General features: G+C 45.3%; 1 protein-coding gene across 1 annotated transcript; it reads right to left on the bottom strand.

The window, feature by feature from the left end:
- Positions 1-1,350: 1,350 nt before the first annotated feature.
- On the bottom strand, positions 1,351-39,151 carry snapc3 (small nuclear RNA activating complex, polypeptide 3). Its single transcript, XM_067983408.1, has 9 exons — positions 38,809-39,151; positions 37,775-37,849; positions 33,577-33,661; positions 27,723-27,827; positions 26,467-26,616; positions 9,981-10,063; positions 8,305-8,469; positions 5,297-5,404; positions 1,351-3,115 (listed from the first exon to the last, which is right to left on the bottom strand). The coding sequence occupies exons 1-9, from the start codon at positions 39,060-39,062 to the stop codon at positions 2,968-2,970; spliced, it is 1,173 nt and encodes a 390-aa protein (XP_067839509.1). The 5' UTR covers positions 39,063-39,151; the 3' UTR covers positions 1,351-2,967.
- Between the last annotated feature and the right edge of the window lie 80,950 nt (positions 39,152-120,101).

Here is a 120,101-nt window from a genome sequence, read left to right as displayed (position 1 = left end):
GAAGTTTTGCTACATTAAAGCCACTGTATAAATGCAAGTTGTACTTTGGAGTTCTGTTACTATTTTAATGCATCTGTTATACTAAAATATGTCCTTTTTGTGCAGTCATTTTTCATTAATATACTTAACACACTGCAGTTTACACAAAAAGCTTAATCTGTTTTTATTAAATTCTAAGTTAGTGTCTGTAATCGACTGGCATAGTTAGGGTAACACTGAAGCTTGCTGGCTGAAAGTGGTACTCCATTCTGCATTTCACGAGACTACCACTGGATAAATTTAAGAAGCTCTAACACACCCAATGGAACTTGAGTGAAATAGAGTGGCAAACTTAAATAAAAACAATTTTGGTTGTCATTTTTCAATGTAGTTCATCCTTTCCTATTAGGGATTCAGCCAATTGTAGCAAGGGGACCATTACAGGCTGGACTGAATTTCCAATACCACAATGTGCAGATATTACAAAGTATGTTAACCAACAAAGATCGGTGCAATGAGAAATTTAGTTTTATATTGGAACAGCCTAACCTGTGGTCTGCAACTGCACTGATCAGTACCTGTACTCCAGCTTTAAACAGAAAAAGTTTAAGGCAAAACTCAAGATAACCATTCTGGTGAGGGTTGTGGTAAAAAAAATATGGTCATAGTTTAATTACTCAACCTAACACAGTTCCTGATAAGTGTATTGATGGTGCTTAGTTAGTTGGATTGAAACCAGTTTGGCAATATAAAACAAAAGGTGATGAGAAATAAGGTATCAAGTCAATGTGATTTGGCATTCATTTTTTTATTCATGCTTGGGATATAGGCATCACCAGCAAGGCTAGCATTTATTGTCCATCCCTATTTGTCCTGGAGAAGGTGGTGGTGAGCCTTCTTGGACTGCTGCAGTCAGTGGTGAAGGTACACCCACAATGCTGTTAGGTAGGGAGCTCCAGAACTTTGACCCAGCAATGATAAAAGGAACAGTGATATGTTTAAGTCAGGCTGGTGTGTGACTTGGAATAGAACTCTTAGGTGATGGTATTCCCATGCATCTGCAGAGAGATGAGTTGGAGATTATTTCTTGAGCTTTAAAAAAGTTGTGATAATTATTTTTTTTAACTCCTGAATGACCGTGTAAAATACTTATTCAAAAAATGATTTGCATCGAGGCAGAAAATATTGCATGTGGGAAGGGATGTATTGCAGTACTAATGCTCTACCACTAAGTACAGCTCTGATACCTGCATTACAGTGAAGCTAGGAATAAAGTAACAGGAAACCTGCCCAACCTTCTCCAAAGTTTGAAGAACAGCACCGCAAAATGGAAGCATTACTGTAGTTAAAAAAACACATACCACACAGGAATTACAAATCCAAATGTTTTTGTATTTGTGGAGATGACACCACAATTGAAAATAGCAGCCTCACTGGAGTTACAGTGCAATTCAATCCTGTTTAAAGTTAAAGTTACATAATTAATAAAATTATTTACATTCAACATGTAGCATAAAATGAATGAGACAAGAACCCAATCTGCATCCCAGTCATGGTGCAGACCATAACTTTGTCATTAGGACTAGGTCAACCCAGCTGTGCAATATAAATCATATCCCCTAGCTCCATCATTTATCCTCGATGGCTTTATTCAAATTCAATCAGATAAGTCCTCCCCCCCAACAAATAGATCCCATCCATCTTCATGGAGGGATAAAAAAAAGTTACTCAACGGTCTAAGTTAAATGACCATGCTCTAAAGCACCGATGACATACTGTACTTTTCTTCCCCTTCCCATTAACAATTCTTGAAGAAGCTGTGATTGTACTGTGCGCATTTGGAGATATCTTTTCCTAGTTGGACCTGACAAGTAACCTGCCACAATTAATTATTCATTTATAAATGTTATTTTAGGAGATAGATGCCCCAACGGGCAGATCGCACTATGGAAACAGCTGATGATTTGGATGTGTGCAAAGTTATTTTTCCTTTCAGAGATGAATATAGGTCTTTAATTACATTTACTGGATCACTTTGGTACCAATTATATCCCATTTATTAGTCATTATACAAAGAAACATTAAAATTAACATGTTTTAATAGGTTTAAAAATTTCTGTGCTCAGCGAGGTGAGGGATATTAGTACTGAGGGATAGAACACTTTCCATTTCAGGCACCCACTGTCAGCAACGAGCACTCAGGTCAGGTAAAGTAGTTAGATGCACAGTAAAGCTCACTACTCCAACGAGAAAAATGGGTCTGCCCCAACTTAAGAACATGCTCTACTGCAACAGTATAACAATTTTTACCATCGCCCACATCCTCTGGCCTCTGAGTGAGACTGGCTATTGGTGCCAAATTCAGGACAAATTTTGTGCTATGGGCCCATATTCACCAGGAACTGGACTGAGACTGCCCAAACTTGTAACAAATAGGGCCCTTTACAGCAAGCAGGCAGACTTCCATTCACATCAGTCTGGGTTTGGTTTGAAGCCAAGTCCCAGAAGTGAAAGGCCAGTGTCTAACCCACCCAGTTCCTACAATAGATATTTTTGAGAGAACAAATGAAATGCTCCAGAAGAAACACAGACTATGAATCAGAGGCCCAAGGATGGAGGTCTGTGCAGTTGAATGTGACTGATTGCTACGTGAATCCACTACATAGGCATCTCTCAGGCCAACACTATTCCATAAACCACAGAGATGGTTCAGCCAACTTCTTAAATCCATCCAGCCTACTCCATAAAACAGGATACTTTGAAATTTAAAAAATAGTGGACACACAAGCTGTTTTGTCAATGATGAAAGTGGACACTCGTGTACGATCAGTCTTTGTTCAGAGTTTCTTCACTTTATTCAAGTATAAAAGCTTCGGGGAAACTTCGGCACTGTTCAGAGTCACAAAAGTTCAGTCAAAGCTTTTCCACCAATGTCAGTCAGACCTCAAGACAAATGGGACAGAATTTAGTATCCCCTTGACATAGCTTTCAATTAAATATTCCCGGATCAACATAGGGATATGCAAGAAATTCCCCCATTTTATTGCCATCAGCATCGTAGTGAAGCATCCTGAAACAAACGTCGCAGAAGAAGCACGGATCCTCGGGGGCAAAACTATCATTGTTGGTCACCCATCTAGAACACACAAAGAAAATGGTGATGCAATTTTTAAAATTATGCTCTGATGGCAATAGCCATTTTCATACTCCCACAACCAGGATAAACCATGTAATCTCATCACAAGGGCATCTTTATTCTGCCTACTCAACAGTGGTTTTTGTACACATTTTTGTGGCAGCATTTCTTTCTTCCTTTGAATTTCTTTCATCAAACCTTCCTGCTAGACGTAGGCATATTGCCATATTGATCAGTGTGCTTACTTACTGAACCACAAAGGGACTGGTTTAATGTTATTAGTGTGAAAGGAAAACGATATCGGCGAGTTACATTCTCCTTTCACAATTATAAAGTAGATCCAGTGACACAGCATCGCTACTACATTTCCAGCTCTGGATCGTGCTTTACAAAGATTTCTAAGCTATTGATAGTTCAGTTGTTATATGAAGCAGTTTTAGAACCTCTGCCTTCATGTAACAGCTACCTGTAGGTTGACACACTGCAAGCAACAAGTAACATGCCAAACCGAATTACTGACATGTTTCAGAAGCAGAGAAGAACCATTACTGGCTTGTGAAAACCCCAGAAGTCATTATCACTGGCTTGATATCCTGTATGACCTTCAGACACTTTAAGCTGGGCTAAAAGCACAGGCACAGTGAACACATCTGTGATAAGATTACTGATATTTGGTGATCTCAGTCATGACACATTAAATTTCTAAACCATTGAAAAATATTTTATTTTGCAGACGTGAAAAATCTCATTTTAGGAATTCTCCTGCTTGTCGCTCATGGCTGGATTTTAAAAAGAAACAGCAACCACAGCATATCTTCCATGGAAGTGTTCTGCCTACTTTCTCTTTACATCTCCCGGTTTAATGACGAGCAAACAATGCTTGTTTTTGATAGGACCTTTGCTGTGGTGTTAAAAACATTTTTTCAAGAGACTTTTAAAGAGCCATTGACTGGCTGTGCTGCTACATGAATCAGAAATGTGGTGGTCCAACAAACCCAACCAAAAGAAACTCAACAGCTTCCAGTGTAGATGCCTCTGGTGGCTCTTTAACATCAGATGGTTTAACAAACTGACAAATTAAAGTGCACTTCAGAGTACAGATGCCACTAATAACTAACAACCTGGGAGAGAAGATGAACGTATTATGACCACATTCGGACAATGCCTGACACAAGGATCCCTAAGCAGACCTGGATTTGGAAGCCACAAGGGAAAAAAAATCTAGGGGTCGACCAAGAGGAACTCTATGCAACACAACAGATGCAGCTGCAGTGTTCCTGCATTTAGAGGAGCTGGAGGCAAAAGTCCAAGACAGAATAGGATGGCATTGATTGGTTACCGTCTTATGTGCCACAATGGCACAGGAAGGACGATGATGAATGAATGCTGTCCCATGCTATAATAGTGCCCCTACCATTGGCTAAATTCCATACTCAAGCTTCAGATTATCTCCTGGAAGCAAATAGTTACCTGTCCTCATTGTTACAGTCCATAGTGCTTTGTCGAAGAGAACAGAGAAGAAAACTGCAACAATAAAATTGGTTAGCAATTGCGATCAGAGATTATCTTTGCTGGGGTCTTTTTGGGCCAAGTTGATTCTAAAATGACAAACCAGTCATAGGATATTGGAACAGTCTTCTGGCTCAATAATCTGAAGCAGGCAGGTCCACAGTACTTCAGGGGACGTTTGCTGTTTGACCAGATCGCTTGACATATTGATGGGACCAGTCACTGGGAGCAGAGTCATCCCACTCAGATCCAGGTGACTCTGCAAGACAGTGCCCTAGTGAGCAGGGTGGTCGTAGCTGGACAAGCAGTGTGTTGGTAAGATGCATGGTTTTAACTCATACACACACTTTGCTGCCCTGCCACTCCCACCCCAAGTACTGACTCGTGCTAATTTGCCCTAAATTCTCCAGGCTTACATGGAGTGTGTCCTCAATGGCACGGTGGGCAAACAAACTCTATTCATGAGGCTCTCTCAGTAGTTCAGTTTGAAGATTCTGAAGCATAGCGAGCAAATGGTTTCTGTGCACATCAGACTCACGACTAGCCAAAAGAAAAAGTTAATACATAAAGCAGAGCATTACTGCCCCTTCCCACTTACCCAAAGCACTTTTGCAAAAAATAACAAAAACTAAGGAGGGTCTTTAACACATTTTAAAACAGCACACTACCTACCGGACTATATATAACTTGCAAACAGAACACTTCCGAGTCCACATCCAGGGTCTTTTGATCACACATGGATACAATGTTTTATCTAGGCAATCATCACGATGGACAATTCTGTGAAAACAAAAACAACAGTGTTGGTGTTTGTCAGATCCGAACTTCATCACACAAGAATTATAAAGCACACTGTGCATGGAGGTTAATGGTACTACTATGTACTTTGGTTTACAGCTACATATTATGTACTATGCAGTGACCGATTAAGGATATTTACCTTTCCCATAAAAAACCTTACAAATTCCTTTTATTTAGCTTTATGGGTGTCACAGAATCTTAGAGTGGTAGGATGCAAGCTCATTGAGAATTTCTCATTTCAGCTGTACTGTCAGGAGGAGGCTCCAAGCTCAGGTTCGGCACTTTTGCACAAGTTGAGGAAGGTACAAAAAAAAAGGGAAAGTTACGCTGGCCAATTCTCATTCCCTGCCCCTCTTAGCTAATTAATGGATAGTGCTAGCAGAGCCGTGACAGATAGATCATATTCTCACCCTCCTGGCATGAGAACGATATTCAGCGCCAAAATATCTGAAAGAGGAAAATGAGAGCAAAAAAACCCACGTATGCACACAAAAAAGACATTTTAATTGCTGTACTACAGTATATTTTTGAGGAGGCAGCCAATTTTGAGTAAGGGAAAATATCAAACGGAATGGAACAGCTGCTTTGTTCGGTGCAGTTATTCAAACGCATTTCACGGATGGTTAGTTTGAGTAATTCAATGCTAAGCTCCCAATGAGAAGGCTGGAAGATCGAGTCCCTGGGTTGTCTATCTCTCAAGTGCTGAGATCTCAGTTTCAGCATCATTAACCCTGAAACTCCACATCTATTATCAGTGACAAGTCAGTCTTGAAACTAAAACCACCTTCACTTTGGTTTACAGGAAAGTTTCCAGGATTCACTCAACACTTCTGCTTGCTGCAGATCGCTCAGTGCTGTTGCCCACTTACCACACTATCTGTTACCCTCCCCTGCAGAAAATGCTGGTCCCACGCCAGTTCCAAACCCCTAACCATCTAACGTAGGTTATGACTCTACTCCCAGACAAAATGGTATTTCCTGTCTCTCAAGTACAATGCAGGGGACTGCTGCAGCTGCCTAGAGAGGCACATCATCTTGAAAGGTCAAACCACAGTTGAGCAACAGAAAGATCGCACCTGGCTTGCGAGCCATCTGTTGGCCACCACTGGATTGATTGGTCATTGCTTCTTTTGAAATCTTGCTGTCTGCGAAACAGCTGCTGCATGTGCCTATGTAACAGACTGCACTGCAAAATAATTCATAGTCTCTGAAGTGCTTCTGAGGCATTTCTCAGACGCGATAAAGCACAATACAATTCTTCCTTCTTCCTAACAGTTAGTCAACCATGGAGTGATACCAACAGCATTCGTGAAGAAATATACTGTCCAAATTGTCACCCTTTCTGGCTACAGGAGGATACATGGTGCAAGTGGTAGGAAAGAGGCAATTAGACAAAACAATGGTCTCTTTCTGAAGTACTGCGTGCTAAAGTCAATTATTTACAGTTACCAAGCTCTGTGAAAGACAAAAACAGAAATGTTGAAATAGTCACCAAAAAGTCTTCTATGTGCTCTCCTGATGGTTCAGTGAGCATCTATTGAGCAGCTGAACACAATGACCAGGAAGGTCCCAGATTCAATTCCCAGTTTGCACTGAGCTATCTGATCTCAGCTGAAGTGGCAGTAGGAGTGCTACAATTGGCTGCGACGCCCCTAAATAGGGAGGGGAAAATTAGACAGCGTTCCTGCTCTTGATACCTATGCAGTTACCCCCTCTGGAAGTGGGTACTTGTGGATGTTGGTTGAGGACAGGATCAGGGTCAGTTGTAAGCAGCCCCCCTCACCCCCATATAGTGGTTGAATACCTAATGAACAATGACCACTTAGACAAGGTACTGGAGGGTGTTCGTCACCTCTAGAATCATATCCTATCATGTGTTAGGTTGGGAGGGGATGAGTTAGGGGGAAGGGAGAAAATTGAAAGAAAAAAAATTCTCTGTAAACACAAGCATTTTTTAAAAATCTAGTATAGGGTTGAACTATCTCTGAAGTTGAATGCTTGAGGGGAGTGGAAATTCTCAACTATCGTTTGAGTTTGCAATTATTTCATTTTTCTCTACATGTCAAAATAGTTAGAGAAATGTCAGTCATCATCACACGGTAGCTATTTTTCACATTGTATAGAAAATCAATAACATTTAATTAACAAAAAAAAAGCTGCTGGTATAATCACCATTTTCAGTACAACTCATCCAAGCTAGTAGAACACAGAGCTTTTCAGTATATGGCCAAAACACCATTAACAAACCATTTGTCTGGCTCAAACATTTCTCATAGTTGTGGTGCAATTCTGTTAGTTAGTTCTTCTTTGGCTGTTGGTACAAACTCAGGATGTTTTATCACCATGAGAAATTTTAAGGTAGCAGCTTCCTTTTTTTAAAAAAAGTAATCAAACTCAATTTAGAACCAATTCATAATTGATAAAATAGATTCAAACCCCAGCAACCTCTGCATTTGAATTGAGACGACAAAAAATAAATTATAAACACAAATAATCAAGAGGGAAAACATGCGGCCAGGCTTAATGGTACCCTTCATTTTTTTTTTCAATAAACTAATGCAAAAATCTTAAATAATGTGATACCATGCAAAGATTATCAAAATAAAAATAGAGAGGAGGAAAGGCACCCTTGGTGAAGCAGTGTTTTGGAGCTTTAGCTAGTTAATGACTGCTTATCTGCATACACAGTCCTTCTGCACTGTGAGTATCCAAGCATTTATACACAGGTTGATTCTGTAATCCATTTCATGAATTTTCTTGACCCTTCTTTAACATCTTATTGCAAAAACACCAATAACATAAAGATAGCATGAATAACCCGTGATCTGAAGTTACGTACTTTTTCAGAACCTTTCCAAGCCTGAAATTCATTAAAATACCTGATGTCTGTGATGATGATGAGATGCTCACAGTCGCCTTGGTGACAATATAAGTAGGGATAGCCAACTTTAATGCACATATCGTTGAAAGTATAGTCCTCCATTTTAGCTGTATGAAATTTCCCATAACCTCTGTCATGGGACTCTGCCCATTCAATAATGGTCCTAAAAAGAACGTAAATAGGGATCATCTTGTGCAGCAAAACAGATTGTGAAAGCACAAAGATGCAAGTGAAGTTACTTCTGTTTAAATGGAGCAAGCAGTATTTAGCTCAAAGTTATGCTGATGTATAGAGTGTTATTATTCTAACAAGCTAAATGGATAATGGCAACCATTCATTAACACATTCAAGTCCACTGAATCACCAAAGGCAGCTGTGAAGTTTGATAGTGGCATTCTACTGGTGTCCTGGCCAACACTTATCCATTAACCAACTCCAATAAAAAAATTAAATAAATTAACACTACTGTCTGTGGGATCTTCCTGTGCATGAACAGTAAACACTCGTAAGCTTGTACACTTGAACTTTTTTCCTCCTGGGAACAGTACAGTACAAAAATGGACGTGATTGCCTGAAAATGAGTTATAAGGTAATTACATTTAATTAGTTTAAGACACTTGAACTGCAACATCTCAGTTGCTGTCTTAAATTCTGGTCATTGCCATTTTTCATTTTGTATTTCTTCCCCTACACTTGCCTCCCCCATACAATTTTCTGCCCTCCTCTCCTGAACATGATGACTCTTGTTGAATACAGTTCCACATACTCCAGCCCTCCAGCAATTAGGATAACATTCATTATGAACGCCACAATTTTAAAATTCTCATCCTTGTTTTCAAATTCCTCCATAACCTCGCCCCTCCCTATCTCTGTAACCTCCTCCAGCGCTACAACCCTCCGGGGTCTCTGCACTCCTCCAATTCTTGCCTCTTGCGCATCCCCGACTTTAATCGCTCCACCATTGGCGGCCGTGCCTTCAGCTGCCTCGATCCTAAGCTCTGGAATTCCCCCCCTAAACCTCTCCGCCTCGCTACCTCCTTTAAGGGCGCTCCTTAAAACCTACCTCTTTGACCAAGCCTTTGGTAACCTGTCCTAATATCTCCTTATGTGGCTCGGTGTCAAACTTTGTTTGATAACACTCCTGTGAAGCGCCTTGGGACATTTTACTACGTTAAAGGCACTATATAAATGCAAGTTGTTGTTGAGGCGGGGATCGTGATTGAAACAAAACTGGATTTGCCTACGAATCAACAAGTAACTACACTTTAGAAATAATCTGTTGGCTGTAAAGTGCTTTGGGACTTTGAGGATGCGTACTTCTTCCTCTTTCTCAATCTCAGGAAAAGTAGATCAATGCATAGGAATCTACCAGAAGTGTGCGTGCTAAGGCAGTAAATGCCATAGTGTATTTCAACACTTCTCTTAGCTGGAATCTCCAGTTAAATATGATATGGATGCAAAAATTTTCTCCAACAACTTTTTGTCGCATTTAGGATTTAGCCCAAAGCAATCTCAAACTTGTTGGAAATTACTTGATTTGATTGCATAGCCACACTGCTGCACACGTAGTTCCACACCTAGTTACATCTAGTACATTTGATACTCTCAGCAAACAGGTCAGTAAAGGAAGTTACATAAATGTTGCACTGTGTTATTTTAAGAGGGCCACTGTACCTGCTCAAATCTCTGCACTCAGAATATCTCATATCATTGTAGAAGGTTTCTTCAAAGAAAAAAAAGGCAGACTTGTACAAGTCCTATTAAAAAAAAAGATTGTAATTTTTATTCATCATTACTAATTCTAAATAAAAAAAAACAAGCAATCAAGTCAAGAGAGACGCTGTGTGTATTTATAAGTATAATAGATAAGATTAGTTCTTAGAGTTGCATTCTGTTATTTTATCATTTTGAGCAGTGAAGCAAAGTTCTACTGTAAGTGCTATTGCTACATCACTATTAGATTATTCACTTGTTCATCATTTGTGATCAATGTGCTTTATATCTTACACTTTAAACAAGGTCTCATAAGTCGATTTTGACTAAAGATCCCCATCAGGGCATAAGGCCCATGAGCAATTAGCAAACAGGGTTTTCTGTTCCTTAACTTGTGCACATTACCAATACGTTTTCTAGAATTTTATTCAAGCACAGACACTCTCGAAGGTTTGGGGAAATGGGATGTACCTATGAGAGTGATCTGAAATACAAGAACCAAAATAATCTACAGTAAAAAGGTTTAAAACAAACCAAAGATTAACAGCCTTATTCCTTAATTTCCTACATAAAATCTTTTAACCATGCAGCTTTGTGCTCACTTCTCCCTCAATTCTCTTTAATCCCATCAGAGTGTACTCTACCCACAATACTGAAACCGTTCTAGTCAAGATCACTGATGACATTGTTTGTGACTGCGACCGTGGAGCAATCCTTCTTTGCTCTGTGGTGTTGGACACAATCAATCACTCTATCCTAACCTTCGCAGGACTCTTACTTGTCCCAATGTAGTCAGCGTATCTCCAGCAATTGCTTCTCCTCCGGCCCACAAGGGTCACCCCTATAGAATCACAAGGCTCTATCCTTGGTTCCCTTATTTACATGTTGGCCCTCAGCAACATCACCCGGAGGCATATGGTCAATTTCCCAGCTCTACCGCTCCATTACCAGCCGCGAACACCGCTGCATTGTCAGGTCCGACATCAAGTCATGAGCCAGAACTTTCTTCAGCTGAACACAAGATAGACCATGTCATCCATATCTCCAGATTCTAGCTCAGGCAGAGCCAGACGGTGCAAAACCTCAGTTTCCTTTTCAATCCTATTTAAGTCTCAAACTCCAATTTCTATCCATCACCAAGACTGATTACTTCCACTTCTGCAATATTATCTACCTCTACCTTTACCTCATCTTCACTGCCAATGCAAGTATTGTCCATGCTCATTACCTCCACGCTCTACTTCTCCAATTCCCTCCTTCTGAACTCCAACACAACAACAACTTGTATTTATATAGTAGCTATACCGCCTAAGGCAGTTTTAGAGCACTAGTAAGAGGAACACAACGCTGAGCCAGAGGAGAGATTTTATTGAAGGTGTAGATGAAAAGATGGGTTTTGAGAAAGTGTTTTTTTTAAAAAGGAGAAGGAAGTAGAGAAGCAGAGGGGTTTAGGGATAGAAGTTCCAGAGAACAGGTCTTGGAAGGCTGAAAATTCAGTCATGAATGAGGAGTGGGGATGGGGGGATGCACAGGTGACTACAGTTAGAAGCCTGAAGGATGCGGGAGATATACCAGGTCTGAAGTTAGTTGCAGAGATAGGGTGGAACATGATGAGTACAAGGATTTTAAATTTAAATGAATTGAGGGGAACAGGGAAGCAGTGTAGGTATGCAAACTCCTGAGCCTGTATCCTGTCCCCTGGCCCCATCTCCCCGTCCTTGCTGACCTCTATTCCCCAATGTGTCAAATTAAAAATCTATCCTCATTTGCACATCCATCCTTAGCCTTGCCCAAACTGACCTCTGCAATCTCCTCCAGCCTGCATCCAAGCCTGCGCTCTTTGGTTCTCCCACGGACCTCCTGTACACTGGGCAATTTCTCCCGCTCTATACTAACCCATTAACTACAAAAGCGTCACTCAGTGAGTCACAGTGCACATGGGGAATCAGATATAATGATCAGCTTATTATAGTGATCATTCAGGTTACCGGCCAAATCAGTCACTATAACCAGATTCTACAGTAGGTGGATGTTTCAATTAATACCAATCAGGAGCTGATTTAACTCAAAAGAAATGCACTGTTTCCTCCAACCCAACTTCCTATATTGTTAAATTTGAGGTCACTTGAGAGACTACCCATGGTTTACTGACCAGGATAACATGGCAACTTGGTACATGCAGCAATGTAGGTCTAGGTGCAACTCCTACAGGGAGGGAGAGGGGTGCTCGGGGCTTTTGGGCACTCGCTCAAAGCCTTCTGCCATTCAGAGGATTTGGGAAGAGGAAACAGGTAACATCTAGATAGTTGCTTGAAGACCTTTAACAATTGAGCCACATTTAAATGAATACATCAGTATTTAACACAGAGGATAACATTATTTAGGAAAGAAGCAAGACTTGCATTTATATAGCATTTTTCACAACCTCAGGACATCCCAAAGAGCTTTACAACCAATGAAGTTCTTTTCAAGTATAGTCACTTTTGTAATGTAGGAAACGCAGCCACTAATTCTCACTCAGCAATATAACCAGATAATTGTTTTTTTTTTAAAAGTGATGTTGGTTGAGGGATAATTATTGGCCAGGACACCGGGGAGAACTCCTCTGCTCTTTGTCGAAATAGTGCCATGGTATCTTTTATGTCCACCTCAGGGGGCTGATGGCGCCTCAGTTTAACTTCTCATCTGAAAGACGGCACCTCCGACAGTGCAGCACTCCCTCAGTACTGCACTGGAGCGTCAGCCTAGATTACATGCTCAAGTCTCTGGAGTGGGGCTTGAACCCACAACCTTCTAACTCCCAGACGAGTATTACTTATTAATTGGCCTTTTCCAAGCTCTGAATACAAACTATTTATTGCAGTCCACAAACAATTGTCTGCAAGTGCCCTTTGTTGTAGTGCCTTCATTTGTACAGCTACACTTGTATTTCTATTCACATTATTTATAACTGACAGCTGGGAGCTTTCCATTTGCACAGCAGGTAAGAATTTTGTAAAAGGGGGCTCCAATTAGGCTGCGATTAAAATATGGCCTGGAAACATGCATTTTATTTCTTCCAGTCTTCTCTCCGGAAGGTTTCCAATTCATTCTCGGGTATGAGCAGCCCTCTGCTACCTCCTCCAAGTAGCCATTCTTTAAGTGCAAGCATAGATAATAAGTGTCGACAAGCAATTCCAGTCGACGCCCACTCACAACTGTTTGTGGTACGAACCATTAAATAATCAGAGATGGGAATCTTAGCTGATATTTCCTTCCCTAGCCTGGGTCACTGAGGCCAAGTGTAATCTCCCTAATGCCACCGCAGCTGAGATCAACAAAGACAGGAACTGTGTTCCATCTGGCTCAATTACACCTCGGGCCAGATTTTGCTGTGAATGGCAAACAAATGGAGCTCACCATTCGTTAGACTTGCACTTGCCCACAGACTTTCTATGAGGTTTTGCATTGCAAGTTGCTGTCAGTGGGACATCCTTTCTTTACCCCCCCTCCCCCTTGCTCCCTCCAAGATCCCCTTCTCCTTCTGCCTCTGCCCCCCCCCCCCCCCCCCCGGCTTCTGCTCACCCCTTCTCTCCACTGCTCCCCTTCCTCCAGGCTCTGCACTTCTCCCCACTTATGACTACCTGGTGTTTGGCTCTCTACAGGGCATCAGGGACCAGTGTGAACAGGGCAACCAACTATGTATCTCCTTAACCTGTGACTACTGCCAGGGACTAGGGCACACAGGCCTGGAGCATGTTGGGCCACGCATGCGCACTGCAGGTCACCAATCACGCATACACATTTTTAGGCCACCAACTGCCCTCTGGAGGCCAAACACCAGGTAGTCATAAGTGGGGAGAAGTGCAGAGCCTGGAGGAAGGGGAGCAGTGGAGAGAAGGGGTGAGCAGAAGCCGGGGGGGGGGGGGGGGGCAGAGGCAGAAGGAGAAGGGGATCTTGGAGGGAGCAAGGGGGAGGGGGGGTAAAGAAAGGGAGAATATGGTCCAGACGACCGTTAGACCTGGATCACGGTCTCCTCCTCTCCCCCCCACCCCTCCGCATTAGACCTGGATCACACTCTCCTCCCCCCCACCCCCCTGCATTAGACCTGGATCACTGTCTCCTCCCCACCCGCCCCCCGCCATTAGACCTGGATCACTGTCTCCTCCCCCCGCCATTAGACCTGGATCACACTCTCCTCCTCCTCCCCCCCCCATTAGACCTGGATCACACTCTCCTCCTCCTCCCCCCCCATTAGACCTGGATCACTGTCTCTCCTCCCCCCCCCCCCCAATTAGACCTGGATCACGGTCTCCTCCCCCTCCCCCAATTAGACCTGGATCACGGTCTCCTCCCCCCCCCCCAATTAGACCTGGATCACAGTCTCCTCCTCCTCCCCCCCCCCCCCCAATTAGACCTGGATCACAGTCTCCTCCTTTCCCCCCCACCACCATTAGACCTGGATCACAGTCTCCTCCTCCCCCCCACCATTAGACCTGGATCACAGTCTCCCCCCCCCCCCCCCCCCCCCCATTAGACCTGGATCACGGTCTCCTCCCCCTCCCCCAATTAGACCTGGATCACGGTCTCCTCCCCCCCCCCCCAATTAGATCTGGATCACAGTCTCCTCCTTCCCCCCCACCACCATTAGACCTGGATCAGTCTCCTCCTCCCCCCTACCATTAGACCTGGATCACAGTCTCCCCCCCCCCCACCCCCATTAGACCTGGATCACTGTCTCCTCCCCCCGCCATTAGACCTGGATCACACTCTCCTCCTCCCCCCTATTAGACCTGGATCACGGTCTACCCCCCCCCCCCCGTTAGACCTGGATCACGGTCTCCACCTTCCCCCCCCCCCCCCCCCCCCCCAATTAGACCTGGATCACAGTCTCCTCCTCCCCCCCCCCATTAGACCTGGATCACTGTCTCCTCCCCCCGCCATTAGACCTGGATCACAATTTTCCCCTCCCCCCCCATTAGACCTGGATCATGGTCTGCTCCTCCCCCTCCCCCCCCCCCCCCCCCCCATTAGACCTGGATCACAGTCCCCACCTCCCCCCCCCCCCCCCTCCCATTAGACCTGGATCACAGTCTCCTCCTCCCCCCCCCCCCCCCCCCCAATTAGACCTGGATCACAGTCTCCTCCTCCTCCCCCCGCCATTAGACCTGAATCACAGTCTCCTCCTTCCCCCCCCCACTAGACCTGGATCGCGGTCTCCTCCTCCCCCCTCCCCCCGCCCCCCCAATTAGACCTGGATCACAGTCTCCTCCTTCCCCCCCCCCCCCCCCCACCATTAGACCTGGATCACAGTCTCCCCACCCACCCCCCCCCATTAGACCTGGATCACTGTCTCCTCCCCCCGCCATTAGGCCTGGATCACTGTCTCCTCCTCCCCCCCATTAGACCTGGATCACGGTCTCCACCCCCCCCCCCCCATTAGACCTGGATCACGGTCTCCGCCCCCCCCCCCCACCATTAGACCTGGATCACAGTCTCCTCCTCCCCCCCCCCCACCATTAGACCTGGATCACAGTCCCCCCCCCCCCCCCCATTAGACCTGGATCACTGTCTCCTCCCCCCGCCATTAGGCCTGGATCACACTCTCCTCCTCCCCTCCATTAGACCTGGATCACGGTCTCCCCCCCCCCCCCCCCCCCCCACCATTAGACCTGGATCACGGTCTCCCCCCCCCCCCCCCACCATTAGACCTGCATCACACTCTCCCCCTCCCCCCCCCCCCATTAGACCTGGATCACACTCTCCCCCTTCCCCCCCCCCCCCCCCATTAGACCTGGATCACACTCACCTCCTCCTCCCTCCCCCCCCTCCATTAGACCTGGATCACGGTCTCGTCCTCGTCTCCCCCACCCCCACCCCCCCAATTAGACCTGGATCACGGTCTCCTACTCCTCCTCCTCCTCCTCTCCCCCCCCCCCCCCACCCCATTAGACCTGGATCACACTCTCCTCCTCCCCCCAATTAGACCTGGATCACAGTCTCCTCCTCCCCCCAATTCGACCTGGATCACAGTCTCCTCCTCCCCCCAATTAGACCTGGATCACAGTCTCCTCCTCCCCCCAATTCGACCTGGATCACAGTCTCCTCCTCCCCCCAATTAGACCTGGATCACAGTCTCCTCCTCCCCCCAATTCGACCTGGATCACAGTCTCCTCCTCCCCCCAATTCGACCTGGATCACAGTCTCCTCCTCCCCCCAATTAGACCTGGATCACAGTCTCCTCCTCCCCCCAATTAGACCTGGATCACAGTCTCCTCCTCCTCCTCTCTCCCCCCACCCCCCCCCCCAATTAGACCTGGATCACAGTCTCCTCTCCTCCCTCCCCCCCCCCCCCAAAATTAGACCTGGATCACGGTCTCCTCCTCCCCCCCCCACCATTAGACCTGGATCACAGTCTCCTCCCCCTCCTCCCCCCCCCCCCCCCATTAGACCTGGATCACGGTCTCCTCCTCCTCCTCCCCCCCCCCCCCCATTAGACCTGGATCACGGTCTCCGCCGCCTCCTCCTCCTCCTCCCATTAGACCTGGATCATGTTCTCCTCTCCCCCTGCCATTTGATCTGGATCACACTCTCCTCCGCGCCCACCCCGCTCCCCCTGCCCCCATTAGACCTGCATCACGCTCTCCTCTCCTCTCCCTCCCCCCCCCCCCCCCCCCGCCATTAGATCTGGATCACGCTCGAGCATGAACAACAGCAAATTAAGTTCTCGGAATGCGCAGCAAGTGATGTCATTGGACGCAGTGTTACTATTCACTTTGTAATGTAAAAGGTGACCACCCCCAATTTCTATCCTATAAACCTGAAAACAATCCATGACCCACACACAATGCTCCATCAGATACCGCAGCTCTCTCCCAGTGTTTAGTTTGACAGTGGACCGTGCGCATATTTCTGGTTTTCGATCGACACGTGACATCCTCCTGAGCATGTGCCAGGCCACCCAATGATGTCACTCGCAGCGCATGCTAAAAAGTTACGGCTCTGCTAGTGGCATCACGTCCAATAATGTTTCCCTCACCCATTCTCGTTGAATGAAATGCACCCTCACTAAATCAACCTTGCAGCTAAAATTATGTAAAATATTCAATGCTGTGGATTTTCAAATTCAGCCTCAGAGAAATGGCTACAACCCCCCTCATGATCTGGCAGTGCATGTTCATGAGGCCACATATTTGAAGGGGCCCACAAATCGATTGCTTGGTTGGCCTGGCATGCAGCGTTTTCAGAGCCAAAGCGAGATGGGAGGCTGCTCAATGTGGAGGCCGCTCAATGTGGAGGCCTCACTCCTCCAGAGGACAGGGGAGTTTGGTGGGAGTTTTTATCCGATCATGCTGATAGCATTCGACAAGGTTCCACATAAGAGACTGTTAACAAAAATGAGAGCACATGGAATTGGAGACAACCTATTGGCTTGCCCTCCACACCCATTTCCGAACCTAGACATCAGTTAGTAAATGCGTCAAGCAGACTCCATCCTATCTATATCAACCTTATCCCACCACAGGACCTCTGAATTTAACTTTGGACTCCCTCCTATTATCTCCTCTCTATTCCTTGTTTATTACCAGGACCTATCTATCCTAATCTTGCTATGTAACCACACCTATGTAACTTGGGTTTCCCCGTGTCCATTCGCGTGCACGTTTTGGCTGCCGCTCCAGACCTGAGACCGTTACTTCTATTTCATCTTTTTTCTTCTTTTCTCTTTACCCCTCCAAGGCCCCTCTCTCCCGTTGTCATGTTTCCTTTCATTCTTCTCCTCTCGAGTGCTCTGCCCCTCCAAGTCCTTACCCCAATCCTTCAGCATTCCTCAACCTTCCTACTCTCCTGCCGGCGACCCAAGCTTGACTCCCTCTTAGTTAAGCCTACAGCTTCTCTCAGTGCCTCTCTCGGCATTCTCCGAATGGCCCATCGAGGCACTCATTGGTGCTTCTTTACGAGCAGCAACCCCAACTGCCCCATCCTACTCTCTTGCTGACTTTCCCATCCAGCACGCCCGATGGGGACTAATCTTGCCAATCTCCTTCCCACTCACCCCTCCCAGCGCTGATCCTGTGAACTCTGCCAGCGGATCAGCTATCACCGCCCCTCTCTGCATTTCCCTCCAGAATGTCCGTTCACTTCTGAACAAGGCCCTTGCCATCCATGAGCTTAATATGGATGACTGCATCGACATCATGGCCTTGACGGAAACCTGGATGATGGATAATGACACTTTTTCCCTTAATGAAACCTCCCCGCCTGGCTATATCTTCCACCACGTGCCCCACCTAGACCGCCATGGTGACGGTGTGGCCCTTATCAACAAATCACATCTTGGTCTGTCCCCCTACTCCTCTGGCACCTTCTCCTCTTTTGAGCATCTCACCTTGTTCCACCCCTCTCTCCTCTCCTTTAAAATCCTGGTTCTATACCACCCACCCAAGTACCACACCAAGTTTCTCAACAAAACATCTTCACTGCTTTCCTCCATCAGCCTCTGCACCAAGCGACTTCTCCTCGGTGACTTCAACCTCTATCTCAGCTCTCCTCTCTCCTCCGAGTTCACTGCCCTCCATATAAACTGGCCTACCCATATTCACGGCCACCCCCTAGACTTTGCCATCTCACGTGGCCCCTCTACTCCCATTGTGTCAATCACGGATAAGATAATCTCTGATCACTTCCGTGTATACTTCTCCACCCAGATCCCCCTTCACCCTCCCAATCCCACTTCCTTCTGTGTTCACCCCTGGAAAAAAACTCTCCTCTTTCTCCCCCCCCCCCCCCCCCACAAGGCATTTACAATCACACTTTCAAATCCCCAACTGTCTAGCCTTTGGCCCTCCATTCACCATAACATTTCTGCAGCTACCGATCTGCTCAATCACACCCTCATCTCCATCTTTGATGCTCTTGACCCCATTTAAGCCATTACTCTCTCTCACCCTGGTCGTTCCCCATGGTACGGCCCTTATCTCCGCTCTCAAGTCCAAGGGTCGCAGATGTGAATATTCTTGCGGACAACTGGTTTAGCCATTCATCGCCAGATCTGGCTGGACCACATAAAGCAGTATTGGGTCCTGCTCTCCTCTGCCAAAACTGCTCACTGTTCTAGGATCATCCTGGAATGCAAAGATAACCCCGGCTTCACATCTCCACTACAAACCTTCTTCTTAAACCCCTCTCCCCTGCCTCCACCATCCTCATCAACAAATGCGAGGAGCTCATGAACTACTTTGTCACTAAGATTGAGACGATCTGTTCAGCAGCCTCTGCAACTTCCCCTACGGTTCCCCACTGTCCTGGCCCTGAGAACTGGCATCTTTCTCTAGTTTCTCTCCTATCCTCCCTCATGCCCTCTCCGAACTCATCTTGACCACGAGACCCACCTCCTGCTCCCTCGACCCTATTCCTACCAAACTGCTGACTACCCAACTTCCATTCCTGGTCCCCACGTTAGCTGATATTGTTAACTGTTTCTCCACCCCCCTTCAAATCTGCCGTCATCACCTCCCTCCTCAAAAAACCCACCCTTGATCCTTCTATCCTAGCAAACCTCCCTTTCCTCTCCAAAGTTCTTGAACGTGTTGTCACCTCCCAAATCCATGCCCACCTTTCTTGCATGTTTGAATCCCTCCAATCAAGTTTCCACCCCACCAAAGTACTGAAACGGTTCTGCTTATTAATTTAGACCCTAGCTCCTCAAATTGTCTCAGCAGAACCCCATTCTTAGTTCTACCTATGCCATTAGTTCCTACGTGGACCACAGCAACTGGATACTCCAAGTTCTTTTCCAGCCGCGAGGAAAGATACTTAACCCTGGCACCGGGCAAGCAACACAGCCTTCGGGACTCTCAGTCACAGCTGCAGAGAACAGTGTCTAACCCCCTGACTATACTATCCCCTACCACATTCCTTTTTACTCCCCCCTCCCACTCGAATGGTCTCCTGTACCACGGTGCCGTGGTCAGTTTGCCCATCCTCCCTGCAACCCTTGTTCTCATCCACACAGATAGCAAGTACCTCGTTCCTGTTGGACGAGGTCAAGGGCGGAGACTCCTCCATTGTGACTCGCAGTCACATCCTCCTGTCCCTGATCACTGAATGAATCTAACTACCTAACCTAAGGGGTGCGACTGCCTCCTGGATCAAAGTGTCCAGGTAACTGACATCCTATGTGACTGTGACCGTGGTAAACTATCCCCCCCTCATCCTTCTCGACCTGCCTGCAGCCTTTGACACGGTTAACCACACCATCCTTCTCCAACACCTTTCCTCCGTCGTCCAGCTGGGTGGACAGCTCTCACCTGGTTCCATTCTCATCTATCCAGTCATAGCCAGAGAGAGAATCACCTACAATGGCTTCTCTTCCCACTCCCGCACCGTTACCTCTGGAGTCCCCCAAGGATCTATCTTTGGCCCCCTCCTATTTCTCATCTACATGCTGCCCCTCAGTGAGATTATCCGAAACCGCAACGTCAGCTTCCACATGTACGCTGACGACACCCAGCTCTACCTCACCAACATCTCCCTCGACCCCTCCACTATCTCTGATTTGTCACACTATTTGTCTGTCATCCAGTATTGGATGAGCAAAACTTTCTTCCAACTAAACATTGGGAAGACCAAAGCCACTGTCCTCAGTCCCCGCCACAAACTCCGTTCCCTAGCCACCAACTCTATCCCTTCCCCTGGCCACTGTCTGAGATTGAACCAGACCGTTTGCAACCTTGACGTCCTATTTGACCCTGAGATGAGCTTCCGACCACATATTCGCTCCATCACCAAGACCACCTAATTCCACCTCCATAACACTGCACGTCTCTGCCCCGCCTCAGCTCATCTGGTGCTGAAACCCTTATCCATTCCTTTGTTACCTCTAGACTTGACACTTCCAATGGTCTCCTGGCCAGCCACCCGTCTTCCACCCTCAACACACTTGAGCTCATGCAAAACTCTGCTGCCCGTATCCTAACTTGCAAGTCTTGTTCAGCCATCGCCCCTCTGCTCACTCACCAACATTGGCGCCCAGTCCACCAACACCTTGATTTTATAAGTCTCATATTGAAATCCCTTCATGGCCTCATATGTTCCTCTCGGAAGCCGGCAGCGTCGGCGCCGCGCGCGCACGCTCTCTCAGAACTCTATAGCCTGCCTGGCAATGACTGGATCAAATTACACATTCTAGAGAACTTGAATTACTCTGCAGCAGACAAAGGGTTGCTGCCTCACTTGCTGAGCTTTTCCAGTATTTTCTGTTTATATTTCAGATTTCCAGCGTCCGCAGTATTTTGCTTTTGTCCTCCCACATTCCGTCGGTGGCAATATGTTACTGCCACCATGGCCATCTTCTTAACCAATCAGATTGAAAAATTGTTGATGAGCAATGCAGAGTATTAACGACGAAGTGTCAGCTAAAATAGTGAATTCAATGTCAAATCAGACGCAGTAGCAAAATAAAGAGAGATAAGAGAGACAAAGAAACAGCAAAATCAGTATTAGTAAAAAAATAGTGCTAGGGAAATTAATGGGGCTAAAGGCTGACAAATCCCCAGGGCCTGATAATCTACATCCCAGAGTACTAAAGGAAGTGGCCCTGGAAATAGTGGATGCATTGGTGATCACCTACCAAAATTCTATAGACTCTGGAACAGTTCCTACAAATTGGAGGGTGGCAAATGTAACCCCACTATTTAAAAATGGAGGGAGAGAAGAAACAGGGAATTACAGACCAGTTAGCCTAACATCAGTAGTGGGGAAAATGCTAGAGTCTATTATAAAGGATGTGATAACAGAGCACTTGGAAGTCCTTAACGGGATTGGACAAAGTCAGCATGGGTTTATGAAAGGGAAATCATGCTTAATAAATCTATTGGAGTTTTTTGAGGATGTAACTAGTAGAATAGATAGGGGAGAACCAGTGGATGCGGTGTACTTGGATTTTCAGAAGGCTTTTGATAAGGTCCCACACAAGTGGTTAGTGTGCAAAATTAAAGCACATGGGATTGGGGGGAATATACTGGCATGGATTGAGAATTGGTTGACAGACAGGAAACAGAGTAGGAATAAACTGGTCTTTTTCCGGTGGCAGGCAGTGACTAGTGGGGTACCGCAGGGATTGGTGCTTGGACACCAGCTATTCACAATATATATCAATGATTTGGATGAGGGAACTAAATGTAACATTTCCAAGTTTGCAGACGACACGAAGCTGGGGTGGAATGTGAGCTGTGAGGAGGATGCAAAGAGGCTCCAATGTGATTTAAACAAGTTGGGTGAGTGGGCAAGAACATGGAAGATGCGGTATAACGTGGATAAATGTGAGGTTATCCACTTTGGTTGTAAAAACAGAAAGACAGATTATCTGAACGGTGATAAGACTGGAAAAAGGGAGGTGCAATGAGACCTGAGTGTCCGTGTACACCAGTCGCTGAAAGCGAGCATTCAGGTGCAGCAAGCAGTTAGGAAGGCGAATGGTATGTTGGCGTTCATTGCAAGAGGATTTGGGTACAGGAACAGGGATGTCTGACTGCAGTTGTACAGGGCCTTGGTGAGACCACATCTGGAGTATTGTGTGCAGTTTTGGTCTCCTTATCTGAGGAAGGATGTCCTTGCCATGGAGGGAGTGCAACGAAGGTTTACCAGACTGATTCTTGGGATTGCAGGACTGACGTATGAGGAGAGATTGGGTCGACTAGGCCTATATTCACTAGAGTTTAGAAGAATGAGAGGTGATCTCATCGAAACATATAAAATTTTAACAGGACTAGACAGACTCGATGCAGGGAGGATGTTCCCGATGGATGGGGAATCCATAACCAGGGGTCACAGTCTCAAAATACGGGCCATTTAGAACAGAGATAAGGAGAAATTTCTTCACTCAGATGGTGGAATTCTCTACCGCAGTGGAGGCCAAGTCATTAAATATATTCAAGGAGATAGGTATATTTCTTAGTGCTAAAGGGATCAAGGGATATGGGGAAAAAGTGGGAACAGGGTACTGAGTTAGACAATCAGCCATGATCATTTTGAATGGCAGAATGGCCGACTCTTGCTCCTATTTTCTATGATTCTATAAAAAAAAATTTCTTATTTAAATTTTAAAAAATCTCCACCACTAATTAAAGGCTGAAGTAATGAGACTCCACACTTGTAAAAGTTAATTTTCAGTGCCAGCGGGGTTGTTTAGCAGTAATTAAGACTTGCCATGCCGTTAAAAGTGTACTTCGAATGGAATGGGCAAGCCCAACTTTTTTTGGCGAGATTAGTCCGGATCCACAACGTCAGTACAGGAACTTCACGCCATTCAATACATTTGAATGGGGATCCAGACGGCGAGATGCGGTTTTCGCGCAGCTTACAGAGGAGCAGCGCATCTTGGACAGCAACTTCCAGATTTTCGTATTTAACTGCGCATCTCCATTCGGACGGAAGTTGCTGTCCGATTTACTTCTAAATAACGGTGAGTGCTGTTAGACTCGCCGTTATTTTCACAGCAAAATCTGGGCCATTGCTTTTACTAATTCACGATTAATGCAGCTATGTAGCACTTCCATTTTTACTCCTATACTACCACAACATATCCTACCATGCGGTGCTACATCATCATCATCGAGTTACATCAAATCCACAACACAGAAAGAGGCCATTAGGCCGGTGTTTATTCTCCACACGAGCCTCTTCCCTCCGTACTTCATCTAACCCTATTGGCATACCCTTCTATTCCTTTCTCCCTTGTGTGCTTATCCAGCTTTCCCCTTAAATGCATCTATGCTATTTGCCTCAACTACTCCTTGTGGTAGCATGTTACACATTCTGACCACTCTTTAGTAAAAAAGTTTCTCCTGAATTCCCTATTGGATTTATTAATGGCTATCTTATATTTATGACCTCTAGTTTTGGGCTCTCCCACAAGTGGGACATTTTCTCTACATCTACCCTATCAAACCCTATTATCTTAAAGACCTCTATCTGGTTGCCCCTCAGCCTTCTCATTCTAGAGAAAAGCGCCCCATTCTTATCTGCCTTTCCTGATAAGTATATCCTCAGTTCTGTGAATCTTTTCGCCCTTCTCCAATGCCTCTATATCCCTTTTATTATATGGATACCAGAACTGTGCACAGTGTACCCAAGTGTGGTCTAAACAAGCTTAAATACAAGTTTAACATAACTTCTCTGCTTTTCAATTTTATCCCTGTAGAAATGAACTCTGGTGCTGGTTTGCCTTTATTATGGCCTTATTAACCTGCGTCGCTACTTTTAGTGATTTGTATATCTGTACCCCGAGATCTCTCTGCTCCACACCCCATTTAGACTCTTATTGACCAAGCAGTATGTGACCTCCTTATTCTTCCTACAAAAATGCACCACCTCACACTAACCTACATTGAAATTCATTTGCCAATTATGCCCATTCTGCAAGTTTATTAATGTCTTCTTGCATTTTGATGCATTCTTCCTTTGTATTAACTGCACCCACCCAATTTCATGTCTGCAAATTGTGAAATTGTACTTCCGATTCCTGAATCCAAATCGTTAATATAAATTCTGAACAACAGTGGTCCCAGCACCGATCCCTGTGGAACATCACTTCCCACTTTTTACCAATCTGAGTAGCTACCCTTAACCCTTACTGTTTTCTGTTTTGGAGCCAGCTTGCTATCCATTCTGCTACCTGGCCCGACTCCACATGCTCTGACCTTAGTCATGAGTCTACATTGTGGTACCTTATTGAAGGCTTTTTGAAAATCCAAATGTATTACATCTACTACATTACCCTTGTCTACCCTTTGTTACTTCTTCAAAGAATTCAACAAGGTTGGTCAAGCATGACTTTCCCTTCTGACTACTCTATTATATTTTCGTTCTTTAGATGTCTATTACATTTTTGAGTAAAGATTCCATTATCTTTCCTACCACTGATGTTAAGCTAACTGGTCTGTAGTTCCGTGGGCTTGTTCTATCTCCCTTTTTAAATATAAGAATCACATTAGCTGTCCGCCAGTCCTCTGGCACTATTCCCTTTACTAATGGATTTTTATATATATGTAATAGTGCCTCTGCTATCTCTTCCCTAACTTTTAATATGCGTGGATGCAATCCATCCGGACCAGGGCTTTTATCCTCTCTAATTTTGGTTAGTTTATTATCTCCCTCCTTTCTATCTTGAATGTCTTTGTATCTTTTTTGATCTCTTTTTCTAATGTCATGCCTACCATGTTTGTCTCCCTGGTAAATAACGAGGCAAAGTAACTATTCAATATTTCTGCCATTTCACTGTCATTATCTGAGTTGATTTTGTGTATCCTTTAGTGGCCCAATCCCTATCCTGATTTTTCTTCTGTTATTTATATGTTTCTGCAGAACACTTTACTATTTCTTTTTATATTCCTTGATAATTTAATTTCGTAGTTTCTCTGCTTTCCTAATTGTTATTTTGACTTCTTTCCTGATCTCTTCGAATTCCCTTTTGTCATCCTCTCCTTTATTGTCTATGTACTTAGTGTATACCTTTTTCTTTAGTTTCAATTTTGCCCTTATCTCTTTATTCATCCATGGTGTTTCATTATCGGCTAGTTTGTTTTTGTTTTTTTAAAAAAAAGAGGAAAGATTTCTCCTGAACTCTATTGTTCACCGTTTTAAATATTTCCCACTGTTGTGCTAACTGTTAAGCATATGATGTCAGATGAATGCACATTTACTTATTTGTACAAACATATAATGCTTTTAGATGATAAGCAGCACTGTATTAAGCCCTGTCTACATTAACATGTCAGTACAACTATATGGATCGAATGTTTCTCCTAAGAGAGATGGGGAGCTTTTCAGCCTGGTAAACCAGTGCACACTGCAGCAGTGTAATGGGTGGGTAAAGCTCTACAAAAGATAATACAAAAGCACGTGACAATAATACAAGTGTGCTGCATCACTGTTCAAACACAGCTGCTGATATATTAAAGAGCCAACAACGTGGCTGGTAAACTCCTATGGAAATTCATTGCAACAAAGATCCGATCATTCTACAGGATTGAGGCCAGGCAACATGGCAATGGTCCATTTCATTCGCTACGGGGGGAAAAGCTCTACCTCTTGCTACATCTAGGCATAAGCACTGACCAGCCAGACCTGCTGGATAACAGTAATTGTCTTGTGAGAAGGCACAAGAGGTCAATCAACACTGAGCTCTCACAGGTCCAAGAAATACACTTTCCTTTGCCACTAGGGAGATTATCAAAACTGTCATTCCCTCTGCTGAAGCCCTGTAAAGCATCCTGAGAGACATAGGTAATACTTGCTCTGAAAAAGTACCAAGAAATCTTTGAGCAACACCTGCATCAGAATTTGCATAGCTACTTTGTTTGAAAGGCTACCATATTTAACTCTGGGTATCTCCATCTGTCAAAGACTTGCCCATCAGTTTTTGTATACGTGGTCTAATGTATTGCAAATGAACAGAAGCTTATACCTTGTTAATATGTTCTGGAGCTAGGTCCGGAGTGTTGCTGAATTCTCCACCAATCTGAAGGTCACTGACACATGAGATGGCATCCCTTAGCTCAGTCAGTTTCTGATTACCCAGCACAAGCATGGTATGGTGGGGCTTGTTCTCCTTGTGCTGTCAGCAAATAAGTCAAATGTTTCAGTGGAGTTCACAATATCTTTGATCACAAAAACATCATTATTTCACTAAACAAAGACAACAGCAAGTGGACTTGCAAATTGTGTAGCTTTCAGCAAAATGGAACTGTTTCAACATTAATACTTAAACACCTGGTAAAACTCTTATTAAAGAACAGTGCTTCAGGGCCCACTGATGGCGAGTTTATATGGTGAGTATCTGAGATGAGGAATGCTCCAGGTTCGATCCTCAAATAAACTAATCTCAGCCACAGTGACAGTAGGGCATTACAATCAGCCTCAGCATTCAGCAAGAGAAAGTCAGCTAGGGTGCCCATTCCTAACAACAACTTGCATTTATGTAGTGCCTTTAACGTCGTAAATGGTTATACAGCAACCACTGCTGGTAGCATGTTAGTTTGGATGTGAAACGCAAACAGGATCGTGTGTGGCACTAATGGCCCATGTCAAATAGCTTGCAGATATTTTAGAAAGTGCTTCATCTGAAAATTACACTATTGTATCAGCAATTAACATGTTAAGCTTGACTTAAAAAAACACTTAATCATTAAATGCAGGCTTTTGTTTCAATCTCTAGCAATTAAGTATGCCCTTGGAAATAATTTAGTGTTTTGTCAAACTTATTCCACATAAGATAGAAAGGGTTTAACGCAGTATTGTCCAATAGAAATTGCTGACTAGCCACAGGTATGGCTATGGCGACGCCATTTTAGCCACATGCACTAATTTTAGTAGAAAGCACCTTAAATACACTCACACGATACAGGTACTTGACATGTATATTTACTTCAACATTTGCTACCATTCAGTAACCAAGGAGGTAAAGCACTCAATGACCAAAAAGCACTCTCTTTTTTGGCTTAACATTTTACCACCAAACGCACAAAAATGTTAAAAGTACACATGCATATGCCGTACGAATACGAGTATTGAGATCACGTGCCCAACGACAGCGTCTATTGCTCATTTTTTATTGACTAATCAGAAATGCAATTCTTCACATCTGGATTCCCAATTAGCAACCTGTGGCTTGTGTATTGGACAACACTGGTTTAACGTATAGCCTAATACAAGCACACCCACCTTAGTAAATATAACAGGGGAGTAGACATTAATAGTTAGGATCACCTCTCCAGCTGGAATGGAATCTTCTGGGTGACTGGGCTTCCTTCCTACTGTGTGCATTTCCTGAATTGCACAAAATAAAGACAAAAGCAGAAGATATAGTTCCTGTAATTAACAGTGGCAGTGGCAGATTTTTAAATTAAGCGGAATTTTGGAAAAAGGTTGGATCAACTTCGCTTCCCTTTTGGATTACAAATTTAGTAACATTTAAGATACAACACTTAAGTATGGCCTCAGAAATTATTTCATGTTCTGACTTGCTCCACCCAGGATGTAAAGGTTTTAACATCTAGTTCAACACGATGAGTTCACAAGTCCATTATGGGTTTAGTGAGTGATAATGGAATAATGTTCCCACCCATTTCCTACAGAGTAACAAACGATAAAGGCTCAGAAAAGTGATCTTTACAGCAATTAGGAACATAGGAACAGGAGTAAGCCATTCAGCCCCTCGAGCCCACTCCACCATTTGATAAGATCATGGCTGATCTGTGATCTAACTCCATTTACCTGCCTTTGGCCCATATCCCTTAATACCTTTGGTTGCCAAAAAGCTATCTATCTCACATTTAAATTTAGCAATTGAGCTAGTATCAATTGTCATTTGCGGAAGAGAGTTCCAAACTTCTACCACCCTTTGCATGTAGAAGTGTTTTCTAATCTCACTCCTGAAAGGTCTGGCTCTAATTTTTTAAGAGTGTGCCCCCTAGTCATAGAATCCCTAACCAGCAGAAATAGTTTCTCTCTATTCACCCTATCTGTTCCCCTTAAAATCTTATAAACTTCGATCAGATCATCCCTTAACCTTCTAACAACCCCAATTTGTGTAATCTCTCCTTGTAACTTGACTCTTGAAGTCTGGGTATCATTCTAGTAAAACTATGCTGCACTTCCTCCAAGGCCAATATGTCCTTCTGAAGGTGCGGTGCCCAGAACTGCTCACAGTACTCCAGGTCCAGTCTAACCAAGGTTTTGTATAGCTGCAGCATAATTTCTGCCCCCTTGTACTCTAGTCCTCTAGATATAAAGGCCAGCATTCCATTAGCCTTCTTGATTATTTTCTGCACCTGTTCATGACACTTCAATGATCTATGTACCTGAACCCCTAAGTCCCTTTGGACATCCACTGTTTTTAACTTTTTACCATTTAGAAAGTACCCTGTTCTATCCTTTTTTGGTCCAAAGTGGATGACCTCACATTTGTCTACATTGAATTCCATTTGCCACAGTTTTGCCCATTCACCTAATTTATCAATATCCCTTTGTAATTTTATGTTTTCATCTACACTGCTTACAATGCCACCAATCTTTGTGTCATCAGCAAACTTAGATGAGACTTTCTATGCCTTCATCTAAGTCATTAATAAATATTGTGAATAATTGAGGCCCCAAGACAGATCCCTGCGGGACTCCACTAGTCACATCCTGCCAACGTGAATACCTACCCATCATCCCTACTCTCTGTCGCCTTTCGCTCAGCCAACTTCCTAACCAAGTCCGTACTTTTCCCTCGATTCCATGGGCTTCTATCTTAGCTCACAGTCCCTTATGTGGGACCTTATCAAATGCCTTCTGGAAGTCCATATAAATAACATTGACATTCCCCGTCTCCTGCTTTAGTCACCTCTTCAAAAAATTCAATCAGGTTTGTCAGGCACGACCTACCTTTCACAAATCCATGCTGGCTCTCTCTGATTAACTGAAAATTTGCGAGGTGTTCAGTCACCCTATCCTTAATTATAGCCTCCAGCATTTCCCCACAACAGATGTTAGGCTAACTGGTCTATAATTCCCTGGTTTCCCTCTCTCTCCTTTCTTAAAAAGCGGAGTGACGTGCAATTTTCCAATCTAGAGGGACGGTTCCTGAATCTAGAGAACCTTGAAAGATTATAGTTAGGGCATCCGCAATGTGCTCACCTACTTCCTTTAAAACCCTGGGATGGAAACCATGCGGTCTTGGGGATTTGTTACTCTTTAGTGCTATTATTTTCTTCATTACTGTTGTTTTACTTATATTAATTTTATTGAGTCCCTGTCCCCGATTCAATATTAGTTTTCTTGGGATTTCCGGCATGCTATCCTCTTTTTCTACTGTAAATACTGATGCAAAGTAATTATTCAACATGTCCGCCATTTCCCCATTGTCAATGACAATATCCCCACTTTCAGTTTTTAAGGGGCCAACACTGCTCCTGACCACCCTCTTTTTACTAATATAACTATAAAAGTTCTTCGTATTGGTTTTGATATCCCTTGCAAGTTTCTTTTCATACTCTCTTTTTGTAGCTCTTACTATCTGTTTTGTGACCCTTTGTTGATCTTTGTATCTTTCCCATTCGCCAGGATCTGTGCCATTTTTTGCCTTTTTGTATGCCCTTTCCTTATGTCTTATACTGTCCCTTACCTCTTTAGTTGTCCATGGCTGTTTTTTATGGCAAGTAGAGTTCTTGCCCCTCAGGGGTATAAACCGATTCTGTATCACGTTAAATGTTTAAAGAAACATTTCCCACTGATCATCAGTCGTTTTACCCATTAACAGATTTGCCCAGTTTACTGTGAACAGTCTCTGTCTCATCCCATTGAAGTCGGCCTTACCCAAGTCTAGAATCTTAGCAGCTGATTCATTTTTTTCCCTTTCAAACACTACCTTGAAGTCGATCATGTTATGATCGCTATTGGATAGATGTTCATGCATAGTTAAGCTGTTAACTAAATCTGGTTCATTACTCATTACTAAATCTAGTATGGCTTGCCCCCTTGTTGCCTCTAGGACATACTGCTGTAGAAAACTATCTCGGACACACTCAAGAAATTCACTACCTTTCTGACAGTTGCTAGTCTGCTTTCCCCAATCTATGTGAAGGTTAAAGTCCCTCATTAAGATCACTATGCCTTTGTTACACGCTTGTCTAATCTCTGCATTTATACAATCTAGCACTTCAGAGCGGCTGCCAGGGGTCCTATACACAACTCCCACTATAATCTTAGATCCTTTCCTATTTCTCAATTCAACCCATAAGGTCTCTGTTGGCTGCTTATCTCTCGTTAAATCATAGAGTCATAGAGTTATACAGCACGGATAGAGGCCCTTCGGCCCATCGTGTCCGCGCCGGCCATCAGCCCTGTCTACTCTAATCCCATATTCCAGCATTTGGTCCATAGCCTTGTATGCTATGGCATTTCAAGTGCTCATCCAAATGCTTCTTGAATGTTGTGAGGGTTCCTGCCTCCACAACCCTTTCAGGCAGTGAGTTCCAGACTCCAACCACCCTCTGGGTGAAAAAGTTCTTTCTCAAATCCCCTCTAAACCTCCCGCCTTTTACCTTGAATCTATGTCCCCTTGTTATAGAACCCTCAACGAAGGGAAAAAGCTCCTTAGTATCCATCCTATCTATGCCCCTCATAATTTTGTACACCTCAATCATGTCCCCCCTCAGCCTCCTCTGCTCCAAGGAAAACAAACCCAATCTTCCCAGTCTCTCCTCATAGCTGAAGCGCTCCAGCCCTAGTAACATCCTGGTGAATCTCCTCTGCACCCTTTCCAAAGCGATCACATCCTTCCTGTAGTGTGGCGACCAGAACTGCACACAGTACTCCAGCTGTGGCCTAACCAGTGTTTTATACAGCTCCATCATAACCTCCTTGCTCTTATATTCTATGCCTCGGCTAATAAAGGCAAGTATCCCATATGCCTTCTTTACCACCTTATCTACCTGTTCCGCCGCCTTCAGGGATCTGTGAACTTGCACACCAAGATCCCTCTGACCCTCTGTCTTGCCTAGGGTCCTCCCATTCATTGTGTATTCCCTTGCCTTGTTAGTCCCTCCAAAGTGCATCACCTCGCACTTTTCCGGGTTAAATTCCATTTGCCACTGTTCCGCCCATCTGACCAACCCATCTATATCGTCCTGCAGACTGAGGCTATCCTCCTCACTATTTACCACCCTACCAATCTTTGTATCATCAGCGAACTTACTGATCATACCTTTTACATTCATATCCAAGTCATTAATGTAGACCACAAACAGCAAGGGACCCAGCACCGATCCCTGTGGTACCCCACTGGCCACAGGCTTCCAGTCACAAAAACAACCTTCGACCATCACCCTCTGCCTTCTGCCACTAAGCCAGTTTTGTATCCAAAGTGCCAAGGCACCCTGGATTCCATGGGCTCGTACCTTCTTGACCAGTCTCCTGTGGGGGACTTTATCGAAGGCCTTACTGAAATCCATGTATACCACATCCACTGCGTTACCCTCATCCACACGCCTAGTCACCCCCTCAAAAAATTCAATCAAATTAGTCAGACATGATCTTCCCTTGACAAAGCCATGTTGACTATCCCTGATTAATCCTTGCTTCTCCAAGGATTAATCCTCCTTTATCATTGAAGTGATTTCATCTCTAATCACTAAGGCTACTCCTGCCCCCTTCCATTTTCCCTACCTCTCCCGTAGACCTTATAACCTGGTATATTTAGTTCCCAATCCTGACCATCCTGCACCTATGTCTCAGTAATAGCCATCATGTCATACCCTCCAATTTGAATTTGTGCCTGTAGTTCATATAATTTATTCCTTGTACTCTGTGCGTTTGTATATAGAACTTTTAGTTGGGCCACACACCCTAGCCTGTCCTTCAGCTTTGATGCTGGGTTAATCGCTTTACACCTTCTAGTTTTCACTTTATCTGTAGTGCCTAAAGTACACTCTCCTTCTGCTGCTCTACACTTTCCCCTTTCACTTGTTCTTGAACAACTATTTGTATTCAGTATTTCATGCACAAAACACAAAGACAAAGGTAAAGAATGGCATTTTATGTCTTAATTTGCTTGTACAAATGCTGATTTTGAAGGACTGAACACACTGCACACTTAAATACAATAAGGAGCGTCACACAGCAAAAATTACCCCCCAACTTGCATCATATTTTCTCCTTAAAAGGGTGATGACCTTGTGGAAAAGAGCAAGGATTTCTTCAGCTTCCTACCTGTTCTGTTAGCCAAATGGGTACATTAAAAGAGATCGAGTGTCTGCAGGGGAAAATCTGTTTCAATTTTAGTTATCTTTTAATACACTATGTATTCAGTGCCACAGCACCAGTGCAAAACAGAGCTGGCTCTGATTATTTAAAAAGTCTTTTGGTGATGGTGGCTGTGAATAAAGCAAAAGGGCTTTTTTTTTAAGAAAAAGTACTCTTCTCCCTCCTCCCTCCCTATTCCCCTTTAAAACAGACTCTTAATATAAAATGTATCAATGCATTTCTTACAGAAACCAGACCTGCTATCCTCATCAGTAGCCCTACCACCCGCAGGTCTGCTCCCGGTTACTTGTTAAATACTGTGGAGGAAAGATTAAATTTATTTACATAGTAAAGCTACAGTGTAAAGACAAAAGTGCGCTTTGGCAAAAAAATCATTTTGTTTACATACTTTTTTTAAAAAATTGTTTTCCCTACCGCCCACATTTAAAAAAAGATTATTCTCCCTCCCTTTGAACAAAACACTACTTCTCAAGTGAAAGGGGCAGGGGGGGGGAAACAGATGACAGTGTTTTCAAGCCTCTGGTCTTGCTACTTGTGAGTCAACATCGAGCAAAAGGGGAAAAAAGCAAATCTAAGACTGACTTGCTCTCCAATGTCCCCTTTCTCACCCTGTGCAAAAGTATCTAGCCTTGCCTGACACTTAACTTGACTGTGCCACCGAAATTAGAAGCTTAGTACATCACAGTGAAGAGACGCACACATCAGAGTTTCCACAATACGGTTTCTGATCTAAAACTATTATAATTTTGATTAAGGCAAATATACTTACATGTTCATGTGCAAACACTTCATGCCTACCAGCACGATCACAAATCACACGTTCCTCTCTCTTGTCAATTACTTTCTTTCGGATTCTGCATAAGAAAAGAATTTCAAAATAAGAGTTGAAGTTTCAAAATAAATACTGACAGGGAAGGCCAACAGCCAACCTATTACAGCATCTAACTGCTTTCCTCCAATATTCTACCTGGAAGTCCACTCCAAGTGCTGACCACTTTTTGCATGAGGAATTCTTGACAATGGTCCTAAATTTGCTTTTTCAATGGTATTCTACTGCCCTGCAAGTATTATTTAAAGATAGTCTTTGTTCGAAGTTTCTCTTCCACTAAAATATATAGCTTAGATGTATATTTGATTAAATGCAGGAGAAACCGATGTTAAGACTCCAAATTCACAAAACCATGTGATCCAGAGAAAATGCCATTTATTTGAAATTAAAGGGGAATGACATTCTTGAAATGTCAAGTACCCTTTCCTTATACATTTCAATATTTATTAAAATCCCTTCAGTATTAAAAAAAATTATTTATAAGCACAGCACCCCACTATCAAAGGCAGCTGAACAGGTTAGGTCAGGTGGAAGCCCTCCAACACATTCAGCTGTCGTCATTCCTGGTAATTACAAAACTTTCCCAGCTGAGCTGAGATTTCCTTGTGCAAAATTTTCTAAGTACAATTTGATAGTCTCTTCCTTCATCAGCAGTATTATAGGAATTTAAATGACTACAAACAAGATTCTAAATAGTGACGCAGAGTATATTTTTTGCATATTAAGCAGCTCCTCCCACCCAACCCCACTTTCCAGCCAAAATAACCTGAAGAAAATCACGAAAGATGCCCCTTCAGTCACTGCAGCCCCTAGAACAGTAAATGTTTTAATATATTCTGACTGTTCCAAGCGTTGCCACTGCTTCACAGACAGGGAAAAGGAGAAAAGCAGCCAGAAAGAAGGGAACAGGAGGTCGTCAGCCAGGGGGCACAGAGCGATGTTGAAGAGAACAGGCTAGGATTTTATAATTACATTTCCCAGAGTGAGCTGAGTCCCATCCACCACAGTGACTCAAGTAAAAGATGATCCTCTTCTTTCGACCCCGAAATAGTGACCTAAATTTCTAGTCTTATACATGACTACATAAAGTTCTAACAATTAACAGAGCACTAGTACCCTAAGACTGCTTTAATTACTTCTAAAGATATTTAAATAAAATCCTAAAAACAGGTAACTATTAGTTTTAGGGGTGTTTCAGCACTTCAGCTTGTATCTGGTGGGTTTTCACAGCAACAGCACCACCACAATAGAGTAGTGTTTCCATCCAAAATTATTTTTGCATTTTATAGCTGAAGTGCCACTATGAACACAGTCAATTTCAACAACCATACCGAATAAATAGGTGTCAGCCATGGCTCAGTGGTAGCACTCTTGCCTCAGTCAGGTCATGAGTTCAAGTTCCACTCCAGAGACTTGAACACATAATCTAGGTAACACTTCAGCATAGTACCGAAAGAGTGCTGCACCAATGGAGATGCCGTCTTTCAGATGAGACATTAAACCGAGGCCTCATCTGCCCTCTCAGGTGGACATAAAAGACCCCATGGCACTATTCAAAGAAGAGCAAGGGTGTTCTCCTGGTCAATACTTATTGCTCAAACAACAGTAAATCAGGAGATCTGGTCATTAATCTCATTGCAGTTTGTGGGGCCTTGCTGTGTGCAAATTGGCTATTATGTTCCCCTACATTACAACAGTGACTACACTTTAAAAGTACTTTGTTAGCTGTGAAGTGCTTCAGGATGCCTGGAGGTTGTGAAAGGTGCTATATAAATGCAAGTTCTTTCTTAATACTTAGTTTCTGTAATGTAATTATCCTGTGAAGGAATAGGACTTCAAAAAATTGCCATTCAATATATGTTCCATACTCCCAACGTGGTCACTGGTGATGCTGGTGTTGAAAGCAATCTGTGATCTGAAGTGCATCATGAAAAGGCAACTTTTGTAACTTTTAAGCCTCCCCAACATTTAGCACTACTAGTGGTTGGGGGGGGGGGGGGGGGGGGGAAGGGAGGGTGGTGTTGAGCAAGATTACGTTGTTTAATGGATAGGGTGAGCCTAGGATAGGATGATCTTTTCCCACCTCTCTTTTTGTATGCTGCTATAAAAACTCAAAAGTTTAAGACACCTATTGTAGTCAGTGCCATGTATTCTCTTAACCTGAATAATTATTTGGGTCATGGAATATGAATTAATCTTAATATCCAGATTATACTTTACCTAATTAATTTAATATAGACTCAACTTTAAAAAAGGATATGGTCCAAGAGTCCTCTAGGGTCTCCTGAATCTAGGAGTAAAAGTCTTCCATGGCTCCCAGCTCCAGATTAAGTTATTCAAATTTCCTGTGTGTTACCAAAAACTAATAGCAACCTTATGATGTCCAGATTGAAAAAGAAACCACTACAATCGCAAATAACAAATGCTGTCTGTCAACTGTTCTATAGTTAAAAATTCCATACTAAAACATACAGTCAAGGACAAAAGATATCTCACAAATTACAGGTCTGCCTTAGATATTATCACAGGTTCAAATATTGGGTTCCACATCTCTGGTTTCTCTCATAAGTGGTCCAGTGTCCTTTACAATCCTTTACTGCCTAATAGCCTAAAACAGAGTTGTAACAATAAAACTCCTTGGTATTTGAACTGGATACTGTAATCTTGCATGTGTGTTTCTCCTATCTTCTGGAAGGATGACTAATGCACAGTCTAGTGAGATGAGTCCAAAAATAAACTAACAAGGTAATTTATTTTCACATAATGTGTGAATGAACAGATTAACATTTACAGTAAACTTTAAATCTATTCCATAATTCCTTGCAATATAGAATATATCAAAGCACACCACACTGTTAGTGGGCTAGATACACTTTTCTAACTAGCAATTCCCTGAAACTAACTGGCACTAAAACTAAGGGAGGTGCAGTCCAGATTTCTCCTAACTGTCTGTCACCTTGTCCCACTTAGGCAGGAAACCAAAGACTTATAAACTCTAAGCATCCCCCAGCTCTTGACTGGGGATTGGCTAATTGAGCTGCCAATCTAACTGGCTACTGCTTTCCGAGGTGGCAGCTTCCCTGGCAGCAATTCCCCACTGGGCTCACATGAATAGGTATAATGTTAGAATGGATTCAAAGTCCTTTCTGAAATATGTTCACGATTCTCATGGTCTCAAATTGATGTGGTACGAGAAAAACCATCCTGGACGATGCATCGAATGTTTCTAATTCGCATTTACGGAACACGTTTGCTCTGAGGATTTGATCCCCTCTGGGCCAGAATTAACTGAGTAGTAACATCTTAAGATAAATGAAACCAAATTCCTCAAAAATCCCAGAACATGACACAAAGGAAACATTAAAATCATTAGCAATTCCCAGCATGGTCACTCAGAGATGTCCTAAATTAATGTTATTTAACACTCAAGAGGTAGCATTTATTATTTAGTGAAACACACAACTTCTGTGTTTCACCCTGCTCATTAGAATTGCTATTCTGCCCACCTCTGCTGTTGGTGTGGAAGGAGAAATGTTAGCTAGCTTTGTGATGCACAAAAACATACCCCTCCCCCAAAAAGAATTAACGGCAGTGATGAGGTAGAATACACCGATATTTTTTTAAAGGATGTCTGTATTCCCTCCCCATGAGGGGGTCCTTATCTAAAAACCCTAATAAATCTGATGTTATAAAATCTTCTCTCATTGCATCCTGGCCTGCTATAACCTTCCTAGAGGTTTTGGCTCCTTCTGCTGTCCCTACTGATGTTCCCCAATCTCTTTCTAACACCTTCCTCTCTAGAATTCACCCATACACACCTTCTATTAGTGCATAGACTGCATGTACTTTACAAATGATCATTGTGAAGGCGTTTATTGGGGCAGAGAGATTGTTCTGTTGGCTTGATTGGAGAGAATGTCAAACTCTGGGGCATATGGCTGTGCAGGATTTGAGTAGTTCCTTCTCCATGTATCCAGGGCAGGATTGGGGATTTCCTCTGCAAATAGAGGATTCAAATTCCCAATCTGCTATTAAAGTGCAAGTTTTTAAAAAAGTAACCTAAATGAAAAATAAAGTTATGTTTATCTATTTTTGTAAAATCAAAGAATAGGGAGAAACAAATAAACAAAATACATACTTCAATGTGACCAGGTCTGTATCTTCTGGGATGACATCTGTATTGATCTCTTCTGAGCAGTTCAATGTATCAACACTGTACAAAACAAAGAAAAAATATTTGTAATAGGAACCATGTGAAACTGTGATGGAGAGATGGTTGCCTGTGCTTCACAAACAAGAAAACTCAGTACTGCAAACTTCAGCTGAGTCTTAGTCTAGCGAGCTGGTGTGAATTTCAGCCCTAGCGGAGGGAGGGAACGAACGATCTTGAATTTATACGCAACCTGATTTACCACTAGCCGAAAACAGACATTCACAGGATGTCAGAGATGTGTACAGTTGGTATAGTAAATCCTTCCTGTCACCTTTTCATTTCAATAAATTTAAACTCCCAAACCACCAAACTATTACAGTAACACAGCTCTTCTTCTTTCTGTATATAGATGGATAATGCCACATTTCCAAATTAGATCCAACTATTTTCAGAAACACAAAAGGCCTTTATTTTGTCTCCTGTGCCGAGGCATGTCTCCAATCAAGCAGGGCGAACATCCCTCACTCTAGAATACTGGTGCACCCTAATGACTTGGTTAAGATATATATTTTGGGTTAAAGATAGCAGGATGTCTGCAAGAGCTGCTAGAGGGCCTTCCCAAAGAAGCTTGCAACTTAAGTTCAAAATTCATCACTATGAAACCGCTCTAAATCAAAATGTTTCACAGTATGGGAGATGTAATAAAACACGTCTGCCTCCATCCCTCAATTGAACCATTACTGTGGTTGCCAATCTTATGGTTTCCATTGGCAGGATGGTCAGTAACCAGATTTACGGTAATTATCAAAAGAACCAGTGCTTTGTGTGGGTTAAGCTGAATTGTTTTAGTGGGTTAAACTCCAGCAGTGCCCCTGTGTACATTTGAGGATGTCTCAGCCTTGGTTCTCATCAACCTGAATCCAAGGGGACTTGTTTACTGCAGCCACCCATCTGATTCTGATACTGTGCCCCTGACCCGGTCACTGTGCTATGTCTCCCTCCCTCCCTCCCTCTCTCACCCGCACACCAGCTGCAGCTCCGTCACCATGTCCAAGGGAAGGCCCAGCTGGGTTACCAGCTGCTGCCCCACCACCTCCTCCTCTTCCTCCTCCTCCAACCCCAGGTCCGCCTGATCCAGCTTCTCCCGCCACAGGCTGCCGAAGGAACCCACGCGGAGAACTTTCGTGTTTACGTCCGGCACCTCGTACTCGGGAACACCGCCGGAGCTCGAGGCCCTAAAGCCGCCTCCCGCCGCGCTCGGCCCCGCCGCCATCTCCCTCCTCACGGTCAAACACCGCCCGCCAGCGGCGAGCACTCTGGGAACTGTACTTCCGGGCCTCCAACATGGCGTCACTGGACCGGAAATGATCGAACGAGGGAGGGGGGAATTAGAGAGGGGAGAAGGGAAAGGGGATATGAGAGAGGGCGGGAGGATGTGAGGGGGCGATGAAAGAGGGGGAAAAGGGAGACAGAGGGAGGGAGGGGGAGAAGGGAGACAGAGGGAGGGAGGGGGAGAAGGGAGACAGAGGGAGGGAGGGGGAGAAGGGAGACAGAGGGAGGGAGGGGGAGAAGGGAGACAGAGGGAGGGAGGGGGAGAAGGGAGACAGAGGGAGGGAGGGGGAGAAGGGAGACAGAGGGAGGGAGGGGGAGAAGGGAGACAGAGGGAGGGAGGGGGAGAAGGGAGACAGAGGGAGGGAGGGGGAGAAGGGAGACAGAGGGAGGGAGGGAGGGGGAGAAGGGAGACAGAGGGAGGGAGGGAGGGGGAGAAGGGAGACAGAGGGAGGGAGGGAGGGGGAGAAGGGAGACAGAGGGAGGGAGGGAGGGGGAGAAGGGAGACAGAGGGAGGGAGGGAGGGGGAGAAGGGAGACAGAGGGAGGGAGGGAGGGGGAGAAGGGAGACAGAGGGAGGGAGGGAGGGGGAGAAGGGAGACAGAGGGAGGGAGGGAGGGGGAGAAGGGAGACAGAGGGAGGGAGGGAGGGGGAGAAGGGAGACAGAGGGAGGGAGGGAGGGGGAGAAGGGAGACAGAGGGAGGGAGGGAGGGGGAGAAGGGAGACAGAGGGAGGGAGGGAGGGGGAGAAGGGAGACAGAGGGAGGGAGGGAGGGGGAGAAGGGAGACAGAGGGAGGGAGGGAGGGGGAGAAGGGAGACAGAGGGAGGGAGGGAGGGGGAGAAGGGAGACAGAGGGAGGGAGGGGGAGAAGGGAGACAGAGGGAGGGAGGGGGAGAAGGGAGACAGAGGGAGGGAGGGGGAGAAGGGAGACAGAGGGAGGGAGGGGGAGAAGGGAGACAGAGGGAGGGAGGGGGAGAAGGGAGACAGAGGGAGGGAGGGGGAAGAGGGAGGGAGGGGGAGAAGGGAGAGGGAGGGAGGGAGACAGAGGGAGGGAGGGGGAGAAGGGAGACAGAGGGAGGGAGGGGGAGAAGGGAGACAGAGGGAGGGAGGGGGAGACAGAGGGAGGGAGGGAGGGAGGGAGGGGGAGAAGGGAGACAGAGGGAGGGAGGGAGGGGGAGAAGGGAGACAGAGGGAGGGAGGGAGGGGGAGAAGGGAGACAGAGGGAGGGAGGGAGGGGGAGAAGGGAGACAGAGGGAGGGAGGGAGGGGGAGAAGGGAGACAGAGGGAGGGAGGGGGAGAAGGGAGACAGAGGGAGGGAGGGGGAGAAGGGAGACAGAGGGAGGGAGGGGGAGAAGGGAGACAGAGGGAGGGAGGGGGAGAAGGGAGACAGAGGGAGGGAGGGGGAGAAGGGAGACAGAGGGAGGGAGGGGGAGAAGGGAGACAGAGGGAGGGAGGGGGAAGAGGGAGGGAGGGGGAGAAGGGAGAGGGAGGGAGGGAGACAGAGGGAGGGAGGGGGAGAAGGGAGACAGAGGGAGGGAGGGGGAGAAGGGAGACAGAGGGAGGGAGGGGGAGACAGAGGGAGGGAGGGAGGGAGGGAGGGGGAGAAGGGAGACAGAGGGAGGGAGGGAGGGGGAGAAGGGAGACAGAGGGAGGGAGGGAGGGGGAGAAGGGAGACAGAGGGAGGGAGGGAGGGGGAGAAGGGAGACAGAGGGAGGGAGGGAGGGGGAGAAGGGAGACAGAGGGAGGGAGGGAGGGGGAGAAGGGAGACAGAGGGAGGGAGGGGGAGAAGGGAGACAGAGGGAGGGAGGGAGGGGGAGAAGGGAGACAGAGGGAGGGAGGGAGGGGGAGAAGGGAGACAGAGGGAGGGAGGGAGGGGGAGAAGGGAGACAGAGGGAGGGAGGGAGGGGGAGAAGGGAGACAGAGGGAGGGAGGGAGGGGGAGAAGGGAGACAGAGGGAGGGAGGGAGGGGGAGAAGGGAGACAGAGGGAGGGAGGGAGGGGGAGAAGGGAGACAGAGGGAGGGAGGGAGGGGGAGAAGGGAGACAGAGGGAGGGAGGGAGGGGGAGAAGGGAGACAGAGGGAGGGAGGGAGGGGGAGAAGGGAGACAGAGGGAGGGAGGGAGGGGGAGAAGGGAGACAGAGGGAGGGAGGGAGGGGGAGAAGGGAGACAGAGGGAGGGAGGGAGGGGGAGAAGGGAGACAGAGGGAGGGAGGGAGGGGGAGAAGGGAGACAGAGGGAGGGAGGGAGGGGGAGAAGGGAGACAGAGGGAGGGAGGGAGGGGGAGAAGGGAGACAGAGGGAGGGAGGGAGGGGGAGAAGGGAGACAGAGGGAGGGAGGGAGGGGGAGAAGGGAGACAGAGGGAGGGAGGGAGGGGGAGAAGGGAGACAGAGGGAGGGAGGGAGGGGGAGAAGGGAGACAGAGGGAGGGAGGGAGGGGGAGAAGGGAGACAGAGGGAGGGAGGGAGGGGGAGAAGGGAGACAGAGGGAGGGAGGGAGGGGGAGAAGGGAGACAGAGGGAGGGAGGGAGGGGGAGAAGGGAGACAGAGGGAGGGAGGGAGGGGGAGAAGGGAGACAGAGGGAGGGAGGGAGGGGGAGAAGGGAGACAGAGGGAGGGAGGGAGGGGGAGAAGGGAGACAGAGGGAGGGAGGGAGGGGGAGAAGGGAGACAGAGGGAGGGAGGGAGGGGGAGAAGGGAGACAGAGGGAGGGAGGGAGGGGGAGAAGGGAGACAGAGGGAGGGAGGGAGGGGGAGAAGGGAGACAGAGGGAGGGAGGGAGGGGGAGAAGGGAGACAGAGGGAGGGAGGGAGGGGGAGAAGGGAGACAGAGGGAGGGAGGGAGGGGGAGAAGGGAGACAGAGGGAGGGAGGGAGGGGGAGAAGGGAGACAGAGGGAGGGAGGGAGGGGGAGAAGGGAGACAGAGGGAGGGAGGGAGGGGGAGAAGGGAGACAGAGGGAGGGAGGGAGGGGGAGAAGGGAGACAGAGGGAGGGAGGGAGGGGGAGAAGGGAGACAGAGGGAGGGAGGGAGGGGGAGAAGGGAGACAGAGGGAGGGAGGGAGGGGGAGAAGGGAGACAGAGGGAGGGAGGGAGGGGGAGAAGGGAGACAGAGGGAGGGAGGGAGGGGGAGAAGGGAGACAGAGGGAGGGAGGGAGGGGGAGAAGGGAGACAGAGGGAGGGAGGGAGGGGGAGAAGGGAGACAGAGGGAGGGAGGGAGGGGGAGAAGGGAGACAGAGGGAGGGAGGGAGGGGGAGAAGGGAGACAGAGGGAGGGATGGGAGAAGGGAGACAGAGGGAGGGATGGGAGAAGGGAGACAGAGGGAGGGATGGGAGAAGGGAGACAGAGGGAGGGATGGGAGAAGGGAGACAGAGGGAGGGATGGGAGAAGGGAGACAGAGGGAGGGATGGGAGAAGGGAGACAGAGGGAGGGATGGGAGAAGGCACGGAGAAGGGAGAGAGGGGGTTAAGAGGGGAGAAGGGAGCAGCGAGAAAGGGGAGAAGAGAGAGGGGGATCAGAGGAGAGACTGAAGGGGAGGAGGAGGAGGGAGAGAGAGAGGGGATGATTGAGGGGAGAAGAGAAAGGGTGGGATGAGAGGGGAGGAGGAGGATAAGGGAGAGGGAAAGAGAGGAGGATGGGAAGGAGAAGGGAGCGGGAGGATGGGAGGGGGGATGAGAGAAGGGAGTGAGAGGCAGGGATGAGAGAGGGGAGAAGGGCAAGGGGGAAGTGGAGAGAGGGGGGGATGAGAGAGAGGGGAGGAGAGAGGGAGGGATGAGAGAGGGGAGGAGAGAGGGAGGGATGAGAGAGGGGAGGAGAGAGGGAGGGATGAGAGAGGGGAGGAGAGAGGGAGGGATGAGAGAGGGGAGAAGGGAGGGAGGATGAGTGGTGGGAGAAGGGGGAATGGGAGAGGGGGATGAGATGGAGGGGGGGATGAGAGAATAGGGATGAGAGAGGGGGATGGGGGAGGGGAGGAGGGGAGAAGTAGGGGGGAGAAGGGAGAGGGAGGGATGAGTGAGGGGAGGGGGGAGAGAAGGGGGAGGAGCGGGAAGGAAGAGGGGGGAGAAGAGAGGGGAGGGGGGAGGAGGGGAGAAGTAGGGGGGGAGGGGAGAGGGAGGGATGAGTGAGGGGAGGGGGGAGAGAAGGGGGAGGAGCGGGAAGGAAGAGGGGGGAGAAGAGAGTGGAGAAGGGAGAGGGAGGTGGGGGAGAAGGGGGGGTGGGGAAGGGGGGGTGTGGGGAAGGGGGAGAAGGGGGTGTGGGGAAGGGGGAGAAGGGGGGGGTGGGGAAGGGGGAGAAGGGGGGGGTGGGGAAGGGGGAGAAGGGGGGTGGGGAAGGGGGGGGTGGGGAAGGGGGGAGAGGGAGGGATGAGTGAGAGGAGGGGGGAGAGAAGGGGGAGGAGCGGGAAGGAAGAGGGGGGAGAAGAGAGTGGAGAAGGGAGAGGGAGGTGGGATGAGAGGGGGAGAAGGGAGAGTGGGGAGGGGGGGGGAGAAGGGAGGGGGGGGAGAAGGGAGGGGGGGGAGAAGGGAGGGGGGGGAGAAGGGAGGGGGGGGAGAAGGGAGGGGGGGAGGGGGGGGAGAAGGGAGGGGGGGAGGGAGGGGGGGGGAGAAGGGAGGGGGGGAGGGAGGGGGGGAGGGAGGGGGGGGGGGAGGGAGGGGGGGGGAGGGAGGGGGGGGGAGGGAGGGGGGGAGGGGGGGGAGGGAGGGAGGGGGGGGAGGGAGGGATGAGTGAGGGGAGGGGGGAGAGAAGGGGAAGGAAGAGGGGGGAGAAGAGAGTGGAGAAGGGAGAGGGAGGTGGGATGAGAGGGGGAGAAGGGAGAGTGGGGAGGGGGGGGGAGAAGGGAGGGGGGGGAGAAGGGAGGGGGGGGAGAAGGGAGGGGGGGAGGGGGGGGAGAAGGGAGGGGGGGAGAAGGGAGGGGGGGGAGGGAGGGAGGGGGGGGAGGGAGGGATGAGTGAGGGGAGGGGGGAGAGAAGGGGAAGGAAGAGGGGGGAGAAGAGAGTGGAGAAGGGAGAGGGAGGTGGGATGAGAGGGGGAGAAGGGAGAGTGGGGAAGGAGCAGAAGGAGGATAGGGAGAAGGAGAAGGGAGCGGGAGGATGGGAGGGGGGATGAGAGAGGGGAGAGAGGCAGGGATGAGAGAAGGGGAAGGGGAGAGAGGCAGGGATGAGAGAAGGGGAAGGGGAGAGAGGCAGGGATGAGAGAAGGGGAAGGGGAGAGAGGCAGGGATGAGAGAGAGGGGAGAAGGGAGGGAGGATGAGTGGTGGGAGAAGGGAGAGGGGGATGAGAGAGGGGGATGTGTGAGGGGAGAAGTGGGTGAGGGGAGGGGAGAAGTGGGTGAGGGGAGGGGAGAAGTGGGTGAGGGGAGGAGAAGGGAGAGGGAGAAGTGGGTGAGGGGAGGAGAAGGGAGAGGGAGAAGTGGGTGAGGGGAGGAGAAGGGAGAGGGAGGGATGAGTGAGGAGAAGGGGGAGGAGCGGGAAGGAAGAGGGGGGAGAAGAGAGTGGAGAAGGGAGAGGGAGGTGGGATGAGAGGGGGAGAAGGGAGAGTGGGGAAGGAGCAGAAGGAGGATAGGGAGAAGGGGAAGAGGGTGGGGAGAAGGAGAGAAAGAAGGGTAGGGGGAGAAGGGAGCGTGATGGAGGAGGAAGGGAGAAAAAAGTGGGAGGGGAATAAAAAGGGAGGGGGGAAGGGTTCCTCACCCAAACCAGAGATTAAAGAATGGAAAGGGTTCCTCACCCAAACTGTTTTAAAAAAATAACTGCATTCATTTCTACTGAGGACAACAACAACTTGCATTTATATAGCGCCTTTAACATAGTAAAACGTCCCAAGGCACTTCACGAGTGATTTTCAAACAAAATTTGACACCGAGCCACATGAGAAATTAGAAATTAGACTGTCCACAGTAAACTGGGCAAATCTGTTAATGGGTAAAACGACTGATGATCAGTGGGAAATGTTTAAAGAAACATTTAACAAGATACAGAACCGGTTTATACCCCTGAGGGGCAAGAACTCTACTTGCCATAAAAAGCAGCCATGGACAACTAAAGAGGTAAGGGACAGTATAAGACATAAGGAAAGGGCATACAAAAAGGCAAAAAATGGCACAGGTCCGGGCGAATGGGAAAGATACAAAGATCAACAAAGGGTCACAAAACAGATAGTAAGAGCTACAAAAAGAGAGTATGAAAAGAAACTTGCAAGGGATATCAAAACCAATACGAAGAACTTTTATAGTTACATTAAGAGAAAGAGGGTGGTCAGGAGCAGTGTTGGCCCTTTAAAAACTGAAAGTGGGGATATTGTCATTGACAATGGGGAAATGGTGGACATGTTGAATAATTACTTTGCGTCAGTATTTACAATAGAAAAAGAGGATAGCATGCCGGAAATCCCAAGAAAACTAATATTGAATCAGGGACAGGGACTCGATTAAAATTAACATAAGTAAAGCAACAGTAATGAAGAAAATAATAGCACTAAAGAGTGACAAATCCCCAGGACCAGATGGTTTCCATCCCATGGTTTTAAAGGAAGTAGGTGAGCACATTGCGGATGCCCTAACTATAATCTTTCAAAGTTCTCTAGATTCAGGAACTGTCCCTCTAGATTAGAAAATTGCACATGTCACTCCACTTTTTAAGAAAGGAGAAAGAGTGAAACCGGGGAATTATAGACCAGATGGCCTAACATCTGTTGTGGGGAAAATGCTGGAGTCTATAATTTAAGATAGGGTGACTGAACACCTCGAGAATTTTCAGTTAATCAGACAGAGCCAGCATGGATTTGTGAAAGGTAGGTCGTGCCTGACAAACCTGATTGATTGAATTTTTTGAAGCGGTGACTAAAGTAGAGGACAGGGGAATGTCAATGGATGTTATTTATATGGACTTCCAGAAGGCATTTGATAAGGTCCCACATAAGAGACTGTTAGCTAAGATAGAAGCCCATGGAATCGAGGGAAAAGTACGGACTTGGTTAGGAAGTTGGCTGAGCGAAAGGCGACAGAGAGTAGGGATAATGGGTAGGTACATTGGCAGGATGTGACTAGTGGAGTCCCGCAGGGATCTGTCTTGGGGCCTCAATTATTCACAATATTTATTAACGACTTAGATGAAGGCATAGAAAGTGTCATATCTAAGTTTGCTGATGACACAAAGATTGGTGGCATTGTAAGCAGTGTAGATGAAAACATAAAATTACAAAGCGATATTGATAGATTAGATGAATGGGCAAAACTGTGGCAAATGGAATTCAATGTAGACAAATGTGAGGTCATCCACTTTGGATCAAAAAAGGATAGAACAGGGTACTTTCTAAATGGTAAAAAGTTAAAAACAGTGGATGTCCAAAGGGACTTAGGGGTTCAGGTACATAGATCATTGAAGTGTCATGAACAGGTGCAGAAAATAATCAATAAGGCTAATGGAATGCTGGCCTTTATATCTAGAGGACTGGAGTACAAGGGTGTAGAAGTTATGCTGCAGCTATACAAAATCCTGGTTAGACCGCACCTGGAGTACTGTGAGCAGTTCTGGGCACCGCACCTTCAGAAGGACATATTGGCCTTGGAGGGAGTGCAGCGTAGGTTTACTAGAATGATACCCGGACTTCAAGGGTTAAGTTACGAGGAGGGATTACACAAATTAGGGTTGTATTCTCTAGAGTTTAGAAGGTTAAGGGGTGATCTGATCAAAGTTTATAAGATATTAAGGGGAACAGATAGGGTGGATAGAGAGAAACTATTTCCACTGGTTGGGGATTTTGGGAGTAGGGGGCACAGTCTTAAAAAATTTAGAGCCAGACCTTTCAGGAGTGAGATTAGAAAACATTTCTACACACAAAGGGTGATAGAATTTGGAACTCTCTTCCGCAAACGGCAATTGATACTAGCTCAATTGCTAAATTTAAATCTGAGATAGCTTTTTGGCAACCAAAAGTATCAAGGGATATGGGCCAAAGGCAGGTATATGGAGCTAGATCACAGATCAGCCATGATCTTATCGAATGGCGGAGCAGGCACGAGGGGCTGAATGGCCGACTCCTGTTCCTATGAATAAGTGACCAAAAGCTTGGTCAAGGGGTAGGTTTTAAGGAGCGTCTTAAAGGAGGAAAGTGAGTTGGAGAGGTTTATGGGAGGAATTCCAGAGCTTAGGGCCTAGGCAGCTGAAAGCACGACCGCCAATGGAGGAGTGATTAAAATTGGGGATGTGCAAGAGGCAAGAATTGGAGGAAAGCAGAGGTCTCGGAGGGTTGTAGAGCTGGAGGAGGTTACAGAGATAGGGAACGGTGAAGCCATGGAGGGATTTGAAAACCAGGATGAGAATGTTAAAATCACGGCGTTCCCAGACCCGGAGCCAATGTAAGTCAGCGAGCACAAGGATGATGGATGAATGGGACTTGGTGCGAGTTAGGATATGGGCAGCAGAGTTTTGGATGAGCTCAAGTTTATGGAGGGTGGAAGGTGGGAGGACGGCCAGGAGAGCATTGGAATAGTCCAGTCGAGAGGTAACACAGGCCTGGATGAGGGTTTCAACAGCAGATGTACTGAGGCAGGGGCGGAGACGGGCGATGGGTGGTCTTGGTGATGGAGCGAATATGTGGTTGGACGCTCATCTCAGGGTCACATAGGACGCCAAGGTTGCGACCAGTCTGGTTCAGCCTCAGACAGTGGCCCGGGAGAGGGATGGAGTGGGTGGCTAGGAAACAGAGTTTGTGGCGGGGACTGAAGATGGTAGCTTCGATCTTCCCTATATTTAGTTGGAGACAACTTCTAAATAATCAAAGAATAATAATAGTGAATAGTTTCAAATTAAAGGGCCATTTTCATTTGATTAGTGACTAGTTGCAAGCATAATGATATAATTATAAGCCAGAATTCCCTTGAAAATGCGGAAGTTACACCAATCTAGTTGAATTTTTTGAGGAGGTCACTAGCATAGTGGATAAGGGAGTGTCTATGGATGTTGTCTACTCTTCACTTTATCTCCAGGGGACTGGAATACAAGGGGGAGGAATCTACGCTTCTGTTGTTCATAGCCTTGGTCAGACCCCTCTGGAGTTCTGGGCACTGCACCTCAGGAAGGATATATTGGCTTTGGAGGGGGTGCAGCACAGATTCACCAGAATGATAACGGGTCTAAAAGGGTTAAATTATGAGGACAGATTGCATAAACTTGGCTTGTATTCCCTTGAGTATAGAAGATTAAGGGGTGAACAAATTGAGGTGTTTAATGATAAAAGGATTTGATAGGGTAGATAAAGAGAATCTATTTCCTCTGGTGGGGAATCTGGAACAAGGGGGCATAATCTTAAAATTAGAGCTAGGCCAATTAGGAGTGAAATCAGAATGCGCTTCTGCATATAAAGCTAAGTGGAAATCTGGAAAACTCTCTCCCAAAAGATGCTGCGTCAATTAAAGCTTTCAAGACTGATATCGATAGATTTTTGTAAAGTAAGGGTATCAAGGGATATGGGTCAAAGGCAGGTAAATGGGGTTGAGGTACAGATCAACCATGATCTAATTGAATGGTGGAACAGGCCCGAGGGGCTGAATGGCCTACTATTCCTATGTTCACAAATCAATCATCAGCAAAGTGATGGAAGGTGTTGTCAACAGTGCTATCAAGTGGCACTTACTCACCAATAACCTGCTCACCGATGCTCAGTTTGGTTTCGCCAGGACCACTCGGCTCCAGACCTCATTACAGCCTTGGTCCAAACATGGACAAAAGAGCTGAATTCCAGAGGTGAGGTGAGAGTGATTGCCCTTGACATCAAGGCAGCATTTGACCGAGTGTGGCACCAAGGAGCCCTAGTAAAATTGAAGTCAATGGGAAACTCTCCAGTGGCTGGAGTCATACCTAGCACAAAGGAAGATGGTAGTGGTTGTTGGAGGCCAATCATCTCAGCCCCAGGACATTGCTGCAGGAGTTCCTCAGAACAGTGTCCTTGGCCCAACCATCTTCAGCTGCTTCATCAATGACCTTCCTTCCATCATAACGTCAGAAATAGGGATGTTCGCTGATGATTGCACAGTGTTCAGTTCCATTCGGAACCCCGCAAATAGTGAAGCAGTCCGAGTCTGCATGCAACAATACCTGGACAACATCCAGGCTTGGGCTCATGGGTGGCAAGTAACATTCGCGCCAGGCAATGACCATCTCCAACAAGAGAGAGTCTAACCACCTCCCCTTGACATTCAATGGCATTACCATCGCCAAATTCCCCACCATCAACATCCTGGTGGTCACCATTGACCAGAAACTTAACTGGACCAGCCATATAAATACTATGGCTACAAGAGCAGGTCAGAGGCTGGGTATTCTGCCGCAAGTGACTCACCTCCTGACTCCCCAAAACCTTTCCACCATCTACAAGGCACAAGTCAGGAGTGTGATGGTATACTCTCCACTTGCCTGGATGAGTGCAACTCCAACAACACTCAAGAAGCTCGACACCATCCAGGACAAAGCAGCCCGCTTGATTGGCACCCCATCCACCACCCTAATCATTCACTCCCTTCACCACTGGTGCACAGTGGCTGCAGTGTGTACCATCCATAGGATGCACTGCAGCAACTCGCCAAGGCTTCTTCGACAGCACCTCCCAAACCCACGACCTCTACCACCAAGAAGGACAAGAGCAGCAGGCACATGGGAACAACAGCATCTGCACGTTCCGCTCCAAGTCACACACCATCCCGACTTGGAAATATATCGCCATTCCTTCATCGTCGCTGGGTCAAAATCCTGGAACTTCCTTGCTAACAGCACTGTGGGAGAACCTTCACCACACGGACTGCAGCGGTTCAAGAAGGTGGCTCACCACCACCTTCTCGAGGGCAATTAGGGATGGGCAATAAATGCTGGCCTTGCCAGCGACGTCCACATCCCATGAGCAAATATAAAAAAATGCTGACACTCTTTGATCAGCCGCTGCTTGTCCAAGTGCTCAGTCCCTATCTCTGATGATAGATTCCAGTAATTCCCCCACAACTGATGTTAAACTGACAAGTTACCTGGTTTCTCCCTCCTTCACTTCTTAAATAATGGAGTGACATTTGCAATTTTCCAATCCAAAGTAACAATTTCTGAATCTGGAGAGCTTTGGCGAATTCTGACTAATACATCTGCAATTTCCTCACGTATTTCTTTTAATACCCTGGCATAGAAACTATCAGATCCTGGAGACATGTCTAAAGTCCCTTTAATTTCTCCATTACCATTTTTAGCTTATATTAAATCCACTAAACTCCCTCTTGACTTATTTTTAGGTTTCCTTGTCATGCTCGCATTTTGTCCTCTTCCTCCCCTGTGAAAACAGATGCAAAGTACTCAACAAGTCTGCCATTTCCTTATTATCCATTATAGTTTTGCCTGCATCCATATTTAAAGGGCCCACATTTCCCTTTCTCTTAATATATTTATAAAAACTTGTGCTGTTAGGTTTGATTTAACTTGCGAGTTTTTTCATATTTTGTTTTTGCACCTCTTATTACTTTCTTTGTATCCTTTTGTTGCTTTTTATAGCGCTCTCAATCCACTGGATTTCCACTTTCCCTTGCATTTGTGTAAGCCTTTTTTAAAGCTAGATACTGTCTCTTCCCTCTGTTGACCATCGTTGCTTAACCACACAAGTGCAGCCTTTGACTTTTAGCAGTATGTACTGGTTTTGTGTTGTACTATTTCCCAACATTTGACTGTAGGCTTACCCATTAACATTGCAGCCCAGTTTATCGTGGTCAATTTATTTCTCATCCCTTTGAAGTTTGCTTTACTTGAGTTCAAATCCTACCATGTGAAACTGAATTCGGTAATTTGTGGGCCAGCATCAGAAAAAAGGCCTGGAAAGCTGCCAGATTGTCGTAAAAACCCCAATGATTCACTAATTTCCTTCAGGGAAGGAAGCTTACCACACTCTCCCTGGTCTGGGCTACATGTGATTCCAGTCCCAAACTATATGATTGACTCTTAATGCCCTCAGGACAATTAGGGATGAACAGTTATTACTGCCTTGTCAGAGTTGCTCACATTCTTATCTCATCCTGCGACTTACTGAAAGCAAGGCCTTGGGAAAACCAGTAGTGTTTTCCTATCCTTGCATGACAATGATTTTCCGCAGAGTCCTAAGCATCTGGGTTCATAATCCATGTTCGTTCTGATTGAGGGAGTTGAATAATAAAGTCACGCAGCATTACCTGACATGGAAGTCCGACATATTGTTATGAGATTCTGCAATAACTTGCAGTTATATACTACCTTCAATGCAGCAAAACATCCTAAAGCACTTCATAAGGGGGACATCAGGCACTGAATAGGAGTTGGGAGTAGTGTTAGGGGAGGTTATGGAAGGGTCTGAGCTAAGATTTAGGGCGGGGGTGGTTGCAGAGATAGCATGGAGCCGGGCTGTTAAAGTATTTGCAAACAAGGATGAAGATTTTGAGATCAATGCGCAGGGGGATGAAGAAGCAGTGAAGATCAGCCAGGACAGTGGTGATGGGAGAGGAAAAAGTAGTACAGGATAGATTGCAGGTGTTGAATGTCTGGATAAGGGTTTTAAATCCATATTGCAGCCAGAACTGGTCGGAGGAGGGGTGGGGGGAGACATTTTGTATTCTAGCCAAGCCAGACAGACTAGTCTGTAGAATTATTTCAGTCTTCATATCAGACAATGGGAGTCCATTGTGTCAGGATGACCTATTCGCTTTGAAAGCAGCTAGAGACGGTTAGCGTGGACCTTCATTCAGGGGGGCAGTAGCAAGTACAATTGACAGCACTACTAGCCATACCCTGAGGTCAAGCCCTCAACTTCCTGTCCAGAGAGGGGATAAATGAACAGGTCAACGTATGTTCAGGATCAAAAAGCCTACCTAGACTTAGATAGTGTCAGCTGTGCCTCCATGGTAGCACGCTTGCCTTTGAGTCAAGGTCGTGGATTCAAGTCCCACTTCAGGGGCTTGTGCACAAAATCTAGGCTGACATTCCCATACAGTAATGAGTGAGTACTGCACCGTCGGACATGCCATCTTTTGGATGAGATATTATATTGAGGCCCCGTCTGCTCTCTCTGATGGACGTAAAAGATCCCATGCTACTATTCTAAGAAGAACATGGGAGTTTTCCCCAATATCCTGGACAATGTTTATCCCTCAGCCAACATCACTAAAACAAATTATCTGGTCATTATGTCATTGATTTTTGTGGGACCTTGCTGCCACATTACCTACATTACAACAGTGACTACACTTCAAGAAGTACTTCATTGGCTGTAAAGCGCTTCAGTACATCCTGAGGTCATGAAAATTGCTATATAAATTTCTTTATTTCCTTCCCTCCTTCCCTGATTCAGCACTCTATAGGATGGCAGAGACACTAGATAATACAAAGAAAGAACTTGCATTTGTATAGCACCTTTCACAACCTCAGTTGCTTTATTGCCAATGAAAAATTATTAAAGTGTAGTCACTGTTGTAATTTAGGAAATGCGGCAGCCAATTTACACACAGCAAGGTCCCACAAACATAAATGTGATAATGACAAAAATCTGTTTTTAGTGGTGTTGGTTGAGGGATATATATTGGCCAGGACACCATGGAGATCTCCCTTGCTCTTCCTCAGATAGTGCCATTGAATCTTTTATGTCACCTGAGAGAGCACATGGGGCCTCAGTTTAACATCTCATCCAAAAGACTGCACTTCCAACAGTGCAGCACTCCCTCAGTACTGCACTGAAGTGTAAGCCTAGATTTTTGTGCACAAGTCTCTGGAACAAGGCTTGAACTCACAACCTTCTGACTCGGAGGTAAGAGTGTAACCACTGAGTCAAGGCTGACACCTGAATAGAACCACCCATATATAGAACATGGCAGCATGATGCACAGAACAAGGTTTGGTATTACTCTCCTAAAACCTGGGATAAGTTGAGGCTCAGGTTTAATAATGCAGAGTTAACAGTCTTCCAACTTACAGATTAGCTGCAACATGATCTTATTCATTTCCTCCAATGATTCATTGTTCAAACTAGAATATTTTAAAAGACTTTCTTTGATTACAAAATGCAGAATGAATCCTGGGTTTGGTAAATGGAAACACCACAAACTTGTATAACTATCAATTCTATCACATCACATTAGACTGTTTTATGAAAACTGAATGAAAGTCTTTCAACTTTAGGCATTTCAAACTGAACCATGCAAACATTCATCAAAGTTGAGTAATAGGAAGCAACCAATGACTCACATTTATAAATGGGCAGATCAATGACAAATGAAATTTAATACAGATTAGGGTTAACGTATTGCATCTTGGGTGGTATGGAAGCTTGAGCACATAATCTAGCTGGCACATAATCTAGTACTGAGGTGCCGCCTTTTGGCTGAGACTCAACCAACATCACTAAAAACAGTTTATCTGGTCATTGATCTCATTGCTGTTGTGAGCAAACTGGCTGCTGCATTTCCTTACATTACAACAGTGACTACACTTCAAAAGTACTTCTTTTGAATGAAAATTGGGCAGGTCCTATAACAGGTGGGCAATCCACTCCATCAGATTGCCACCCATGCATTGAAGACAAAAATTTACCTAACTATCTCGCTTTTCCTTTGTGAAATATGTCAGAAGTACATTTCCAATCCTACATGTCCCAATGTAGCTAACACATTTCCTGCAATAGCATTTCCTTCCATACTTGCATGATGTGTCCTAGGGTTACAGCTTTGGTCTCCTACTATTCTTCATCTATATGCTGCCGCTTGGCGACATTATCTGTAATTGTGGCATCAACTGGCAACACCCAATTTCATCTCTCTGCCATCACCTTCCACTCCATGAATATTTTCCTCATGCTGTGAAGCACCTTGGGTCATTTTTTTCTACATTAAAGGCACTATATAAATGTAAGTTGTTACTGTGCTGTCCAACTTAGAATCATAGAAAATAGGAGCAAGAGTAGGCCATTCGGCCCTTCGGGCCTGCTCCGCCATTCAAAATGATCATGGCTGATCGTCTAACTCAGTATCCTGTTCTCACTTTTTCCCCATAGCCCTTGATCCCTTTAGCATTAAGAAATATATCTATCTCCTTCTTAAATATATTTAATGATTTGGCCTCCACTGCCTTCTGTGGTAGAGAATTCCACAGGTTCACCACCCCCTGAGTGAAGAAATTTCTCCTCATCTCGGTTCTAAATGGCATACCTCGTATCCTGAGTCTGTGACCTCTGGTTATGGATTCCCCATCCATCGGGAACATCTTCCCTGCATCTAGTCTGTCTAGTCCTGTTAGAATTTTATATGTTTCGATGAGAACACCTCTCATTCTTCTAAACTCTAGTGAATATAGGCTTAGTCGACCCAATCTCTCCTCATACGTCAGTCCTGCCATCCCAGGAATCAGTCTGGTAAACCTTCGTTGCATTCCCTCCATGGCAAGGACATCCTTCCTCAGATAAGGAGATCAAAACTACACACAGTACTCCAGATGTGGTCTCACCAAGGCCCTGTACAACTGCAGTAAGACATCCCTGTTCCTGTACTCAAATCCTCTTGCAATGAAGGCCAACATACCATTTGCCTTCCTAACTGCTTGCTGCACCTGAATGCTCGCTTTCAGCGACTGGTGTACAAGAACACCCAGGTCTCGTTGCACCTCCCCTTTTCCCAATCTATCACCATTCAGATAATAATCTGTCTTTCTGTTTTTACAACCAAAGTGGATAACTTCACATTTATCCACGTTATACTGCATCTTCCATGCTCTTGCCCATTCACCCAACTTGTCTAAATCACATTGGAGCCTCTTTGCATCCTCCTCACAGCTCACATTCCACCCCAGCTTTGTGTTGTCTGCAAACTTGGAAATGTTACATTTAGTTCCCTTATCCAAATCATTGATATATATTGTGAATAGCTGGTACCCCACTAGTCACTGCCTGCTACCCGGAAAAAGACCCGTTTATTCCTACTCTCTGTTTCCTGTCTGTTAACCAATTCTCAATCCATGCCAGTATATTCCCCCCAATCCCATGTGCTTTAATTTTGCACACTAACCTCTTATGTGGGACCTTATCAAAAGCCTTCTGAAAATCCAAGTACACCACATCCACTGGTTCTCCCCTATCTATTCTACTAGTTACATCCTCAAAAAACTCCAGTAGATTTGTTAAGCATGATTTCCCTTTCATAAACCCATGCTGACTTTGTTCAATCCCATTAATGTCTTCCAAGTGTTCTGATATTACATCCTTTATAATGGACTCTAGCATTTTCCCCATTACTGATGTTAGGCTAACTGGTCTGTAATTCCCTGTTTTTTCTCTCCCTTCTTTTTTAAATAGTGGGGTTACATTTGCCACCCTCCAATCTGTAGGAATTGTTCCAGAGTCTATAGAATTTTGGAAGATGACCACCAATGCATCCACTATTTCCAGGGCCACTTCCTTTAGTACTCTGGAATGTAGATTATCAGGCCCTGGGGATTTGTCAGCCTTTAGCCCCATTAATTTCCCTAGCACTTTTTTTTTACTAATACTGATTTCCTTCAGTTCCTCCTTCTCACTGGACCCTTGGTTCCCTAACATTTCCGGGAGGCTATTTGTGTCCTCCTTTGTGAAGACAGAACCAAAGTATGTGTTTAATTGTTCTGCCATTTCTTTGTTCCCCATTATCATTTCCCCCATTTCTGACTGTAAGGGACCTACATTTGTCTTCACTAATCTTTTTCTCTTGACATATTTATAGAAGCTTTTACAGTCAGTTTTTATGTTCCCTGCTAATTTACTCTCATACTCTATTTTTCCCCTCTTAATCAATCTCTTCGTTCTCCTTTGCTGAATTCTAAACTGCTCCCATACCTCAGGCTTGCCGCTTTTCTGGCAATTTTATATGTCTCCTCTTTGGATCTAATACTATCCCTAATTTCTTTTGTAAGCCACGGTTGAGCCACCTTTCCTGTTTTATTTTTGCACCAGGCAGGAATGAATAATTGTTGTAGTTCCTGCACACGTTCTTTAAATATTAGCCATTGCCTATCCACCGTCATCCCTTTTAGTAAAGTTCCCCAATCTATCCTAGCCAACTCACACCTCATACTTTCGTAATTTCCTTTATTTAGATTCAGGACCCTAGTTTCAGATTCAACTACTTCACTCTCCATCTTAATGAGGATTTCTATCATGTTATGGTCGCTCTTCCCTAAGGGACCCTGCACAACAAGATTCTTAATTAATCCTTTCTCATTGCACAATACCCATTCCAGGATCGCCTGTTCTCCAGTTGGTTCCTCAACATATTGGTCTAGAAATCCATCACGTACACACTCCAGGAATTCTTCCTCCACTGTATTATTGCTAATTTGGTTTGACCAATCTATATGTAAATTAAAGTCACCCATGATTATACTTGTACCCTTCTTGCATGCGTCTCTAATTTCCTGTTTAATGCCCTCCCCTACATCTCCACTACTGTTTGGGGGCCTATAGACAACCCCCACCAATGTTTTCTATCCCTTGGTGTTTCTTAGCTCCACCCATACAGATTCCACATCGTGATTTTCCGAGCCAATATCCTTCCTCACTATTGAATTGATTTCCTCCTTTACTAACAATGCTACCCCACCTCCTTTCTCTTTTTGCCTGTCCTTCCTAAATATTGAATACCCCTGGATGTTCAGATCCCATCCTTGGTCACCCTGCAGCCATGTCTCCGTAATTGCAACTATATCATACCCATTAATGTCTATCTGCGCTGTTAATTCATCTACCTTATCGCGAATGCTCCGCGCATTAAGACACAATGCCTTTACACTTGTCTTTTTAAGATTGCTAGTCATCTTAGTTTTATTTTGCACTATGGCCCTATTTGTTTTTCGCCCTTGTTTTCTCTGCCTTCCACTGTTGCTTCTTCCCTTTCTATCCTTGTTTCCCCCTCCTCTGTCTCCCTGCTCAGGTTCCCATCCCCCTGCCATTCTAGTTTAAACCTTCTCCAACAGCACTAGCAAACACCCCCGCGAGGACATTGGTCCCGGTCCTGCTCGGGTGTAACCTGTCCCGCTTGTACAGGTCCCACCTTCCCCAGAACCGGTCCCAATGTCCCAGGAATCTAAATCCCTCCCTCCTACACCATCCCTGCAGCCACACATTCATCTGGTCTATTCTCCTGTTCCTATACTCACGAGCACATGGCACTGATAGTAATCCTGAGATCACTATCTTTGAGGTCTTGCTTTTTAAATTTATCTCCTAACTCCTTAAATTCACCTTGTAGGACCTCATCCCTTTTTTTAACCTATGTCGTTGGTACCGATATGGACCACGACTACTGGCTGTTCACCCCCCCCCCCCGCCCCCGTCCAGAATGCCCTGCAGCCGCTCCGTGACATCCTTGACCCTAGCACCAGGGAGGCAACATACCATCCTGGAGTCACATTTGCGGCCGCAGAAACGCCTATCTGTTCCCCTTACAATTGAATCCCCTATCACTATGGCCCTGTCCAATATCTAGTAATGGGTGAGTCAGAACTTCCTCCAGCTTTGAACTGGCAAGGCTGAAGCCATTCTGTTCATTCCTACCAGGAATTTTGTACATCAACCCAATTTCATCTCCCTTCCCAATTGCTTGATCAACAATGCACAAGGTTTGTTGACATCCTGTTTGACCCTGAATTGAAATTCAAACCCTATATTCTGACCATCATTAAAAGCACTTATTCTACATCCAGAACACTGCTCACTTCTTCCCCTACCTCAACCCAACCCGTATTGAAACTGTCATCCCTCTCTTCAACACTCTGACAGATCTGAGGATCCATTGGGACTGAAATTTCTCTTCCTCTCCACCCAAGTACACCTCAGGTGGAGTGCTGTGAGAATATGCTTTGCCCCAATTGACCGGAACCCATCCATATTTCTGGGCTCAGGTTATTACCATGTCCTGGGAATTTCCCCTGTTGCAGGACCGTCTCTTGGAATGGGCATGTACCACAAAAGGGGGAGGAAACAACACTGCCAAGGAGAAGCCTGTTGCAGAGGTAATGGCTGCTGGCTTCAGGGCTTTCAGTTGTGCAAAAACAACACCCAAATCTCCTCCAGCGCTGCTGATCTTCCTTGATGGCTTGAAAAGTAAAAACTTACCTGATGGGAGGTGGGAGGAGGTTGCTGTCTGCCTCTCCTCTCCTCTCCTCAGATGGGCTGAGCACAATCTTTAAGGATCACTTTCCCAACCACACCCATGAATATAGAGCTAAGTGCACCTACAGAGGCATGTTTAAATGTAATCTGATTTTGCATTCTTGCCGGGAAAATCTCTGCATTAAGAGTGTAATTTCATGGAATTATCCCTTTATAAATATGTCTTGTTTATTTGACCTCCGAACAGTAGTGTTGAAATAAAAAAAGAAAATGCTGGAAACACTTCGCAGGCCAGGCAGCATCTGCGGAGATAGGAAGATAGGGTTAACGTTTCAGGTCGATGACCCTTTGTCAGAACCGGGAGATGTTACAGATGCACAACTTATAAGGAGGAACAGAGCAAAGGAAAAGGATCAGGGAGGAAAAAAGAGAGGTCTGCGATTAGGTGGAGGACATGAGATGATTAAATGACAGAAGTGATAATGGTGCAAGTCAAAAGGAGGCAATGATGAGAGAAGTTAGAGAAACAAAACAAAAGCAAAATATTGCCAATGCTGGAAATCTGAAATAAAAACAGAAAATGCTGGAAAACAATCAGCAGTCTGGCAGCATCTATGGAGAGAGAAACAGAGAAATAAAAGATGTATCTGAGGCCCAGAGGTTACAGCAGAACAGCAGAGGGGGAGGGAAGCAAAGGAAACCTGGCAAAGAGGAGAAGGCTCAGTGACCCAGGAGTATGGTGGAAGATAAAGACAGATGGACACCAGAGGTGCAGATCACCCCAATGGCCTTCTATGCATTTCCTTTCCTCTACCTAATCACAGACCATTTTTTTCTCCCCACCCCATTTCTCCTGGCTCTGTTCCTATTTATAAATTGTTCATTTTTAACATTTCCTGGTTCTGACGAAATGTCAATTTCCTCTTTCTCTCTCCACAGTGCTTCCAGCATTTTCTGTTTCTATTTCAGATTTCAAGCATCTACAGTACTTTACTTTTAGTGTTAAAAAATCAAATTCAAAATATGCTTTTTTACTAAAGTAGGAGAATTTATTATCCTTAACCATCAATTTTGGCATTTCTACAATATGATTTTGGGTCCAAGCTATGGCAGCATGCTTCTGTAAGATTTCATAGAATCACATGGCACAGAAGGAGGCCATTCGGCCCATTGTGCCTGCGCTGGCTCTTTGAATGAGCTATCCAATTAGTCCCACTCTCCTGCTCTTTCCCCATAGCCCTGCAAATTTTTCCTTTTCAAATACATATCCAATTCCCTTTTAAAAGCAACTATTGGATCTGCTTCCGCCGCCTTTTCAGACAATGCATTCCAAATCATAACAACTCGCTGGATAAAACAAATCCTCCTCATCTCCCCCCTGGTTCTTTTGCCAATTATCTTAAAATTTGCAGTTAAAGAATACCAGTAATGAGAATATTCATATTCATATGCTCTTGCAGAGTCTAATACACTTGTCCATTTTCACATACACATTCACTCACTCAGGTCTCAGATACCAACACTCTACATAGAGTTACATGGAATTTACAGCACAGAAACAGGCCATTTGGCCCAACAGGCCTATGATGGTGTTTGTGCCCCACTGCAGCCTCCTCCCACCTTACTTCATCTCACCCTATCGCCATATCCTTCCTCACAAACACTATTTTTAAAGTGTGATTTGCTGCAGTTTTGAAAAAGAAAAACACCCTCTAATTTACTGTCTGGATCATGTAATCTCCAGTTATTAAAAATAAACCTTGTTATTTTCTGGTCTGGATAATGAGCTTGAGCTCAGATCAAGTTGGTCTGATGACTCAGAACAGAAGGGGATAACAGTTACTATATTGCTTTTTCATCTCTGGTGCCTGGGTTGAAACCTAGCTCAAGTTGATGGGGATGAAAGCCTCTTTTGCAATGGTTCCAAATGAAATGAATTTGGCCATTCTAAATCCACTTCCTATTGGGTGTGCGTTCATCAAAACGGTTGTCGTAGAAAACAAATGTGTTATACGCGTACAATTTGTTGGATACAGTATTACCCAGCAGGTAGAACGACCGAAATAATACAAATGTGACAAATTTGCACAGTGCATTATGGTTATATACCAATTGGATAAAAGAAAGAAAGACTTACATTTATATAGCACCTTACATGACCTCAGGACCTCCCAAAGCGCTTTGCAGCCAATGAGGTACTTTTTTTGAAGTGTAGTTACTGATGAATGTAGGTAACGTGGTAGCCAATTTGTGCACAGCAAGGTCCCACAAACAGCAGTGGGCCAGATTTTGCTGGAAGAAATAACAGCGTCTGAATAACGCACGCTGTCATTAATGCGCAAATCGGCCAGCAACTTGTGGCAAGGAAGAGCTACCCCATGAAATGCTGCATTTGCACATTAATTGTCCATTGAACTCGCCACAGAAAGTTGAATCTACTAACTATCAAGTTCATGATTGCCAATCAACAATTATAAGTGCGGAGTCCCATTTCTTCAGGTTGTGAATTGTTTTAGGAGATTTAAAAAATGTCAAATTTTAAATTTTTTTTCTTACTTTTCCTTTCTGTTTCTTTTTTCTCTCTCTCTTAATCCAATTTTTCTTTCCCTCTCTTTCTCTTTCTGTACCTGATTTGACATTGAATTCACCCACTCTAATTCACCCTCCTTCTCAGTCCATCCTCTGTTTATTTCTCAATCCTTTAAATCTCATTGTTTTAGGAGATACACTGTTTGTCCCATTGTTCACCAAGGTCCCAGATGCCCTGTTGCCTTCACTGTGCCATTATCAGCTTGCACTTCCAGCAACGTTGTGGGCAAAATATTTTAAAACATAAACATTCAATTTTAAGTCTGATTAACAGGGCAGGCAGCGAGATGCCCCACTCCAGCAAAATCTGGCCCAATGTCCAGATAATCTGTTATCGTGATGTTGGTTGAGAGATACATATTGGCTAGGACACCGCAGAGAAGACCCCAATTCTTCAAAATAGTGTCATGGGATCTTTTACATTCACCTGAGAGGGCAGACAGGGCCTCGGTTTAACTTCTCATCCAAAACACGGCACCTCCGACAATGCAGCATTCCCTCAGTACTGCACTGGAGTTTCAGCTCAGATTTTGTGCTCGATAAATAAATATGTAAAACAGTTCACCAATATTTTTCCTGTTTATATCTTGGGTAGAGGTTTGTTAAAATGATTTTTTCCCTCTAATTAGAGGGGGAAGTTCTCTCTACATTTATGTTCTTTAAAAAACAATTTGAGGTGCATTCACCTAATTTGTCTTTAGGAAAGTTCTGAAAACGAGATGTACGTGACCGTGTGAAGGGATTACATACTCACCACGGCTTTGAAATTCCACCCTGGGATACTAAAAAAATAAAGACTTGCACTAATATAGCACCTTTCACGACCTCAGGACGACCAAAGTGCCTTACAGCCAATTAAGTACTTTTTGAACTATAGTCAATTCTGTTTGTTCTGTACAGTGTTTATACCATGGCAAAATTTCAAAGCTTTTGTTTTTCTTAATGATGGTCTGGGAACGTAAAACATAGTCGCAAAACGGTACAAAAAAGGAACATTCACACAAGTTTAAAAATAAATGTTTTAATAATAAAAGGTTATAAAATAACAGATAAAAAGAATAAAAATGAAAGATGAAAAACTGAATTTAGAAATGCACATTCACAAGGAAACTACAAATGAATAAAAAGAGAAATACTCCAATTGAAACTTTTGCTTCCCAAAATTGCAGATTGTAGCTCTGCAGTTATTATGAGGGCTCAGCTTCCCTCCCTTGATACGCTCACCGCATTGCATGATTTTTTGTTTTTAAAATTAGTTCCCAACATGTTCATTTTTGTATTGGTGCAGGCTTGGGTCATGGGATCAGATTCAAAGTAAAATTGAAAATCAATAACTCATTTGTGCCCTTGTACATCAATATGATTCCACTAAAACTTGTTATGGCTTTCAGATCATATTTGCTAATAAATTGAAGCATTATAGAGATAAATTGTTGGAAAAGTATTTCAATGACAATTTTTGTAAGCAGGTAAGAAGACTAACTGCTGACATTTTCTCAGGATTATTAAAGAACACAGGTATCCCTGAGCTTGTTTTAAATTAGTAAAGGCACCACCCAGCGCAATATTAAGTGACACTGAACAGAAGGTGGTAACAAGTTCAATTGCTAATCTTTGCTAATGGTTTTATGAGTAAGCGGACTTTTTTTTATTCATTCATGGGATGTGGGCATCGCTGGCAAGGCCGGCATTTATTACCCATCCCTAATTGCCCTTGAGAAGGTGGTGGTGAACCGCCTTCTTGAACCACTGCAGTCCGTGTGGTGAAGGTTCTCCCACAGTGCTGTTATGAAGGGAGTTCCAGGATTTTGACCCAGCGACGATGAAGGAACGATGGTATATTTCCAAGTCTGAATGGTGTGTGACTTGGAGGGGAACGTGCTGGTGGTGTTGTTCCCATGTGCCTGCTGCCCATGTCATTCTAGGTGGTAGAGGTCGTGTGTTTGGGAGGTGCTGTTGAAGAAGCCTTGGCGAGTTGCTGCAGTGCATCCTGTGGATGGTACACACTGCAGCCACGATGCGCTGGTGGTGAAGGGAGTGAATGTTTAGGGTGGTGGATGGGGTGCCAATCAAGCAGGCTGCTTTGTCCTGGATGGTGTCGAGCTTCTTGAGTGTTGTTGGAGCTGCACTCATCCAGGCCAGTGGAGAGTATTCCATCACACTCCTGACTTGTGCCTTGTAGATGGTGGAAAGGCTTTGGAGAGTCAGGGGGTGAGTCACTCGCCGCAGAATACCCAACCTCTGACCTGCTCTTGTAGCCACAGTATTTATGTGGCTGGTCCAGTTAAGTTTCTGGTCGATGGTGACCGCCAGGATGTTGATGTTGGGGGATTCGGTGATGGTAATGCCGTTGAATGTCAAGGGGAGGTGGTTAGACACTCTCTTGTTGGAGATGGTCATTGCCTGCCACTTATCAGCCCAAGCCTGGATGTTGACCAGGTCTTGCTGCATGCGGGCAAGGACTGCTTCATTATCTGAGGGGTTGCGAATGCAACTGAACACTGTGCAATCATCAGCGAACAGAGTGAATCGAATTGGCTGAAGACTGGCTTCTGTGATGGTGGGGATATCGGGAGAAGACCGAGATGGATCATCCACTCGGCACTTCTGGCTGAAGATGGTTGCAAATGCTTCAGCCTTGTCTTTTGCAGTCACGTGCTGGACTCTGCCATCATTGAGGATGGGGATGTTTACAGAGCCTCCTCCTCCCATTAGTTGTTTAATTGTCCATCACCATTCATGACTGGATGTAGCAGGACTGTAGAACTTTGATCTGATCCGTTGGTTGTGGAATCGCTTAGCTCTGTCTATAGCATGTTGCTTCTACTGTTTAGCATGCATGTAGTCCTGAGTTGTAGCTTTACCAAGTTGGCACCTCATTTTTAGGTACGCTCGGTGCTGCTCCTGGCATGCTCTTCTACACTCCTCATTGAACCAGGGTTGATCCCCTGGCTTATTGGTAATGGTACAGTGAGGAATATGCCGGGCCATGAGGTTACAATTGTGCTGGAATGCAATTCTGCTGCTGCTGATGCCCACAGCACCTCATGGATGCCCAGTTTTGAGCTGCTAGACCTGTTCTGAATCTATCCCATTTAGCACGGTGATAGTGCCACACAACACGTTGGATAGTGTCCTCAATGCGAAGATGGGACTTCGTCTCCACGAGGACTGTGCGGTAGTCACTCCTACCAATACTGTCATGGACAGATGCATCTGAGACAGGTAGATTGGTGAGGACGAGGTCAAGTAGGTTTTTCCCCTGGTGTTGGTTCACTCACCACCTGCCGCTGGCCCAGTCTGGCAGCTATGTCCTTCAGGACTCGGCCAACCACTTGTGGTGTTATAGTAAGCCATATAGCCCAGAAGGGCAAAAGTTCAGTTCCTGATCTGTACTGGGTTAGCTGATCGTAGAAAAAGCAGCAGATGAGATGCTGCAATTGGCTTCAACACCAATAGGCTATAGAGTGGGCAAATCAGTCAGGGTTCCTGTTGTTGATTGCTATCCAGTGAGCACTGCTGGACAGTATGCATGAGTGATGTAGAGGCCATGGCCTAGAAATTCGATTGCGCCTGAAAACAAAGGATAGGCCTGAGGCGCACATGTTATTGGGTCTCGGGCATCATTACCATTGAACCGGCGAGCTGCCTGGGGACACCCATTAGGTGTCCAGAACTCGGTGCAGTACTCAAAGTGCAGTCTGACCAGAGTACTATAAAGCTTGGTCACGCCACTGTTCCCTCTAAGCTGCGCAGCAGTCTGTTGTGTGCTGTATACTTCCTCATTCCGTCCGCCCTGTCCCGGCGCCTGAGTGTTCTGTTATTGCTCTCAACACATCTTTTTTGACTTTTGCAGATGGTTTAAAGCTCGAGGCCTAATGCACGGTTTACCTGAAGCCTCTCTAATTTAATTGAGCGGCTTTTCTTTTTACTTTTTTTTCTATAAACACAAAGTCCTCTACTGATCTGAGGGACACGATATTGTTTTATTCAATGTGCAGTACCGAGGACTCCCAGCTGGAAAGAAGTGGGGGGGTTTGTGGTTGGTGTTAGGGAGGTGGTTTCTGCACAATCTGAATTATATACAGGTTAAAATGGCTGCTTCAAACAGCAGTGAGAACCGGAGAAAAAGACTGAGTTGGAATCAATGTAAATCGAGCAAAGGGTCCTTGGCGACCCGGGACGGACTGCATACTTATAGGTACTGTGTCTGCTACGCAGCAGGACAGCGGTAGTAGCCAGGAGGTCCAAGTCTGCACATAATGGGAAAATTCTATGTCTGATTCTTTTAAATCAAATAAAACATTAAACAATTTCAGCTGTTTGAGAGAGGCTGTGCTCTGTATTTCTGCAGAAAGAACCACGAGCTCATTCATGCTCCACTCCAGAATGATAGCCCAGGCACGTGCTCATTGGCCTAGTTTCAGCTCTGAAACCACCACCCACCCCCACCCCCATCTCTTTCAGCTGCTGCAAAGCTGCTAATTAAAGGGGCAGTGCTCACAGGGCTGCACATATCTGAATCTCTGCAAACAAAAAACACCTCTCTTTAAAAGGCACAACATCCCCTTTTAATACTCCTTTTTAAAGCTGTCAAACAACTTGAGTGATTTTGCTTTTTCTCATTCAAGAAGCAAGTGTATTTTTTAAGGATTCCCGCAATAGTATTTTTAAATAACAATAGGGATGTTGGAATGTATTACTATCAGGACCACTGATTTACAGTAAGATATATACTGTTTTATTACTTAGGACTCATAAGAACATAACAAATAGGAGCAGGAGTAGGCCTTACGGTCCCTCAAGCCTGCTCTGCCATTCAATAAGATAATGGCTGATCTTCTACCTCAACTCCACTTTCCTGCCCTATCCCCTTGATTCCCTTAGTGTCCAAAGATCTATCGATCTCAATCTTGAATATATTCAACAACTGAGCATCCACAGCCCTCTGGGGTAGAGAATTCCAAATATTCATAACCCTCTGAGTGAAGAAATTTTTCCACATATCGGTCCTAAATGGCCGACCTCTTATCTTGAGACGATGCCTCCGAGTTCTAGATTCTCCAACCAGGGAAAACAGCCTCTCAGCATATACCCTGTCAAGCCCTCTAAGAATTTTATATATTTCAATGAGATCACCTCGCATTCTACTAAACACCAGAGAATATAGGCCCGTTCTATTCAATCTCTTCATAGGGCAACCCTTTCATCCCAGGAATCAATCTAGTGAAGCTTCGTCGCACCCCATCTAAGGCAAGTATATCCTTCCTTAGATAAGGAGATCAAAACTGTACACAGTACTCCCGGTGTAGTCTCACCAGAGCCCTATAGAATTGCAGCAAGACGTCCTTGCTCTTATACTCCCACCCCCTTGCAATAAAGGCTAACATACCATTTGTCTTCCTAATTGTTTGTTGTACCTGCATACTTTCTGTGATTCATGTACAAGGACATCCTTTGAATACCAACATTTCTTAGTCTCTCACCTTTTAAAAAATATTCTGCTTTTCTATTCTTCCTACCAAAGTGGATAATTTCACGTTTCAAGCTTCAAATGCTGATTGTGAGTGTGGCTTCAGCCTTATGAATAATATAAAAATGAAATCATTTAACAGTTTGAAAGAAAATCACCTTGAAATGCTTATGCGGATCAAATCTCATCTGTCAAGTGGTAAGGAAGTAAACCTGGACAAAATATATAAACACTGGAAGAGAGGGAGAGACAGAAGAGAAAAACATCCGAAACCGAGACAGTCACCCTCTTCTTTTACATCATCTAGAGGGCACAACTCTAAAAGGGGTAGAAGAACAGAATGATCTAGGGGTAAATGTGCACAAATTGTTGAAGGTGGCAGGACAGGTTGAGAAAGTGGTTAAAAAAGCATACGGGATCCTGGGCTTTATAAATAGAGGCATAGAGTACAAAAGTATGGAATTCATGATGAACCTTTATAAAACACTGGTTCGGCCACAATTGGAGTATTGTGTCCAGTTCTGGGCACCGCACTTCAGGAAAGATGTGAAGGCCTTAGAGAGGGTGCAGAACAGATTTACTAGAATGATTTCAGGGATGAGGGACATTAGTTATGTGAATGGACTGGAGAATCTGGGGTTGTTCTCCTTGGAACAGAGACGGTTGCGAGATTTGATAGAGGTATTCAAAACCATGAAGGGTCTAGACAGAGTAGATCAAGAGAAACTGTTCCCATTGGTGGAAGAGTCAAGAACCAGAGGACATAGATTTAAGGTGATTGGCAAAAGAACCTAAGGTGACATGAGGAAAAACTTTTTTACACAGCGAGTGGTTAGGATCTGGAATGCACTGCCTGATGGGGTGGCAAAGGCAGATTCAATCATGGCCTTCAAAAGGGAAGTGGATAAGTACTTGAAAGGAAAAAAATTGCAGGGCTACGGGGAAAGGGCAGGGGAGTGGGACTAGCTGGCGTGGACTCGATGGGCTGAATGGCCTCCTTCTGTGCTGTAACCTTTCTATGATTCTATCTGGCCTGTCATCTAAAGACTCTGGGTCTTAATCAGGATGTCCCCTTTCCTCTGGTGGCAGTGTTTACTTCTGAAATTTCTATCACCAGTTTTGTTTAATTAAAAATCCTTGACAGATCATCTTGTTACAATTATCCATTATTTTGTACATTTGTTCTGTTTGTTATCTACCCTGAATAGTGTCTTCTAAAAAGATCTTCTATTCAAAGTTGTGATTTTTTTTATGGTGGCGCACACAGCTTTATTTCGGTGCACAAATCCAAATTCATTCCGTACATGGCCGAAAAAAATTAGAGGGAGCATTGGTCACGACTTCCTTTGACTTGTGTTCTACTTTTTAGCTATGTAGTTCAACATTCTATTGGCTTTGTTGATTGCTTCTCTGCACTGGTTGGACATGTTGAGGCTTGAGTCCCCTAAGACTCCTAGGTCTTTTGCCTTCATGCTTAGCTATTTCAACATCACTCACATTTCCTATTTTATCTTCCTGCATACAGTCTGCATTAAATTTCATCTGCCATTGTTTTTCCCACTTACATATTTGATCCAACTCATTCCCTAATTTCTGAGTTGCCTCCTTCAATTCCACTGCTCCTTCTAGTTTAGATTGTTAGATTGATATCCTGAAGATCTGCCAGATTATGTTAAGGTCAGGGAGAAGTGACCTTTTCTGAGTGGCCTTTTTCCATTTTATTTTTTCCTCACGATCCCTCAAAATATGACGTGACGTCATTTGATTCATATTGGCTTCTTTCTCCAGCAACTTGCACAGACTGTCTTATCAAATTCGAGGTCATTTGGAGGCACCGAACTTTAAGGGATTCAGGGTGAGATAAGCTTAGGGCTATGGGGACCAATTCACACTGATCCGTATGAGCAAAAATACATAGTTTCCTTTCTAGTAACTGGTAGAAGTTACCGGGACCAAATCAACACTGCAGGGTTTCCTTTATGTCTGTGTGATGATGATGCTGTACTAACAGCCCATCAACTCCTTAAAAAGACACACATTGGAGGGAGCAGTCACTTGCAACTGTTCACAGAGCAATTGGTACATGTCTATCATGATGAATGGTTTAGAGAGACAGTTTTCTTAGGTAATCCATTTGATTTGAAATTACAAGGCCCCAAAATTCCAACGGCACCCTTGAAGTGAGACGGGGCAGGGCTGCTGCCTGCCACGCAGTCAGCTAATTTAAATACACCTCAGATACACTGGGAAGAGAATGACAGAAAACTGGGGAAGAGACAGGATTTAGGCTCCAAATCGGCCTGAATGTTTGCAAAGTTTTGGGGGTGGAAGATACTTGGAAGAGAGACAGCGACCTAGTACAGCAGTAGATTGCACTGGAGGAAGCAGCCAACCTGGCTGACAAGAATGGTAGCAAAGGACAAAAGAAGACCAGCTGCCAGGGACCCTGACCTAACATAGATATAGAGCAAGAATTACAGGCTGCTTGGGGCCAAGGACTGGAGTCCTGCCAAGAACATGGTAGGCATTCTGTGGAGGGAGGTGGCTGCGGTCATGACTGCCACGTCTTTGAAGCCCAGGAATCCTTTGGAGTACAAGATGAAATTTAACAACCTCATCAAGTAGCCAAGGTAAACTGCCTACGTCCTCAGACCCTTCCTTTCAGTCTGTATGGCACTCCTTCATTCAGTACCATTACGGTCCCAGAGGAGTCAGAGATGAAAGTGGGGTCTGGCAGTGGGGAGCAGATACTCTGCTGAAGTCAATTCCTGATTCCTGAGCCTGCAGCCTCAGATCTCAGTTTCTGAGTCCTGCTCTAAAAAGCATGCTGGTTGGACATCATATTCACAGAGGCACTGAGGACCATTTTGGTGAATCTGGGGCAGGTGGCAGGGGTCATAGAGTTGAGTAATTCCATCCTCTGTGCCAATATCGGAGAAAGATTTAACATAATGTAGTGCTATCCAGACCTAGCGATAGCGCCATAAACATTTGCATCCATCCCCCCAAGGCCTCCAGACCAGTCAGTGCAACCAAAGTGGATGCGTTGATCTTCGGCCTTCAGACTATGGGGACTCATTTGGAATGATGGAAAGCGGCTTCTGTGAGCTTCGGTGGGACATCTCTCCGAGTCTGCAGGATCTAACTGATACCATCAGGTATGCTGTACCGCTGATCAATGGGTACTCAGACCCAGGACCAAGCACAAGTGGCTTGGTCGAGTCCACATTCCTGGAGACTGTTCGTGACCTATTCAGCCTGCCTCCTCAGATACCTGCTCACATAAGTGTCAGGATACGGGACCAGGCTGCCTATGCTGAGCCATGACGCAGCTTGAAGAGTCCGCCAGGGACTCAGAAGCCCTAAGACAAGGGCCACCTTGATCCTAAGAAGCTCATGGTATCTCAGCACAGCCAAGCACCACTGACATTCTTGAAGTTAGGTATCACTCCAGTGCAGCCCAGGATAGGTTTAAGATCAGCACAGATAGACACCAGGGGTAGACACAGTGGTAAAATGAAGCACCTGTTGTAGATATATATGTGCACAGTAAAACCACTACTCCAGAACAGTGTTCTGAGCTATGTCTGTTTTTTGTTTGGTTTACGTGTTTGAGAGGATGTTTCGAGATCAGTTACAATGGGTCATAGTTCTTTCTATGCTTTCTTAATAGAACTGTTGTGTCCTTAAACAAATCTCTGACACATTCTGTAGACTCAGGTGGAAGGCTACTTTAGAGGCAGAGACAGAAGAAATTATAGTGGGGAACAAGGAAATGATAGAGACGTTAAACAAATATTTTGTAACTGTCTTCACAGTAGAAGACACAAAAAACACACAGGATCTAATGAGAGTGAGGAACTTAAAGTAATTAAGATTAGTAAAGAAAAAGTACTGGAGAAATTAATGGGACTAAAAGCTGACAAATCCCATGGACCTGATGGCCTACATCCTAGGGTTTTAAAAGAGGTGGATGTATTGGTTTTGGTCTTCCAGAATTCCCTAGGTTCTAGAACAGTCCCTGTAGATTAGAAGGTAGCAAATGTATAAAATTCTTAGAGGGCTTGACAGGGTAGATGCTGAAAGGCTGTTTCCCCTAGCTGGAGAGTCTAGAACTAATGATCATAATCTCAAGATAAGGGGTCGGCCATTTAGGACCGAGATGAGGAAAAATTTCTTCACTCAGAGGGTTGTGAATCTTTGAAATTCTCTACCCCAGAGGGCTGTGGATACTCTGAGTATATTCAAGACTGAGACCGATAGATTTTTGGATACTAAGGGAATCAAGGGATATGGGGATAGGCTGGGAAAGTGGAGTTGAGGTAGAAGATCAGCCATTACCTTATTGAATCGCGGAGCAGGCTGTGTGGGGCAGTATGGCCCACTCCTGCTCCCATCTCTTATGTTCTTACGTTCTTCTCGTCGGTCCTGTGTGCCTCTCCCATTTCTTCTTCCTCCTGCTCCTGTTCTGCCTTCTTCTTAAGAATATATATGGGAGTGGCCATAGTGAACCCCATGGTAAGGGTTCCATGACAGAAGGGTGGGAAGAAAAATAAACTGCTTCAGTTAAAGCTTATATTTCAAAGATTGTGGACATTCAAAGCCTATGAACTCAACCACTTCCTGGTTCGACAAGTTCTGCAGGTAACTAACCCCTCTTTTCTGTAAGTTTAACTTAAGTCAGGTGTAAATGGAATTTCTGGGACAACAGCTTTGGCCCTCAGTACCCTGTTATTTGAATGCATTCACCACTTTGAGGACAGACACATTTTTTTTGCCAGCAGCCTATTGTGTCAAAATTTATTGTGTATTTGAGAACAAGTGTAAGCCTGGTATATCTGACATGTCCCAAATGGCATCACTTTTATCCCCCAAAATCAGCAAATTTCAGGGGCTGTAGGACCTTAGGAACATAATTAATTCAGATCACCAGGGATCGATAACAGTTTTTTTCACCTCCGGAACCAGAGTTAAGCATTTCACCTCTTGGGCCCAATTTTAAACTTAGCCCAGACCGATGGAATGAAACCTTCCTCTCACAGCTGCCTATAAACCAATTAGGGAAACCAGGGCACTATAGACCAATTAGCTCAACGTCGGTGGTCGAAAAGATAATGGAATCTTTACTCAAAAGATGTAATATATAAACATCTAGAAACTGAAAATATGATAAAGGATAGTCAGCACGGATTTCAAAATCATGCTTGATCAAGAAGTAACAAAAAGGGTAGACAAGGGTAATGCAGTAGATGTAAAATATTTGGATTTTCAAAAGGCCTTCAATAAGGTACCGCATAGTAGATCCATGACTAAGGTCAATGCATGGAGTCAGGGAACAAGTAGCAGAATGGATAGCAAGCTGCTAACAAAACAGAAAACAGAGAGTAGGGATTAAAAGGTAGTTACTCGGACTGGCAAAAGGTGGGAAGTGGTGTTCCATAATGATTGGTGCTAGGACCACTGTTGTTCACCATTTAAATAAACGATTTAGACTCGGGAATCAGAAGTACAGTTTCAAAATTTGCAGACGATACCAAATTGGAAGGTACAGTTAATACTGAGGAGGACTGCGACAAAATACAAGAAGACATTAATAAACTTGCAGAATGGATGTGTAATTGGCAAATGAATTTCAATACAGATAAGTGTGAGGTATTACATTTTGGTAGGAAGAATAAGGAGGCCACATGGAAAATAAGAATCTACATGGGGTAGAGGAATAGAGGTATCTGGGGGTACAGATACACAGATCACTAAAAGTAGTGACACAGGTTAATAAGGCCATAAAAAAGGCAAACTGGGGTACATTTCCAGATGGATAAAATTGAAAAGCAGAGAAGTTATGTTTAACTTGTATAGAACCTTGGTTAGACTACATTTGGGAGCACTGTGCATAGTTCTGATATCCATATTATAAAAAGGGATTTAGAGGCATTGGAGAAGGTGCAAAAAAGATTCACAAGGATGATACCGAAGATGTTTCCACTTGTGGGGGAGAATAGAACTAGGGGCCATAAATATCAGATAGTCACTAATAAATCCAATGGGGAATTCAAGAGAAACTTCATCAGCCAGAAAGTGGTTAGAATGTGGAATTCGCTATCACAAGCAGTAGTTGAGGCAACTAGCATAAATGCATTTAAGGGGAAGCTTTAAACAAATGAAGGAGAAAGGAATAAAGGATATGTTGATGGGGTTAGGTGAAGAAGGGTGGGAAGAAGCTTGTGTAGAGTATAAACAGCAGCACATGGTGGGTTGAATGGTCTGTTTTGTTATAACTGGATAGAATACAGGAGTCTGGTCTTCAGTTGCTTCCAAGCCTTTATTCACTGAGATCCCATTACACACCCTCCTATAAATGGATAGGAGAGTCCCCAATTGATATCCACCACCTGAATACAATTAACACTAATTGGTATAAATCACATGGATACAATTAACATGTTTCTGTGCTGTAATATAAAGTCCTATGTTAAATGAGCTTGGGCCCTTTCAATGTGATTTGAGCTCAGTGTAAAACTGCTCCCCATTTGCTCTGTCCCAAGTTGTTCGAATAAACCAAAAGTAGCTTTAATAGACAGAGGGTTTGTATTGTGCATTTATGTTGAACTGTATGGGGCTAGTGTCACACTAGGAGTGTTATTATAATTCCATTTCAACATGGTCTCACTGCACAAACTCCACAGGTTTTCTGGCCCGGAGCATCAGTGTGTAATAATAGCACTGTGAAAAAGTGTCGCAGGCATACAACTTTTGAGTGACCAGTAAAGACCATTAATGAATCTTTTGAGGTGTGTAAAATAGTCTTGTGTTAGCATTCTACTGTGTGGAAGTTGAGCAGTGGAAATTATATCCAATGGACCTACAAGCTAAGCCATGGTATAAATTATAAATTCTAATCAGGCAGTAATCCAGTCTTGGAGTCAGATGACAACTAGTTCTTGCAGTTTATGAAATCACAATTCCTTGGTGGAAGACTATGGAGAAACAATCCAGAAAATTTCATGGTGGAATAAAGTACAGAGAGCTAATTATACTTCACGCTGCATTGTTCAACTTGTGAGATACTATTTTTGATTAACTACTTTCACTCCATATATGGGAATATCATAAGCACTCATTGATTAAACTCTAACAGCAGTTTTCCCTTCACCCACACATGACAGAACATAGTGTATAAGGCAACAAATGTTCCCATGGCAACCACATTGCTACCAAGGAATGGAAGATCTCAATTAAGAATTAAAGTGGTCCCTGTAGTCACAACCACGGCAGACCAATGATTTGGCTCTGCTTTGAAGAGACATTTGTAAACAATTTTACAACACCAAGTTATAGTCCAACAAATTTATTTTAAATTCCACAAGCTTTCGGAGGCTTCCTCCTTCCTCAGGTGAACTCCGAAAGCTTGTGGAATTTAAAATAAATTTGTTGGACTATAACTTGGTGTTGTAAAATTGTTTACAATTGTCAACCCCAGTCCATCACCGGCATCTCCACATCTTGAAGAGACATCACAGCCTCAATGATGGCACTACCTGCTGCATCACATTAATGCATGGTAAATCTACCTCACTTTTATTTCTGACCTGTTTTCAGCTTTAAAGAAAGCTTTTTAAAAATATTTATTTCTGTTCAGACCACAGGAATGAACGGAAAACATGTCAAGAACCTTTTGGATGCGATAGCCAGTTGGAAAGTGGACCTGAGATTATAAAGCGCTTGTAACTTTGTTGCTCGCGTTGTATTAATCAGTTCCACTTATTGCATAACTACCTTATCAAGTATGTATATCCTTTATTTAAGAGTGCTTGTCTTAAAAATCTTGAACCACTTAGGTTATTCAGTATGGCAATTAATACAGGTCTCCAGGTGATTTATTTTAGGTAAATATTTTACATTTTTTTTCCTCTTGAAAGAATTGGTAGTTTGACTTTGGAATGTCACTTTTCATTTTCAGGCATTATTGCTGCCAGCCTTTCAATCAATGTGTTAAATTCTTCTTCATCCTTCCAACTGCTGCATGCAGTGGGTGTTGCCCAAAAGGCACCATAAAAAGCAATCGTCTCAAGGTGATTTAAGAAGTTCGCTCCATTAGAGGTTAGGTGACACTTCCTTTCTTCATTGTATAAATACAGCTTCACTCTAAGATTCACCTTCTGTTTAGTTGTTCTCCCTAGTGAGAAAGATTTCTTTCTTTTACTGATTCATTTGTAACTACCTTTATATAGTGATGTTTGTGACTGTTCGGTCCTTTCAGATTTTACTGTTTTTCTGTACTTTAAATTGGTGTTTTTCCTTGATGCCACAAATCCAGGCTAAGGATTTTTTAAAAATACCAAATTCTACTTTTTTTTTTAAATATAAAAAGTCATTTCCTGCTAGTTTTTCTGACCTTAATAACCTGACCACTCCCCAAAAGGGCAGAAATTGAGCATTTACAAGCAGCTGACAATCTACAGATACGTCCTAACAAATTTCTTCGATACAGGCATATCCTAATTTCAGTTAGATCACTTCCTTACAAACACCAATGGCCGGGTTCAACACAACCATTTTAACAGCTGACCATTACAATCATGCTTCAAACCCCAAGACATCCATAAGCAACACCATGGGAAACAATTAGTTTCTGTAAATACCTTTCAAGTTGCCTTTTCTCAGCACATTAGCTCAAATTTACTTTGAGGGTCAACCTCAATAATTTAGAAAAGGATATATAGATAGCTGGAGTTTGCGGCGAGCAGCAAATCAACAGCTAGCCATACACTTTCTATGAGCTTTTGCAAGGCAAGTTCCTGTAAATTAGCAATCCATTCAGCACGGTGCCTTCTACAGGCCATCTAGGACCCGTGTGAACAGGGCAAGTAACTGTGTCTCCTTAACCAGATTGAAGAATTGTTAATAAGCACAGAGACTGAACCAGGAATTATAATTTAGAATAGTGAATTCAATGTCAGATCAGGTACAGAAAGCAAAACAAAGACGGTAAGAAAAATTGAATTGAGATAGATTAAAAAAAGACAAAATGTAAATACATTTACTTTTATAAATGTCCAACAATAATTAAAATCTGAAGGAGTGAGACTCCACACTTGTAAAATAAAAGTTATTTAAGTGCCAAAGGTTGTTTGGCTCTAATTAAGGTTTATCACACCATTAAATGGGTACTAAGACTTGACTGTGGCAAGTTTAGTCTGTGTCTACGAGGAAAGTACGGGAACTTCATGCCGTTCAATATATTTGAATGGTGAGTCAGTCGGCAAGATGCAGTTTTTGCGCAGCTTTGAGGAGCAAGGCACGACCAGCAACTTCCCGATTTCTGCGTTTAACTGTGCATGTGTGGTTGCCGGAAGTTACTGTTTATTTATGTACAAATCAAACAGAGCGCTGTTGCCCTCCCTTATTTTTACAGCAAAATACAGTCCAATATGTGGTGTCTTAGTTCTGTGAACAGATAATGGAACCCACTGATCTTGAATGTTGTGTTTTGTTGGGCAGGGTGCTGGCCTTGGATAAAGGATGACTACCAATGCTGAGTGGCTGATGATAGATTGGGCCAAGATGCTCAGTAACAAGGGCGGGTGGGGGGAAGAAAGAGACTCGGCCCAGCTGACCTAGCTAATGATATTTGCTTCTGTAGTAAAAGTCATACAAACTAAAGCTCGCGCCTGCAAGCTGTTCATCCACAAGGCAAGTTACCTTCTCTGAAGGTAACTGCAAAAGGAAAGCTGTTAGGTGAAAGCAGAGGGCTTTTAAAGTGGTCCTCAAAGCCCCTCAGAGCAACTAAAAGTTGCTGCAAGTGTATGTTCTAATGCAATATTTTAAGATGTTGAAGATAACGAGAGAGAGATGAAACAAGATCAACAAGGGTTGTAATCATTTGTAAAGTGCACAATTACATAAAAATTATGCTAACTAATTTTTCCTTTGGCTAAGGTCTGTTGTCAATCATGGTCAAAAGAATTCTTCTTGACTAGTGCCAGTAACTGGTGAGTCCAGAGCTCACTAACAATCCTAGAGGGAATCATACTGAGTTGGCATCTGATCCAACAGACCTTAGTACGGATTGATTTGCATGGAGTTTGAAAAAGCTGGTGGAGTATGCTGTACAGATCAAAGGCTTCAAACAGCCAAATTAATTGCTAAAACTGGATAGCCATGTGGTGAAGGAAGGAATACGAGAGCTTGGCCGTTAGTTGCTTCCAAGCCTTTAATCAGTTTCCTCTTGCACATACCTTAGCTAAGCTCTCCTATAAAAAAGGATCTGAGTCCCCAATTGATACCCACCACCTGAATACAATTAACCAATTGAAACAATTAACAGATTCCCTTCTCAAAATAAACATATAACAAAAATTTCAAAAAACTAAACCTTCCAAATTCTTCACAAACTATACTATTTACAGCATTACATTGAGAGACGACCCTTCTCCAGGACCCCTAATAATTCTTCATACACGTACCTTAGTAAAACAATCCGATAGTTGATGGCTTGAATCCACCCATTTAAATTTAGAGATTTCCTTTCTCGCCAGCATTGTTTCAAGCCAGCAAGGTCGATCCGTAACCTTCTCACTCATTTTTCGTAGAGTGTACATTATCCCACAATGAACGATTGTCTACATAACATTCAATGGGTGTACTATCTTCAGTCCTCCCATTGTACAGGATATCATTCAAAATATTTGCCAAATAGAATCCTATATCCACTGTGTTCACAAGAGCCAGTGTTTCAGCAGCCAGGGTACTTTTAACAACCCTTTTTACTTTCTTAGCTTCCCAAGCTAACGGACAACATTTCCCAGTCTCACCCATAAGAAACACTATGAAACCAGCTGTACTAGAATACCCATCAGGAAGATTTTTTTCCTTGTTTCAGCCCCCCCCCCCCCTTTATAAGTTGGGGGGGCGGGTGGGGTTAGTGTGTGTTATGTGCAGCAAATCAAAAAAACAAAATAAGTGTCAAATAGTAATTTTGTGAGGATCCAGGATGCAGTCCAGCCCCTGCGATGCCCAGCAGTTGCAGAAAGCCTCAAGTGTACCGGCAGACACCATGTGCTCTCCGGGGCCACCCAGGCATGGAGAATGCCATGGAAGAGAGGCAGACAGTCTGAGTGACTGCCCCCATGGGCTGCGTCTAACCTGGATCTGCAGATAGCCACCTTGGACAGGCCCAAGAGGACGTCCCCCAACCTGCATGCCCGCCCCCCCTCCTCACCAGGTGGCCAAAGATCAGGAGTGTGGGACTGAAGTGCAGCCAGAATTTGAGGAGCAGCCCCCTTAAATAGTGAAACAGGGGCTGCAGCTTCCCACACCCCGTGAATAAATGAAACACTGACTCATCCAGGCCACAGAAATTGCAGGCGGCCCGAGAGTCCGTGAAATGTCTTAAAAGCCTATTCATCAGGACTGCTCTGTGCAACATTTTCCACCCCAGAACCCCAATGGCACACGGGAGGACCCCCGCGTAGAGAGCCTTCCACTGGGGACACCTGCCTCCACCGGATGGAGGGCAAGATGGTACGCCAGGGCGTGTCTGGGTGAGAGACGAGAGCGAGGAAGTGGAGCGTGCAGGAGCAGCCCGTACAGGAAAGCTGTCCGCACAGTGAAGTGGCACTGAGGGAATTTCCAAGAGATGGCTCAAGTTGTGAGGCACAGCCCCTCGAGGGAGGTTTCGGGGCCTGGCGCCAATGAGGAATTCCAACCGAACTGGGTTCAGATTGGACGGGATGGCTTCACAGAGTGGAGTCAGGGCCAAGTGCCACTTTCAACGGTCGGACGGCGGCAGCCGCGTCCCAGACATCCAGCCCGTCCCTGACTCTGGTTACCTTACCGGCCAGGGCCCTCTCCATGAGCCGCATGTCACCGAAGCCAACGCCACAGAGGACCAGATTCCTGAGCAGTGGCTCCTGCAGGATAGCCACCACCCCTGATGGGAGAGCACACCAGCAGGACGCAACCATATTTCAGACCCCGATAAGACAGGCAGCTCCCACAAGGATGCGCGGCCGCCTGGCACCGTGATAAACAAGAGCTGCGTGTTGTAATTCAGACCGTGCAGCTGGTGGAAGAAATACATCACCAGTGCACACCATCTGGGAGGATCCTCAACATACAGGTATCGCTGCAGGGTCCAAAGGCAGAACAACAGGAAGATTAGCAGGTGAAGCATCACTAAAGATAACTAGCTTCATTTTCTTTGGGTCACCTAAGGATGGGAACTTAAGCACATATTTAGCTGTATTTAATTTTCATAATGTTTTATCTGCCATTAAAACACTGCTATGGGGTGTTTCATTGAATTAAATAACCCCAACACATCAAAACTAGCATCTGGTCTATTCTGAGTACACATCCAGTTCAACTGACCAATGAAGCTTCATAATTACTCAGTCTCTTTAGATATAACATCACCGTTCTGTGATAACCTAGTACGATTAACCAGGATGGAAGTAACACTCTAAATAGGACTGCTGATTTAAAGTTATACCAGACCCACTCTGCTTAATATCTAAACTAATATATTTAAAAGCCCCACAGGTCTGACTCCCAATTTAAAATTCTACTCTAATCTTGTTAATGACAAATCTAAAATTCCACAGTACCAGAAGAAATCAACATGCATCATGAAGATGCCTGAAAGTGTGCCTTTATGGTACCAATAGCTTTTAGTTGAACACAACCTATTTTCAGCAAAACAGATCTCACCGAAAAATACTATACCCTGGAAGCATTATTCAGGCCATAGATGCATTTGTTTAGCTTCCACATTTGCTGCCTCTTCAGGCAGTTTCAGAAACACTGAGAAGTATTGCCCTGCAGAAATGTGGCTTTTATATCAATTGACCTACACATGAAAATGTTGCCAAGAGGCAACAAGATTTTTTTAAAATGCATTAACTTTCCCGCAGTGGGAGAATCCATTTGAACATCTATCACCCAGTTTCTCTTCCAAAACCCCTAGCTACTAACTTCACTTTAGCCATAAGTCCCATCTGCAAAGACTTTCAGTACAAACCCATCTATGCGACAAAGCTGGTTGGCCCTTCTGTTACCTCAGAATAAACTGAATTCTTTCCAACCATCTAGCTCCCTTTGTTTTGCATCTCTTACTCTTATCAAGTTTATTGGCAGCCACCAAAACTTCATGATCATGAGGACTTCTGCATCTAGTTCTGTTAGTTATACAGGGCCTTGGTGAGACCACACCTGGAATATTGTCTCCTTACCCAAGAAAGGATATACTTGCCATAGAGGGAGTGCAGCAAAGGTTCATCAGACTGATTCCTGGGATGGCAGCAATTGGGTCACGTTTAAGAGAATGAGAGAATTTTGTGTTTCAATGAAATCCTCTGACAGGGCTAGACAGACTGGATGCAGGGAGGATGTTTCCCCTGGCTGGGTGGTCCAAGTCTCAAGATATGGGGTAGGACATTTAGGACTGAGATGAGGAGAAATTTCTACAGAGGGTGGTAAACCTGTGGAATTCTCTACCACAGAAGGCTGTAGAGGCCAAGTCACTGAATATATTTAAAGGAGCCAGACAGATTTCTTGACAAAAGGTTTCAAGGGATATGGGGAGAGAGCAGGAATATGGTATTGAGAGGGGATCAGCCATAATCATATTGAATGGTGCAGCAGGCTCAAAGGGCCTACTCCTGCTCCTATTTTCTATGTTACATGACTGTAGTCTGTTTCATTGTCTGACCTAGTCAATCTAGGTCCTCTACTTCCACTTCTATGTCCATAGGGACTACTACTGCAAGATCTCGCTCATCTAATTGACGTGAGTATCACTTCCAGACTCCCCATCACTACTTGTACTCTCCACTCTTACCCCATTCTACCAGTCCATGGACCGTGCTTCATGGCAATCATCCTGAACATTCAACCAAAATTTAAATTTACCAGTAGCTTTGCTTGTACATCCCAAAATTGCTGCATCCCTCCATTCATTAGTTCCTTCTGGAATATGTCACTCATGTACCTACTTTGGGACATTGTTCTTTGGATGTGATAGCTGTCATGTGTTTCTTGATCACTGACATTACCACTGTCCAGCCCTTGATTTACCTCATTCTGTTCCTCAGGAACCTCATCAAAAAAACATCAGAGGCACAAGGTGCTTCATTTACTTCTATCAAGTGCTCAGTCAGATTTTATAATTAATTCCAATTAATGAATGAACCTTCAGTTTGATTGCTATGTTGGACAATTGAGGACCTGCTGTTTGACTAATGTTGCTGAGTGGCTTTGGCTGCCTGCTATTCATTGAAGTAGCAGGCATTTTGAGCTTGACAATTATTAACACCTGTGATGTATATTTGTAATATTTAAAGATGTTTGACTTGATGTCTTACCATCACAACCTATTACTTTACCAGGGCCTTTCCATTCCCTATGACTTATAGTATACTATATCTCCTGAATTGAACTCTAGCTCAGATGGTCTAATATGATGACTCAGTGCTCTATAAATTTTCAGATACTTCAACCTTGATAAAAGTCTGTCTCCCCTGCATGCATAGCATTTAAATGCTCAGAAAAAAAATGGCACTAATGGTGCTACCTTCTAGAGCAGGCAGATTATCACAAACAGAAGGTAACTTGGGATTGCACACAGACTAGCTGGTAAGGACTATGTCCTCCAACCATCTAGAGAATTCTTTGCATGAACTGCCTATGCTAGGGCAGTTGACAATTTACACTCTGGTCAATCAGCCAAAATTTTATGCACCATGCTATCAATCACAGCATGATTCCTTTCACAAAGACCATTGCTAAAAGGGCTCTCAGCTGCTCTAGTCATGACAATTTATTCATACACATCTGAACTCCACCTCCATTATCAGTCAAAAATTTTGCTGGTGTCTCAAGTCCAATCTCTATCCATCTTTCCATAATTTTATCTAGAATAACAATCATCTTACTATATTAGTGTAGAGACACTAAATCACAGCCAGGTCAATAAAATATGAAAACATTTCTGTCTGTCTCCATACTTTTAGATCCATGGCAACTACCTCATTAATCACATGCTAATGGAACACAATCAGACATGGGAGGGGGGGGCATCCATCTAATTCTAGATGTCACAGTTCTCTCTAATCTAAGCTTCATATATTCCTCATCAACTACACTTGCATCTTTTAGCAGGATCTTTAATTGTTGACAAGTAGGTTGGGTAAATTGTCTATTAACTTAAGGATGAGAGAAACAAATTGTCTTAATGATCCAATTAGTACTTACTAAACAATGAGAAACATCAGGCTTTATTAATGGGATACAATAACTGCAGTTTACCCAGTTTCCTAAAAATGATTGCCTCATTGTGTTCCATGTCAAATTTCATTTTTACCTTTTCCATGGAAGGTTTTCCCAAAAGCATAGGTATCTCAAGACTACATTCACTTATTAAATAACTTATCCAGCTATCTTACATGGAATTACTACTCCCTTGAGTGACAAGGTGTTGTCATCTCCAAACCTAAAACATGTAGAACTTTTATTCCTTAACCTTGTTTCAATCCTCACTACTTAGCAAATAAAGATAACATTTTAAACCAATCTACCCCACATACAGTTGTAGTACATGCACTAACCACAATTAAAAGGAATCCACAACTAATACCTTCATCACAGGAATAAAACTCCTTGTGACCAGTATGATCTATTCATGATTATCTTTATCTCCTTCATCCCTTTCCTCAGAAGGACTTTCTTCATGCATCATCTCAAAAAGCCTGCATCCTCACTCTGGAGCAATTCACCTCAATGATACTTAGTGTCACATCTAAAGCATCACCTGATTTTTCCTTGGGCACTCCTGGATTTCATTCACTAGTTATTACCATTCTGTTGATATAATTGGATCTGCTTTCATTACTAAATTTGGCTATCTTTAATCCTTGTCATATTGACACTAATATCCAGTCTCAAATTTTGAAACCTGGGCTGTCACCTGCATTTATATCTGGAACACTGAAACCTGGTAACCATCAAATCTTCTATTCTTTGTGTCACAGCAGAAGACCCCATGTGTTTTATGAAGGCTGAAGGGAATGACTGTTACCCCAGAAGTTTCTTTAAGGCAACAGACATTTGATCCAGAGTCTCCTTTGCCAAGAACCTGTTAGAACCAGTTGTCTAGCCATGGGACACCTTAGCACAAACTAGTAATTTAAACACTAGTACCAATCCAGGGATTCCCTATTTGAACTTTGGCAGCCTTTTGTACAATGTTAAAGTCTATGATATACTCTTCTATTGAATAACCATCCAATTTCCAAAATCTATCAAATGCTGACAAGGGCTCATAAGCACTTAACACATTTTTTCTTGTAAGTTTTAATCCAGACATTCTAGTAGAAAAGGTAAAACCTTCATTATCTAAAAGATGTGCATCCATCTCAGAAAATAACTTACTTCTGATTTTACTTTATTCAGGAAGCAACAACACCAAGACCATGCCTTGTTTTCTCTTTGGTAGAGTAGTAACCAGCATACACATATCAACCTCATTCTGTCACTGATCATACAGTTCAAACTCCAAGAACATCAGTGAAATCATACCTAGACAATTAAAATTTGCTTTCTGCCACTTTGCACAATAGCCACTAGGCTTTCAATTTTTGCTTAGTATGTCTCAAAAAAAAAAAAAAAGACCATATTCCAACAAGAAGCCTTTATTAACAATTCCTTCTTGCACACACCCTACCTCAGCTCTCCTATATAAAAAAAAGGAGCCAAGACAGTCCCCAATCAATACCCACCACCTGAATACAATTAACCCCAATTGATACAAATCATACAATTAACATTAATTGCCCATCCCTAGTTGCACAGAGAAGGAAAGTGGCCTAAAAAAAGAGAAGGTGGTAGTGGGCCTTTAACAGTCCTGAAGGACATAGCTGCTAGATTGGGCTTGCATGAGGTGGTGAGAGAACGAACATGAGGGAAGTCACCTACTTGACCTCATCCTCACCAACGTGTCTGTCACAGGCATTTCTGTCTATAATAGCATCGGTAGAAGTGATTATTATGCAATCTTTGTGAAGACGAAGTCTTATCTCCATGTTGAGGTAATCCCTCATTGTGTAACGCATCAGTATGGTCCTGCAAAGTGGGACAGACTAAGGACTTAGGACTAAGGATAGATCTAACAGCCCAAAACTGGGCATCCACCAGGAACCGAGAGTCATTACCAAGACAATCTATAACCTCATGGTCTGGCACATCCCTCACTCCTTGATCATCATCAAGCTGGGAGACCAACCCTGGTTCAGTGAAGAGTGCAGAAGGGTGTGCAAGGAGGAGCATCAGGCATACCTTAAAATGAGATACTAACCTGGTGATGTTACAACACAGGGCTACCTGCATGCTAAACACCAGAAGCAGCAGGCTATAAACAGAGCTATGGATCAGAACAAGGATTCTTAATACATCCAGTTGAGAATGGTGGAGGACAACTAGACAGGACGTGGAGTCTTCGTGAACAGCCCCCTCCTCAAACATGGTGGAGACCAGCACGTGAGTGCGTGAGACAAGGCTGAAATGTTTACTTCAGCCAAAAGTACTGAGTGGACAAGCCTATACAACCTCTTCCTGAGATTCCACATCATCATTGATATCAGTGTCCAGCCAATTCAGTTCACTCTGAATTCAGAAGTGGCTGAGTGCACTAGGCACTGAGAAGGCTGTGAGCTCTGACAACATCATGGCTGTAATGCTGAAGACCTGTGGGCTAGAATTAGCTGCTCCCTGGCTAAGCTGTTTCAGTATAGCTATTACATGGAATTTTTTAATTCATTCATGGGATGTGGGTGTTGCTGGCAAGGGCAGCATTTATTGCCCATCCCTAATTGCCCTTGAGAAGGTGAGCCACCTTCTTGAATTGAATGGCTTGCTAGGCCATTTCAGAGGGCAGTTAATCAACCACATTGCTGTGAGCCTGGAGTCACATATAGGCCAGACCAGGTAATGATAGCAGGTTTCCTTCCATAAAGGATAGTAGTGAACCAGATGAGTTTTTATAACAATCAGGTAGTTTCATGGTTACCATTGCTGATACTAGTTTTTTATTCCAGATTTTATTTAATTAACTGAATTTAAATTCCTCAGCTGCCATGGCAGGATTTGCAACTCATGTCTCCTAGATTATTAGTCCAGGCCTTTGGATTACTAGTCTAGTGACATAACCACTATGCTACCATACCCCTATCTACTGGACTATGTGGAAGGTTAATCTAATTCAGCCCAGCCATCTTCAGCTGCTTTCTCAATAACTTTCCTTCTGTCCTAAGATCAGGAGTGGGGCTGTTCACTAATAATTCCATAGTATTTAGCTCCATTCACAATTCATCCAATAATGAAACAACACATGCCAACCCATAGCAGGACATGGACAAATTCCAGGCTTGAGCTGACAAATGGCAACTAACATTTGTGCCACAGAAGTGCCAGGCAATGACTATCTCCAACAAGAAAAACATAGCACCTCCCCTAATCTTCAATGGCACCATTATTGCTGAGTACCTCACCATTAACACCTTTAGATGGGCGGGGGGACGGTCACCTTTGACCAGAAGCTCAACCTGCAATAGCAATACAGTGGCTGCAAGAGCAGGGCAGAGGCTGGGTACTCTGTGAAAAATGGCTCACTTCCTAACCTTTTAAAGCCTTTCCATCATCTACAAGTCAGGAATGTGATGAAATACTCGCCACTTGCCTCGATGCATACAGCTGTGCAGGGGGTGGTGGTGTGTGTCAGCTTCACCTCTGACTTCTGAGCGGTCCGAATCGCTCCCACTCCCTGGGTTCTAGACCTTGGACTTATTTGGGGGTTGTGACAAAGTGCAGCAGACAACTGGTTTTAGTGCAAGAAACTTTGACCTTTATTCAAGAGAGAAAATACAACACAACAATCTTAACACTCTAATAAAATGGGGAACACTTCGGTACACATGAGGGAAATTACAGTAGAAAGATACCTCACCCCTCCCAATCCCACTGTACTAGCTAGGTTGGACTCTAAAGGGCCAGAGATAATGCTCAGCAAACGAATCTTTGACAGTAATTCACCCAGAGGTAAGTCAGAAATAGATTGTAGAGTGGAAACTTTGCGGATCTTCGGTTTTCTCCCAAGTTGGTTTTCTTTGGTCGCGGTGGCTCAATATTACCCGGTTGGTTGGTGGCAATATTTGGTTGGTTGTTCCGTAAGGCCCTTGTTGCCGCGAGGTGTCTGATGGTCACTGGGGCTGTTGCTCTGGTTTCTTCTTGTGTGTTGGCCTGCTTCTAGAGCTGCTGATCTTCCCTGTCGAACTGCCTTCCCCTCGCCTTGTTGTTTGCTGGAAACTGCTCTTCTTTCCAGACACAGGCAGAACCAAGACAAGCAGCCCACCAGAGCCAGCAAGCCAGAGAGAGAGGTTTCGAGTTTCCACTTGTGAATGTCTCTCTTACAAATGGTCTGTTTAAACAGTTCTTACAAAGCCCTTAAGAATCTTTGATGGCTTTTTGATGGTCCCTCATCATATTGCAAATTGCTTCTCCCAATGTGTCATTAATTCTGATTTTCTAGAGCTTGTCACACAAGGCTTCCTTTTGTATCCAACGTCCTAGGTGTTGATGGTTTTGCTTTAAAACAAAGGCATGGCCCCACCATGTCTGGAACAGTTGTCTCTTTCAATGGGAGTGATTGTCGACCCCCTGCTGTCCGTTTTGCATTAAAACAGAGACATGTCTGAAGCTCCACGGTGTGTGTGTTGTTGATTTCGTCTGGTGACCTCTCACCTATCCTTCCATTTTAGGTTTATAGTCAATGGCCAAAGTTTTCCCATACTCAGGGTTTTTTTAGGGTTTTTCTCTGAGTTTTGGGGATCTGTGAATTTTGAGAATCTTACAGCTGCAACAACATTCAAGAAGTTTGACACTACCCAGGACAAAGCAGTTAACTTGATCGATGCCAATGCCACTGAACTCATGTGCACCCTCTCCAGCACTAGCGCACTGTGACTGTAGTAGGTACTATGTACAGGATGCACTGCAGCAATTCACAAAGCTTACTTTAACAGCACCTTTCTCCCCTGTGACCTCGCCCACTGAGAAGAACTGCTGTAATGTCGTGGGAAAGCCATCACCTCCAAGTTCCCCTCCAATTCAAACACTATCCTGACTTGGACATATGTTGCCATTCCTTTACTGTCAATGGACCAATATCCTGACATTCCCTACCTAACACCATTACCACAAGGACTGCAGTGGTTCAAGAAGAAGATCCACAACCACCTTCTGAGGCCAACTACAGATGGGCAATAAACGTGATTGTATCAGTCCTTGTCCAGAGAACTAATTGAAAAAAAGCATATTAGACTGTGTGGGTACATGTGTGTAACTGAAAGCCAGGCCCCCTACAGGGAGACAGCATGCACTCCATATCGGGCAAACACAAAATCACAAGAAATAGGAGCAGGAGTAGGCCATATGGCCCCTCGAGCCTGCTCCGCCATTCAATAAGGTCATGGCTGATCTTCAACTCCATTTACCCGCCCGATCCCCATATCCCTTGATTCCCCTAGAGCCCCAAAATCTATCTGTCTCAGCCTTGAACATATTTAAAGACTCAGTATCCACAGCTCTCTGGGGTAGAGAATCCCAAAGATTCACAACCCTCTGAGTGAACAAATTCCTCCTCATTTCAGTCCTGAATGGCCGACCCCTTATCATGATTCTATGCCCCCTATTTCTAGACTCTCCAGCCAGGGGAAATAACCTCTCAGCATCTACCCTATCAAGCCCCATCACAATCTTGTATGTTTCAATGAAATCACTTCTCATTCTTCTAAACTCCAGAGAGTAAAGGCCCATTCCACTCAATCTCTCCTCATAGGACAATCTTCTCATCCCAGGAATCAATCTCATGAACCCTCATTGCACCCAGCAGCTCTACTTGTGTGGATTTCTCAGTAGCTTGGTTTCGATTCTTTTAAACATGCCGATGGGTTTCTGCACGTGAAACATCTGGTTGAGCAAAATAAATCGAAAAAGATTGATTTATTTATCATTTATTTATTTAGCAAAATTTACCAGGACTACAATGTATTTGTGCTTTTTGGACAGCATTTAATTTTTCACAGTACACTGCAGAATGCTTAAAGCTACACAAGAATACAAAGAAACATTTTGCAAGAGACTGGGAACTGGGAGCCCTCTCTTTCTCTCACACACACCCTACATACAGATTGACATGTTATATCCAGTATAAATGCACTAAGCCACACAAATCAAGTAGATCTCAGGTCCGATTATTGATCTGTGTTAGTTGATCACAGGCCATGCAGGGAAGGGAAGAAAAACCAGCCATTGTTCTTGTTCCTGATCAATGATGGACAACGCATGTGGGTGCTCTTGTCAGGCAAGGACAGTGCAGAGGCCAGGTATAATGCCTCAACAGATCAATAGTCTGCCAATAATTACTGTCTATGTTCACATGTGAAGAATGGCCACTTGGCTGAGGTACCAGAGGACTGAGGGCACCCATGAGTAGAGGTTACATCTCCTCCAGTAGTTTCTCCTGTGTCATCTCCAGTGCTTCGTCCTTGGTTGCCTTATCGTCACCATTTATTGCCCATTCCTAGTTGCCCTGAGCGTTTGATACAACTGAGTAGCTTGTAGAGAGGGCAGTTAAGAGTTAACCATGTTGGTGTGAGACTGGAGTCACATATAGGCCAGACTAGTTTCGTTCCTAAAGGACATTAGCGAACCAGTTGGGTTTTTATAACAGCTTCATGGCCACTTTTATCGATACCAGATTATTAAAACTGAATTGAAATTCTCAAACTGCCATGGCAGGATTTGAACTCACATTCTCTGGATTATTAGTCCAGTGACATAACCAACCACTATGTTACCATACCCATTCTATAACATTTCCTGGAGTTGTTCTTGAAGTTGACCAGTTTTTTTTTAACTGCCTCCAGCAATTAGTATTACTAATGTTTGGGAAGGGTGATGCACGAGGTTACATTGTCTAATAGATAAGGTGAGCATGGGTGGGTCTGATGGTCTTTTCTTGCCTTTCTTATTGTGTCTATGATTCTAACAGCCTTACCTGCCTCCGAATAAGCAATTGACACAATGCAGGGTGTAGCATTTTAAAGAATTGCATCAGGGACCACATGGCCATTGCCAGAGACTCATTGCTTCAGTTATTCCCTTCTTTTTTGACAGTACCTTCATCACGTATGCTCCTGTCCTACCCTGGAAGTCCCTAGGTCCTTCATCTCTGCCTCTTTCCCTGCTGGTGATCTGATGAAGTATCTGATATATGTGCTGTGTCCCAGGGGGAGATGTATCTGATACCCACACTATGTACCAGGTGGAGATTTACCTGGTGTATAAATTCACATACTATGTACTAGGTGGAGATTTACCTGGTGTATAAATTCACACACTATGTACTAGGTGAAGATTTACCTGGTGTATAAATTCACACACTATGTACTAGGTGGAGATTTACCTGGTGTATAAATACACACACTATGTACTAGGTGGAGATTTACCTGCTGTATAAATACACACACTATGTACTAGGTGGAGATTTACCTGGTGTATAAATACACACACTATGTACTAGGTGGAGATTTACCTGGTGTATAAATACACACACTATGTACCAGAAAATTGTGCAAATAATAGGGTAATAATAGTGGGGGATTTCAACTTCCCCAATATTAACTGGGATACTCAGAGTGTAAAAGGCTTAGAGGGTACAAAATTCTTAACGTGCATCCAGGAGAGCTTTTTGAGCCAGCATGTAGAAAGTCCTACAAGAGAGGGGGCGGTACTGGACCCAATTCTAGGGAATGTGGCTGGCCAAGTGGAAGAAGTGCTAGTAGGTGAGCACTTTGGAGAGAGTGACCATAATTCGGTGAGATTTAAGGTGGTCATGGAAAAGGACAGGGAGGGGCCGGAAATAAAGGTTCTAAATTGGGGGAAGGCCGATTTTAATAGGATAAGGCAGGATCTGGCCAAAATGGACTGGGATCAGCTGCTTGTAGGAAAATCCGCATCGGAGCAATGGGAGTCTTTCAGAAGGGAGATTGAGACCATACAATGGCAACATGTTCCCATAAAGGTCAAGGGTGGTTCCAAGAACTCCAGGGAACCTTGGATGTCAGGGGATATACGAGAATGGATTAGGAAAAAAAGGAGGGCTTTTGGCAGATACAAAAGGCTAAAGACGGAGGAAGCCCTAGAGGAGTACAAAAAGTGCAGGGGGATACTTAAAAAAGAAATTAGGAGATCAAGGAGGGGCCATGAAATAACACTGGCGAGCAAAATAAAGGAAAATCCTAAGATGTTTTATAAGTATATTAAGGGTAAGAGGATGACTAGGGAAAAAATAGGGCCCATTAGGGACAAAAATGGCAATCTGTGTGTGGAGCCGGCAGATGTAGGAGGGGTTCTAAATGAATTTTTTGCATCTGTTTTCACTATGGAGAAGGACGATGTAGACATAGAAATACGGCAGTGGGACTGTGATATACTCGAACATATTAACATCGAGCGGGAGGAGGTATTGGCGGTTTTAGCAGGCCTAAAAATGGATAAATCCCCAGGCCCGGACGAAATGTATCCCAGGCTACTGTGTGAGGCAAAGGAGGAGATTGCGGGGGCTCTGTCACATATATTCAGAACCTCTCTGGCCACAGGGGATGTGCCAGAGGACTGGAGAACCGCTAATGTAATACCATTATTCAAGAAGGGGAGTAGGGAAAAACCGGGGAACTACAGGCCAGTGAGCCTAACATCAGTGGTAGGAAAATTATTGGAAAAAATTCTGAAGGACAAAATTAGTCTCCACTTGGAGAAGCAAGGATTAATCAGGGATAGTCAACATGGCTTTGTCAAGGGAAGATCATGTCTGACTAATTTGATTTAATTTTTTGAGGGGGTGACTAGGCGTGTGGATGAGGGTAACGCAGTGGATGTGGTATACATGGATTTCAGTAAGGCCTTCGATAAAGTCCCCCACAGGAGACTGGTCAAGAAGGTACGAGCCCATGGAATCCAGGGTGCCTTGGCACTTTGGATACAAAACTGGCTTAGTGGCAGAAGGCAGAGGGTGATGGTCGAAGGTTGTTTTTGTGACTGGAAGCCTGTGGCCAGTGGGGTACCACAGGGATCGGTGCTGGGTCCCTTGCTGTTTGTGGTCTACATTAATGACTTGGATATGAATGTAAAAGGTATGATCAGTAAGTTCGCTGATGATACAAAAATTGGTAGGGTGGTAAATAGCGAGGAGGATAGCCTCAGTCTGCAGGACGATATAGATGGGTTGGTCAGATGGGCGGAACAGTGGCAAATGGAATTTAACCCGGAAAAGTGCGAGGTGATGCACTTTGGAGGGACTAACAAGGCAAGGGAATACACAATGAATGGGAGGACCCTAGGCAAGACAGAGGGTCAGAGGGATCTTGGTGTGCAAGTTCACAGATCCCTGAAGGCAGCGGAACAGGTAGATAAGGTGGTAAAGAAGGCATATGGGATACTTGCCTTTATTAGCCGAGGCATAGAATATAAGAGCAAGGAGGTTATGATGGAGCTGTATAAAACACTGGTTAGGCCACAGCTGGAGTACTGTGTGCAGTTCTGGTCGCCACACTACAGGAAGGATGTGATCGCTTTGGAGAGGGTGCAGAGGAGATTCACCAGGATGTTACCAGGGCTGGAGCGCTTCAGCTATGAAGAGAGACTGGGAAGATTGGGTTTGTTTTCCTTGGAGCAGAGGAGGCTGAGGGGGGACATGATTGAGGTGTACAAAATTATGAGGGGCACAGATAGGATGGATACTAAGGAGCTTTTTCCCTTCGTTGAGGGTTCTATAACAAGGGGACATAGATTCAAGGTAAAAGGCGGGAGGTTTAGAGGGGATTTGAGAAAGAACCTTTTCACCCAGAGGGTGGTTGGAGTCTGGAACTCACTGCCTGAAAGGGTTGTGGAGGCAGGAACCTTCACAACATTCAAGAAGCATTTGGATGAGCACTTGAAATGCCATAGCATACAAGGCTACGGACCAAATGCTGGAATATGGGATTAGAGTAGACAGGGCTGACGGCCGGCGCGGACACGATGGGCCGAAGGGCCTCTATCCGTGCTGTATAACTCTATGACTCTATGACTCTAGGTGGAGATTTACCTGGTGTATAAATACACACACTATGTACCAGGTGGAGATTTACCTGGTGTATAAATACACACACTATGTACCAGGTGGAGATTTACCTGGTGTATAAATACACACACTATGTACTAGGTGGAGATTTACCTGGTGTATAAATACCCACACTATGTACTAGGTGGAGATTTACCTGGTGTATAAATACACACACTATGTACTAGGTGGAGATTTACCTGGTGTATAAATACACACACTATGTACCAGGTGGAGATTTACCTGGTGTATAAATACACACACTATGTACCAGGTGGAGATTTACCTGGTGTATAAATACACACACTATGTACTAGGTGGAGATTTACCTGGTGTATAAATACACACACTATGTACTAGGTGAAGATTTACCTGGTGTATAAATTCACACACTATGTACTAGGTGGAGATTTACCTGCTGTATAAATACACACACTATGTACTAGGTGGAGATTTACCTGGTGTATAAATTCACACACTATGTACTAGGTGGAGATTTACCTGGTGTATAAATACACACACTATGTACTAGGTGGAGATTTACATGGTGCATAAATACACACACTATGTACTAGGTGGAGATTTACCTGGTGTATATATAAATTCACATACTATGTACTAGGTGGAGATTTACCTGGTGTATATATAAATTCACATACTATGTACTAGGTGGAGATTTACCTGGTGTATATATAAATTCACATACTATGTACTAGGTGGAGATTTACCTGGTGTATATATAAATTCACATACTATGTACTAGGTGGAGATTTACCTGGTGTATAAATTCACACACTATGTACTAGGTGGAGATTTACCTGGTGTATATATAAATTCACATACTATGTACTAGGTGGAGATTTACCTGGTGTATATATAAATTCACATACTATGTACTAGGTGGAGATTTACCTGGTGTATATATAAATACACACACTGTGTACTAGGTGGAGATTTACCTGGTGTATATATAAATTCACACACTATGTACTAGGTGGAGATTTACCTGGTGTATATATAAATACACACACTGTGTACTAGGTGGAGATTTACCTGGTGTATATATAAATTCACATACTATGTACTAGGTGGAGATTTACCTGGTGTATATATAAATTCACATACTATGTACTAGGTGGAGATTTACCTGGTGTATATATAAATACACAGAGAGTATGTACTGATCAGCACTGTACCTGATGTTCAGGTACCTGCTCCTCCCCGGCTCTGTAGCAGGAGCAGGAGGAGGAGTCTGGTCAGACGGTGACTCGCAGGACTGGCTCCCCTATCGTTTTGTAGTGACACAACGACTGGATCCATCCGGCGGAAAGAGGGCGACCCAGGAAAGCGCTTCGCTGTTTGGTGTGAACCAGTGAACAGAAACTTTCTGCAGGGGTCAGTCACCCCGGGAGGGTTTGCTGGAGATTATGGCCAACTGCACGGAGCCCGATGTTGACGAGGTAAAGTCCCCGCGCTGCAATGGTTGGGTTGGGGGGGGGGGGATATATATATATATATATATATACGATAAACTGCATTTTTTAATATCTGGTTTGTGACAGTGGTTCGATCACTGGTATGGGGAGATGAATTAAATATATTGCAGAAAAGAGAAAGGGAGTGTACACACACACAGACATTTGTTTAGTGGTGGAATTGATGAGATTTTGGCTGCTGGGGGTTGAGCAAGGTTAAAACATGAAGTGATGTCCATATATTTTTACACATTGTGGTGTGAGAGTCTTTCACCCATTTTGTCACTCCTGCTGGCCCATGTTGTGCAGCCTAAACCTGTGCAGTGTCCAGTATTTTTAACTCAAGTAACCTTCCTCCCCTCCCCATAACCAGTACTTTGAATTTATATTTATATATATATATATATATATATTTTGCAGATCAGATATTTTAGTTGCTGTTACCATCTTGTGCTTTCTCCGGATGGTAATATCCGTCACTAGAGACGGATTTCTCGCCGAGGTCGCCGTGTGTCTGTTCCCCTCCCCTTGGAATAAAATATTTAATATGTGTTTTAAAAATATATTTTTAAAATCCAAACCCTCCCTGATTCCGCATCACCCGAACCGCCCATGCGCACATTCTCTGACGACCCCCTCCCACCTTTTAAATAACAACTTGAAACGACACTCAAAATCGGATGTTTTTGCAGTGAAGAGCGCGGTGTTATTACTGGTGATGGGGATTTTACTGAGGATCCTTTCCTTTCCTTTCCCTTCCCCTGCTCCCATCTCATCCCCCCAGTCTGAGGGTAGAAGCTCGAACGAGCAGCCCTATTCAGTGCCTCCCTGGAGTCTTGTCACAGTCTCACTACCTCTTCAGAGCTCAATGCTTTGCTTACTAAAGAGAGTGAGGGACCTGGAAGGACATTGTGTGTGTGTATATATATATATATATATCAAGAATGCAAACAATTAAAGGAAAAAAAATCTGAGACAAAACCTTGAGATGATGGACGCACCAGACAATTTAACCCTTAGGAAAAAAAGAACTTGCAATTATAAAGCGCCTTTCATGACCTTAAGACGTCACAAAGCGCGTTACAGCCAATGAAGTACTTTTGAAGTGTAGTCACTGTTGTAATGTAGGAAACGAGGCTGCCAATTTGTGCACAGGAAGGTCCCACAAACAGCAATGTAAAAATGACCAGATAATCTGTTCTAGTGATGTTGGTTGAGGGATAAATTTTGACCAGGCACTGGGGAGAACTCCCCTGCTCTTCTGCGAAATAGTGCCTTGGGATCTTTTATGTCCACTTGAGAGAGCAGATGTGGCCTCAGTTTAACGTTTTGTTCGAAAGACGACAACTCTGACTTTGCAGCACTCCCTCAGTACCGCACTGGAGTGTCAGGCTAGATTATGTGCTTAATCCGAACTGGATCAACTCTGATGAAGTGCTACACCTGAAATGTTGACTTGTCCATGTTCTCCACAGATATAATGGGAGTTTCTCCTGGGTCTCTGCCCAGGCATGTTGGATTGCTTGGGAATGGCGAATATTGGGAAATCAGGTGGGTCGGAGCATATGCCTGTAAATGAACCCATCCATTTAAATTTTTTTATATTCGTTCATGGGATGTGGGAGTCGCTGGCAAGGCCAGCATTTATTGCCCACCCCTAATTGCCCTTGAGAAGGTGGTGGTGAGCTGCCACCTTAAACCGCTGCAGTCCATGTGGTGAAGGTTCTCCCACAGTGCCGTTAGGTAGGGAGTTGCAGGAATTTGACCCAGCGACGATGAAGGAACGGCGATATATTTCCAAGTCAGGATGGTGTGTGACTTGGAAGGGAACATGCAGGTGGTGTTGCTCCCATGTGTCTGCTGCCCTTCTCCTAGGTGGTAGAGGTCATGGGTCTGGGAGGTGCTGTTGAAGAAGCCTTGGTGAGTTGCTGCAGTGCATCCTGTAGATGGTACACACTGCAGCCACAGTGCGCTGGTGGTGAAGGGAGTGAATGTTTAGGGTGGTGGATGGGGTGCCAACCAAACGGGCTGCTTTGTCCTGGATGGTGTCGAGCTTCTTGAGTGCTGTTGGAGCTGCACTCATCCAGGCAAGTGGAGAGTATTCCATCACACTCCTGACTTGTGCCTTGTAGATGGTGGAAAGGCTTTGGGGAGTCAGGAGGTGAGTAACTCGCCGCAGAATACCCAGCCTCTGACCTGCTCTTGTAGCCACAGTATTTATGTGGCTGGTCCAGTTACGTTTCTGGTCAATGGTGACCACCAGGATGTTGATGGTAGGGGATTCGGCGATGGTAATGCTGTTGAATGTCAAGGGAAGGTGGTTAGACTCTCTCTTATTGGAGATGGTCATTGCCTGGCACTTGTCTGGCGCGAATGTTACTTGCCACTCATCAGCCCAAGTCTGGATGTTGTCCAGGTCTTGCTGCATGCGGGCTCGGACTGCTTCATTATCTGAGGGGTTGCAAATGGAACTGAACACTGTGCAATCATCAGCAAACATCCCCATTTCTGACCTTATGGTGGAGGGAAGGTCATTGATGAAGCAGCTGAAGATGGTTGGGCCTAGGACTCTGCCCTGAGGAACTCTCGCAGCAATGTCCTGGGGCTGAGATGATTGGCCTCCAACAACCACTACCATCTTCCTTTGTGCCAGGTATGATTCCAGCCACTGGAGAGTTTTCCCCCTGATTCCCATTGACTTCAATTTTACCAGGGCTCCTTGGTGCCACACTCGGTCAAATGCTGCCTTGACGTCAAGGGCAGTCGCTCTCAACTCACCTCTGGAATTCAGCTCTTTTATCCATGTTTGGACCAAGGCTATAATGAGGCCTGGAGCTGAGTGGTCCTGGCAGAACCCAAACTGAGCATCGGTGAGCAGCTTATTGGTGAGTAAGTGCCTGCTTTTTGTGGAAGGACATACCTGGGCAATTTTCCACATTGTCGGGTAGTTGTCAGCGTTGTCGCTGTACTGGAACAGCTTGGCTAGATGCGCGGCTAGTTCTGGAGCACTACAGCTGGGATGTGGTTGGGGCCCATAGCCTTTGCTGTATCCAGTGCATTCAGCCATTTCTTGATATCACGTGGAGTGAATCGAATTAGCTGAAGACTGGCTTCTGTGATGGTGGGGATATCGGGAGGAGGCCGAGATGGATCATCCACTTGGCACTTCTGGCTGAAGATGGTTGCAAACGCTTCAGCCTTGTCTTTTGCACTCACGTGCTGGACTCCGCCATTATTGAGGATGGGGATGTTTGCAGAGCCTCCTCCTCCCGTCAGTTGTTTAATTTTCCACCACCATTCACGACTGGATGTGGCAGGACTTCAGTGCTTTGATCTGATCCATTGGTTGTGGAATCGCTTCGCTCTGTCTATAGCATGTTGCTTACGCTGTTTAGCATGCATGTAGTCCTGTGTTGTAACTTCCCCAGGTTGGCACCTCATTTTTTGATATGCCTGGTGCTGCTCCTGGCATGCTCTTCTATATTCCTCATTGAATCAGTGTTGGTCCCCTGGCTTGTTGGTAATGTAGGGTGAGGAATATGCCAGGCCATGAGGTTACAGATTGTGCTGGCATACAATTTTGCTACTGCAGATAGCCCACAGCACCTCATGGATGCCCAGTTTTGAGCTGCTACATCTGTTCTGAATCTATCCCATTTAGCATGGTGATAGTGCCACACAATACGTTGGATGATGTCCTCAGTGTGAAGACTGGACTTCGTCTCCACAAGGACTGTGCGGTGGTCACCCCTACCAATACTGTCATGGACAGATGAATCTGCGACGGACAAATGTATCTGCGACAGGTAGATTGGTTGTGGACGAGGTCAAGTCGGTTTTTCCCTCATGTTGATTCGCTCACTACCTGCCGCAGGCCCAGTCTGGCAGCTGTGCCCTTCAGGATTCGGTCAGTAGTCGTGCTACCAAGCCACTCTTGGTGATGGACATTGAAGTCACCCACCCAGAGTACATTCTGTGCCCATTCTACCCTCAGTGCTTGCTCCAAGTGGTGCTCAACATGGAGGAGGACTGATTCATCAGCTGATGGAGGGCGGTAGGTGGTAATCAGCAGGAGGTTTCCTTGCCCATGTTTGACCTGATGCCATGAGATTTCATGGAGTCCGGAGTCAATGTTGAGGACTCCCAGGGCCACTCCCTCCTGACTGTATACCACTGTACTGCCACCTCTGGTGGGTCTGTCCTGCCGGTGGGACAGGACATAACCAGTGATGGTGATGGAAGAGTATGGGACGTTGGCTAAAAGGTATGATTTAGTGAGTATGGCTATGTCAGGCTGTTGGTTAACTAGTCTGGGGGACAGCTCTCCCAATTTTGGCACAATTCTCCAGGTGTTAGTGAGGAGGACTTTGCTGGGTCGACTGGGCTTGGTGTGCCTAGTGGCCCGATGCCGGGTGGTCCATCCGGTTTTATTCTTATTGTGACTTTCTGTAGTGAGATTGTACAACTGAGTGGCTTGCTTGGCCATTTCAGAGGGCGATTAAGAATCAACCAGATTGCTGTGGGTCGGGAGTCACATATAGGCCAGACCGGGTAAGGATGGCAGGTTTCCATTATTGAATGGAAGGAAATTGGATGAGTTTCTTTGCAGGTATATACCCTGACCTGGCTGATTTTCCAATATTCTGTATGCCCAGGCGATTCAATGCCAGTGGGTGCAGACCCGGAAAAACCCTTACCATCATGAATGCATTTGAAATTCAACCTGTAGAGCAAATTTGACTTCACTCTGCTTAAAAAAAATATATGTTTTTCAGTGGTTTTCTCATCTCTTAATACTTCCTTCTCCTTCCCTCCCCTTTCTCCTTCCTTCTGTATGTCTTCAGAACACTTGGAGAATAACGAGGACTGCCCAATGCATCACATACACTACATAGTGAAATATTCTGGAAATATGACGACACTATTTGCTAAAATGTAGGATTGTAAGTGTAACACAAAATCATTGGTAAAAATCAGGTGTGCGCTGTGCTAGACCAATGATTGTGCTAGACCAATGATTAGAAGGAGGTGAGGCTGACTGGATTGATGCTGTGCAAGTCTAAGCAGTCTTGAATTTTTAAAAATAGCTTTTAGAAGGAATGAGGCTGTCATTCTTTCCTTGTATGTCTTGATATTTACAGTATATGTATGTGTGTTTGTTTTAACTAAGAAAAGCTACATGTAGCACATACAACTGTCATTACAGCATTTTTGATATTTTTACCTTGGTAGTCAAGGTAAATACTCATGTTTGTAGAGTGAGGTTGGCTAACCAGAGCTCAGTAACAGTGTCACTATCAGTGAATGTAATGGATATTAGGAAACTTGCGTTGAGACAGTGAGCCAAATTTTTAAAGCCTACAGCTGCCTTAACTGCCTTTCTCAGTCTGCTATTTAGAATAAGAAACTGGTGTTAGTCATACAGGATAGCACAGCTTGTTGTCTGCTCAAACACATGCTGAGGGCTTGAAATCTTATAAAACTTGTAAGGGTGAAGGTCAGTGAATTATTAATGTCATCTGAATCCTGACATGTTTTGTATTTGAAGCGCACTGCAGTTTATGATGTAGGTGGTATTTGTGAAGTGAGTTTTATTCACTTCCAACTGAAAGTTTTTTTTTAAACCAATAGAAGGTGTCCTGATGGATAGTTGACCTCTCTGTTAGATCACATGATTTTAACTGCTGTGGTTTTGGGTTTTGTCTCATTACCCAGGAGAATAACCTGACCTGTTCCATAGTTCCATATTTTTCATTTTCTGATTTTTTTAAAATTTAAATTTCCATACAGTACCATTGTGGGTACATAAATCTCCTCTGCACCCTCTCCAAGGCCTTGACATCCTTCCTAATGTGTGGTGCCCAGAATTGGACACAATAGTCTAGCTGAACTGTGAAATAAATTTGGAGATCAGGAATTTAGGAGCTTGGGGCCTTATAACTGAACGTGATTGTTCTCAGCTGAGAGCGGGTGTCACTGGATAGAGATCAAGGGGTCGATTTTAACACCCGCGATCGCGTGCGTTCCTGGCGGGAGGCCACGAAAATCGGGGATTCCTGGGGCGGGTCGTGAGACCGGCTCCAACCCGCCCACTTCCGGGTTTCCCACAGACGCGCTGACATGCACGCGCAGCCCCCGCATGTGGGATTCCCGCAGGCAATTAAAGCCGGCTGGGTGCCACTTAAGGTATTTATTTTGGTATTTCAGGTCGTTTACAGAACTGATTAAGGAGATATTTTAGGAGGGTTGGGATTTTACAAACAACTGGGACTGTTTCCCGTACTGGGGGAAACACTCCGAGTTGAAATGGACGTGTTGCAGCCATCAGCCTGTGGCAGCTGCAAAGGTCCATTTGACAGGTTGGGGGGGAGACCCTCACTCATTGCAGGAGGCCACTCTGTCACTTTGGACAAAGTTTGGCCTCCCCCACCCTCCTCCTAACAATAAAATTCACCAACTTGCACACTTACCCCGGTGTCCAGACACATGTACCTACCTTGCGGACCCCCTCAGATGTACATCTTCCGGATGGGGGCCGTCGTAGCTGCAGTCATGACCTCCTCGGAGGGCGAACAGCATCACCAGCCTCGCCGGCCACGCCGTCTACCTCTGACACGTGGAGCTCCACAACACAGTGCTGTGACACATCCACCTGCACAGCAGGAGGGAGGGCAACGGCAGAGAGAAATGCGTCGCAGAGGGCACTAACCTCGCCACAGGGTCCACGGACCGAGGCTCAGCTTCCTGGACCTCTCTGAGCAGCAGTGCACACGGAGGCTCAGAGTCACTCGACACGTAGTTGTGGACATCTGCAGCCTCCTTCATGCCGAGCTGCTCCCGGCTGGCCCGAGCACCATCTTCTGACTTGTCGCTGTCAAAGTCACCACTGCCCTCAACAACTTCTCCTCCGCATCCTTCCTGGCATCAGTTGTGGGTCTTCATTGTGATCCTCAGGAAAGGGCATTATTGCACAAACCAGACAAGATTCGCAAAGACGAGGCAGTAGTGGTGCCAATTTAATATGTAATGTGAGTTGATCAGAAATTAAATATAAGTAAAAACCATGACAAACCCTCAGACACCCTTGTGCATCCCCTTCATGCTCACGACACGTTTGCCTTACGCTGCCTACTGCACATATGTGATGCATGCCCTTTGGCTGCAGCACAGGTAGTGGCAGGTTAAGTGAGGCTGACTGTGAAAGAGGTGCATGAGAGGGTGAGTATGAGATAGAGCCATGAGATTGTATGAGGATTGGGTTGAGTGGTAGTGGCGGGATGAGTACTGGCGAGGTGATTAAATGCAGGTAAGATGACAATGAGCTTTGAGTGGGTGTGAGGGGTGATGTGACAGAGTAGTGATGGCAGTGCAGAAGGAGGTCTGGGGTGGGGGCGGTGATGTGGCAGACGGAGTGTAGTGGAATGAGTAAGTGTACTCACTTTGGCTAACCTACTTAGGTCATTGCAGCGCCTCCTGCACTGTATATGTTGGTGGTGCAGGTGACCTCCTCTGCCACCTCGAGCCAGGCCTTCTTGGTGGCAGAGGCAGGCCGCTTCCTCCCGCCCGCCGGGGGGACCATCTCTGTCCTCCCCCTCCTCCTCACCCCATCCAGTAAGAGCTGAAGTGAGGCATCATTAAACCCGGGAGCAGCCTCCCCCCTGGGCTGCTCCATGCTGTAATTTTTCCTATTTCTTGCAGCATCAGTCAGTGGAGGACTGCCCCTTTAAATAGAGCTCCTCCAGCTGACAGACCTTACTGTGCACGCACAGTTCGCCCGACGCGCAGCTCAGCAGCGGGGAACCCGGAACAAGAAGTAAGTGGATCCAATTAGCCTGCGATTGCGCGCGGGGCAGACTGATTTCACCGGGCGCGTTACCCACGCGCCCAATCGCCCCCCCCCAACCCCGCCGCGAACCCGCCGCCCTGGTAATATCGGGCCCCAAGAGTGGGAACCCTGGCAGTTTTTCCCCTTCTTTCCCCGGCTAACTCAAACTAGTCTGTGCGGTTCAGTAGACACTGGATAATTCATTTACCCAGTCAGATACTCGGGGAGGTAAATATATACATATTTAGATATTATATTTTACATAATTTATTTAAATTCAGTTGGTACTGCTTCCCTACAGGCCGGCTTGAATAAAAGATACAATGCTGAACGAGTTGCATTTGCCACTTCACCACAGAGTGTCTTGAAAATGGGTCATGCTGCAGTTAGGCAGGAATATGCAGCGGCAATCTATTCAGACTATCTAGGTTCATTATTCAGTCCCTGGTGGGTGATGGAGCACTACTTAGTACTACCTTTTAAATATAAAATGTACAGGCTACTGGTGGTCGAATTACGTTATTTAGGGGGCTTGACAGGGTAGATGCTGAGAGGTTGTTTCCCCTGGCTGGAGTGTCTAGAACTAGGGGACGTAGTCGCAGGATAAAGGGTCGGCCATTTAAGGCTGAAATGAGGAGGAATTTCTTCACACAGAGGGTTGTGAATCTTTGTAATTCACTACACCAGAGGGCTGTGGCTGCTGAGTCATTGAATATATTCAAGTCTGAGATGGATAGATTTTTGGACTCTCGGGGAATCATGGGATGTGGGGATTGGGCAGGAAAGTGGAGTTGAGGTCGAAGATCAGCCATGAACTGATTGAATGGTGGAGCAGGCTCGAGGGGCCGTATGGCCTACTCCTGCTCCTAGTTCTTATGTTCTTATATTATTCTACTTTTAATGTGGGTATTCTATTACATGCTGTGAAACTTGGCATCATATGCTCGAAGAGCAACCAGTCACTATTATGCATTTGCGATTCCCACATGGACTCAATGCTATGGTGACTGAACACGTCAAGTTCCATTTTCCAGTGTTGGGTTCTGGGATTTTTTTAGGGGTAAGCGCTCTGTCTGTTTATAAATGTGCCCACCGATTCATGGTGAGTGGATGAATTCAATTACGTTTTTATTAGATGGTATTATGGAATTTTCCAGAATTTTTACTTTGATTTGGGGATCATATTGTGTGATTCCGTTCACTCTTCCATGTTGCCACAAATGAGTGGCTTTGGCTGTAACATTTTGAAAAGTTTGATTGTTCCATTGTTAACACTTTTTTATTCGTTCATGGGATGTGGGCGTCGCTGGCGAGGCCAGCATTTATTGCCCATCCCTAATTGCCCTTGAGAAGGTGGTGGTGAGCTGCCGCCTTGAACCGTTGCAGTCCGTGTGGTGAAGGTTCTCCCACAGTGTCGTTAGGTAGGGAGTTCCAGGATTTTGACCCAGCGACGATGAAGGAACGGTGATATATTTCCAAGTCGGGATGGTGTGTGACTTGGAGGGGAATATGCAGGTGGTGTTGTTCCCATGAGCCTGCTGCCCTTGTCCTTTTAGGTGGTAGAAGTCGCGGGTTTGGGAGGTGCTGTCGAAGAAGCCTTGGTGAGTTGCTGCAGTGTATCCTGTGGATGGTACACACTGCAGCCACGGTGCGCCGGTGAAGGGAGTGAATGTTACATAAGAACATAAGAAATAGGAGCAGGAGTAGGCCAATTGGCCCCTCGAGCCTGCTCCGCCATTCAATAAGATCATGGCTGATCTGATCCTAACCTCAAATCTAAATTCATGTCCAATTTCCTGCCCGCTCCCCGTAACCCCTAATTCCCTTTACTTCTAGGAAACTGTCTATTTCTGTTTTAAATTTATTTAATGATGTAGCTTCCACAGCTTCCTGGGGCAGCAAATTCCACAGACCTACTACCCTCTGAGTGAAGAAGTTTCTCCTCATCTCAGTTTTGAAGGAGCAGCCCCTTATTCTAAGATTATGCCCCCTAGTTCTAGTTTCACCCATCCTTGGGAACATCCTTACCGCATCCACCCGATCAAGCCCCTTCACAATCTTATATGTTTCAATAAGATCGCCTCTCATTCTCCTGAACTCCAATGAGTAGAGTCCCAATCTACTCAACCTCTCCTCATATGTCCACCCCCTCATCCCCGGGATTAACCGAGTGAACCTTCTTTGTACTGCCTCGAGAGCAAGTATGTATTTTCTTAAGTATGGACACCAAAACTGTATGCAGTATTCCAGGTGCGGTCTCACCAATACCTTATATAACTGCAGCAATACCTCCCTGTTTCTTTATTCTATCCCCCTAGCAATAAAAGCCAACATTCCGTTGGCCTTCTTGATCACCTGCTGCACCTGCATACTAACTTTTTGATTTTCTTGCACTAGGACCCCCAGATCCCTTTGTACTGCAGTACTTTCCAGTTTCTCGCCATTAAGATAATAACTTACTCTCTGATTTTTCCTGCCAAAGCGCATAACCTCACATTTTCCAATATTGTATTGCATCTGCCAAATCTCCGCCCACTCACCCAGCCTTTCTATATCCCCTTGTAGGTATTTTATATCCTCCTCACTCTCTACTTTCCCTCCCATCTTTGTATCATCTGCAAACTTTGATATGTTACACTCTGTCCCCTCCTCCAAATCGTTAATATAGATTGTAAAGAGTTGGGGACCCAGCACCGACCCTTGTGGAACACCACTTGCTACTGGTTGCCAGTCCAAGAATGAACCATTTATCTCAACTCTCTGCTTCCTGTTAGATAACCAATCCTCCACCCATGCCAGAATATTACCCCCAATCCAGTGATTCTTTATCTTGAGCAATAATCTTTTATGTGGCACCTTGTCGAATGCCTTCTGGAAGTCTAAATACACTACGTCCACTGGTTCCCCTTTATCCACCCTATACGTTATGTCCTCAAAGAACTCAAGCAAATTTGTCAGACATGACTTCCCCTTCGTAAAGCCATGCTGACTTTGTCCTATTAAATTATGTTTATCCAAATGTTCTGCTACTGTCTCCTTAATAATAGACTCCAAAATTTTACCCACCACAGATGTTAGGCTAACTGGTCTATAATTTCCAGCCTTCTGCCTACTACCCTTTTTAAATAAGGGTGTTACATTAGCAGTTTTCCAATCTGCCGGGACCTTTGCCGAGTCCAGAGAATTTTGGAAAATTATTACCAAAGCATCCACAATCCCTACTGCCACTTCCCTCAAGACCCTAGGATGTAAGCCATCAGGTCCAGGGGATTTATCCGCCTTGAGTCCCATTAATTTACTGAGTACCAATTCCTTAGTGATTTTAATCGTATTTAGCTCCTCCCCCCGTAGAGCCCCCTGTATGTCCAGTGTTGAGATATTCTTAGTGTCCTCTACCGTAAAGACTGAAACAAAATATTTGTTCAGCATTTTTGCCATCTCCATGTTTCCCACCATTAATTTCCCAGTCTCATCCTCTAAGGGACCTACGTTTGCCTTAGCCACCCTTTTTCATTTTATATAACTGTAGAAACTCTTGCTATCTGTTTTTATATTTTTTACTAATTTATTTTCATAATCTATCTTCCCTTTCTTAATCAATCCTTCAGTTACTTTTTGCTGTCTTTTGAAGACTTCCCAATCTTCTATCCTCCCACTAAGTTTGGCTACCTTATATGTCCTTGTTTTTAGTCGGATACCATCCTTAATTTCTTTACTTAGCCACGGATGGCTGTCATTTCTTTTACACCCTTTTTTCCTCAGTGGAATATATATTTTTTGAAAGTTGTAAATAACTCCTTGAATGAACACCACTGCTCATGTACCGTCTTACCCTTTAATCTATTTTCCCAGTCCACTTTAATCAATTCCGCTCTCATACCATGAAAGTCTCCTTAATTCAAGCTCAGTACACTTGTTTGAGAACCAACCATCTCACCCTCTAATTGGATATGGAATGTTAAGGGTGGTGGATGGGGTGCCAATCAAACGGGCTGCTTTGTCCTGGATGGTGTCGAGCTTCTTGAATGTTGTTGGAGCTGCACTTATCCAGGCAAGTGGAGAGTATTCCATCACACTCCTGACTTGTGCCTTGTAGATGGTGGAAAGGCTTTGGAGGTAAGTCACTCGCCGCAGAATACCCAGCCTCTGACCTGCTGTCGTAGCCAGAGTATTTATGTTTCTGGTCAATGGTGACTCCCAGGATGTTGATGGTGGGGAATTCGGCGATGGTAATGTCGTTTAATGTCAAGGGGAGGTGGTTAGACTCTCTCTTGTTGGAGATGGACATTACCTGACACTTGCCTGGCCCGAATGTTACTTGCCACTTATCAGTCCAAGCCTGGATGTTGTCCTGGTCTTGCTGCATGCGGGCACAGACTGCTTTATTATCCGAGGGGTTGCGAATGGAACTGAACACTGTGCAATCAACGAACATCCCCATTTCTGACCTTATGATGGAGAGAAGGTCATTGATGATGCGGCTGAAGATGGTTGGGCCTAGGACACTGCCCTGAGGATCTCCTGCAGCAATGTCCTGGGGCTGAGATGGTTGGCGTCCAACAACCACTACCATCTTCCTTTGTGCTCGGTATGACTCGAGCCACTGGAGAGTTTGCCCCCTGATTCCCATGGACTTTAATTTTACTAGGGCTCCTTGGTGCCATCCTCGGTCAAATGCTGCCTTGATGTCAAGGGCAGTCACTCTCATCTCACCTCTGGAATTCAGCTCTTTTGTCCATGTTTGGATCAAGGCTGTAATGAGTGGTCCTGGCTGAACCAAAACTGAGCATTGACGAGTAAGTGCCGCTTGATAGCACTGTCGACGACACCTTCCATCACTTTGCTGATGATTGAGAGTAGACTGATGGGGCAGTAATTGGTCGGATTGGATTTGTCCTGCTTTATGTGGACAAGACATACCGGTGCTACTTTCCACATTGTCAGGTAGATGCCAGTGTTGTAGCTGTACTAGAACAGCTTAGCCAGAGACACAGCTAGTTCTGGAGCACAAGTCTTCTGCACTACAGTCGGAATGTTGTCGGGGCCCATAGCCTTTACTGTATCCAGTACACTCAGCCATTTCTTGATATCATGTGGAGTGAATCGAATTCGCTGAAGACTGGCTTCCATGATGGGGGGGATATCGGGAGGAGGATCATGCACCATCCACAGGATGCACTTCAGCAACTCGCCAAGGCTTCTTCGACAGCACCTCCCAAACCCGCGACCTCTACCACCTAGAAGGACAAGAGCAGCAGGCTCATGGGAATAACACTACCTGCACGTTCCCCTCCAAGTCATACACCATCCTGACTTGGAAATATATCGCCGTTCCTTCATTGTCGCTGGGTCAAAATCCTGGAACTCCCTTCCTAACAGCACTGTGGGAGAACCGTCACCACACGGACTGCAGCGGTTCAAGAAGGCGGCTCACCACCACCTTCTCAAGGGCAATTAGGAATGGGCAATAAATGCTGGCCTCGCCAGTGACGCCCACATCCCATGAATGAATAAAAAAAAATGCACTCAGCACTTCTGGCTGAAGATGGTTGCAAACGCTTCAGCCTTGTCTTTTGCACTCACGTGCTGGACTCCGCCATTATTGAGGATGGGGATGTTTACAGACCCTCCTCCTCCCATTAGTTGTTTAATTGTCCACCACCATTCACGACTGGATGTGGCAGGACTGCAGAGCATTGATCTAATCCGTTGGTTGTGGAATCGCTTAGCTCTGTCTATAGCATGTTGCTTCCGCTGTTTAGCATGCATGTAGTCCTGGGTTGTAGCTTCACCAGGTTGGCACCTCATTTTTAGGTACGCCTGGTGCTGCTCCTGGCATGCTCTTCTACACTCCTCATTGAACCAGGGTTGATCGCCTGGCTTGTTGGTAATGGTAGATTGAGGAATATGCCGGGCCATGAGGTTACAGATTGTGTTGGAATACACGGCGAAGGGAGATGGCAAGGAAAGCACACCAATGAGCAACTAGTGATGCCATTTGGAAGAGCTAGTTTTGCACCAGTAAGGTGGGGACCATTTGTAGTACAAAAGCAGCTGCCAAAAAACAAGTAAATTTTAAAAAAAATGACCTCTGATGATCTGCTGAGTCAACAGTTGTATTTTTAATCATTGAAAAGCGTTGACTATCTCTCCAGCTATTTTAGTCTTCAAAAACCAGATTAGTGGAGGAAGACCTTTGCTCCATTCATGCAATTGACTGTATGTGCATGAGATCCCCCGCCTTCCCCCAATTTCATAAAGATGTGAGCAGGCAGTGAAAACATTGTTTCCAACCTGAGGTGTTGTGAAAAAATGTCAGTATTTTGACACCATTAGTCGCTGTACTTCAAAGATAATTCATTCCGTGAAATGCATTGAGGAGCTTTGACAACCGACGGCAAGCTTGTTAGCCTTTATATCTAGAGGGCTAGAATATAAAGGGGAGGCGGTTTTGCTGTATTATACAAAGCCCTGTTTAGACCGCATCTGGAATACTGTGTACAGTTCTGGGCAGCACACCTTTAGAAAGGATGTATTGACCTTGGAAGGAGTGCAGCGTAGATTCACTGGAATGCTACCAGGGCTCCAAGGGTTAAATTATAAGGAGAGGTAACATAAACTAGGCTTCTATTCGATGGTATATAGAAGCTTAAGGGATGATTTGATTGAGGCTTTAAGGATTTTGAAAGGAATTGATAAGATAGATAGAGAGTTACTTTTTCCACTGGTGGGGGAGTCTAGGACAAGGGGACATAACCTTAAAATCAGAGCCAGGCCATTCAAGAGAGAGGTTAGGAAACACTTCTTCACGCAAGGGGTGGTGGAAGTGTGGAGCGCTCTCCCACAAAAAGGAGTAGATACTAGCTCAATTAATAATTTTAAATCTGAGATCGATAGATTTTTTGCTAGCCAAGGGGTAATAAGGGATTTGGAGCCAAGTCGGGTAAATAGAGTTAGGATACAGATCAGCCATGATCTCATTGAATGATGGAACAGGCTTGAGGGGCTGAATGGCCTACTCCTGTACCTGTGCTCCTATGAAAGTTATACCAAAGTAAATGTTAATGCTGTGTACTTCAGCGCAATATGAAAGTGGTAATCGTAATTTTAAAAATTTCCTTTTACACCTCTGATGTAGAGTCTGTTGGTGTATGTTGAAAATAAATTCAGAATACATGCATTGTTTCACAACAAGCCTATACAAAATGGTTTGATATATATTTTGACATATTTTGTACTAATGTACTGTTTGGTCATTGTCTTTTTATGTAGTGGCTAATTCCCTGTAAAACAACTGCTCCTTCTACAAGAGGATGCAGCCGCACCCACTTGTAACACACTTCAAATGCAAGAATATTCAACTCTCTGAAGTGCTCCTTCTAGAAAAATAACTCTTCCCATCATCGTATCCAGATGTATTTTTTTGAAGAACTCCAATGTTTTGCCAAAACAAGCTGTACTTCAAAGTAGTTCATTGTATCTGAAGTAGCAAAGAGGAATGTTTTTAAAGTAGCCCGTTAAATATACCTGCCGCATAGCGTTCAATGTCAGAAGACATGGTGGTTAATCATAGTATGTTACAGCACAGAAGGAGGCCATTCGTTTCATTGTGCCTGTGCCGGCTCTTTGAAAGAGCTATTCAATTAGTCCCACTCTCCTGCTCTTTCCCCATAGCCCTGTAAATTTTGTCCATAAATCTGTGTCCTCTGCTTACTGACCCTTCTGCCATTGGAAACAGTTTCTCCTTATTTATTCTCACAAAACCGTCCATGATGTTGTACACCTCCTATTAAATCTCCTCTTAACCTTCTCTGCTGGAAGGAGAACAACCCCAGCTTCTCCAGTCTCTCCACATAACTGAAGTCCCTCATCCTTGGTACCATTTTAGTAAATCTCTTCTGCACCCTCGCTAAAGCCTTGACATCCTTCCTAAAGTGTGGTGCCCAGAATTGAACACAATATTCCAGCAGAGGCCGAACCAGTGCTTTATAAAGGTTTAGTATAACTTCCTTGCTTTTGTACTCTATGCCCCAGGATCCCAAATGCTTTTTTTTAACAGGCTTCTCAACTGGTCCTGTCACCTTCAAAGATTTGTGTACATGCACCCCAGGTCTCTCTGTTCCTGTACCCCCTTTAAAATTGTACCATTTAGTTTATATTGCCTCGCTTCACACTAATGCATCCCTTCACACTTCTCTGCGTTAAATTTCATCTACCATGTGTTTGCCCATTTCACCAGTCTGACTATGTCCTCCTGAGGTTTTGTTACTATCCTCCACATTGTTTACTACATTTCCGAGTTTCATGTCATCTGCAAACTTTGAAATTATGCCCTGTATACGCAAGTCCAGGTCATGAATATATGTCAAAAGGAGCAATGGTCCCTACTACTGACCCCTGGGGAACAACACTGAATATTTCCCTCCATCTGAACCGTTCACCATTACTCACCACACTGCTTTCTGCCCCTTAGCCAATTTTGTATCCACGCTACCACTATCCCTTTAATCCCATGGGCGTTAATTTTGCTTACATTTTGTGGTACTTTATCAAATGCCTTTTGAAAATCCATATACACAACATCAACCGCACTATCCTCATCAACCCTCTCCGTTATTTCATCAAAGAATTCAATCAAGGTAGTCAAACACGATTTGCCTTTAACAAATCCATGCTGACTTTCAGTTTTTAGCCCATACTTTTCAAAATGCCAATTAATTTCGTCCCAGATTATTGTCTCAAAGTTTCTCCACCACTGACGTTAGGCTGACTGGCCTGTAATTGCTGGGCTTATCCCTCCCCCTTTTTGAATGGGGTGTGACATTTGCAATCTTCCAGTTCTTTGGCACCGCCCCCATGTCTAAGGTTCTCTAGTGAAGACTGATTGAAGTATTCATTTAGTACCTCAGCCATACCTTCTGCCTTTACAAGAAGATCTTTTTTGTCCCTAATCAGCCCCATCCTTCCTTTGACTACCCTTTTACTATTTATATGTTTGTAAAAGACTTTTGGGTTCCCTTTTATGTTAGCCACGAATCTATTCTCATACTTCCTCTTTGCCCTTTTTATTCCCTTTTTTAGATCTTCTCTGTACTTTCTGTATTCAGCCTGGTTCTCTACTGTATTATGAACTGTACATTTGTCATAAGCTTTCTTTTTTGGTTTCATTTTAATCTCTATATCTTTAGTCATCCAGGGATCTCTAGCTTTGGATGTCCTTCTTTTCCCCCTCATGGGAATGTGTCTACTCTGTAGCCGAACCAACTCCTCCTTGAAGGCCTCCCATTGTTCAATTACTGTTTTGCCTACCAATTTTTGATTTCAATCCACCTGGGCAAGATCACTTTTTAATTCACTGAAATTAGCCTCCTCCAGTTAAGTATTTTTACGCTTAATTGTTCCTTGTCCTTTTCCATAACTATTCTAAATCTAATGATATGATCACTGTTTCCCAAATGCTCCCCCACTGAAATATGCTCCACTTGCCCCACTTCATTCCCCAGAATTAGATCCAGCACCGCTTCCTTCCTCGTTGGGCTGGAAACACACTGATCAAGAACGTTCTCTGGTATACATTTCAGGAATTCCTCCCCCTCTTTGCCCTTTACACTGTTATTATCACTACTGTATAGTTCTTGCATCTTTCTGTAATTTGCTTGCAAATTTTCTCCTCTATCTATTTCCCACTATTTGTTGGCCTATAGTAAACACCCAGTGGCATAATAGCTCCTCCATTGTTCCTTAATTCTAACCAAATAGATTCTGTCTTTGAGCCCTCAACTACATCATCCCTGTCCAGTGCTATAATAGTTTCTTTGATCAATACTGCCACCCGCCCCTCCTTTCTTTCCTTCTCTATCTTTCCTGAATACCTTGTAGCCAGGAATATCTAATCCTTCCCTTCTTTGACCCAGATCTCTGTTATTGCCAGTATTATCATAGTCCCATGTGCTACTTGTGCCTGAAGCTCACCAACCTTATTTACCATGCTCCATGCATTTATGCACATGCATTTTTAACCCATCTTAGACTGCCCCGCATTTGCTCCCTGTTTGATCCCTCCTATTTCTGAACTATTCTTTATTCTAGTGCTATTAGTGTCTCCCGGTCCACTATTCACCTTGTTTCTCCTTTCTAAAGTTTCAGGCTGGTGCCCACTCCATTGCCAAATTAGTTTAAACCCTCCCTCACAGCACTAGTTAACCTCCCTGCGAGGACATTGGTCCCAGCTCTGTTGAGGTGCAACTTGTCTGGCTTGTACAGAGCAGAAAATGTATCATTTTGTTTTGGTTACAAACTGTCTACTGTTGCCTGAATATCTGAAGACTATAAGTATTTTTATATTCACTCTTGGGATGTTGGTGTTGTTGACAAGGCTGGCATTTATTCCCTAGTTGCCCTGAGAAGGTGGTGGTGGAACAGAGAGGCTTGCTTGGCCACTTCAGAGGGCAGTTTAACAGTCAACCATGTTGAGATGGGACTGGAGTCACATATAGGCCAGACTGGGTAAAGGCAGCTGGTTTCCTCCCTAAAGGAACATTAGCGAACCAGTTGGATTTTTACAACAGTCCGATAGCTTCATGATCACTTTTTTTTACTGATACCAGCTTTTATTTCCAGATTTTAAAAACTGAAATCAAATTCTCAAACTGTCATAGTGGAAATTTGAACTTGCGTTCTCTGGAATATTCCAGGCCTCTGGATTACTAGTCCAGTAACATAACCACTACACTACCATAATGCAGCATGGATCTATAGCAGTTATTGATGCAACTCCTGAGTGCACAAAAAATTAATTTTAACAGAAATGACTTTCTGTGGAAGACCCAGGTGTGGCGAAGGAGAAAAAAATAACTTGGGCAGAACCAAGATGGCCACAGTCTTTCACCTTGTGGATTAAGAACCTCGACATCCTTGGCTCCATTGTTTCTGTTACGGTTTTTAAAAAAAATTGTTCTTTGACTCCACCATTGCACTTCAGACATCACATTGTATTATATACTGTGCAATAAAATAACACCCATCCTTTAAAGCATTTGTAATTATTCCAATTCCTTATTCAATTGCCCTTTCATAAATTCCACTGAGTCTTTGTTCTTACTGGCTGAGTGTTATTGTTATGTATAATCTGTCTACGTATGGTCACACTTGATTTAATCAAAATTATTTCCTACTGCCTAAACAGAGCACTTGTCTTCCTCTTTGTTCTAAGCCATGAGGTCAGAAGTATGCCATTGTGATTTCAGAGAGAGAGGTCCCTGACCGGCATAAATTTGGTGTGGCTGAGGCAAGTATTAAAACCAAGCAATGAAATCCGTCAGGGAGCAATTCGTGGGTTGCAGACACAATTGCTCATATTGGAGAGACTGGAGAAGCTACGACTGTTCTCCTGAGAGCAGAAAAAGTTAAGGGGAGATTTAGTAGAGGTGTTCAAAATAATGAGGGGTTTTGATAGAGTAAATAAGGAGAAACTTTTGGGAGGGTCAGCAACGAGAGCTCACAGATTTAAGATAAGTGGCAAAAGAACCAGAGGGGAGATGAGGGGAAAGTTTTTTATGCAGCGAGTTGTTATGAAAGGGTAGTGGAAGCAGATTCAGTAGTAACTTTCAAAAGGGAATTGAATATATACTTGAAAAGGAAAAATTTACAGGGCTATGGGAAAAGAGCAAGGGAGTGGAACTAATTGGATACCTCTTTCAAAGAGCCAGCACAGGCATGTGGGCTGAATGGCCTTCTTCCCTCATCCATGCCTTTGTTACCTGTAGACTTGATTATTCCAGTACTATCCTGGCCAGCCTCCCATCTTCCATTCTCCATAAACTTGAGCTTATCCAAAACTCGCACCAAGTCCTGTTCACCCATCATCCCGGTGCTCGCTGGCCCACATTGGCTTCCATTCTGGCAATGCCTCGATTTTAAAATTCTCATCCTTGTTTTCAAATCCCTCCATGGCCTCGCCTCTCCCTATCTCTGTAACCTCCTCCAGCGCTACAACCCTCTGAGATCTCTGCTCCTCCAATTCTGACCTCTTGCACAGCCCCAATTTTAATCACTCCACCATTGATGGCTGTGCCTTCAGCTGCCTAGGCCCTAAGCTCTGGAATTCCCTCCATAAAGCTCTCCACCTCTCTCCTTTGAGACGCTCCTTAAAACTTACCTCTTTGACAAAGCTTTTGGTCACCCGTCTAATATCTCCTTATGTAGCTCAGTGTCAAATTTTATTTGATAATGCTCCTGCGAAGCACCTTGGGATGTTTTACTACGTTAAAGGCGCTATATAGATGCAAGTTGTTGTGTTATTCTATGATATGGAGGTATTATGATTCGTGCTGTTTCCAGATATTCTTCTCCTGCCCAGGACCACTTCCTATGAACCAAAAGGTGACCTTATACACAGAGCAATCTGGAAGCAGCACACTCGGGATGCACAATAGACCCATTTACTATTGATATGTGCACTGGATATCGTGCCCAGGCCTATTGGACTGACAATCTTGACATCAACGGCCACGTCTCCCCGCAACTCCCCCCACCGCCCCCCCCCACCAGAACTAGGGACCATAAATTCAAGATAGTCACTAATAAATCCAGTAGGAATTCAGGAGAAACTTCTTTTCCCAGAGAGTGGTTAGAATGTGGAACTTGCTATCACATAAGAGTAGTTGAGGCGACTAGCATTGATGCATTTAAGGGGAAGCTGGATAAACACGTGAGGGAGAAAGGAATAGAAGGATATGCTGATAAAAGTTAGATGAAGGAGGGAGGGAGGAGAGTCGGGTTAGATGAAGTCGGAAGGGAGGAGAGTTGGGTTAGATGATGTAGGGAGGGAGGAGAGTCGGGTTAGATGAAGTCGGGAGGGAGGAGAGTCGGGTTAGATGAAGTCGGGAGGGAGGAGAGTCTGGTTAGATGAAGTCGGGAGGGAGGAGTGTCGGGTTAGATGAAGTAGGGAGGGAGGAGAGTCGGGTGAGATGAAGTAGGGAGGGAGGAGAGTCGGGTTAGATGAAGTAGGGAGGGAGGAGAGTCGGGATAGATGAAGTAGGGAGGGGGGAGAGTCGGGTTAGATGAAGGAGGGAGGGAGGAGTGTCGGGTTAGATGAAGTAGGGAGGGGGGAGAGTCGGGTTAGATGAAGTCGGGAGGGAGGAGAGTCGGGTTAGATGAAGTCGGGAGGGAGGAGAGTCGGGTTAGATGAAGTCGGGAGGGAGGAGTGTCGGGTTAGATGAAGTAGGGAGGGAGGAGAGTCGGGTGAGATGAAGTAGGGAGGGAGGAGAGTCGGGTTAGATGAAGTAGGGAGGGAGGAGAGTCGGGATAGATGAAGTAGGGAGGGGGGAGAGTCGGGTTAGATGAAGTCGGGAGGGAGGAGAGTCGGGTTAGATGAAGTAGGGAGGGGGGAGAGTCGGGTTAGATGAAGTAGGGAGGGAGGAGAGTCGGGTTAGATGATGTAGGGAGGGAGGAGAGTCGGGTTAGATGAAGTAGGGAGGGGGGAGAGTCGGGTTAGATGAAGTAGGGAGGGAGGAGAGTCGGGTTAGATGAAGTAGGGAGGGAGGAGTGTCGGGTTAGATGAAGTAGGGAGGGAGGAGAGTCGGGTTAGATGAAGTAGGGAGGGAGGAGAGGCGGGTTAGATGAAGTAGGGAGGGGGGAGTGTCGGGTTAGATGAAGTAGGGAGGGAGGAGAGTCGGGTTAGATGAAGTAGGGAGGGAGGAGTGTCGGGTTAGATGAAGTCGGGAGGGAGGAGAGTCGGGTTAGATGAAGTCGGGAGGGAGGAGAGTCGGGTTAGATGAAGTAGGGAGGGAGGAGAGTCGGGATAGATGAAGTAGGGAGGGAGGAGAGGCGGGTTAGATGAAGTAGGGAGGGGGGAGTGTCGGGTTAGATGAAGTAGGGAGGGAGGAGAGTCGGGTTAGATGAAGTAGGGAGGGAGGAGTGTCGGGTTAGATGAAGTCGGGAGGGAGGAGAGTCGGGTTAGATGAAGTCGGGAGGGAGGAGAGTCGGGTTAGATGAAGTAGGGAGGGAGGAGTGTCGGGTTAGATGAAGTAGGGAGGGAGGAGAGTCGGGTTAGATGAAGTCGGGAGGGAGGAGAGTCGGGTTAGATGAAGTAGGGAGGGAGGAGTGTCGGGTTAGATGAAGTAGGGAGGGAGGAGAGTCGGGATAGATGAAGTAGGGAGGGAGGAATGTTGGGTTAGATGAAGTCGGGAGGGAGGAGAGTCGGGTTAGATGAAGTCGGGAGGGAGGAGAGTCGGGTTAGATGAAGTAGGGAGGGAGGAGTGTCGGGTTAGATGAAGTAGGGAGGGAGGAGAGTCGGGTTAGATGAAGTAGGGAGGGAGGAGTGTCGGGTTAGATGAAGTCGGGAGGGAGGAGAGTCGGGTTAGATGAAGTAGGGAGGGAGGAGAGTCGGGTTAGATGAAGTAGGGAGGGAGGAGAGGCGGGTTAGATGAAGTAGGGAGGGGGGAGTGTCGGGTTAGATGAAGTAGGGAGGGGGGAGAGTCGGGTTAGATGAAGTAGGGAGGGAGGAGAGTCGGGTTAGATGAAGTAGGGAGGGAGGAGTGTCGGGTTAGATGAAGTAGGGAGGGAGGAGAGTCGGGTTAGATGAAGTCGGGAGGGAGGAGAGTCGGGTTAGATGAAGTAGGGAGGGAGGAGAGTCGGGTTAGATGAAGTCGGGAGGGAGGAGAGTCGGGTTAGATGAAGTAGGGAGGGGGGAGTGTCGGGTTAGATGAAGTAGGGAGGGAGGAGAGTCGGGTTAGATGAAATAGGGAGGGAGGAGAGTCGGGTTAGATGAAGTAGGGAGGGAGGAGAGTCGGGTTAGATGAAATAGGGAGGGAGGAGAGTCGGGTTAGATGAAGTAGGGAGGGAGGAGAGTCGGGTTAGATGAAGTAGGGAGGGAGGAGAGTCGGGTTAGATGATGTAGGGAGGGAGGAGAGTCGGGTTAGATGAAGTAGGGAGGGAGGAGAGTCGGGTTAGATGAAGTAGGGAGGGAGGAGAGTCGGGTTAGATGAAGTAGGGAGGGAGGAGAGTCGGGTTAGATGAAGTAGGGAGGGAGGAGACTCGGGTTAGATGAAGTAGGGAGGGAGGAGTGTCGGGTTAGATGAAGTAGGGAGGGAGGAGAGTCGGGTTAGATGAAGTAGGGAGGGAGGAGAGTCGGGTTAGATGATGTAGGGAGGGAGGAGAGTCGGGTTAGATGATGTAGGGAGGGAGGAGAGTCGGGTTAGATGAAGTAGGGAGGGAGGAGAGTCGGGTTAGATGAAGTAGGGAGGGAGGAGAGTCGGGTTAGATGATGTAGGGAGGGAGGAGAGTCGGGTTAGATGAAGTAGGGAGGGAGGAGAGTCGGGTTAGATGATGTAGGGAGGGAGGAGAGTCGGGTTAGATGAAGTAGGGAGGGAGGAGAGTCGGGTTAGATGATGTAGGGAGGGAGGAGTGTCGGGTTAGATGAAGTAGGGAGGGAGGAGAGTCGGGTTAGATGATGTAGGGAGGGAGGAGAGTCGGGTTAGATGAAGTAGGGAGGGAGGAGAGTCGGGTTAGATGAAGTAGGGAGGGAGGAGTGTCGGGTTTGATGAAGTAGGGAGGGAGGAGAGTCGGGTTAGATGATGTAGGGAGGGAGGAGTGTCAGGTTAGATGAAGTAGGGAGGGAGGCGAGTCGGGTTAGATGATGTAGGGAGGGAGGCGAGTCGGGTTAGATGAAGTAGGGAGGGAGGAGAGTCGGGTTAGATGAAGTAGGGAGGGGAGAGTGTCGGGTTAGATAAAGTAGGGAGGGAGGAGAGTCGGGTTAGATGAAGTAGGGAGGGAGGAGAGTCGGGTTAGATGAAGTCGGGAGGGAGGAGTGTCGGGTTAGATGAAGTAGGGAGGGAGGAGAGTCGGGTTAGATGAAGTCGGGAGGGAGGAGAGTCGGGTTAGATGAAGTAGGGAGGGGGGAGTGTCGGGTTAGATGAAGTAGGGAGGGAGGAGTGTCGGGTTAGATGAAGTAGGGAGGGAGGAGAGTCGGGTTAGATGAAGTCGGGAGGGAGGAGAGTCGGGTTAGATGAAGTAGGGAGGGGGGAGTGTCGGGTTAGATGAAGTAGGGAGGGAGGAGTGTCGGGTTAGATCAAGTAGGGAGGGAGGCGAGTCGGGTTAGATGATGTAGGGAGGGAGGCGAGTCGGGTTAGATGAAGTAGGGAGGGAGGAGAGTCGGGTTAGATGAAGTAGGGAGGGAGGAGACTCGGGTTAGATGAAGTAGGGAGGGAGGAGAGTCGGGTTAGATGAAGTCGGGAGGGAGGAGAGGCGGGTTAGATGAAGTAGGGAGGGGGGAGTGTCGGGTTAGATGAAGTAGGGAGGGAGGAGAGTCGGGATAGATGAAGTAGGGAGGGAGGAGAGGCGGGTTAGATGAAGTAGGGAGGGGGCAGTGTCGGGTTCGATGAAGTCGGGAGGGAGGAGAGTCGGGTTAGATGAAGTAGGGAGGGAGGAGTGTCGGGTTAGATGAAGTCGGGAGGGAGGAGAGTCGGGTTAGATGAAGTCGGGAGGGAGGAGAGTCGGGTTAGATGAAGTAGGGAGGGAGGAGTGTCGGGTTAGATGAAGTAGGGAGGGAGGAGAGTCGGGATAGATGAAGTAGGGAGGGAGGAATGTCGGGTTAGATGAAGTAGGGAGGGAGGAGAGTCGGGTTAGATGAAGTAGGGAGGGAGGAGAGTCGGGTTAGATGAAGTCGGGAGGGAGGAGAGTCGGGTGAGATGAAGTAGGGAGGGAGGAGAGTCGGGTTAGATGAAGTAGGGAGGGAGGAGAGGCGGGTTAGATGAAGTAGGGAGGGGGGAGTGTCGGGTTAGATGAAGTAGGGAGGGAGGAGAGTCGGGTTAGATGAAGTAGGGAGGGGGGAGTGTCGGGTTAGATGAAGTAGGGAGGGAGGAGAGTCGGGTTAGATGAAATAGGGAGGGAGGAGAGTCGGGTTAGATGAAGTAGGGAGGGAGGAGAGTCGGGTTAGATGAAATAGGGAGGGAGGAGAGTCGGGTTAGATGAAGTAGGGAGGGAGGAGTGTCGGGTTAGATGATGTAGGGAGGGAGGAGAGTCGGGTTAGATGAAGTAGGGAGGGAGGAGAGTCGGGTTAGATGATGTAGGGAGGGAGGAGAGTCGGGTTAGATGAAGTAGGGAGGGAGGAGAGTCGGGTTAGATGATGTAGGGAGGGAGGAGTGTCGGGTTAGATGAAGTCGGGAGGGAGGAGAGTCGGGTTAGATGAAGTAGGGAGGGAGGAGAGTCGGGTTAGATGAAGTAGGGAGGGAGGAGTGTCGGGTTTGATGAAGTAGGGAGGGAGGAGAGTCGGGTTAGATGATGTAGGGAGGGAGGAGAGTCGGGTTAGATGAAGTAGGGAGGGAGGAGTGTCGGGTTAGATCATGTAGGGAGGGAGGAGTGTCGGGTTAGATGAAGTAGGGAGGGAAGATGTCGGGTTAGATGAAGTAGGGAGGGAGGAGGGTCGGCTTAGATGAAGTAGGGAAGGAGGAGTGTCGGGTTAGATGAAGTAGGGAGGGAGGAGAGTCGGGTTAGATGAAGTAGGGAGGGAGGAGAGTCGGGTTAGATGAAGTAGGGAGGGAAGATGGCGGGTTAGATGAAGTCGGGAGGGAGCAGTGTCGGGTTAGATGAAGTAGGGAGGGAGGAGAGTCGGGTTAGATGAAGTCGGGAGGGAGGAGGGTCGGGTTTGATGAAGTAGGGAGGGAGGAGGGTCGGGTTAGATGAAGTCGGGAGGGAGGAGAGGCGGGTTAGATGAAGTAGGGAGGGAGGAGAGTTGGGTTAGATGATGTAGGGAGGGAGGAGTGTCGGGTTAGATGAAGTAGGGAGGGAGGAGAGGCGGGTTAGATCAAGTCGGGAGGGAGGAGTGTCGGGTTAGATGATGTAGGGAGGGAGGAGGGTCGGGTTAGATGAAGTAGGGAGGGAGGAGAGTTGGGTTAGATGATGTAGGGAGGGAGGAGTGTCGGGTTAGATGAAGTAGGGAGGGAGGAGAGGCGGGTTAGATCAAGTCGGGAGGGAGGAGTGTCGGGTTAGATGATGTAGGGAGGGAGGAGAGTCGGGTTAGATGAAGTAGGGAGGGAGGAGAGTCGGTTTAGATGAAGTAGGGAGGGAGGAGACTCGGGTTAGATGAAGTCGGGAGGGAGGAGTGTCGGGTTAGATGATGTAGGGAGGGAGGAGAGTCGGGTTAGATGAAGTCGGGAGGGAGGAGTGTCGGGTTAGATGAACTAGGGAGGGAGGAGTGTCGGGTTAGATGAAGTAGGGAGGGAGGAGAGTCGGGTTAGATGATGTAGGGAGGGAGGAGAGTCGGGTTAGATGAAGTAGGGAGGGAGGAGAGTCGGGTTAGATGAAGTAGGGAGGGAGGAGTGTCGGGTTTGATGAAGTAGGGAGGGAGGAGTGTCGGGTTAGATCAAGTAGGGAGGGAGGCGAGTCGGGTTAGATGATGTAGGGAGGGAGGCGAGTCGGGTTAGATGAAGTAGGGAGGGAGGAGAGTCGAGTTAGATGATGTAGGGAGGGGAGAGTGTCGGGTTAGATAAAGTAGGGAGGGAGGCGAGTCGGGTTAGATGATGTAGGGAGGGAGGCGAGTCGGGTTAGATGAAGTAGGGAGGGAGGAGAGTCGGGTTAGATAAAGTAGGGAGGGAGGAGTGTCGGGTTAGATGAAGTAGGGAGGGAGGAGAGTCGGGTTAGATGAAGTAGGGAGGGAGGAGAGTCGGGTTAGATGATGTAGGGAGGGAGGAGAGTCGGGTTAGATGAAGTAGGGAGGGAGGAGTGTCGGGTTAGATGAAGTCGGGAGGGAGGAGACTCGGGTTAGATCAAGTCGGGAGGGAGGAGTGTCGGGTTAGATGATGTAGGGAGGGAGGAGAGTCGGGTTAGATGATGTAGGGAGGGAGGAGAGTCGGGTTAGATGAAGTAGGGAGGGAGGAGTGTCGGGTTAGATGATGTAGGGAGGGAGGAGAGTCGGGTTAGATGAAGTCGGGAGGGAGGAGAGTCGGGTTAGATGAAGTCGGGAGGGAGGAGGGTCGGGTTAGATGAAGTCGGGAGGGAGGAGAGTCGGGTTAGATGAAGTAGGGAGGGAGGAGAGTCGGGTTAGATGAAGTAGGGAGGGAGGAGAGTCGGGTTAGATGAAGTAGGGAGGGAGGAGAGTCGGGTTAGATGAAGTAGGGAGGGAGGAGAGTCGGGTTAGATGAAGTAGGGAGGGGAGAGTGTCGGGTTAGATGAAGTAGGGAGGGAGGAGGGTCGGGTTAGATGATGTAGGGAGGGAGGAGAGTCGGGTTAGATGAAGTCGGGAGGGAGGAGAGTCGAGTTAGATGAAGTCGGGAGGGAGGAGTGTCGGGTTAGATGAAGTAGGGAGGGAG

This window comes from Heptranchias perlo, chromosome 4, assembly GCF_035084215.1.
Source record: "Heptranchias perlo isolate sHepPer1 chromosome 4, sHepPer1.hap1, whole genome shotgun sequence".
Lineage (NCBI taxonomy): Eukaryota > Metazoa > Chordata > Chondrichthyes > Hexanchiformes > Hexanchidae > Heptranchias > Heptranchias perlo.
Note: the sequence above shows the minus strand (reverse complement) of the source record. Positions and strands in the feature narration are given on the sequence as shown.

What these genes read in the sequence shown, in the direction of transcription:
- snapc3 (XM_067983408.1), bottom strand. Translation starts at nt 39,062, where the DNA reads ATGGCGGCGGGGCCGAGCGCGGCGGGAGGCGGCTTTAGGGCCTCGAGC. An exon ending in AAGTGTTTGCACATGAACAT is followed by an intron (nt 27,828 to 33,576) that starts GTAAGTATATTT and finishes TGTGCAATTCAG; the next exon opens with GAAATGCACACAGTAGGAAG. An exon ending in GAGTGCAGAGATTTGAGCAG is followed by an intron (nt 8,470 to 9,980) that starts GTACAGTGGCCC and finishes CGTTCTTTTTAG; the next exon opens with GACCATTATTGAATGGGCAG.